The sequence below is a fragment of the Gymnoscopelus microlampas genome, assembly GCF_963454915.1.
Source record: "Gymnoscopelus microlampas genome assembly, chromosome: 24".
Taxonomy (NCBI): Eukaryota; Metazoa; Chordata; class Actinopteri; order Myctophiformes; family Myctophidae; genus Gymnoscopelus; species Gymnoscopelus microlampas.
In genome coordinates, this window is record NC_139961.1 from 21,695,865 (window position 1) to 21,817,760 (window position 121,896).

General features: G+C 41.9%; 2 protein-coding genes across 9 annotated transcripts; both read right to left on the reverse strand.

Annotated features, from left to right (window-relative positions):
- Positions 1 to 9,469: 9,469 nt before the first annotated feature.
- LOC311041114 (CLIP-associating protein 1-B-like) lies at positions 9,470 to 98,253 on the reverse strand. 8 transcript variants are annotated; one of them, XM_084051602.1, is made up of 39 exons: positions 98,156 to 98,253; positions 96,707 to 97,277; positions 88,427 to 88,505; positions 88,034 to 88,137; positions 87,584 to 87,675; positions 85,072 to 85,147; positions 82,440 to 82,537; positions 79,309 to 79,379; positions 54,540 to 54,683; positions 53,616 to 53,692; positions 52,271 to 52,363; positions 51,528 to 51,673; positions 50,475 to 50,610; positions 48,904 to 48,974; positions 48,505 to 48,564; positions 46,324 to 46,401; positions 45,081 to 45,248; positions 43,578 to 43,624; positions 42,694 to 42,894; positions 35,326 to 35,421; positions 34,677 to 34,859; positions 33,844 to 33,948; positions 30,018 to 30,115; positions 29,305 to 29,328; positions 27,181 to 27,434; positions 26,164 to 26,227; positions 24,956 to 25,119; positions 24,184 to 24,406; positions 22,811 to 22,903; positions 21,710 to 21,856; positions 21,026 to 21,132; positions 16,302 to 16,449; positions 14,132 to 14,357; positions 13,598 to 13,651; positions 12,812 to 13,014; positions 12,135 to 12,263; positions 11,426 to 11,632; positions 9,896 to 10,012; positions 9,470 to 9,605 (listed from the first exon to the last, which is right to left on the reverse strand). In XM_084051602.1, the coding sequence occupies exons 2-39, from the start codon at positions 96,887 to 96,889 to the stop codon at positions 9,522 to 9,524; spliced, it is 4,650 nt and encodes a 1,549-aa protein (XP_083907728.1). In that variant the 5' UTR covers positions 96,890 to 97,277; positions 98,156 to 98,253; the 3' UTR covers positions 9,470 to 9,521. The 8 variants fall into 8 exon arrangements, with proteins under 8 accessions (XP_083907728.1, XP_083907727.1, XP_083907731.1 ...); XM_084051601.1 differs by having other exon boundaries at positions 98,144 to 98,229; XM_084051605.1 differs by lacking the exon at positions 33,844 to 33,948 and having other exon boundaries at positions 98,144 to 98,229.
- Positions 98,254 to 119,914: 21,661 nt separating this feature from the next.
- Positions 119,915 to 121,541, reverse strand: LOC311040590 (chitobiosyldiphosphodolichol beta-mannosyltransferase-like; the record flags this gene model as incomplete). Its single annotated transcript, XM_084050921.1, has 2 exons — positions 119,915 to 121,337; positions 121,537 to 121,541. The coding sequence occupies 2 exons, from the start codon at positions 121,539 to 121,541 to the stop codon at positions 119,915 to 119,917; spliced, it is 1,428 nt and encodes a 475-aa protein (XP_083907047.1).
- Between the last annotated feature and the right edge of the window lie 355 nt (positions 121,542 to 121,896).

Below are 121,896 nucleotides of genomic sequence, written 5' to 3' on the forward strand. Positions count from 1 at the left end.
AATTATTTAACCGCAAGAGCGCTCACCTGAGACCGAGGGAGGAGAGATGCCGGTGTTTGAGATGCTGGGAGTTGTCGACTTAGTAACATGTTCCGGTGTTTATGGGTGCTCCTGCACGATGATGGCTGACAGAAAGTCATGTTGTATATTTTGCACAAGTGTGACAATATAGATGAAAGGAAGTAGAAAGGTCCAGACCAGTAATGTTCCTCAAGTCGATTTATTGGACAAACAAGAGCACATGTCAGCCTTGCTGCTACATGGTGTGGCCGGAACAGAACAGAGCAAGAAGAAGAAGGCGAAGGCAAGGCAAGGGGCAAGAAGGGCCGGTTTCTTTGTCCTCACAGTATTTATAGGCAGACTTCACATGTGTGTGTATGTACTTGCATACATTGGATGTGCACGTCGCTAGGTGTGTGTGCTACATCTCTTGTGTGTGTGTGTGTGTGTGTGTGTGTGTGTGTGTGTGTGTGTGTGTGTGTGTGTGTGTGTGTGTGTGTGTGTGTGTGTGTGTGTGTGTGTGTGTGTGTGTCCATTGTGCAGAAGAACAACACCCCAAGATCCTAGAGGTCAGCTAAGGTCAGATGCTCTCTGGGAAGCATCCTTTGTACTGGACATCTAGTGTTCTCTGGAATGTGCTGTAGACCACTCAGAATCCAAACTTATCTCTGTGTGTGTGTGTGTGTGTGTGTGTGTGTGTGTGTGTGTGTGTGTGTGTGTGTGTGTGTGTGTGTGTGTGTGTGTGTGTGTGTGTGTGTGTGTGTGTGTGTGTGTGTGTGTGTGTGTGTGTGTGTTCAAATTGGGCTCTATAAGTCCATAAATGTGTATCAATATACCACAGTAACATGCTGTCTTTTAATAAACTTGCCTGTCATCAGAGAAACTGGCATGACTAACCATTGAATAGCATTGCAAACTAAGAAAAGATAGAGCTGAGTGCTGACACTACAATATCTCTAAAGAGAGGAAAGAAATGTCCATGGAGCACACTTTTTTCCTCTCTTTAAGTTCGTGGGTGTCAGTGCCTCACCACAGCCTTTGGTGTGTGTTACTTTTCCTGCTACTAGAATATATCTAGTCACATATCTAAACAGCTGCATCCAATTCAACTGTATTGTTTGTGTATAAACTAAGCATAGAGCTTGCAGCACTTAACAATTCATCAGTTGATCAACAATCAAGAAGTGAGTTCTTTATAAACTAACTTTGCTATTGTTAGCCTGAATTAACCTTATAAGACTACTCAGTTTCAAGTATGATGATAAAATTGTTAGGAGGACGTGAAAATAACAATATAAGTGGACTCCACCAATGCAGTTTGAAAGCTCCACATGTGTCTGGGTTACAATTTATCTCTGAAACGCAAACTGCCATTGTAGTTCCCCAAAGTACATTGTAGGAAAAGCAAACACATGACAGAACACTACAGTATCAATTCAAATTAAAAACAAGGATAGAATAATAAAGTGTTACCTGGGCTGAAATAACTTGTCTCTGTGAGATCCGTTTGCATTTTGGACACTGACACTCTCTCCAGTTGCAGGAACGCTTGTGTCCCTTCATCAGGGACACGAGGCCGTGGTTGCTGCAGCGAGTACACCTTGGCATTCTCATGGTCTTCTTGCCTCCAGATGGAGTAGGTCCGAGACAGTCCATCTGCTGGGGCTTCTCTCCTTTGCTCGTCATCATTACAGACACTTGACTGACAAAACACTTGATCCTTGGCCCCGCCAGAACACACCATCAAAATAATGCCAGCGGACAAATAGATGTGAGTTGTTTCTCAGCTCGCTTGTTTCTGGACAATATCCTCCTGTGGGCAGAGACACACTGCATGCGTAGGAGCCGTCCTGTACGTGGGTGTCGCCTCTAGCAGCCGGAACTGGCACCCGTCTTAATGTTTCCGACCAAACACAGATATTCTACACAAGGCCTGTTGTTACAAAAATTGGACACTATATTTGAATTTGATTTCTCATAAGATTTTCTATGATTCTGTACCTGTCTGTGGTTGGCAAAAAATAATAATAGGGGGCCTACATGCCGTTTTCTACACAGCCTGTTCAGCACAAGCAGTTTCCAGTTTTGGGGGGAAACAGGAGAAAACCTTGTCATGTCACCACTCATGTCATAATGTTTGAATGTTTCATTCATGTAATCACTCCAATTCATTAATCATGATTTTGATTGTAATTATGACATTACACTATTTGCACCATACTGTATTCATCGTAGTTTACTACACTGGATTCAATGGTTTGTAAAAACTGTGTAAATAAAATAAACATGACATTTGCAGAATATGTGTAATTTAAGCCATGAGCAATGCAGGAGCAATGACTTCATCTTCCCTGCACATGAACTCTGCAGCCGCACTGAGGCCCCTGCTGGAAAGCATCCCAGCCCAAACATTAATGTAACTAATAATTGGGCCGCGTGACCCGGAAATGACCGTAATAATATTTATAACCCTTCATATGCTTTCACTTTTGATACTAGTACCAATTATGTCGGTTAATAGTATGCCATGACGCAGTTTTCCAGAGAACTCATCTTTACTTTACACAGAACAGAATAACGACAAGAAGAGCAGTCAATTCCCTAATCCCGCAACCCTACAGACAAGACGCCATGAGTGCAGCACTCACTACATAACAGATTACTGGTGACCCAGTGAGAGATAACAGTACCACCTGACAATAGTTGTAGGTGGTAGCCTAGATGTTAAAGTTAGTTTAATAGATTATTCCTGAATTAGTAAAGTGCACTCAGTAGAGCGACAAATTTGAAGTGCTGGACCAAGAGATTGATCAGCAATAAAAAAGGTCAACACATTAAGTGCAATTTATTGGCCCATCCACAAGGACTGTAGCCTACTAATACATGTTTCCACATACAGTTTGATGTGTGTTGAAGAAGAAGAGGAAAACAGGGTCTAGTCCTCACAGCATTTTGGTTTGCGAACGTTTCATGACCTCCTTGGTCCTGCTTGTGTCCCCCCCTGAGACACTCTATCCTGCTGAGTAAACATATAAAGAATATAATATAAAGTCTCCGCCAGGCCGAAAGGCATGGCGATAGAGTATGTTTTGCCCCCTGTCCGTCCATCCCTGTGTCCGTCCTTCTGTCTGTGACCAGCTAATCTCCGCCACCGTTGGCCCGGTGGCTGTGAAACTGCGCACACACACTCCCTGGACACGGATCTGACTGATTTTCCATATTCCATCCTGATTGGCTAAGATTGGCTTCCAAAGTTTGCTGGATAGGTTTGTTTTGAACAAATTTCCTCAAATCATGAACGCAGTGTGCAATTTCCGCGAAACTTTGCGCACACATTCCCAGTAGGCCGAGGAAGAAATACCACCCTTTTCACATTGGCCTGTTATAGCGCCACCAGCAGGTCTAATATAGCTAACCACATTTTTGGAACAAAATGCCTCAAATCATGAATGCAATGTTCGATTGCCGTGAAAGGCCTAAGAACAAATGGCACCCTTTTCACATTGGCCTATTATAGCGCCACCAGGAGGCCATAATAACCTACCTGACCTGGCGGAGACTTGTGCTCATAGGAACACTTTTTCTAGTTTTATCATAATAAAGGACCAAAGGCAATCGTTTAGAAGTCTGACGGTTTATTTTCAACTTTAAGGTCTGTAAAGTCTATCACAGGTGAAAGAGAACCAAAACATGTAAATATGTACAGTCATACACAGGAAACCATAAAACATAATATAAATATTGTATAGCATGAAATAATACTAATAACTGAAAATAAACGCATGCATTGTGAGTGGTTTCTTTAGGAGCAAAGTACAAACCGCCAAAGGCCTTTAATGGAAAATATTACCATCACACCAGTGGCATTTAAGCATATTTACAGCAGAACATCTCTTCATTTTAACACTTTTGTCCATCTCAAGTTATGTCACAGCCTATACTGTCCTACGCAGGAAAACCCTGAGTGTTAATGTAACTCTGGAAGTGTGAAAATTTACTCTTACAGGTCAATTTGTACTTGATTCAGAATTAAAATGACACCCTGGGCTTTACTGTGAGCATGAATTAGTGGATTAGTAGAGCAAGCTGTAACAATTCATAATGACTTCATTACAGTGTGTTTACACTGCAAAAAAACTCAGCGTTCATTTAAGTCGGAGGACCAAAATGGACCCTTATGGGTCCATTTTTTAAACTGAGTTAAATTAACACTGATTTATCTGTGGATGAACCAATGTCAAAGTATTCCAATTACACAGTAATACTGTTGAAATCTATTGAACTACAATGACGTAATGACACAATCCAATGTAAATGTGTTTACATTGTGTTATTGTGATTACATTACTATATTAATTATATGGTACATTATTTTAGGGAGATTTTCATTAAGTACTTTTGCAGTACTACTGTGCAGTTAAAATACTCCAAAGACAAATCCACACTGAAACAGGCGCACAATAAAAATATTACTGATCCAGATCTATTGCCACAAGGAAAGGCACAACAGTCGTCATTTGCTTTTTTTCCCCCCATGAAAGCCAATTTTATGTATAGCCTGCTGATTTTAAGAACATACAGATCTGTTGTGTTGGTCAGGAACTTCGTTTGCACGTTAAGATCTAAAACTAACAGCGTACTGTCAAAGCACACGTCTAATTCCGTCAAACGTTTGCCTCGTTCGACAACAGAATGATTCAGGGAATGTGACAATCTAAGATCGTTGTGATGTCATGCATTCACAGACTACTTTGACGTGGATTCAGAGGTCACGGTTTTTATATGTCATACTGTACAAAAACACGGAGAAGGTAATTCAGTCAAGCTGTACGCCTATACGCTCCGATAGGCTAACATCGGAACACCGTTACTGGACGAGACGCCGAGAACGTCGTCAACGACGGAAGTGACATTCAGTCCTGGAGGGGAGTTGGTTAACAACTTCCAACCTATTTTGGGCATGTTGACAATTCTCAAAAACAGCAACAAATAGGAGACATACAAGCCCACAATGTGTTGCGTATTTTTCGCTAGCTTTGAAAATTTGGGAATATTTTGTATTTAATTCTTTACAAAATGGAGCTTTAAGTGGTTAAAATTGCCCAGTTCTCACATTTGAGAAAAATAAAATGTCCATGCACTGGTACAGTACGTTAACAGTCTGAATGTATTTCAAGGTTGTACAGCATTACAAAGACAGAATAAGGCCTGGTCTAGCATCAATTACACAACAAGCATTCCCTTCAAGACACACCCAATAAGAAATGACTCACTTCAGTCTAGTGCATTGGTTCTCAAACCTTAAAATTTCAAGGACACCCATAACTCTGAGAGCGTACGGTTCCACTTGTACGCTCTCAGAGTTACAGACCTGGAAGGGTCCATTTGGATCCCACTTTGAGAACCACTGGTCTAGTGTTCTAGTACGTTTGACCGGGCCTGCCTTTCGTGCCGAATGGGCAGGGTTTAGACAATTTGGATGACATAATTGGCTCTATTATTGCACCTGGCAAGATCGATCATCACATTAGAGTATTTAAATAAATTCCACTAAGTTCGCCAGACCGATTTCATTTGAATCTGGACCGTTTGGTTGGGCCTGCCCAGACAGCCAAAATGGGCGTGTGTATAGACATTTGGGATATCTGATTGGGTCTATTGCACCAGGCAAAATAAGTCAATCCCCTTAGCATAGTATTTAAATAGATTCTAAACTGGTCTTTGATCTTCCCGCCTAGGAAGTGTTTGTTCGTCCAATATCGTTCTTCCAACATCGTAACTGCAGCTAAAGCCTAGTTCAGACCAAAGATTTTCCACAAGACCGTAGCTTAATTATACTTCATCGTACAATGTCGTCATGCACCCGAAAACGGCTGACCTACTGTACATGTACTGTAGGTCGGCTATTTTCGGGGCGCGACGCCGCCTTATGACGGAGCATACAAGCATTGGAGCATTGCAATCGCAGCGGTCTGAATTAGCCTTAAAATATTCTGCCAAGATACAGTACATACACTGGAGTTTATTAGGCGCAGTGATTAGAATGTGTTCTCTTAAGCAGCAATAACATTTTATAGGTGCACGAAAAAAAATACAAAATAAAACGAAAAAAGAAAAAGACACTTATCTGTACATTGACCAGCGAGAGAGCTATCTTAAAATAGGAATACAATGGTACATTTACAGTGCTTCGACATGGAAAATGACAATCCAAGTTGGATTAATGTGAGTATTTATTGCTAACTTCCAAAGACCTAGCATACTCGCTCATACTCATTCACCGTCTCTGTTGTTCCACAGGAATTTAACTCCCCAAAATTGCTGGCACTTTTAAAACATTTGTAAATAGATTTGACTTTTATACGTCATTTCTCATTAGTCAGATTGTCTCTCTCTCTCTTTTAGATTTTAAGTATTGCCCATTTTGCTCTTTTGTATAAAAGCATAACACTAATATTTCACATTTTTACTCTTCAAGGACTCCTCCGAGCGGTTTACATTCAATTTAGGAACAATTGATGAGGATAAGAGGAGTTTCGTTCCAAAATACTATGGCAGACCATCCGCTAAATTAATATAGTTGATCAATTTATGCTCTGAAATAAAAAATATACAGTATCACATTGCACTAAAAGAGACTCTTATAATTTTATAGACCTATTGTCTATTGGCATTAAGAAAAGAAATACCATTATATGGTGGAGTACTATTTTGGAAATTCTACATATCATAGCATTGTGGACAGGCTGCACATACTGAACATACATTTTAGTACGTATATAGTAAATCATTTTGTAAATAATGTGGTATTTTGGAACAAAACTCGACAAATCACAGTAGTCTTGACTTGTCAGCTTGTAGATTCACAAGCTTGTAAGACAGCAGACATCACCCCCCCCACCCATTATCCCCCTCCCTCCACCCTCCCACACAGCAAAATCCTGAAACGTTCAGTTAACTCTGGACTCTTGTAAATGGGTCAATTTCTACACGATAAATTGACACTCAGGATTCTGCTGCGTAAAAGCATTTGATTCAGGTCCTTGTGAAAAGGGTAATACAGTACTGTACATCACTGCCGTCACTAAAATATCACATAGCTGCAGCGTTAGCAGGTCCCGTTTTCTCCACTTTAATTCAGTGGTTCTCAAACTTTCTTAATTTCAAGGACTCCCGTAACTCCGAGAGTATACAAATGTTACAGACCGGTAAGGGTCCATTTAGAAGCCCACTTTTGAGAACCACTGGTTTAATTGAAAGGTTACACCGTCATTAATATGCGAACTAACTTCCATGAAACGCTGGGATCCTAAAACCTTTGTTAAAACCCCATTGTGACATTTAAAAAAAAAATACACGATCATCAATGTCTTTGTAGATGTGTTGTTTCTTTCTGGAAACATCTGATAGTTGTATGCAAACCTTTTAAACATTCATTTGATTCTCTGTACACAATCACTGGCCAGCCAAATGATCCTATAGTATGAATACAGACTACAGTTAATCTCGGATTTCATGTTTCCTGCCCTTCGGAGCGACTTACAAAAAGAGCGCAACAGTAGAATAGAAAACTATTTCAAAGTAAAATGTAGTAATTCTATTTAACAGTGGAAGACAGAGCTAATATCCTTCTGTCGATTTATTAATAGCAGCCCAGTAATTAAAATATTTAAAGGCAGATCTGAAAATAAATTAAAATAGAAGATTAACAGAAGCACAAATTGGAAGAACTGTCTACTGTCACACATAGTAAAATGCCACAGGGCGACGGCATTAGCTAGATGCTAAGAAAGTAAAATATGAATGTAACGTTTCCAAAACGGAGAACCTAATGTCAACCACTATTACTCTTTTTCACAAGGACCGCTTAAAACACAGCCTTCAAAACTACAGTGCCACCTTTAACTGCCCGATATGGCACACACGTCTAAACGCTCATCGATTGCCGACTGATTGGAATTCACTCCAATGCCCTTTTAAATTGATCCTAGGGACCGGATGCAACGAGGCAGTAGTGTAGAGAGGAAAACAAAATATATATAATTATAATAACTGACACCCATTATCATTCCAATGCTTTTTACATTCAATAAACTATAATGGTGGTTCTCAATTCGTAGTACAACCTGATTTCATTTTCGTCGTCTGAACTGGGACTAATTCTCTGACCTAGAACACCAGGTTGAATGCAATTTAATCACCTGGTTGAATGGAACATCAGGAGAACTGTAATTGTCCATAGGACGGGAAATTGGGAACCACCAAATTATAAGGTCTGATGTGTCAAAGCAAGATATTGTTAAAAGAAGTAGCGTTAAGGTTCTATAAATGAACATAAAAGTAGAATACTGATAAACACAGGCAAGGGGTTTGAACACCCCTGTAGTAGAGGAATGCAGCCTTCATCACTGGAGGAGGATGAGAGATTGAGGGAGAAGGGGGTACATACCCCCTTCCTCTGGGAAGACGCCCTATAGCCTGAGTCATCCTTAGTCGCAAGCGGGTGTTGCGTACAGAAAATAGGAGACCTACAAGCTCACAGCGCATCGCGCTGTGACGCATTGTGAGTTTGTAGATCTGTCTTTTTCCCCCGGTGCACGACACCAGCGTGCGACTAAGTATAAACACGGCATAAGCTAAAAGAAGGTTTGGGGGCGCACGGCCTGGTCTCATATAAACACCTCATATTGCCAAGATCATCTTTGCCGCTAAGCTAAGCCGTTGCTGCCAAGCTTCAACTCGTTTTCTAAAACAAGTTACTTTAAGCTCCAAGATCAATGGAGCTCCGTTCCGTCAGTAACCAATATAATACGTTTCAGTCCTGCAATGAACTTGATAACTGAGCCTTTAATGAAGGCGTGAAGGAGCCAGTTAAGAGCCATTAGGTTTTTGGGAATAATGCTTGGTCCTTTCAAAAACACGGTCATCTCCAACATCACTTCGGTTCCATTGTAGGTCAATGAATGAACATGATCAATGACTTTTAAAACTTTAACGGTATGAGGAGGGAGAGTGAATAGCAGTTTTGGCCAGCTTTGGGGCGCAAAGCCTGACCTCTTAAAATATATTGTAGTCACATAGATCATCTGGGGTTGACAAAACAACTCTTGGAGACGGACTTTGTGTTTTCAGAACAATGAAAAGCAAGGAGGAGCGTTATGGACATACCAGTGGGAGGCCTTCTGGCCTCATGAAGCCTCTTCTCTCCAAAGCCCCTCCTTTCTAAAGGTCTCCTTCATTCGATCCATGTAAGACGATGGTCTTAGTGGGTTCCACGAACGTCTCCTTTATTCAATCCACATAAGACGATGAACTTGGCGGTACGATGACGGTGAAAGCCGAGCTAGGCATGGAGGTATACAGGTCGTAACAGAAGGAAAATGGTTGAAAGCACTAGAGCACTCCTCAAAACCCCCTTATTCACCAAGACCCCCCAGCCTCCCCCCCCTCTTATTCTCCCCTCAGTACAAGCCGATGGTTTTGGTGGTGTGAAGGTGTAGGTGTAGAAGTAGTGCATGAAGCTAGTAGGAGGAGATGTCAGACGAGCTACTGCTGTTGCTGGTGGAGGTCTGGGCTCTCTTGATGTACAGGTTGAGGAGCTTCATCTGTAAGAGGAGATACAACTACAGTTATAGAAAAAACACAATGTGTGTGTGTGTGTGTGTGTGTGTGTGTGTGTGTGTGTGTGTGTGCGTGCGTGCGTGCGTGCGTGCGTGCGTGCGTGCGTGCGTGCGTGCGTGCGTGCGTGCGTGCGTGCGTGCGTGCGTCCGTGCGTGCGTGCGTGTGCGTCCGTCCGTCCGTCCGTGCGTGCGTGCGTGTGTGTGCGAGTGCGTGTGTCTGCGTGTGTGTGTGTGCGTGTGTGCGTGTGTGTGTGTGTGTGTGCGTGTGCGTGTACCTTGCTGCCTGTGAGCTGAGCCAGGTGAGGTTTGAGCTCCTCTCCAATCACAGAGTAGATGGCCACCAGACAGAACACGCTGGCCTTCCTCACACTGCTCTCTGTGTTGTCATAGCCCTGTGACACAGAGCAAACACACACCACACTGTCACATCATGCAGCCTGAACGCACATCATCAGGATTGATTAAACCACCGCAGGGGTTCTTGAGGGGTTTCCAGGGGTTCCTCAGCAAAAATGAAAAACATTAAAAACACCCAAAGCCTTATTTTATTTGTCGGCTGCTTGCTTATGCAGTACATTTCTGATACATAACAGCAGGATCAATCAAATATGCAAGCGTCACGTAGCATGAGCAGCATTTCTGATGAAGCTATCAAGCATAGTGACAATGTCTAACTGACACTTATTGACCTTTTTTGTGTCTGTTTTATGGCCATGTCCACATTTAGTGCTCTAACAGCAGCCGTAAAGAAATTCTATGAAGCCTATTCGTCGCATTCCATTTTGACAAATCTGGGGGTCGCTGCCTCGCTGGTACGAAATATTTTCAGATGGGGTCAGTGGGCAAACGCATATCAATTTGGGGGTTCTTGACATGAAAATGTTTGAGAACCGCTGGATTAGACAAGCATACTGTATAAATGTACTTGATACAGAGGGGAATGCCTGTTTAAAGAAGCATTCACAGCTAAACTGGACACAGTATGTTCATTTTTACATTCTCAGAGTGCAAGTACACTTTTCTGTGTACATACATACTTTGTTATTTATACATTTGAACCTAACCAACCTCTAACTGGTCCTCTTTCAAACAAAACTGCAGAGTCAGCAGTCTCATTTCTTTAGTTCCTATGTTTTTCTTTGCTTTCTATTTTAAACTGCACTTAAGGAGCACATTACAGTACAGTAACGTTGTTCATCATGTGTAGAAGCACTGTGAACGTACGTACATGCTGATAAGAGACAGAGAATGTACAGTACAGCCAATATAATACAATGCAGTAGTCCATGTATAACAGTGGTTCTCAACCTTTTCAGGCCCCCAGCCTGACAAGCACTTGGAATTGTTGTAAATATTGTGAAAATAGTTTATGACACATTTTGACAATTTCAGTTTTTATAGTATAGTTTACTTTCTTGGTTACTTTTGATGCAGTAACGGTATTTATTTCTATAAATTCTTTTGAGTAATTAAAAAGGTCTTAACTCATTGAGTGCCAATCACGTGTTTCACGTGTTTTTGAAAAAAAATTATAATAATAATATTATTATTTTTTTCCCAGAACCCAAGATATCATTATCTGAAGTTTTGCTGCTCCATCCACTCCTTGAAAAAAAAATCGCACTGACCAGAAATAGCCAGAAATAATTCGGGCTCAATGAGTTAAAAGTCCTTAAATTGTCACTTCACTGTAATCTGGGGTATGCGACCCCCTCCCCCCAACGATATACAACTAAGAAAAAGTTTAAAAACACACAAAGGCATCAATCAGTCCATCTAGGCAAATGCCTTCCCCCATGTGTTACCTGCAGTAATCCAGGAATAATATCAGACAGCAGGGAGTGCAGGGAGTCCTTGGCGATGCGTTCTATAGCCCTGGTCTGCATCTTGATGGCGGCCAGGTTGATGGGGTAGTCTGCCGTCTGGACGATGGGACACAGCACCTTGATGCACTGCTCTGGATGGGTGGAGCCCGCCAGGGTGGAGGCGGTCTCCTCCGCAGCACGCACCACCTGAAAACATGCATGCATTTTTTCCTTAGCACTTATTTTTTTCTGCAACTCCAAAATCTTCAAATCGTTCAATTGATTTGTGACAATTATTAGTTGAAACGAACATGAAACTAGTGTAATATGGTTGTTTCTTCATCATATGTTCTGTATGTCACACTGTAGAAGAAGAACTCGAGCCTAATCAATCCTAGACACTAAATTTGTGAAAAAATAACACATAACTTTATTCAACCACTTAAGACTTATTCAAAGATTTTCAAAAATAGCAGATCTACAAGCTCACAATGCATTGCAGCTTGAAGAGTGGTTATTTTAGAAAATCTGTGAAAACTGTTGAAAATGTTGACATGCCCAAAATAGGGACACCAGGTTGAAAGCTGTTAAAAGTAGGGACAGATCAGCTGCAAAATTGGCGATACCAATTACATTAAAAAAAGTCAAATAATGGTCGATAGACGCATATATCTGTCTCTAAGAAGAACCCTGCTTATCATTCACTCGCCTCCTTGTGGGAGTCTTTGTGGGCCTCCAGGGTCTTCATGATGGTCAGTTCTGCATAGTTCTTGAAGCGGGCCGGCTGGTTCCTCAGAATCTCCTTCAGGACGCGCAGGGACAGAGCCCGGATGGTGTGCTGCCAGGATGAAGGTGGACAACAGAGAGATGTTTGTGGTGTTTTCTGCACAGCAAAGTCCTCTGTGTACATTTAACCCATTAAGACCCCCAGAAAAGTAAAGATTTGAGTTACAAATGTTCGCTTTAAAAAAATATACATAAAAAAAAAATCACAATAAAAAAAAAAAAAGTAGATCTACAAGCTCATAGTGCAGCACTCGGTGCCGCGCTATGAGCTTGTATATCTGCTATTTTTGAATAGCCAAATAAATCTAAAATGACACAGATGCGTTCCCGGTCTTAAAGGGATAACCTTTCAAATGTCCATTTTTACATTTCACATGTAAAAATGGCATAATACATACATTATGCCTATATTCCTCAGGAGAGTTAGAAAAACAACAGACATAAAACCTACAGATTGTAGCTTTAAACCACTGCGTCCCACAAGGACCTTTTCAGTTAGATAGAGGTTTCCAGTGGACATGAGGATTTTGCTCAGGCATAAGCAGGGCCACTAAAACAATCCAAACATTATTGTTAAATATCCAGTGGTGTCCTCCTTACGTCCTTGTCCCCTAGGGTCTCCAGCAGTAGCAGCAGCATGGTCTTGAAGTGTTCCTCCCAGATCACCTGGCTGTCCTCTCTGGCCACCTTCAGGAGCTCCAGCAGGGCTGCCCGCCTCTCCTCTGGCCCCCTCTCGCCTGCCTGGCCCTGGGACAGCTCCTTCAGCAACTCCCCTACCAGCTCCAGCTGCTCCGCGGGACTCGCTGGGGAGACAACGGAGACACACAGAGGGGCGAACGTCAAAACTCATTTGTACCCTCTTGGAGTTATGTTAACTCATTAAGACCTGAGGCCGATTCTACAAATGTCTTCTAAATCCTAACAGTTTTCTGAAAAAACATATGTTTCTACAGTATATCAGTGGTGCTGAAACCTTTTTCATGTCAAGGACCCCCAAAATTATATGAATTTGGCCGTAGACCCAAATCTCAAAATATTTAGTTCCAGGGACCCCCAGAAGCAATGATTTCCAAGATTTTTCAAAAATAGCAGATCTACAAGTTTATAGCATGGCACGAAATGACGTGCCATGTGAGCTTGTATATCTGCTATTTTTGAAAAATCAACTGAATGAAATATTGATGCTGTTAATTGGTGCAATGATGACTTCATGCACATGGCATGTATTTATATTATTACAAATATATCGCTAGATTCTAGAGATACTACGGAGGTACAGTAATAACATAAAAAACATATATTAAAAAAAACAGACAAATGGCGTTTTGGGACCTATCTTGTGTCTCAATAGTTGTCAACTAGATCAGTAATAAAATAGGAACTCACCAGGGAAGCCCTTGGGGTGAATGCTCTTGTTTTCACCACCGTCTTGTCGGCGGCCTACAGAGGAACCGTGGGATCAAAGGGTCATTTTATGGATCAGTCTTTATTTAATGCATAGAATATGTCTCAATGTGCTTCACAGACAAAACAATAAATATTCAGATATTTGCCACTCATAACACAATCCATAATCACAACACCTTGTTGCATAAGGTTCCTTATTTCCCTACGTCTGTAAGGCAACAATCATGCAACTTGCACCATTGTAATGTGTCGCCTGCCTCCAACCTGGAGGCAGGCGACATGGATATTGATGTCCATCAGCTTACAGAGGTAAACAAAAACTATAATTCTAGACCCGGCAAAAATATTAACATGATTATTTCACGATCATAATAAATATTTTGGGAAAAATAAATACTATTATTCCACATATTTTTAAAAAAAGTCTGTGGATGTATTATGTTGTTTTTATTATTCATCTGCATACAAATGTAATCAATAACACGTTTAGCAGTGTGTGTGTGTGCATCTCACCGTCTCTGATCTGCTCCGCGTCTTCGTACAGCGTCTCTTTCAGGGAGGCCTTGTCCAGGGTGCTGATGCTGTCCGAGTAGTTGTAGGGGTTGTAGTCGCGGAGCCGCGGCCCGGAGAAGGAGCGCGGCGACGGAGTGTTCAACAGGGAGGTCTTGTTGTCCAGGGCCATGCGCCCTCCTCCCTCCACCATGTCAACTCCTGAATCCAACGATGCACCTCCACCAGGCTGAGGAGAGGTAGTCAGTGTAGTTGTCAGTAACTAATAAACTAATTATTATGTCAACAGTGCCATCTAGTGTCTGAACTGGTTCCCTGTCAACAGGACTCTGGCTGTCATCATATTGGTATTGTAATAATAATAACACAACATTGTGTAATGTGTAATGAAATGTATGTATGTGTGTGTGTAATTTGTGTATGAATATAAACACACAGTATGGTCCCGTATCATAATTCCTAAAACTTAAAAATAATTTAATTAATGAACGTGAAAACTATATTAAACGGCAAGTCATCTGCAAGCCTTAATTACATTATTTCGATTTAGAGTAGGGAGACCACTACAAGTACTAGTTAGTTATATTGTATTAACATACCCTACCATACAGATTGCTTAAAACAATGTTTTACTCATTATAATAAGTCACAGATTATACCTTTATATAGCTACAACAGCAACTGTCCCTTTTTGATTATGCAGGATAAGAGTTAATAAAACTGCTGTCTTAGTAAACGTACTCAATTATTGTACTTATGTACTTGTACATAAGTACAATAATTGAGTAATTGTAATTTTATGCAAATTTATACTTTTTACTCCACAAAATCTACTTGATACATTTGAGTTACCAATAGCAATATAAAACATTAACTACAAATTAAAGCATCAATAATAATAATAATAATGTCAAGTATATTTTGATCCTAACAATTTTCTACTTTAACTTAAGTCAAATTTTTAATGCAGGACTTTTATTTCAAGACAGTAAGGTGGAGAAACAACTGCAATTGTATCACATGTCCAGCAGATGGCAGCATGGAGCAAGTTGCTTTACATTTGACCACTTTTAATAGGTTTCTCTTATAAATAAGAGGTTCCAAAAATTGCATCATAGCCCAGACACAAGGTCCAGGTGATGCGTATATGTTGTTATCATGATGTTGGCATGGTTGCTCTCACTACACGTTCATTGAGTAACCAATTCCACCCCATGACAAGGAAAGATAAAATTTGCCGCAATGGAGTGACTATATGACATTCTATGTAACAGTTACACTTATGGTTGCTCCCAGTGGCTGCAGTTTATCATCCATAATGAAAGATCTTACATATGTCTGTGGCATTTGTGTAATTAAAACCATAGATTTTATTTCCACAGTATGATATAAGTGGAGAAAGTGTGGTTTTATCAGGTTACCCACAATGCATTGCAGTGCCTACATTAGAATGCATTGCTCTCATTGGTCTGACTCTCTCATGTTGAATTCCACACAAATCCTTCTCTTTATTTATGGCATTTGCCTGGTAAATATACATTTTATATACATTTTTGTGTTTTTCAGGTTGCTTTGTTGGGGATGGATAACTTATAAGCTCTAGTTACAAGATTACAGGAGAGGTTTAGGGACACAGTTTAAGTCTCACTTTCATATGGAAATTCCTATCAGTTTGTATTCCTAAACTAGACAAATATACTTACTTAGTTGAATATTATTTATTTATTTATTCATACATATTATAGTTATAGTTATTTTGTTCATCAGGCTGGTTAAATAAAACCAGCTCCAGTTTATTTATTTACTTAAAATGACAGTAACAGATATCATTTCTCTCTCTACCGCTCTTTCTTTGAAAATGTGACTTATATATGTGTTTGATTGTGTATACATTCATTTCTTTTTTTATTTTCCTTGCTTTTCCTGTCCTCTCCTCTTAACTTACATGTATTATATTTTGTACTCTATATGTTGACTATTATTTGTAGTACAGTCTGGCGGGGTCTGCCAGACCAACATTTCACTGTACATACACATACAGTACGAGTATGTGACAATTTAAGTCTTTGAATCCCCTCTCCTTTCCTCTCCCGTCCCCCTCTCCTTTCTTCCCCTCGTTTTCCTGTCCTCTATTTCCCAATGTTTCATCTCTTATTTCCTCTCCTCTCCTCACCGTGGTGTCTCTCTTGCCGTCTCTCCTCAGAGGCTCCATCAGATCTTCTTGGCTGCGGAAGCTGAAGTTCTGGATGGCCTCTGTGACGCCTCGCAGTGAGCTGTAGATCTCCTCTGAGTTCAGGTTCTCACTGTCGTACTCCAACATGCTTCACACGCACACACACAAACACAAACACAAACACAGACACAGACACACACAGATAGAGTTATTATTAAACAGTATATGACCGCTGCACTGGCACACAGAACGATGAGATGAAGAGATGTTCACTAGTGGTCCTGGATGTGTTGTGCTATTCTCTGAAGCTTACAGATTAACACATTCATTACAGCACAGCACAGCACAGTACAGTACATACCCTACCATGGAACAAGCCTTCCTAACTTCACCAGCCACATATTCTCTGTGCCAAACTGGAAAAAATGGGAACTGGAATATTTTTTTAGCTGCGACTACTCACTTAGTAAAAGTCATTTGTCTGCCTGCCTGTCCAAAGCACACAGAGAGACAGCCACAGCTTATCACGGCACCGTGTCACACGCCGAAAGTTGTGAACTTGTAGATTGGCAATTTTCAGCGACCGGTGTGTAACTTTCCATTATTTTCTTAGCAATTATTCTATCAATTTTTTCTTCTTAATCGAGATAAGAGTTAATTAAGAAAAAGTATACACAAACAAATCAATGTGAAAAAATTCCAATAGATGTTTTATACTCAACTAAATTCATTAGTCTGATTAACCGATTAAGCCCCATTTCAGAATTTGTTGTGCAACGGTATCACACAAAAATAAAATAGCCGATCTACAAGCACATTCTATTTTCCGTATTTTTCCAAAATTGAATATTTCATTAGAACCGAAACTGTTTAAATTTTACTAATGTACGACAGCATGTTTGATCCATGGCAGAGCAACAGGACAGAACGTTACCCCACATATTAAACGGTGCAGTGCACATGCATACTGTAAATGTGTGCATGTTGACAAAAACCCCACAAGGACAGACGAGACGAGTGAGTTGAGGACAGAAACTTAGGGTTGGGATCCTTTAGGATTTTAACGATTCTGATTCCCTATTTACAGTCCGATTCCCTAATGGTTCCCTTGAACGATTCCTGTAGGAGGTTCCAAATGGATGCTAGCAGGTCTGTAACTCTGAGAGTGTACAAATGGAACCAAATGGACCCGTACACTCTCAGAGTTATGGTGGTCCTTTACATTTAAAAGTTTGAGAACCACCGGTATTGTAATTGTACAGCAGACGTGAAGTCCACATATCAGCTCTGACAGTGTGATAAAAAACGGTTCCAAATGTGATGGAACCGATTCCAGTTCCTCAATGTTGGATCCGGTTCCTCCGATTCCCTCCGGTTCCGAATCCCAACCCTACAGACACTACCTGAATACCTTCACGTTTTAACATAATCCACAGATATAACAACAACAGAATGAAAGTACAACAACGTGAGCGGATGAACGGGCACATCGCTCCGGCAATGCAGAGATGACAACAGTGTGTTGGTGACCTTAAAGTAAGGGTTTCACAGTACTTCTGACATTCAAAGTGATTTCAGTTACAGTAATTAACATAAAATCACTGTTCCACTTGTAATGTCCCAATCAACATAATATAATAAGTTCTAATTGAAGGACTCTACCGTGAATAGGTGGACAACCTAAACCTGGCAGTGTTAGTGTCATGTTCTACCCATTGAGCAACACGGGGAATAACCCCCAACTTTGGCAGTGTTAATCGGGAAGCATACTAAATATGAATAAATAAATAAACGGCCAGCCAAACCCTAAGAATTTCTCTGTGGACAAAATTGTTTTACACTCGATGTGGTTTGGCGTTGAGCGAGGTGCAAGAACTGATGGAAAAGAGAAAATGGTTTTGTTCGTTTTCTCTGCAAGCACATCATTTTTAAGGTGTGGCACTGTCAGTGTTGTATTGGTGATTTTGTTAGTGGTGGGACTCTATTTTTTAATGACGTCATGCGCACGTCGCTTAACACCTCCACTACAGTTCACACAATGGACAATTGATATGCATCTAGGCTCATTCGTATGTTAATTTATGCTGGTGGTGTGACACCCGGCAGTCGGGAGCCTTTATAAACTTTGTTGAGGTGTAAATTAAGGGTTGTTTTAAATCAATGCATGTGCATGCACATGCTCCTGCTCAAAAAAGGGGTTGCACGGCGTGTTACAGCGTCCCATGACCAATGCATATGGGCACCGTACTGTACGTAGAGTATGTTCCAAGTTCCCAACAAAGGTAGACTACAGCAAACTACACAGCTCAGCTGGCACTACTTTAATCAGTCCCCAAAAAGTAGACTGTAGGGTGGGTGATGGCTGATGCAAGCAGTCACACCTGGCCTGAGACAGACTAATTAGACTGTGATCTGAGTGTGATGACACTGTTGTGTGTATACAGGATAAATCAGCCATCCCAACACATCTCAGAAAGAGCCATGACAGGTTGTTTTATCTGCTTTTGTCCTTATTTCTGTGTGATGACAACTGCCAGTGAATACACTACCTTAAGGCATGACAAGCAGGTGAACGTAGTTTTTCTTTTGCGCTGTACAGAAATAAAGAGAAAACTCGGATGGAAAACCTGCTGTCATCAGTGTTTGAGTCCCTTACACAGACCAATCACAACGATCTACACAGTTATAACAATCACTGCTCACATTACCCTACTCTGCTAAGCTAACATAAGCATGTTAGCACATCCACATTCACAAAATGTACACCTAGTGTGCATCCCTAACTACAGATTGCACAGGGATTGTCATGTTGTAGACTCAGTTTCAGTTCATATATGTCCTGATGAAGGCCTGAACAGGCCGAAACGTTGCTGAGCAATACATTCTGGAGCTTTTTGCAACTACCAGTGTGCAGACTTTATTCTTTTTCATTATACTTTGTTTGTCTAAGCACCTGGGCCAACGGATGGGTGTGCACTACCTATTTCATACGTAGACTCAGTTTACAACATGATACATTTTCATCAAACTATGTGACCCCAAGCAGATATCTTGAAATAGCTTAATATGTTGCAGTCAAATTATTATTATTTTTTTTATATGGAACAAAGACGAGCATTCATTCATTATGTCATTACTCAAATTGTATTTGCAAAATTTTCTGTCGATCGATTAATCCAGTGGTTCTTAAAGTGGGGTCCAGGGACCCTCTAAAAAATGGACCCCAGGTGTGTAACTCTGAGAGTGTACAGATAGAACCGTCTTTCAAAATAAAATGTTCAATTAATAATGTTTAATTCCAGAACCACTGGATTAATCCATTTGTCAGTAAATCACTTTGCTTCTCTGTACTGTGATACCCCAAACGGAGGATAAGAAGTGTTAGGAGAAGATGGGTAAACAGTAGGAAAAGGAGGACTGGGGGGGTGGGCCGGGTAGGGGGATGGGTTACCTGGGAGAGTAGGCACGCCGGAGAGCTTTGAGGGAGGAAGGGGGGGTAGGGGGGGTGGGGAAGGGGACGGGGGGGTACTTAGAGAGACCATCGGCACTCCAACCCCACAGACGACTGTTAAAAGATGGAGGGAGGCAGAGGGAGAGAAAGAAGAGGGTGAGGATAGAGTGAGGAAGAGAGAAATTGTAGTGGGAGGTTAGATGAAAGGACAGAAGAGGAGAGAATGCAGGAGAAGGAAGGGGGAGGTATGGGGCGGTGAGAGAGACAGAGGAGGAGGAGGAGGGTGATGGGAGGGAGGCGAGGGAAATTGGAGAGGAGAGATCCAGGGAGAGAAGATAGAGAGATCATGAGCAAAGGTCAAAGGAAGAAAAGAAGTCCTGTGTGTGAAGTAAGAGTTTGTTAGGATGGGTAAAACCAACTCCCAACACACAACAAAGTTAGTCAATAAGAACAAAACATTCAGAAATACTGTATTATCATACAAGGCATAAAAAAGTAAAACAGAAGAATTATTCAGTTTCAATGTCCAACGTGTAACTGGATGATTTTTAAAATCTGGATTCTTGCACATCATAGGAATATTTAACTCTTCTTGCCCCTTTTCGTATTTTTTTGTTTGTTTAAAAATAGATCATTATGAACATCTTTGATATAAATATGTCAATTACCTGGTGTAATTAAATGTTCTTTACAAGGTCTTTAATATTCAGTAAGAGTGATTAAAGACCTTGTAATATAAAATAGGGTAAACAATAAAAAATATGTCTAAAATGAAAGAGACAAGCACAGAAAGAGGAATCAGATAGACTTCACTACATTAATTATATCATACTCTTTGAGAGAGAGAAAAAAACAAAAGGTTGCCAGCAGCCTATTGGCCTTCCTGTTGTCCAAAATATAGCCATCGGTATCTGCCTTAAAAAAAAGAAATCCGTATCGGACGACCAATAGTTTAAACGTTTGGCGCTCTCAAAAGTACTTTTCTCCCTCGGTGGAAATCTGCATCCTCTTGCGATTTGGGGAAGAAAAGCAGCAACAATCAATAGTGTTAAATGTCCATATTCAGCAAATCATGCTGGGAACCCCTGCAGTAGCATAATCTGGGAGCATAACTGAGAAGTAGCAGATCTGGACAGCATACCTGCAAAAGCAGATCTAAAAGCATACATGAAGTAGCAGATCTACAAGCTCAGAGCCTGTAGATCTGCTATTTTAAGGTGGTTAAGACCCCCCCCCCCCCCCAAATCGAACCCTGGGATTCACATTAGCGTACCTGGGAGAAAGACCACCGTGTGAACAGTTGGTAGGGGACGTCAGAGGACTGCTGCGACTGCTGGGGTGCCGAGGAGGCGTGCGTCCTGCTGTGTTACTGGGAGACGCCTGTAGGGGACGCAAAACACGAAGCTGGCTTTAGCTCTACATCTACTGAAAAAAACACATACAGCACCTCTAATACAATACAGGAAAGCATCTGTGTTTTAGTATTTTAGATTTTATTGTTGGCTATTCAAAAATAGCAGATCTACAAGCTCACAGCGCGACACGAAGTGACACGCTGTGAGCTTGTACAGCTTGATTTTTTTTTTTTTTTATCTTGAAAGTGTAATTACAAAAAAGTGTGAGAACTACTGATTTAGAATACATTTGTAGAATCGGACTCAGATCTTAATGGGTTAATTAATTCCTTGAAGTTGTGGATCCATTTAACCCATTACAACTGGGAAAGCATCTGTGTCATTTTAGATTTTTGCGTTGGCTATTCAAAAATAGCAATGTACAAGCGCACAGTGTGCCGCGCTGCGAGCTTCTACATCTGCTATTTTTGAAAAATCTTGAAAGTGTGAGAACTACTGATTTAGAAGGCATTGGTAGAATCGGCCTCAGGTCTTAATGGGTTAATCAAATGCGTATAAAAGGCCACAGGGAGCAGTGTAAGTGAAAGCATGAGCGTAGTTACCAAGCCCGTGTTAGCGCTGGCGTTCCTCAGGTGGTTGTGGAGCAGCTTGGTGGTTCCATCCTGGAAGGTCTTAGGCAGCGCCCCCAGCAGCATGGTGAACTCTGGAGTGTTCAGCTCAAACAGGGCTATCAGCACCACCTGAGCTGCCTGTACACACACACACACACACACACACACACACGCACGCACACACATACATACGCATGCATACATACGCACACGCATGCAAGAACAGACACAAAGCGTCACAGGGGAGCTCGGATAATGTACGATTCTTCACAGTGATTCATTATGTCACCACGTATCCGCTGCCATTCAGATAAGAACTGAACTGTACGACTCATGCACAGCCCCTCAGCTGCTATAAAAGAGAGAGAGAGGTCAACTTGGGGATCAGTTGGCACGGTTAGTCAATCAAAACTGCCATTAAAAAAGGTTGGGTACAGCCAGCGATCCATGCAGGTGCAGGTACATCACATACTACCATCAAGGTAGGAAACTGGATGTTTTATAATATAAGTCAACTGGTCACAAGTGGCCAGGGGGAATTGTGGGCATTTTCACAGTTTTATCAACATAATCTTCTGACCAGAGAACAGGAGTAGCAGTGCCAATTAACTTATCAAATGCATCGCCAGTATTTGACTGGCGTCTGGTCATAATTTCCCAATCTGCCTGCCATCACAGCTGAAAAAGAACACGGGTATCCCTGAAGCATGAGCACAGACGTGTTAGCAAATTGCAGTTTTGGCTGTTTTTTAAATATATTTAAGATAATGCACCAGGTTACGTATTGTGTATAGAGGCTTTATAGGGAGCATACTGGTCATTTGTTAGGTCAGCAGTTAGTTCATTCCGATCACATTCATTTAGACTCATGACTCATGCCATGATATTCCGTAGATGTTATTATTATATGATCCAGATCCTGTCTTGTGTTTATTCAAAACAACAACGAAACACACATCACATCCATGTTTTGGGCGTTAAAGCTGACCCCTGCGTTTGCGTACAGTAGGTCACGGGCCAAGCCGGTGGGTTAGAGATTGGAGGTTATGCAACGGTAAGGAGGGGTTTCATGCCGTTGGCTGGAGGTTCTACCTGTTTACACCTCTCCTCCAGGTTGCCCTCCCCAGGCAGAGAGGCTACGGTGCTGGGGGGACGCAGCTCTTCCCCAGCCCAGTTATGGAGGGTCTGGGAGGAGGAGGAGGAGGAGGAGTTTCCAGAAACAAAGAAACAGGACGTTGGAAAATAATGACAACACAACGTAAAAATAAAAATAAAAACTGAACAGAGGATGATGCAACTCAAATTATGAAAGAAGAAACATGGGATTTTAACTAAAAAAGATGCCAAAGTGGCACCAATTTTGCACCCAACTCCCATTTGAATGAAGTTGAAGACGGTGTGTTTTTTGATTTCTCCCCCTTTGACATCACAGATGTGCATTTGAGTTCTTCTTGGACTACAATGAACTACAGCCCATGTTTCCTGTAGTTCCAGTCAAGCCGGCCCCTCGAGCTGATGACACTCACACACTCACACACTATGTTTATTTACGTCCTCAGCTTCATCAAAACAGGAATTGGGTGCAAAATCGGTGAAGTGCCCCTTTATAACAAAACCAACAGAGCTAGTGTTGTTGAACCTATCATCACTGGTTATGATGGGGAACAAACAAAATAGAGGATGTATGATGTAGCTATACATCAGCGTCCACTGGTTAGCTTTTTGCTAGCTTGATGTACTGACACGGTCCTGGTCTGTTGAAACCCCCCTTTTGAGGCTCCTTGGCTCAAAAGAATACCAACCAGCGCTATAATTTCAGTGGACACATGAAATTAAAAGCTTATGGATGAAGAATTTACACAAAACTTAAAGACAGACACTAAATGCAAAGAAAAACTGCAAAACAAGCCAGTAACAAGGAAGCCAGCTTCCAAGCCCCATCGTTGACCATGATGGAGAAGGTCTGAAGCCTCGGTTTTTATGGTTAACACACCAACTCATTTGTACATGTATCTGTCCTTAATAAGATCTTTGAGCTGCAGTCGATGTATGAATGCTGATACACAAAAACAGCAACGGTTTATCATAACAGCAGTTCTCTCGAGTGGGGTCCGGGGACCTCCAGGGGTCCTTGAAGGTCCTCCAAAATGAGTTCATATAGCATCAAAGTTTTACCACTTTAACTCTATTTAATGCTTCAGCTATTCAAAAATAGCCGATCTACAAGCTCACAACGCTTCACATCACGTGTTGTGAGCTTGTAGATCAGCTATTTTTGAACAATCTTGAAAATTTGAAATAAGTTTGAAACCTTTTTAACACAAGTCTTCTATTAAGGGGGTCCCTAGCACAACATCCTTACAGATGGACCAAATACATATAAAATTAGGGGTCCTTGACATGAAATGTTTGAGAACCAATCTATTATAGTAACAATAATCATTATTATCATTATGTCACTGTACCTTGCGTACGTCGGAGCTCTTGGGCTCGGTGGTCCAGGTGATGATTCGGGAGACGGCCAGGCGAGTCTCGCTGGAGTTGACAAAGTCCCCAGGGTCCATCTGTCTGGCCAGGGCCTCGATGTAGCGCAGGATGGCTACCTTCACCTTCAGGTTGGGCGTCTGGGTTTGGTCCACGATGAAACGCATCAGGATGTTAAACTGCTGCTCGAATGAGAACGAATCCCTGGATGGAGGGGGAGAGAGGGAACGAGAGAGAGAGCGGGAGAGAGAGAAAGTTACTACAGTAAATTTTTAAATGCGTCCATCGGTTTGCGAGATTAGCTTTGAGATTAGCTTCTGACAGACACACACACAGACCCTCTCATAGACGGCTAGCCTCTTGCACGCAGTAACAAAAAAAGAATAAAAGAAATGAACAAAACAGTAAACAGTTCCAACATTTCGGCTCCTAATTGTTGATTTAAGAGTAAACAACGGTTATTCAAACCAATGAGGTACTGCATGTACTGTATCTACTGTCTGTACCCATTAAGACCTGATTACGATTCTACAAATGCCTTCTAAACCAGTAGTTCTCACGCTTTCAAGATTTGTTTTTAAATGTTCAAAAATAGCAGATGTACAACCCTGCAGCGCGGCACAAAGTGACGCACTGTGAGCTTGTATATCTGCTATTTTTGAATAGCCAAAGCAAAAAAATCTAAAATGACACAGATGCTTTCCGGGTTTTTAATGGGTTAATGTGAACATTAACATGTCCATGCTCTCTCACCTGGTGATGTCCAGAGCCTTCTGCACCTTGGCCTGGACGGAGCCCAGCAGGTCAGCACCCATCTTCTTCAACAGCTGGGTGAGCAGCACAAACAACCAGTCCTGAAGGTCCTCTCTGTGCAGAAGAATGAAGTCCACCAACGTCTCCAGGAACATACTGAACACCTGCAGGAGATTGACAGAGAGAGAGAGAGAGAGAGAGAGAGAGAGAGAGAGAGAGAGAGAGAGAGAGAGAGAGAGAGAGAGAGCGAGAGCGAGAGCGAGAGCGAGAGCGAGAGAGAGAGAGAGAGACAGAGACAGAGACAGACAGAGACAGAGAGAGAGAGAGGTAGGGGGGTAGAGATTGAGCAGGAGAGGGAGATAAACAGAAGGAGGGATGGACAAACAGAATAACAGAAACAACAAGAAGACAAAGAGAAATGTGCGTTCATGTTGCTGTTAATCCCAACAGGTAATTAACAAACAGGTGAGTGTTGGAGACATTAGATTCAAGATTCAAGACAGACATTAAAGAGCAACTTCCACAATTTGACTAACTTGAATCCAGTCATCCTCTAGTGAGAAGGATGTGACAATCTGACAAATAATTCTGTGGGTCAAGAGCTCACTTGTGCAATAGAACGATACACAGTACAATCTAGTGTTAATTCAACCCCCCGAAGAGTGTACAAATGGAACCAAATGGGTCACCTGTATTTGTTCCTGGTCCTGTTCCTGTCTATCTATCTACTTACCTACCTACCAACCCACCTAATGTATCTCTCCCAGTATATCCTATGATAACCGTAGACGGGAAAAATAAGTCTTCCAGTCAGTGACACCATTAAGAATGATTAAATAAAGTAATAGTTAGTTTCTAAAAGCCCAGTGGCGATTAGACATGACAGAACACAACACCATAAGAACTTCAGAAAACGTATTGTATTGCTTCGCGTTGCGTTATATTAGTTTAAAATCTGTTACCTAAACCAGTCTGACGTGATCAAAATGTGAGTGGACACTTACTCTCTGGGGTTAGAGTCCACAGCGACGCACAGACAGACATGCAATGTAAACAAAAAGACACTCAGTTAGTTACTGTTGTCATTTTGATTAGTCGGACCTTCCGGCGCTGTGAAACACACACGCTGTCAATCATGCAACCTGGAGGGGAGGGGATATGTGTGATGCATGCACTGTGTGTGTGTGTGTGGGGGGGGGGGGTCTTACCTTGCTGTGTGGGTCTGCAAACATCCTGGTGAAGATCTCACATAGTCTCTTCAACTCCACACGACTATGAGACAGAGAGAGAGAAGGAGGGGAGAGAGAGAGAGAGAAGGGGGGAGGGAGAAGGAGAGAGGGAGATCCTAATGAATTCCTCATTTTGTCATTTAACACATTGACTGCCTAGATCGAGTTAACTCGATATTAGCTTTTCATCACTTGCCTGCCAAGATCGAGTTAACTCGATTTTAGCAAAAAAAAATATATTTTTTTTTAATTTGACCCAAAGACCAAGGAGATATGAATTTTCAAAGATCTTTACTCTCATCCACTTCCTTGTTAACTTAAAACTTTAAAATTTTGTATCTCGGCTCCTGAGTACTTTTTTTTTTCTTGACCTTTTTTGCCATTTTTTACCATAAAGGGATAGTTCACCCAAATCATTTCTTATTTTCTATCGATTAGTCACCCCATGGTGACTTGAATTCATGGATATTTTTTTGTCGCATTCCTAAGCCAATAATTTGATGATCAGCGGGCCGGTAGGGAGCGATTCCGGTAGGAGACACAAAGGAGACTCTTTGTGTCTCCCACCGGAACCGCTGCCGGTCATGTAATTATTGGTTTAGGGATGCAACAAAAACGAAAAAATATCCATTCATTCAAGTCTGTTGGGGGTGAACTATCCCTTTAAAGCCAGTGTTGTGGACTGAAAATAGCTGATCTACAAGCTCACATTGTGCCATGGTGCAAAAAAAGGCTAACCCTAACCCTTAAACCTAAACTCTAACTCTAACTGCGTAATCCTAAACCCAACATAAATAATTTCTAACTCCCAAAATCATATTTAACCATAAAACAACCAATTCTCTCGTAAGGACAAGGAAATGGTCCTCACGATGACTATTTCTCAAATTCTACCCGGCCTATTTGGCCCTCACATGTATGGTAATACAAGTGTACACACACACACACACACACACACACACACACACACACACACACACACATAGAGGGCCGTACCTGAGCAGCCTCTGGCTCTTGAACAGGTTCTGCAGGCCCAGGAGACCCTCCTTCCTCTCGGACCAGTTGGAGCTGGCGCAGTGGTTCAGCACCTCCGCCACGTCCTCCGTCTGCCGCATGTAGTGCGGCGCCATGCCTCCTCCGTTCCGGGAGCTGTACGAGCGCTCCGAGCAGGCGCTGGACGCGTCGCTGTTGGCGTCGTCGTCCGAGTACATGCCCGGGGACTCGAACCGGCGCCTGACCGGCCGCCGCTGCTGGAAACCGAGAGAACCATTGAGAGAGGAGGAGGGGAAGGCGGAGGAGAAGGTGGAGGAGGAGGAAGGGGAGGAAATAAGAGTGGTGGTGGAGACAGTAGTGGTCGGCGTTAACCCTGATGTACAGTATACTTGGTCAGATCTACAAGCTTGTAGATCTGCTGTTTTCGGTACGGGCATTTCGTACGACGGAGCATACATTTGTGACATCCGTTAAAGGACAACTTTTCTTTTTACAACCAAGGTTTATGTTTTACCTTGTAATTAAATAAAATAAAAGATGAGTGTTATTTTTTTTACATTTACTGCTTTCTATAGTTTCAGAAATATTCGTGATCTTTTTTTACAGTGGGCGGGTCATTCGGGCAAGTGGCCAAATATGTATTTTCTTACACAATAACCCGGCGATTTCTTTATTATTATTTACAGTAGCTCTTCTAGCCCCCAATAACTCACATCTGGCCATCAAAAACCACGGGACCTTTTTTATTGTGTAAAAAATACATATTTAGCAACCTGCCCAAATGCCCCCGCCCACTGTAAAAAAGATTGCGAAAATTGCTAAAACTATAGAAAACAGTAAATGATTTTTTTATTTACTTTAATTACAAGCTAAAACATAAACCTTGGTTGTAAAAAAACAAAGTTGTCCTTTAAGTCGAATATCACAAATATGTATATATATATACAAATATATCACAAAAATCACCAAGGGTTGTGAGCTCAACAGCGGTCATGCATTGATGATCTAGAACTCCTAACCAGCGAGCAGAGGGATGGAGGAGAGATGGGCATTTTAAAACATCTGTGTTGTTGTTATTGTGCCGTTCTTGGTGTGTCATGCTTTTAGAATGCTTCATGTTAATTCAACAACTAAGGCACAGCACCGCTTTCCTAACATCTACCATGCAGCTGCATTTCAAAGGGATGGGCGGTCACACAGAGGGAATGCGTTTGATGCCATGCTGAAGGGGTTGAGTTTATTTGAACGATTCTTGTGTCGATACACTTTGTTTAATGCAGACCCCGCTGCATGGTGGCAACATGCCAGTCAGCGATGGTTCGGACGCGTAATGTTATTATAGAGATCAATGGCCTGCAAGCTGCACTGCTCAACACAAAGAATAATGGTGCGTTTTAACCACTTTCAACCTGGCATACCTACTTAGGGCATACCATTATAGGCAAAAATCTTCCAAAAATGTCTAATATTATCTAATATTTTAAAGAATATAGCTGATCCGCAAGCTCACAACGCATTATGATACGATGCGTTGTAAGTAGATTGGCTATTTTAAGTGGTTAATGCTTGAGTGCTTTTATGGCCAGAAAAAGTAGACAGAGGTATAGGTGATAACGACACAGCGACACAGGTGATGAGTGGGATTAAAACCCAGTACGTCATGGCTACATATGTTCCTATGTGGTGCATCTTGGTGCCAGAACGGGACAATTAATGTTCAGGGTTCCTACACACGTCTATATAGACAATCTCAAAGTTTTACACAGACATAGAAGTACAGACAGCTATAGAAAACATCCATGAATCATTGAATAATGTTCCTTCACCGTTACAAAAGTTTGTTTTAATTCTTAAATCTCAGAAGACTTGTTTAGTTTAGTTTTTAGTTTAGTCATGTTTATTTCGAATATGTTAATAAAAACAGAACAATTTTTTGCACTTTCAAAATCACAAAGAAAAACAATTAAAATGAAAATCAGATTAAAATATAGCAAAAAAAAAGAGGAAACGTAGGAACCCCGACACCGTTCACGTTATGTGATAATGTGGAGGAAAAGTCGTGCATTGGCGTGATGGAACATGCTTTGCATGCAACAGAAGGAGGAATGAACTCATCGATGTAAGTACCTTACGACTGGAGTCTCCTAACAGCTGAGATTGACCCGAGGAAGAAGAGTAGAGAGTCAATTACATCACAATTAACAGGGCTGGGAGAAGTCTGTGTTACATTTACAGCACTTTGACGGGAGAAGTATTCTACAAATGTAAGTATTTATATTATACAAATTATTTTCATTTTGTCGATATGCCAATTCCCAATTCCCACACGTATAGTCTCTGTCACTGCTAACAACTACTGTTTGGTCTTGGGGTGGGAGTGTGTGTAGACCAGTGGTTCCCAAACTTTTTAGTTCAAGACCCAAAAGAGAAATTTGATGCCTCAAATTAGTGAAAATAGCCGATCTACAGGCTCACAAGATCTGCTATTTTCACTACTTCCGATTATTCTTTTTTTTTGTATTTATGGAATTCCTTTGATTTCTTTATTTTTAAATTTGTTTTATGAACATTTTGGGGAAACATTTTTGAAAATGTTGAACTAAAAGCTAAATGTGGGAAACGGAAAATAAAGGCTAAATGTATAGTATTACCCACCGTTTGGGAAACACTGGTGTCAACCGGCCGCTTCTTTTCACTCGACAGCGAGTAGTTTCACCGGGAGGAACAGAAAACAGGTATGCAACCTTCTAGAAACCCGGGGGCTACGGTTTATCCACAGACAGAGCCTATATAACCAACTATTAGACCTATAGGGGTGGATTAATCATCCATGTTCTTACCAGGGCGTCGGCCACTGCGGCCTCCACGTCCGTGCCGGTGTTGAGGATCCTCATGGCTTGGACGGAGGCGGAGATACGAGCCTGATGGGACAGGCGGTCTGGGACAGAGCACAGGGAGGGGACACGGGGGGAAGGTTTAGTTCAAGGTCGGGGTTTTTCTACTGAAACCCAGCCCAGTAGGCAGACACAGGGAGCATGGCAAGCAGTGGTGGAAAGTAACTAAGTACATGTACTCTAGTACTGTACTTAAGTACAATTTTGAGGTGTTTGTACTTTACTTGAGTGTTTCCAATTTCCAATACTTTTACTTCTACTCCAATACATCTCAGAGGCAAATACTGTACTTTTACTCCACTACAATTATTTGAAAACTTTAGTTACTAATTACTTTGCAGATATAAATTATTACGTTATAAAACATACATTAACCACTTTAGTCTTATTTTATACCTAGGCTATTTGAAAATAGCCGATCTACAAGCTCACAACCGTTGTGAGCTTGTAGATCTGCTATTTTCAAACATTTCAGTACTTTTACTTTTGGTACTTTAAGTACATTTTGATACCAATACTTTTGTACTTTTACTCAAGTCAATTTTGAACACCAGACTTTTACTTGTAACAGAGTACTTCTACATTGCAGTGTTGATACTTTTACTTAAGTAAAACATTAGAGTACTTTTTCCACCACTGATGGCAAGGACATATGAAGGATGATTAACCACATGAACTCTAGCGTCGCTCTTGCGGGGCGTGTTGTAATAGGCGAACATTTAGCAAAAACAGCCGATCTACAAGCTCTCAATGTGTTGCAATGTGACACGTGCTGAGCTTGTAGATCGGCTATTTTTGGCAAATAGATTGCAGGTGTAGAGGGGAAAAATAAGGAGGCCAAGTACAGACCCCTAGGGGACCCCGGTCAACTGCCGTATAAAGGGTTCAAGTGGTTATGACATTCTGAATGGACTCAACTTTGATCCCCTGCAAGCAAATGGGTCAAAAATGGAGCTTGGTGCACGGATGATTTGGGGATAAACCAAGGAGGACTCGACATAAGGTATTATTATCATTATCACATGAATTGCATACATCATTAAAAAGAAATATGTCTAGGGAAAAAAAAAAGAAGCCAGCAATAAAATCTTTACCTGCAAAGGTAAACAGAAAATGCAAAATGTGCAATGAACAGTGCAGAGGCAGTCAGATAACTCAGCAGCGCAGATAAATTAAAAAGACAAATAAAAACAGCTTCAATGAATCTATACCAGCCGTCACATTTACACAAAGATTGCAAGAGGAAAATTAACATCAAGTAACAGGAACATAATAATAAAAAAATAGCATTCACTGAAAATTATACCATGGCAGTAATTTTTGTTTTCAAAAAAGCGGCTGCAAAACACTGAGGGATGTTGAGGCAACGCAAAGTCCTGGACCGCAGGAATTGGCTATGGGAGGGAGAAGCTTTCTGCTCAACGTGTACCACCGTGAGAAATTAATATCAGTCACCAAAAGGCTCTTATGTTTGTCGACTCAGATATCAGATAACCAACCATCACATTGGCACACATATGTGATGCTAGTAGATTTTCAAGCCTTCCTGCCTCAAATGGTAACTTTTCAACCCACTAGCTTCAGTGGCTGATTGACTACAACATTTAAAAGATACTTTTAGAATAGAAAAGCAGCTTGCTGGATGCCTATTATGGTGCTTTTCCGTTGCATAGAACTAAGTCGACTAGCTTAATTTTCAACTGCAGATTGGACCCCCTCAATGTCTTCATAGCGAGATCGAACCATCTGCTTAGTATCGGGAAAAAAGGTGAGTATAGTCGAATCGGCTCTATGCTTTGGGAAAACACCATTAGTGTCTATAGGAGAAGACAACCAACAAGCAACAGCGATGCCTTTGACTGGTGGCTGGTGTTAAGTTTCACAAACTGGGACGATGCTATACTGGTCTGAGACCAGAGACAAATACAGTAGACATCTATCTCTGGCTCTGTGTCTGTGTCTGTGTCTGTGTCTGTGTGTGTGTGTGTGTGTGTGTGTGTGTGTGTGTGTGTGTGTGTGTGTGTGTGTGTGTGTGTGTGTGTGTGTGTGTGGGGCAGGGGGGTGACGTCCATGCAAGAATGTGTTTCATAAAGCAGGACCACTCAGCTAGGCCAGGTAACAGTCAAACCCAGTTAGATGCATATGATAAATGATTTGAACAATGCGTCAAAATAAATTGAGGATATTGGCTTCTTTACAGATGTATCGTAGCAATGATCTATCATCTGTCAATCCTCAGTGTTAATTTATCTATTTTGTAGCTCAGAGAGTGTACAAATGTAACACTGATGCTTTTTCCTGTGTACTAAAAAGCTGCTTTGCATTTTTTTCTTTTTAGGTACTACATATATTTTAGGCATTTCAATGAGACCCTCATAATCAAGAGTAAAGTTAAAATAATTTCTAACTTACAGTAAGTGGATGGATATATATATATATAGCTTTCAAATCTATTTTTTTGTAATTATTTCTGACTTTTTGTGTATTTATTTTAACTGGCCAGCAGCGGAGTAGTCATGCGGTCTTGGCGGTCACCTGAGTAACACTCTGCAGAGGACAGCGCGCTGGTAGAACGGGAGTGACGGCGAGTCACTGCAAGTAGAGGTTGGACAGGAGGAAGTGAGGTCACGAGATGGCGGCATGGCGTTCACAGTTCACACTTATCTGCACACCCGACAGATGTCACTGTGAGTAAGTAATGACTTGCGTGGCAATACCATCCCATGTATGATAGTTTTACCATTCAGAGCGACACCACAGCAGAAAACGAAATGACTTGAGACAGTAACAATTGTAATAACGCAAGTAGAGGTTCAGGCTCTAATTTCACAGAGCAAAGGCTACAGAACAGCCTTCTGATCTACCCTTCTGTGTACTTCACATACTGCAAGTCACTGACAACACTCACTCAATTAGTATGGTGAATAGAACAGAGTCAACCAGAATAGAACATTGAGAGGAATAAAATAGACAAGAACAGAAGTAGAGTAATACAGTAGAATAGAATAGAATAGCTGTGGGATGGGGGGTGGTTGATTTAAACAGTCAAACCTATTGGACCCATAGTTATGGTAGGTCTACAGCTTAGCTGTAGACCTGGGTTTCCAGAAGGTGGCAAACCCGTTTTCCCATAGCTTCGTTTGATTGGTTGAGAACTGAGAAGCGGATTTGAACGATAAAACAAATATGAATACTGTGAGTGTTTCCGGCTTAAATCTGCTGCCAAGCAAATCAAACCAAGCAATGGGAAAGTGAACAAGAACAGGAAAAGGGTACGCCACCTTTTGGGAACCCTGGTACTACAGCTATGCACAGAGCCTATAGACCCTGTTACAATAACGTAGACAAGAGTAGAATAAAACAGTGTAAAGTAGAATAGTATAGATCTGTGGTTCTCAAAGTGGGGTCTAGGGACTCTCAGGGTTCCTTGAGGGGGTTCTAAATTGACCCTTACAAGTCTGTAACTCTGACAGTGTACAAATGGAACCAAATGGACCCTAACATGTCCATTTGGTTCCATTTGTACACAGTCAGAGTTAAGGGGGGGTCCTTAAATGTAAAAAGTTTGAAATCCACTGGCATAGATTATAGTACAGTAGTACAGAAGAGCACAGAGTAGAATAGAACAACAGAGTAGAGAGTACAGTAAAAAGGTGTCGAGACATGCAGTTGCATGCAGGGAGTCTCCATTGCCAGCAGAGGGCAGTGTCTGGCTTCCTCAGACTGCTGGGTGAGGAGGAGGAGGTCGTGTTAGAGAGAGAGAGATACTCACCCAGAGGAGAGAAGCCCCGAGCGGGGCTGGTGTCCCGGCTGCTCTCGCGACTGGTGTCGCGGCTACAGCCCTGGCTCATGCTGGGCCGGGGGATTCGACTCCGGGCTAGTAGTAGTGGGGAGGGGGGAGTGACACGTGGCGAAGGCGTGACGTGACGTGACAGCAGACAGAGAAGAGAGAGTGGGTGGAGAAGGGAGGATAGAGAGATAGACAGCAGCGCGAGAGGAGGAGGAGGAGGAGGAGGAGGAAGAGGTTTAGCTTTTAGCACACACAGCCAGACAGTGACACACCTGCCTGAGGCACTGCAGACACAGAGAGTTAGTTAGTTCAGGCAGGGAGAGAGGACGAGGCTTAGAGACTGTGGATTAGACACACTGATTAGCATGACCAGAAGAACTAGAGCATAGGTTTTTTTCAATGTGGGGGGGCTCCCACATTTAAGTCAGATTCAATTCATGAGATTGTTGTGCCAGTTTAACCACTTCCAACCTGGCGTCCATATTTCGGGAATGACATTATTGTTAATATTTTCAAAAATCTGCCATTTCGCAATAGTGGGGCTGCTGCCAGACGCTATGGCTATTTGGGGGTCCTTGGCATGGAAAGGTTTGTGAACCCCTGGACTAAGAGAATAGACTGGTGTGTGTGTGTGTGTGTGTGTGTGTGTGTGTGTGTGTGTGTGTGTGTGTGTGTGTGTGTGTGTGTGTGTGTGTGTGTGTGTGTGTGTGTGTGTGTGTGTGTGTGTGCGCATGACAAAACACAGGAAGTATCCCTTGCCTATGCTTGTGTGTGTGTATGCATGTACTGTATTGTGTGGCGGGTCCAGATCTTACCCATGCCGGATCTGCTGGGGCTGGTCTCTCTGCTGCAGCCCTGACTGCGAGCCGGGCCTCTGGGCCTGCTCTTGTCGGGTATGCTGGGGGTGCTGGTGACCGCGGCCGTGCCCATGGTGGGCCGGGGGATCCGGCCGTACGTGGAGCTGAGGAGCCTGCCGGGGGAGCCGGACCGACTGCCAGCTGAAATGAAGACGATATAGGCTGATGTTTGAAATGTTGACATGTTTGGTTTGAAACGTTTGGTGATGTACTAGTCTGGGGTCTGGGCAAGCTTTTAGCAGTGGTTCTCTTAGTATTTTCATGTGAAGAACCCCAAACGTATATGGCCGCTGAACCCAATCTGAAAAGATTTTTTGGAACCAAATGGACCTGTGTATACTGTCAGAGTTAAGGGGGGTCCTTGAAATCTAAAAGTTTGAGAACCACTGATCTAGAGGTGTGTGTAGCTGAAACACTGCGTTAGGTGTCAGCACCCCCTAGTGGATTATGCATGAACTGCTATTCATTTGCAGTTCATGTGGACAAATGCACCTTTCCAAAGTTTCCATGGCTTCACGTCTTCTGTGTGAAATCATAACGTGTCACCTGACGGCGTCCTGATGCGCAGCGGTGTCAAGTTGCGCAGTTGACATAAAGAGATACTCACGCTGTGATTGGGAGACCACTTTGCCTCGGCTCCGCCCTCGGCTGTCTGTCACTGCGGGGCCGTTTCCTGAACTCTGTCTTCTGGTTCTCACTCGACCTGAGGAGAGAGCAGGTGAGAGAGAGAGAGAGAGACGGACAGAGAGGGAGGGAGGGACAAAGAGACAGAATGATTAATGCTTATTAACAACCAAGAATGCGTGTCAAACAGTCATGCCAACAAAGTGACTCAAATTGAGAATAAATAAAGAGAGGAGGGGTAGAGGAATGAAATGAAGGATCAAAAGAAATTAGAAGGTAAAAAGTTATTATTGAATTAATGGACTCCATTTGGAATAGCATCATCCAAAGTGGCTGGTGTGTAATTGTCTCTCTGCCAAACCAATCAGTGTGCACATTATTATGGCCCTTACACATCTGGGCCTTTTACCGTGTGCTAAATTTGCCAGAAATTATATTTTTTTTTTCAAATTGTTTGTGTTATGATGAGTAAATTCACACACAACACAAATATTACACGTGTGTGTCATCAGAGCTTCCGCACCGCAAATAAAGGCATCAACCTGCATGAATGAGGCATCAATCAAATGAATAGTTTGGATGCTAAATATTCGTCAACCATTTTCGTATCATTTATTCGTGACACCCCCAGTGTGTAAAGGCCTTCAGTCTGTAAAAGATAAACCTGTGGACACATACTGTATCACAACTCGAAATCTTAAATCACAATATTCACCAGAGACATAACAACAATAACAATCTCATTATGATTATTTATCGGTGTCGTGCAGTCCTGCTGTGTGACCATACAAATACACCATACAGAAACAGAGAGGAATCCACTCATATCACATGCAGATACTGTATACACATAATCTACCTCTATGGTGGTCTCGTGCAGCCAGACAATCAGAGATCTCTGCCAACTTGTACGTCTAGGAAAATCTAAATGAATTGAACGGGCTTGGACGGCGGAGAAAACCAGTGTCAACAAACATACACCCACCAATCCTGGTACCGTTCCAACATGAAGGACTGCCCTAAAGTCTTTGCATTGGTTCTACGATGCCGTTATTATTGTTTAAATCTCTTAACTATTTCCACCCAGTTTTAGCCCCAACATTGAATATTACATCTCTGATCGTCTGGCTACGGATTCAACCGGGTTTTCATCAGCACTGAATACTTTCATCTCCAACAGACGCAGTTCAGTATGAAGACAGGCCAAATCAATCGACAGTAAACCCATGTAGAAGAAGTACAGTATGTTGTCTCGGCTCTTGGGTGTGAATGTGTGGGGACCATGAAAATGAATCTGTCCAGAGCAACAAGCACTACAACAGCACTAAATGACTTTCTGACGTTACAATGATGCAAGTCGTGTTTTTTACGGCATTGGCTCCTAGTATAGGAGGCAAGCCACATAGAAGAGGATCTCTGTGGATGTGTGTGCGTGTGCGTGTGTCTGTGTGTGTGCACGTGTCCGCGATTAATATTGCAAACCACTGGAGCGATCAGCGCCAAATTTCTCGTGCAATCCCCAAATATTTGTAACACGTTTTCAACTTCTTTTTTAATACCGGAAGTCAATGGAGAGGCAAATAACTCCACTTGGAGGTCAATATAGCGTCACATTGTCAATAGGACATCATCAACATAACGATCTAGATCCGCATGGAGGGCATGCAGAGCATGTCTTGTTTATTGAACAATATTGAACTAAGAGGCAACATGGGTTGCTGACCAGACAATAAGATATTCACTGATCGTTAGCTGGTGTGTGCGTGCGTTCGTGGATGCGTACGTGCGTGCGTGCGTGTGTGTGTGTGCGTGCGCGCATGCGTGCACGTGTGTGTGTGACTTCTGTGTCTGTGCTGAGGATGTTCCCGGATTTCTGTCACCTCAATCAATGTATGCTAGTGTAGAGTCACACGATCAATGTCTCTCGATCTGCCTGTCCATATGTCTGCCCGTCCATCCGTCTGTCTGTCTGTGGCTATTGTCAATAACTCTGCTCTCACCAGTCGACACGATCCCACTCACTGTTTCATGTTGATTTTAATACTGTACTGAAATGTGGAATACAGTGGCTTCTTCTAAAAATCAAAAAAAACATGGTATTCTTTGGACAATAGTCAGCAATGATGTAAATTGTTAGTACGAGTCGTAGTCAATGGACTAAATATGGCAGACGCCAGACCAGCAGTCTTAAATGTATTGTTGATATAGAGTACCACCAAGTATGAAGTCCAAAGTGTCAGCCAAGTTTCAAATGAAAGGGTTTTGGTGCTCAAGAGTAAAGGACAGTATATAAGCAAAACATTTTAAGGATCTTCCTCAGAGTCAAAAGACTGACTCTGAGGAAGATGCTTGTCGGAAGATCAGTCAGTCACCCCCTGCAATAAACATGCAGACTTAACAAGGCCCTGAGACACTGAAAGCACCAGATACTCACATCATCAAACTATAAATTGTTTACCACAGCTGTAGCTACACTGGAGGCACGTCAAACCTGTTGACACGTCTGTCGGAGCTCAGTTCTATTTTGAAGCACCACAGACCATCCATCAGAAAAGGTAGCCTCTTTTCATTTCAAAGTTGTATAGCAGAGTATATGTTTGTTTTCATTTCTAGAAACACAAGTCTGTTTTTAAATAAAAAAAACAATGTCAACAGGCGGACTCGCGTGATTTGCGTCGATGATGCTTTCTAGTGTGCCAGGGCCTTTAATGAGTGTTCCAGTATCTTACAGCATGTTCCAGTGTCTATTTGAAGTACCCAGGTAAAAACGTTTTGCTTATGCAATAAAGTACCGCAGTTCAGAGTTTTTGCAAAGCATTGCAAAGGGTGGTTCTGGGATACCGGACTTTACAAATTCAGCCTTCTAGACTTGCTTTCCCTAAAATCAATGAAGCTTCCCTGAGGGTCACCAACACTGATAAATCCACTCTCATTCCTCCCGTTTCCAACCGACCAGGGTTCTATACAGGTGCCCACCCTAGAACCCAGTGGAAATCACAGCTTAAATAACTATCCCACATTTATTAGGAAGAGTTTAAGGGTAAACAACATGCAAAAGACATGTCCATGCAGAGGCACTTCCACCACTCACTTATTCACAGGGTCAAACAAGACACAGTCAAGTAAGAGGCAACGAGGAGACTAAACTCTCCCTTTTCCTCCAGGTATGAAAGACACACATCTTACCCTCCGTGTTACCAGACGACGAGCCGTCTGAACGAGGCCCAAAGCGTAGGCAGCGGAGCCCGGGAGAGATACAACATACAGGGGGTTAATAGGTTAGTGGTTAAAATGGTAAAGGGAGAGCCCAGGGGAGAGGCTACAGTAGGAAGGACTGAATGCAGTGTTTCAGTTGTCACTGTGTTGATGCTTAACCACATACAACCCCATATGTTTTTCCCAGAATACAGATGCTGTAGTTGAAGCCTTTGGATTGGGTCTGTGTCTGTCAGCAGTGAAGGGGTTAACCACTTTCAAACTGGTGTCCCTGTTTTGGGCAAGTCATAGGTGAACATTTCCAAACATTAAAAATATTGAAAAAAATAAGAGCCAAAATATCTGATCCACAAGTAGCTAGGCAGATAACGGGAATAATCGTTCACTTCCGGATAAAAGCGCCAAAATTGGTACACATACTCCTTGGGTAGTACTGTTTTGATAAAACCTGTTAGCCACCTGAAAATTCAAGATGGTGGCCATTTTTCAAGATGGCCGCCATTGAATATACAGTAATATTACATTTCCCAACAAAATCACATAGATACAAGTGCCAAAATTGGCAAACATACTCCTTGGGTATTGCTCTTTTGATAAAAACCAAAGATTCTAAGATGGTGGCCATTTTTCAAGATGGCCACCATTGAATATACAGTAATTCGCAGTAATTTCACAATAAAATGTCATAGATATGCACCAAAATTGGCACACACACTCTTTGGGTATTGCTCTTTTGATGAAACCTGTTACCCATGTAAAAATTCAAGATGGCAGCCATTTTTCAAGATGGCCACCATTGTACAGTAGGCTATATACAGTCAAATCACATTTAGAAGTAAAATAGCTTAGAAGCAAGCACCAAAATTGGCTCATATACCATTCTTTTAATAACATATTAGCAGCCACCTAAAAATTCAAGATGGTGGACCTTTTTCAAGATGGCTGCCATTTAATATACAGTATTTCTACATTTTGCAATAAAATCACATAGATTAGCGCTGAGAGACTAGCGGATCTTGCAAGTGTAGATTACAAGTAGTAATAGCGCCCTGGGATCACCCTTCGTCTAGTCTCTACCCTTCGACCTGTTTGGCTTGGGTAACCCTGCCAGGAGTACAAGACTCCTGCCGACATAGTTCTAGGGGTCATGGAGACATGCAAACTGCCCCACCACGATAAGGTGATGATCCCGTTGAGGCAGGTTTTTTTTTTTGTCTTTTCTTTATTTATTCTTTTTTTTATTGTTTTTTATAGACAGTAGGCCTATACTTATTCTCTTTACCAAATTGTCTGTTTGTTCGCTTATTGTCTTGCTGCCTGGATGAGGAAGACATGCACTTCTAAACCTCGCATCTGCAGCTGCACTGTGCCGTGCAGGTCAGACCAAATCTGTAGCATTTGCATTGCATGAAAAAATTATCTGTATTGAGTTAATCAAGGCCGAGGGGTTATCCTTTTACCACCTTGTGCAATGTATTATCGTACACAATAAGGTATGGGATACGACTAGGTTCGGAAATAAAACGATATGACCTACACCTAGCCCGATCGTTCATCCAGTATCATTTAAGTCCTGTGCGATCTGTACACCATCCGGGTAAGTCCATGAACAAGTCATGTATGGCCCCCTTACCCTTGGTTCGGCTCTCCCGTGCTGGCACACCCTGTCGATTCAGGCGCGACTGTCTAACTAAACATCTATTTAAACTATACATGTAATCTACAATAGCTAACTGATGTGGGGCTTATTAGACAGCATTTGGGACACTAAAGTAAATTTGTTATAACAAAATAATTATTTAGCTGATACTGAACCCCATGCTGAGTTTCACAGCAGCGGTGCCACCAGTGTGCCCTGGCTGTGCGTTGACATCCGCTCTATTGAGCTACTACCTCTCTACCTTCTGATGAAAAGTCTCTCAACCGCCCCTCCACCCCCTCCCGATGCGCATACACACACATACGGCATAGTGGTGTCATGTCAACTTTGGAAGTCTTGTACAGGAAAATGCTACACATAATAGACTTATAACATAGCATGATCCCCTAATTTAGCAGAAGATTAGGATTCCGGGGCTGATATATGGTACAAGGAAGCCAGTGAGTCAGTCCATGGGTCCACATTCAGATTCTACATAGTGAAAAATGTATGATTTGACACCAAGATTACTCAAATAGGACATATTTTGGTGATTTTATTCAGAAATGCATTATTAGTGTATATTCAATGGCGGCCATCTTGCAAAATGGTCGCCATCTTGAATTTTTAGGTGGCTGCTAAAATGTTATTAAAAGAATGGTATATGAGCCAATTTTGGTGCTTGCTTCTAAGCTATTTTACGTCTAAATGTGTATATAGCCTACTGTACAATGGTGGCCATCTTGAAAAATGGCTGCCATCTTGAATTTTTACATGGGTAACAGGTTTCATCAAAAGAGCAATACCCAAAGAGTGTGTGTGCCAATGTTGGTGCATATCTATGACATTTTATTGTGAACTTACTGCGAATTACTGTATATTCAATGGTGGCCATCTTGAAAAATGGCCACCATCTTAAAATCTTTGGTTTTTATCAAAAGAGCAATACCCAAGGAGTATGTTTGCCAATTTTGGCGCTTGTATCTATGTGATTTTGCTGGGAAATGTAATATTACTGTATATTCAATGGCGGCCATCTTGAAAAATGGCCGCCATCTTGAATTTTCAGGTGGCTAACGGGTTTTATCAAAACAGTACTACCCAAGGAGTATGTGTACCAATTTTGGCGCTTTTATCCGGAAGTGAACGATTCGCCTGTTTTTCGCCTGTTATCTGCCTAGCTAAAGCTCACAACGCATCACATCATGGCAGAGGGTGAGCTTGTAGATCTTTTTAAAAAATGTTTAAAAAGTATAAAATAGGGCGTAAAAGGTCATGAAACCATAGGCTGAGTAGTTTGTTTTCCAATTCAGTAAATTAAAATATTAAAATAATTAAAATAAATAAATAAACTACAGCAGGTTAACGCAGCTGCAGCTAATTAAATAATAATAATAAAAAGAAGTGTGTTCATGCAGAATTAGCCATGGGTGTGTGCCAATGTGGCAGCATAGACAGCACTGTTATGCCTAAGGGTCCACCAAGGCATTTGTTTTTTTTTCCGCGGCTGAAAACGCCAAGGCGCTAGCCTAAAAACTCATTATTAACTTGATTAGCTGCGGCTGTGTTGCTTGCATCACTGTGTATTAATGAGGTAAGCCTAATGCAGCCTGCCATGTTTTTGCGCTGCTATAGTTCTTAACCTGAACTGGAGAACAAACGACAAAATCAGCTTCGGGTTTCATTAACCCTTTTCAAGGATTCATGTAATGCTATTACCCTTGATGCAGGTCATGCTACTGACCCTCAACACAAATAATTCGATGATCACATTAAACGCTAAGCGCTTTCCATGAAAATACATGAATCTGCCGTGACGAAGCACGTTTGAAACTTCCTACGGCAGATGTTGTCATTAAGGCGTGACTTGGAGCACATGGCTGCTGGTCACGGCTTATGATCTCTACTGAGAACACAATTAGAAGTGAGGCAATTAGAAGTGAGGCGCTCTGTTGCTGAAAAGATTAAATTATGTTTAACTTCTGGGGCTCTGAGGGAGAAAAAACACTGGTCCTTTTCATCGAAAAAATCTTCGTTTTTTATGTCTGCGGAGCATAAGGATGGGAATCAGCTTAACACTAAAGGCAGCACATTACACATAATCATGTGTATGTTAATCATTATCATGTTTTAAGTGTTCATTAAATGCACAAGCTCACAGCTCACAGCTTGTACATCTGCTATTTTTGAAAGTTTTTGAAAAATCTTGAAAGTGTGAGAACTACTGATTTATAAGGCATTTGTAGAATCGGCCTCAGGTCTTAATGGGTTAATGTGCATTGTCCATGCCAAAAAGACAAATAAAGTAATAGTGTGTGTGTGTGTGTGTGTGTGTGTGTGTGTGTGTGTGTGTGTGTGTGTGTGTGTGTGTGTGTGTGTGTGTGTGTGTGCCGTGCGTGTGCATGTGTGTGTGTGTGTGTGTGTGTGTGTGTGTGTGTGTGTGTGTGTGTGTGTGTGTGTGTGTGTGTGTGTGTGCGCGCGTGCGTGCAGTCTCACCCAGGGAAGCGTAGGAGCCAGGGGGCAGGGCGGCGGCCGAGCTGAAGGGTGAAGCGGCGGTCATAGCGGCGGTCACAGCTGGCATCCTGGTCCTGGCGTTGGCCGTGGCAGCCGCGTTGACGTCCACGTCGCTACGAGAGCGCTGGAGGGAGCCCGGAGACGTGGCCGCAGCTGGAGTCCTGCCGGGCTGAGTGACTTTGGCTGGGGGAGGAGATAACAGTCAAGGACACTGTCCATCTCTGCATCTACAGCTGTCACCACACTATCACTCAGTATGGTGTTGAAGCTTGTTTCTTTTTTAGTAGAGCCACTGTCTTTTATTTTGACAACATTGGTATCGGCAATTATGCAAGATGTGTACCGATTTCTTACCACGTTCAACCTGGCAACATTTTAAAATGGTTTAAAACTCACAAGTCACAACGATCTTGTAGATCGGCTATGTTTTAGAATGTTCTATTTTTGCCTGGTGTTGGTATCAGTCGTTCGCTGGTTACTTTACCCAAGGGTTTTAGAACACCACAGTACCTCCAAATGAGAATTGGTAGAGCAGGTAAGCACAACAATGTTATTGTACCAGCATTTTTACAGCTACAATCAAACACTTATATTAATGAATAAAAAATTATTATAGTAACCAATCTGTATGATACTGTATGTTAATATAATATAACAAGTACATCTGCAGTGGTTGTCGATGGTCTTCCTACTATTCCACCGAGACATTTACCAACTGACTAAACCACCTACCGAGGTGAAGGATTTGCTAGCATTTGCCTGGCTAATTCTTTCCACACCCTTTGACATAATCACATTAATTATGAATAAGTGGAAACTACTCCGGCAGTCCATAAGCGGTCAAAAGAAAAGGGGCGTGTGCTTACATCGGGCCATGCTTCCTCCCACGGAGCTCTTCACAGCCTGGGGGCGACTGTGGACACACAAACACAAACAGTCATCATAAAACCTGAATGATATTTATCTTCACTTATTCCAGTTGTTCTGTGGTTCAGCGATGATTTCTTGGGCCTTTCCTCTATAGCACTGGTTCTCAATGTGGGGTCCTGGGACACCCAGGGGTCCTTGAGAGGGTTCCAGGGGGTCCCAGGCTAAATGATTGATTGACAGGAACCAAATAGGCCCTTACGGGTCTGTAACTCTGAGAGTGTACAAATGGAACCAAATGGACCCATTTGGTTCCATTTGTACACTCTCAGAGTTATTGGGGTCCAAGAGATAAAGATCGAATCAAATGGGGGTCCGTGGCCTAATGCACATCAAACTGCTGTATAGCATTTGCTGTATCAACCCTGCTTTGGCTTGTAACCACACAAACCCAATAGCCGATCTACAAGCTCTCAACGCGATGCATTGTGAGCTTGTGCGTCGGCTTGTACGTCGGAGATTTGGTGTAGAGAGGAAAAAAGAAGCAGGCCTAGTATAGAGTCCTGGGGGACTCCGGTCAACTAAGCATACAGCGTTTATGCGGTTAAGATACAGTTTGACTTTGTTATTTTACAGTCTGCAGCTTTAAAATACCGGCACAGGAAAAACCCTGAGATAACCGACACTGCAATCAATACTCTACCAATACTAGTGCTGACAAGTGTAATGGATCCACTGATAAAGTAGTCGTGAAATTACTGAAGAATGCACAGAGAATGAAATGAAAAAGTAACTCATAGACAAGTAGGAAGACAGGACAATAAACGTGAATGATGGAGTATGGTTATGCTCGTTGTCTGTGATAGAGTTTAGTCATTCTCTGTTACGTCGTTTATCTTCGACCGTACGCCACTGGAGACCGCATTGTGAGCGAGCGGTAAGACTTGTGTTGTCTACCCTCCAGGGATAGGGGTTCGCTTCTCAGTCACTCAATAAAGTTTAGACAGTGATGCTGTTTGCGCTCTGATCAAGCAGCTGGGAATAAAATAGGGCTTGTTCAATCTGTAATCCAACAAAGACATACGCTAGGTCAAGATTCCAGTCCAAACATTTATTTTTTACCATTTAGTGCCAAAAGTAAAAGTGAAAAGAATATATACTTTTTTTCCCCCGTTCCACCTTTAATTTAGGCACTATATGAATAAAATAGTTTATTGGTCTTGTATTTTTTCCAAACCTAGTTCTTTGGCGGTGAGCAGATTGAAAATATTCACCTAATCAGTTATTCACTCACAGGTTCAAAATGGACATTTATAGGTCTGTAACTCTGTGCAGTTATGGGGGTCCTTTTAAAAAAAGGTTTGAGAACCACTGCACTCACTCACTCACTCCACATGCCCATTCTCTCTTCCCTCTTTCTTCACCTCCTCTCAATCAATAAAACACATTTAAGAATCAATCGCTACAGTCAATCAATACTGGTGGGGACAGGGGGGTCTTACTTCAGGCTCTCCTGCGAGGACGATGAGGATCGGTCCGAGGCGGGGAGTGACATGAGGCTGTCTCCACTCCTCAGGTGGGCCTGCAGAGCCTTCTGATAGGACGACTCCAGGCTCTGGAACAGCTGCTCCGCCTCTCGGCTGAAGTGGCCGTGGAAACCCCAGTAACACCTGCAACCGCAAGGGATACACATTTGGTATTTGCGTATTTATTGGCTGCAGTCCACAAGAGGAGATTAAAGGAGTAGTTCACCCAAAAAAATAGAATCAGTTACACACCCCATGAAGCCTTAAATTCATGGAGATATTTTAGTTTTTGTCGCATTCCTAAATCCTATCCTATATTAAAATTGGCTAATGGGTGGGCGGGCCACTGCCCCGTCACTATGACTCAGACATAACGATATGGAGAGGAGAGGATGGGTGATTTGCAAAAAGCCATTTTGAGGTGTTTCAAGGACAGAATTTAAGTGGAAATTTGGCTGTAATAATATTATGACAAGGGTGCTGGACTATGATGGATTAATCTGAACCACAGCTTCGTCTACCATAGAACAGTCTTGGTAAAGGGTCAAATCAAGGAGCTTGATTCAAATATTTCATTAATTCTGGCTTTAATGTTTCAGGGGCTTCTCAATCAGTTGGGCTAGGAACAGAAATACAGTGTGAAGTGTAGACAGTAAAATCCTCAGCCTTAATTTATCAATTTAACTCCAAGAGGGTACAAATGTAACTGAATTAAAGTCCCTGTCCACATGTTCCCTGGTGTGGTTTAAATCCTCAGAAAGATCATCCCTGTTAAAGGTCAAGTATTTTTCACCCCCCAAAAAACTCGCCAAAGCACCTTTATAGTACCACGTATCTCTACTCTTGTCTTTGCCCTCATTTAGTATTCCAGGACCTATGAATATGTATATTTGATCCTCCAAAATGTGGGTAATCCAATGAGTATCCACAGAAAACACCCAAATATAAGCACCAAACGCAACGTGGTAAAGATCAGATTTAGTTGTAAAGCTCTATATTAATGCTTTCATATTTGTATTATTATTAGGTATGCAGACTAGAGCGCAAAAAATAACATTTGCCAAACAAACAACACGATTTCTAAGGGAGTGGGTTGATTTATCAATGTGTAACTCCCAGAGGGTACAAAATGTAACATTTGTACCCTTGAAGTTGGAGTTGAATGAACACAGAGGATTTGACTGTGTAAGTTACAGTAACAAAGTGCGGTCTGACTTACTTCCTGGCTACAGATCGAGCCTCTGCGTCAGCATCATGGATCCCTTTCTTTATGGTCTCCATTAGAACCGTCCCATGTCTGGAGGACACAGAAGACAATTAAAAACTGCAATCTCACACAGTCAAACACAGCTTTAAGATGCTATAGACAACATTCAGCCATTCAGCTCGAGGTCGCCCTCCACTACACATCACTTCTGTTGAATAAGGTTCCTTATTCATAAGGATAAGGTATCCCTATAAAGGCAACAATCATGCAGATTGTACCATTGGAACGTAATAAATATAAGTTACAATGGTGAACACTGCATAAGTGGATAATGGCGGCTGTCAGCTTACAGAGATAAGCTGTAAACAAAAACAATAATTTTAGGAGGATTATTTCACAATCACAGACAAACAGATGAGTCCAGCCCCAAATAGGGTATCACTATTGGTGGATTTCTCTCTCTCTCTCAAAAAAAAAAAGCAAACTAATTAAATTCAACTAAGTGTGTTACACTAAAACATGGACCACACAAAAAAATCGTATTTACTAAAAGCAGGCTAATGGATGTGATCAATACTTTGTATACTGGGCTATCAAAATCTCAAAAAGTGGTGCATCCTAAATGTGCGCACACAGGCACACACACACACACATATATGCACGCACACAGGCACATGTGTGTGCCAGTGTTGCCAGATTTTGTGAGAGAAATAAGCAACCAGGTCTACATGAGCACTTTAAACATATATGCTGTATACATCGGCCATTTGAAAATAGCAGATCTATAAGCTTACAATGCATCGCATCGCGACACGTTGTGAGCTTGTAGATCTGCTATTTTCAAAAAATCTTGAAATAAAATGTGGAATATTTGGAATATTTTTTTAAACATTCTAACACCACAAATCAGGCACGGGGCTCCCTGGCACAAAACATTTTCAGATGGGGGTTAGGGACAAACAAATTAATTTGGGGGGTCCATGACATGAGAACCACTGGTTTAAACAACATTAGGAAGCAAGCCCAAACAAGTCCAAAAAAACGCAACCCGCAACTACTGTACCAATATTTACAAGGAACTTTACAGAAAAAGAAGCCCAAAGTCGCTTATAATAAGTGGACATGGCAACACTGGTGTGTGTGTGTGTGTGTGTGTGTGTGTGTGTGTGTGTGTGTGTGTGTGTGTGTGTGTGTGTGTGTGTGTGTGTGTGTGTGTGTGTGTGTGTGTGTGTGTGTGTGTGAGACAGAGGCAGGTCAGATCAATGAAAAGAGGAGAGCTCCCCCGGTGCGGGCGGGTCAGATTGGGTTTCTCTCTGTGTGACCACTAGGGAAGCAGGAAGTGGTCACACAGGAACGCACCGGGGCGCTTAAGAGACAGTCTGAGATGGCAACCCACGGCTATCGCCATGGCAACTGCTGAGCTAGACTCCACACACCCTCGGCTAGCCTCGTCTCAGATTCCCTGATATATGCGTGTGTGTACGTGTGTACGTGTGTGTGTGTGTGTGTGTGTGTGTGTGTGTGTGTGTGTGTGTGTGTGTGTGTGTGTGTGTGTGTGTGTGTGTGTGTGTGCGTGTGCGTGTGTGCGTGTGCGTGTGTGTACTGCTTTGCTATAGGGGTTTATATACAGGGCAGGATACTGTTGCAGTATTTTAAAAGCAAAATTGTTAATTCATTTGAAGAGTTTTTATACATCGACACAAGAAAAAATTACAACAATCCTAAATACACATTGTGAGCTTGCATATCTGCTATTTTCGATATTTTTGAAAATGCTTTCAAATGTTTGCCTATACCGAATGAAATTCTAAATTGTTTCCCCAAATTGATTATTTTGTATAATCGTTTGAATCTATCAGTTAGATCAACTGTCCCTCCCCTAGTCTGAAAAGTAAGGTTCTTGATGATGCGTCTGTGGGCTTGGATCACAGTGTACCAATGAAATCATGGGTTAGGGTCAACCTAGTGGCCTCTCACTTTCCCTGCAGTCTGCACTCCTCTCTCCTTGTATCCCTTCTTGTCTTCTATTTGTGATAGATGATAGTTATACTCAGGGTTGGATTTACTGGGGTGGATGAAGGAGGAAATCCATGCACTCTACTTATGTGGCTATTTACCTTGTCGTTTGTTGATTAGGGTTCATGTCATTTACTCTGATAAATGCCTAAATTGTGATTGTCATAATAATGTTACCTCTCCAGCGAGTTGGTCGGCCAGTCTTGCAACAATAGGTCCAGGAACTCGTAGCTTCGCCTGGGTTCACAGGACAGAAGGGTTACAATAACAGCGATGCGATCATGATCCTAACAAAAACTGAAACCTGATCACTGTAACTGTTCAGTTAAGCTCTCTCTCTCTCACACACACACACACACACACACACACACACACACACACACACACACACACATCATTCATTTTTCAACAGACTAACAAAGTCTAATACATCTGCTTTATTATGTTTGTCATCATCGCTTTGTGTTTCAGCTGTCTATATAACTCATGTTGAGCCGGTTGTGGATGATTCTTTTGAACGAGCGGCGACATACAATACATTTATGTACCGACAGATTAATAAATATGATGTTTTACCTTCTGACTGCCACAGACTTGGAGATGCAGTTACTGGTGATGATGGGAATAAGACGAGGGTAGTGGGTGTGCTGGGAGAGAGAGGAGAGAGGTGCAAATATGAATATAAACACTGCAACGCTCTGTTCAACAATGAAAAGAATGCTGAAGAAGGTAGAATGGCTTCCAGTCACAGATCTGTAAAAAACTTGTCTGGATTGATGACGTTATTTAAAACCATTTTTTAAACAAACTCTATACATTTTATATCCTATATTAAAATTGCCTAATGGGAGGGCAGGCTATGCCCATATATGGTCATGTGCTTATATGAGACCAAACAACTTCAAACTCGGCGTGCGCATCGGCATGGACGCAAGGGAGTGCGGTGCCCGCCACCGAGTCGTTCGGATATGCGGTTTTCCAGAACCGCCGATCCGACAGATATGTCCATAGGTATACGCATATGGATATCCAGCATTAGCGTACGGTGGGTTCTAACGTGGACCGGGCCAGATTCTTAACCCCCCCCCCCCCTTTAGAATCTGGGGGGCGGGTGGGAGCTCGCGCAACGATGGCTGATAAGTGACAGTCTATTGAGAATTACCATCAGCGTTAATGCAAGCGAGAGAAACGTGAATAAAACACAATATGGAAGTATAGTTGGGAAGCGGCTTAGTTTGGGTTGAGTTGCTGGCTCGTCGATCGCAGAGAGGTCTGTAGGCGCAACTGCGCCGCTGGAATCCTGGGAGCAGGGGCGCACTTATGGTGCTGCTGGCCGCGGAGATGGTTGCTGGTGGTGGCGGGTCTGGCGTTGTGGTGGGCGCTGCTGGTTGTGGCCCCACTGGCCCCCCAACAGCAGCCGCTGGTTACTGGCAAGAGAACCGGTTTGACGGGGAAAACGTTTTTTAATGGCCACCCATTAACAATTCGGCCGAATGCAAATAAGCCCGATTTGAAAACAAAGGCGAATTTCTGTGGTTGGCAACAACAGAATAGGGTGAGGGGTGCTAATGCTGTTATGTTGATTTTTTTGTTTTTCTTTCCCCTGGGGGAGCAGAGTTTTATTAGACCGGGCCATGGCCCCGTTGGCCTCTATGACGATACGCCCTTGATATCCAGTTGTCCAGAAACGCTGATTCAACAAATATACCCATATATATGGGCATGCCAAAATACAGGGTATGGGCATATACTAATGACATGTGGGCATAAAAGGGACAAGATACAGAGATCTCCATACATGGGCACAAAAAGGACACAGGTAGACCTACAGATACAGAGATCTCCATATATGGAGCACAAAAGAGACGGGTACAACGGGTACTCTGACAAAGCCCCTGATACTATGACTGAAACATATCGTTCTGTTCGGCGGTGCGACGTAGGTGTGAGGGCCGTATAATGGCCCGAACCTCTAGTCTATTATAATGACAGGGTTATGACATACATATGAATATTTTACCTTTTCACTTTTCAAGAACTGACTTACAAGCTAACAATGTGTCGCATTGTGACGCATTGCCAGCTTGTAACTTATTAGTTATTTTTGGCAAGCAACAATTGTTCTGCAAGAGAATGTTGTCACTCACTTTGAGGATTATGCGAATGCAGGCGATGCCAGAGGTGGCCATGATCTTGGCACTGTTGGGGACCAGGTTAAGGAGGATGGGCATGACGGCCTCAGCTGCATGGTCAAACCTACTGCCAAGGATTAATGACAGGTGGCTGCAACAGAGAGACACCAAACAAGAGTGAGAGACATGCTTTTTCTGTCAGTTCTAGTTTTCCCAGATGCACAGTTAATGTTGAATTAAATGAAGCTATTATTAGCTTCATTTAAATGTTGTTACTAATCTAAAGTAATCTAAAGTAGCTTTTTTTTTTTTATTATCATTTTCACTATCAGTGCCCTAGAACCGACACCATTTATTTTCCAACTTTGTTTTAATTCTAGCTGTCTAATCAGGGACCAATTTAGACGTGGGTTACCAAATTAATTTATTGTAATAATTGCAATTAACCATCATCTAGAACCAATGTAGAGAACTACTGCTCTTTGCAAGAGCCATGCATATGAGCTAATTACAGCCTACACCACTAGATATTAATATTCCAGAGTCCAGTAGGTAGGTAACTTATTGAGATTATTATTTTCTAGTTCTCAGTATATCCAGCTAACTAACCGTGCTAGACTAGTGGCAATTAATTTCAGCTGGTGTCCCAGATCTAAAGTAGTCCTTGGTTATTATACAGCTAGATAGAGAACCAGCTGTACTGTGGGCTGAGAAATACAGCACAACACTGCTAACCATTGTTCCCAGTGAGCTGTCTGCCGGTGTCTGACAAACAGGAACAACCTCGTTATGTTGCATATATTCAACTTACTGATGATCCATTCAGTGTTAATTTAGCTGCAAAAATGGGCCAGTAAGGGTTTATTGTCCCACTATCAGTTAAATTAACAATCACGATTTTGCAAGGGTGCCTTTTCAGAAGGATCCATTTTCGCACGCTCCGAGTTAAAACAACACTTAGCAAGGGTCCATTTACACAAGGGTCCATTTTTGCATTCTCAGAGTTCAACTAAGACTGAGGGGGCTTTGCTGTGCAGTAACTAGAGCAGAGATCTGGCGCCGGCGTACCCCAGGGTGATGCAGGCCTCTCGGACCACCTGCGAGCGAAGGTCCTTGGCAGACATTTTGAAGGCGGCCTCCATGAGCCGCATCTGCTGGGAGAAGCAGTCAAACTCCACCGCACCCGCCAGGACCAGAGAGCGAACCTTCTTCAGCTGAAAGAGTCATGAAGCCACACGTTAGTGCTGCACTGTCACATTTTTAGTCTTATTTTAATACTTGGGTGCAAAATGAAACCAAATGGTTGCATTTATACACTTCCAGAGTTAGAAATGGATAAATGAACAGTGAGACAGCACAAATTGATTGATTAATTGATGTCTTTAGTGATCATGAAATAAAACATAATGTCACATGTAACATACATCTGACCCACCATGATCAAAAGCATAACGCAAAAAAAGCCTACAGCTTGTTTCCATTGCGGTATAACAATAAACAAATACAAATAATACAAATACAAATGAATTACTATTGGCAATGGTGAAATCCACCAGTTAATTATTTTGTTACTTTTAGGGGAGACATGTATTATTGAACGATTGTCTCTATTTTGTGGCTAAGATTCTACGAAAATAGAGTTAAAAATACATTTAAATAAAAAAACATCCAGACACTGTCTAAGCTGGCTCAATAGAGAAACTGTTTAATTTTAATAGCAACGTTTTGGTGCAAGACCTTGTTCAGGCACATGATATGCCTGGAGGAGGTCTTGCACCAAAACGTTGCATATCCGAGATTAAATAACTTACAGCAGCCACCCGAAGCTCCCAGTCCCTCTTGTCATCTGACAACACGTCTCGAATCTTCACCATGGCCTCCTCTACCTCCCTGTTGGAATAGATCTGGAGGGATGGAGAGAGAGAGTGAGAGAGTGAGAGAGTGAGAGAGAGAGAAGAGAAGAGAGAGGGGGGGGATTATTCCTTGTATTTAATCCATATTATCCATGTCCTTCATTCTCTACAACGCTCCATGTGAGGACATAGTTGGTTGAAATAACTATATGCACCATTTACCAAGTAGGCTCTGTGCATAACTGTAGGCCCTGTTTTCATACCCGTTTCCTGTTCCAGTTAATTTACCCATAGCTTTGTCTGATTGGCTCAAGCATGTGTTTGAACTGGAAACACATGTGTCTACTGTTGATATACTGTAACGTAGAATTAGTTTACTGTACTGTGTGCTTGTGATCCGTTGCAATCCCTCCCGTGCAGTAAAAAAATAAGCTCTACACCCTCCCGTACTGGTTTGGTAATTGTATTTGGTCATTGTATTGGCCCTGACGAAGCCATATTGGCTGAAACCTTTTTTTTAATTTAAAACAGACTTGTGTTTCTCAAAAGTGGAATTTATACACTGCAATACAGGTTTGAACTCATCTATGCCTTGACGCAATATATATCATTGTGTTTTGGTGGTCTGTGCCTCGCATCGACCCTCCAAAATCTACTCTGAAAGACGAGTCAACAGGTTTTGACCCAGTGTGGCTACAGGCATTAAAAACAATGGGTGTGTTTGATGACGCGAGTGTCTGCCGCTTTCACTGTGTCAGAGCCTTTACTCTCTTTAGTGCCTCAGATGTGGTTTGGCATCGTATGACTTGGTTTACTTCACTGTGTACGTGTGATCCATTAGAAACAAAGACAACCTGGACAAATCCCATTACATGGGTACTCTGCCGATAAGGCAATGGATTCTAGCTACGTAACTGATCACGTGGCTGAAACGCTGCAATCCCTCCCTTACTGATTTGGTAATGGTTTTAACAAAGGCTCTATACCTTTCCGTACCAAAAAAATGTTTTGCCCTCGGCCGATTTGGTCTGGCACCGCTCAGTTGTGATTGGATTTCACTCCCTCCGAAGTAGTGAGGGGCCAATCAGGGCCCAGTATGCAAATATGGGGGCGCTTTGGTGCGGGTTTATCACCAGAGGATTTTTTTTAATTCGACCCTTGGAAATGCAGGTTCCACACAGAGATTCCAGACTAATATCTACGCCCTATTTTATACCTTAACCCTATCTTATACCTAGGCTATTTTTCGACCACTGCTACGCAGTGATATGAGTCTGGCCATGCCAGGCTATCCCTATAGTACCTGCACGGTGGGAACGTCCTCAAAGGCACGGATGAAGTCTTCTTCATCCACCGCCCCCACGCTGGTCCCATCTCTCCCTGCAGACACAAAGCAGCAGGACACATTAACACCGCCACACACCTGCAGAAGGCTGACACTTATCCACCGCGGGGAAAATACGATGGGAACGTCCCACACAGTCCAATCCTGAGTGGGTACATTTTGGTTCCATGTGTACACTCTCTGAGTTAAATGAACACTATGGATTTTACTGTGCGTCGTCTCTGAGTAAACAAAGTTAATCAGTCAGTATTCCTACTAGAAATACTGGCTGATGAGTGCGTTTTCTGCACCTTTCGTTGGTTACTAATCACCATATTTTAGGATCTTTTAGGGGCCGTGTGCACAGACTGTTTAACAACCCATTCAAAACCGGGAAAGCATCTGTGTCATTTTAGATTTTAGTTATATTTATAGCACATTGGTTGGCTATTCAAAAATACAGTAACAGATCTGCAAGCTCATAGCGTGGTACGAAGTGGAGTGAGCACAGGATCACTCCAATGGCCTCCAAACCTGCCACAGACTGTTGATCAGAGCTCTGGCTATTATTTAGCTGTGGTGCTGTGGTGCTGTACCAGAAAATGAAGGCTCTCGGTTTGATTGATTCTCCGATTTGCCTATCAGACCCTTGACGCATGACGTTTATGCCGAACTTCGCATGACGTGTGTGCAGAGAAGGCTTCCCTGATAGGCCAATCAGACTGATTGATTGGCAGGGCTTTGATTAATGTTTATGTAGATGTGAGGGCCGCGAAGCGGCACAAACCTCTAGTTACTATTATTATTATCCCCTTGCCTTTATTTTCTGACTACCACTGGGTCAAATTAGTCGACCAGTAAAAATCTCTAGTCGTGAAAGGCCTAACGTGGACGACCTCTGACCTGCGGACTTGGCGCCAGAGGAGGAGGAGGGGGGCCGCCGGAAGGAGCCCATGCTCACGCTCTTCTTCCCAGACACCGAGGCGGCCTTGGAGGAAGACGAGGAGCGTCCGCCGTCCACCGAGTCTTCATCGTCAAAGTTCTTATCTGTAAAGGAGGAGGAAGAAGAGGAGAGGAAGGGAGGAAGGGGAGATAGGAGAGACAAAGCGCTCTAGTCAATGAGGGGTATATACAGTGATGAATACGCCATTCATTCGCTGGTTCATTCATTCATCAGCCATTGGTTTCTTCTCACAATAATAATGTTATTAACCACTTAACCCATTCAAACCGGGAACGCATCTGTGTAACCACTTAAACCATTATTTTATACTTTTCAAAAATACTATTCAAAAATGAGCTTGTAGATCTGCTATTTTTGAAAAATCTCGAACATTTGTGCAAATATTTGAATATATATATATTTTTTTTTAAAGGGAACATTTTTGACTCAAATCTTTGCTTCTGGGGGTCCCTGGAACAAAATATTTTGAGATTTTAAGATATTTTTCTGTTCCCACCTGATGTCTGGTAGTCCTCTACTTTGGACATGTCATTATGGAAGAAACATTTTATAGAACACAATTTTTACAAGTGAGGAAAATTAACTGCTGTTGGTAGTCATGGCTGCCAGTTCCCATCTGATGTTGTGTGGGAGTTCTGACCACTCCAGACCATACTGAATAACTGCTAACTTGCATAATGTTTTCAGACTAGGACTGAAGTCTAGGATGTACAGGTCTTTGGCTCCTGAGTAGAATTCTTTCCATCCTCTAAAGATGATGATACGATTTCCCACCCTGCAACAGCACATCCGAAAACGTGAACACAGGCTATTTCCCTTGGGTTTAACCATCTTACAGGAGAGGGTCTCTGGATTGAATTTCCACAACAGACCATTTAATCTCCACATTCTTGTTGTTATGCCACCAATTATGTACACTTCTCCATTGTAGGCAAAAAAGGCTGAATGATCCCTCCATATTTCTGGATGAACAAGCATTCTGTGCAGAATCAGATTCTTCCAGAGGTTGGTCTCTGTGTCAAACACTCTGCTTTTTTTGTAGAAGTCATCAAGTTCCCCCTCTCCTCCAAATACAAAGATCTTTGTCCCGATGACGGTGGCAGAGTGACCTGATGAAACAGGTGGTGGAGTGCCTCTGATATTAATTAAAGTCCAGACCATTGTGGTGGTGTCCAACTTGTAGATGTCATTATAGAAAACATGCGAAAACCAATTTCTTCTCTCTCCTCCATGGATATACATGACCTTCCCCAAGACACAGGCTGAGTGGCCCTGCCTCCCCTCTGGGACAGTCCCAGAAACATTGTGCCGGAGCCATCTGTGGGTGTCGACATTGAATGAATAAAGCTCTTTGCGGTAATGTAAACCCAGATGTAGATGACCTCCCCAGATGTAGACAGAATCTTCTATGAGCACAGCTGTGTGGCCCCTGCTTCTGAAGGGACGTTCTCTTCCAGCTCTCACTGGAGGCACCTTCGCCCAGTGTAAAGACACTGTGTTGAAGATTATCACATGAATCTGAACGTCCCAGTTAGAGACTATTCCAAAGGAGTACACGTTGTGTCCCACTGTCACAGCAGCATGAGCGTCATCAAACAAAAAGAAAGGTCTCTCCGGTCCTTTTGTTGGATACACTGTACAGCAGAACATTCCTCACACCAGCACCAATGTCAATCTAGTTGGAATGGTCAAAGTCTTGCTGCTTAAATGAATGGAGTCGTATTGTGCGACAAAGGTAGCAAAAACCCCTTGTTGAAGAAACTGGAAACTAGAAAGCCACTGATTTCCTGTTCCTAATAGTTAGGAATGCAATGGTAAATTACCAAGAGTGGTCACTGTGAAAGTGGTTTTAGGGTGTGACGTCTTACGGAAGTGAGTCAAAGCAACACGACTGAAACGGACAGGTGAAAGGAGACGTTGTTTGCTAGCAAGCAGTCGGTTATATAGATCATGATGATGTCATAGATGTGACATCTCTCATCAAATGTCTCCCCCCACCGTCGCCTTCAGTTGTCCCACCAGGCTTCTCTGTCTCTCATCAAGGCAGATGTGTGTGTGTGTGTGTGTGTGTGTGTGTGTGTGTGTGTGTGTGTGTGTGTGTGTGTGTGTGTGTGTGTGTGTGTGTGTGTGTGTGTGTGTGTGTGTGTGTGTGTGTGTGTGTGTGTGTGTTACTAGAGGTAGTGGCCCCTCACACCTAGGTCGCACCGCCAGCATAGTGCCAGAGTACCCGTTGTAGCCGTCTGTCTGTATGTCTTTGGTACCCATATATGGAGATCTCTATATCTGCAGTCCTTGTCCCTTTTATGCTCATATATTCAGATCCCTGATGTCAGTATCAGTATATGCCCATATATTGGCACACCGGTTGGATCGGTGGTTGAGGACAATCGGATATAATGCCTATATATTTGGACATCCTGCACATCCGAACGACTCAGTGGCGGGCACCACACACCACACTCCCTTCAGTCATTGCCGCTGCGCACACCAAATTTGAAGTCGGTATATGGTCCCATATACAGTATATATCATTTTGGGCTTTCCTTAACATGAAAATGTTAAGGAACCACTGATATAGCAATAATAGTTTTTCAGAAAACTGTTAGAGAAGACATTTGTAGAATCGGCCACAGGGCTAAATGGGTTAAACGCTATATTCTTCATTGACCAGGGACTTTTACCCCCCTGTACACCAAAACTCTTCGCTGCAAATCTACATGCTCACAACGCGTCATGTTGCGTGCATGTAGACCTGCTATTTTCGCAGAATGTTTGCCTATTATGTCATGTTCAGAACAGGGATGCCAGGGCTGATGTGGCTAACTTCCCTGGCAGAGCCCAAAGAGCAGTAGCTGAGTGAGTAAGTGAGGACACAATCTCCAGCCCTGCTAAATCTAATCATCTGACAGACCATTTAAACTTTGGTAGAGGTTTGGTTTGTGTAGTTTACACCGCCATGATGTAACAGCAAATATTTGTGGTATCTCGTCAATAGTTGCTCCGTAGATTAAACACTAATGATCCTATTGTCTTTGTGCATTAACTGTACTCCTGTGGTTCTCCAAGGTGGCATACCCGTTTCTTGTTCCGGGTCATATTTCCTGTAGCTTCATTTGATTGGCTCGGCAGCAGATTGGACTAGAAACACTTATGAAGGTGCTATAATGTGTTTACAGTTCAATCTGACCAAATCGGCATATTTGTTACAAAACAACCATAATAACTCATAACCCATTAAGAAGCCGATTCTACAAATGTCTTGTAATTCCCAACATTATTCTGAAGAAAAAAAAAACGTATGTTTCTATATCAGGGGTGCTCAAACCTTTTCATGTCAAGGACCCCCAAAATTATATGTATTTGGCGGCGGACCCCCATCTAAGATATTTTGTTCCAGGGACCCCCAGAAGCAAAGATTTTAGTTAAAAATGTTAAAAACAATACATATTCAAAGATTTGCACACATTTTCACGATTTTTCAAAAATAACAGATCTACAAGTTCATAGTGCGGCACTCGGTGACGCGCTATGAGCTTGTATATCTGCTATTTTTGAATAGCCAACGTGTAAAATAATGCTTTTTAGCTCAAATTAAAAAATGACAAGGATGCGTTCCCGGTCTTAATGGGTTAATCTATGGAACAACTATTGACGATATCTCACCAATACTTGTAGTTATATCTTTGCAAAGTAACAAAACAACAACCCAAGATACGAGACGTAGAGCATGCAAATCCACTCTAGAATCCAGGTGTAGGACAAACAGAAAATCTGCATAAAGATTGAAACGATAAAGTCTGCACATTGCTCATTTGCTCCCACTGTTTTATTGAATGTACTGAATGTCCTGGAATTAAAAGCTTTGACAACTCCTGGCTTAGAAACAACTTAAATCATCACAACAAACGCCTGATGAGGACATGTGGCTGAAACACAATGACAACGTAACAAATCATTTCTGTCAGGCAGAAACATTGCATGTCAAGTAAGTGAAACTAGCCGATCTACAGGCTTTTATATCCGTATTTTTCGCTACATTTCTGAAAAAGGTTTGAAAGTGAAAGTGGTTGAGTCTGTCTGTGGGTTTTATAAATAGAAAAGTATTAACAAGAGCTTGTGACTAAATAATAAGGGTTCTTTTTTTCCATTTCCTAAAAAAAGCAACAGTTTTGGACATACAAGGTTTCTGCCCTAGGTACTTTTACTTTACTGGAGTATTTCCAATTTTCAATACTTTTACTTCTACTCCACTTCATCTCAGAGGCCAATATTGTACTTTTTACTCCACTACAATTATTTGAAAACTTTAGTAACTAGCTACATTGCAGATATAAATTATTATATTATAAAACATCCATCAACCACTTTAGCACTATTTTATACCTAGGCTATTTGAAAATAGTCGATCTACAAGCTGTGACGCGTTGTGGGCTTGTAGATCTGCTATTTTCAAACATTTTAGTACTTTTACTTTTGGTACTTTAAGTATATTTTGAATACTTTCATCGAAGTAAAATAAATATTTGAGTACTTCTTCCACCACTGCCGACAAGCGACGAAATGGCTTCTGGCCGGCATGGAGGAGCACAGGGTTCATCTTTCACAAGTCCTTTTAGCTGTCATTTTAAGACCCGCAGCCAAGACGCTTGACATTTTAATCAAACAAAGAGAGACATTAGTGCTGCTGGCCGCTTTGGGACGAGAACACAAAGGGAGGCATTATGGGAGAGCATGCCAACGATGTGAGAAGGCAGGACTCCTACTCCATAACATTGTTGTGACGATCATCCTCCACAGCGTTTGTGCCCGCTGAATGGCAGATGCTGTGTCAGGGCTATTGGTTTCGGCAGAGGTGGTCCTGAACCGCCGCATTACTGTCATTCCATTTCTCACATTCAGCGCTTGGAAAAGCATTTTAGGTTTGGACGAATCTCATCCCAGAGCGACTCGCTGACAGTCAGTGGTGGAAAACGTACTTACATGTTTTACTTAAGTAAAAGTATCAATACTGCAATGCAGAAGTACTCTGTTACAAGTAAAAGTCCGGAATTCAAAATTTACTTGAGTATAAAGGTACAAAAGTATTGGTATCAAAATGTACTTAAAGCACCAAAAGTAGAAAGTACTCATCATACAGAATGTTCCGTTTCACAAGTTTTCAAATGTATAAATTGTATACAAATCTTTTGAAAATAGACGATCTACAAGCTCACAATGCGTCGCGACGCATTGTGAGCTTGTAGATCGTCTATTTTCAAATGGCTGAAATGTATGTAGGGCTGAAGAGGTTAATGTATGTTTTGTAATAATAATCAAAATCTACAAAGTAACTAGTAACTAAAGTTGTCAAATAACTGTAGTGGAGTAAAAGTACAATTTTTTCCTCTGAGATGTAGTGGAGTAGAAGTAAAAGTACTGAAAACTGGAAATACTCCAGTAAAATACAAATACCTAAAAATTGTACTTAAGTACAGTACTTGAGTAAATGTGCTTAGTTACTTTACATCAATGCTGACAGCAGAATACGTTTAAATCCAAAGACTGCCAACGATAGGAGCATGTGTGGATGACCAGCGCCCCGATAATAGATGTGTAATAAGACCCCCGGGAGTCTGCCACATTATGGCTAAAAGGATTGCTATAGAGTAGACGAGGCCATGGGGGGTCATGGGGTTACCATAATCAGTAGGGGTCAACTTGCAATATGCCCATTAGATTTAGAGATATCTTGAATTAAAGGTTGAGGGCGGCGCTAGAGGACAGGTCACAGTGTCCTTAAAAGATTACGGTTCATCCTCCAGCGAGCACGAATGCACTCGTTTCATGGCAATCTGCCCGGCCAACACATTTCTTTTTATATCTCGTGTGGAGGTGAACATTTTGGCCTAAGGGTGGCACTAGAGGGAATACAGTGGGATAAACATAAGTAGGGTTCATCCTTGCCAGTACTTATCATTATTCAGCCCAGGTAAAAAAAAAAACAAGTTCTAAGTTCTCTACAGACTAGAAGTGAATGATTTGTGATTTCTGCAGCGCTCTACACAGAGAGGTAACCCAGAGGAAGTCATTCCCATCCTGGGCAATCCAAACCACGTGGTTCCCTCGGGCCCAGGAATCTGCCAGGCCAGCAATCGATCTTCATGAATTATTTGAAGGCTGCACACGCGCACGCGCGCACACACACACACACACACACACACACACACACACACACACACACACACACACACACACACGCACACACACACACACACACACACACCCCAGTGGTGGAAAGTAACTAAGTACATTTACTTAAGTACTTACTTAATTTTTAGGTATTTGTACTTTACTTGAGTATTTCCAATTTCCAATACTTTTACTTCTACTCCACTACATCTCAGAGGCAAATATTGAACTTTTACCCCACTACAATTATTTGAAAACTTAGTTACTAGTTACTTTTCAGATTTAAATTATTACATATTTAAAACATACATCAACCACTTCAGCCCTATTTTATACCTAGGCTATTTGAAAATAGCCGATCTACAAGCTCACAACGCGTCGCATCGCGACACGTTGTGAGCACACACACACACACCCACACACACACGCACACGCACTCATACAGTATATTGTGCCGAACATAAACACAGGACTGCATGGCACACTCAAGCATATACTGTACACAGTCTCTCTCTCTCTCTTGCTGTCTCACACAAACGTAGTGTACGTAAGCACGGCAGCGTGCCAGGCTATCAGTCTTCGGCCATCAGCGAGCAGCCTCCCCCTCTTGTGTGCTATCAAAGCACGGTGCGACATCCCCGCTCAATATCAATGCAAGGTGACTCTCCGGGTCTGTATAGAGGAGTGTGACGACAGCTTTGATCTGACACTGTGCCCTCTGCACACACACACACACACACACACACACACACACACACACACACACACACACACAAAAAACACTGGTGTCCAGGTGGGAGCCAAGAGCATGCATGCTTTCCTCCCAGCCAAACACTACACAGCTGATTTCAATTTTCAATTTAAAAGCATTCACTTGTTGAATATATTCCACAGTAGTGTAGATTAAAGCCCAAGTCATTATTTCTGACTAGCTTTACAGTGATGTGGCTTTACAGATGTGGAATTGTCAGTGGAAAATAATCTCGGTTTAACTTTTTTGTTACAGTGATTTTGGAAAAATGTAATTATAGTCGAACATTGTCAATGATTGTCAAAGATTTTCAAACAATTTCTGAAATAGAACAGAAGCTATTCTGGCTGTTTTTGCACATTTGTGGAAGTATAAATTAGAGCTTAAACCCTCCAACACACACAAACCCCCCTGTCTGTATCTAGGTTGACACATGTAACTCACGCTGAATTTTAACCACCCTATATACTCCGCTGACCGGAGTTCCCTAGGGCTCTATTCCTGGCCCCTTCCTTTTTTCCCCTCCACACCAAATCTGTTCAGCCATTCTACAAGGTCACAACGCGTTGCAACGGATGCATTGTGAGCTTGTTATCGTCGGTTATGTGTTGGTGTTTTGGTTGCAATGAAAACCTGACGTTGAACATCCATGTCACATGGTTGGACATAACTGTTAAACATTAACACAAGCTGACAGGGTGAGCACACTAGTGGGACAGTGGTAGCCCAAAGGGAATTGTTTTTTTTAGACTTATTTTGGGCATTTCATGTTTTAACCAGATGAACAGTACTTTAAACAGGAAAGTAGGAGAGAGAGGGGGAGGGGTCAATGTATCAAAGTGCCCCGAATTCAAAGTCAGATTTCACTTTTATGTTAAGAAAAGTGATATGAAAAAAAAAGCTTTAGCATATTAGCCTTATTCACGTGTTACACTAGCCTGGTAAACGCGTGAATTAACATGGAAATGTGAATTCATGCGACCGAGACGGTTTACCAGGCTAGTATTATACACTCAAAAGGGCCATTCACACTGAGCACTATAACTATAACTATAAAAACATAGTTTTAAAAATCTTCTAAGCCAAGTGGGTGGCAGTGTTCACACCAACTATAAGAAAAAAACAATGGTGAACGATATAGTTATAGTTGTCTTTCTTTCTAGTTGTAGTGCTCAGTGTGAGTGGCCCTATACTCTGTGAAACAGGATCAAACAATATTTTCACAGCTGTAATACCACTACTAGTACAAATAGAAATAATACTATAATAGTAAACATAACGAGGACCCCCTTGAAAACGAGATGATGCATCTCAAGGGGCTTATCCTCTAATTGAATTGTCTAAATAAATATTTTAGTTTTGCATTGAACCTACAGTAGATTGCAGTTTTAAGTGCTTTGCAGGCAGTAGGACAGATACAAATGTAAAACCCAGCAACATCAAACTAGTTGGTAAGCATGCCCTTAAATCACAAATGAAACCAAATCGATAGTGCAACTGACATTGACACTGGCCAAATGCCAAGTCTATCAGTGTGAGAAAACTATGCCAGTACTTAAATGTGGCAGTCTCCAGGAAACATACTTAGCATAAAAGAAAACACAACTTGATTTTTCAGAGTGTTTGTTTACAACTCTCTAATGGAGGAAAATTGATTGAATATCAACCAAAAGCATTCATAACGTGTGTCTAATGCATGTTGCGGGGTACTTATTAATGGATCAGAACATGAGTCCAGTCAATAATAGCAGTAGAAATGTGGTAGCAGCAGCTATGAGCACAGGTCTATGATCATACACACACAGACACACACGCACACGCACACACACACACACACACACACACACACACACACACACACACAACTTAAGATAGTACTGAAACACAACACTGGAGCAGGACCAAACACAGGGACAAAGAAACAGATATCCTTTTCCATGTCAATGTCGCTATATATATATAAAAAAGGCTTTAACAAGCTCTCAAAAGCAAAGTTAACAAAGTATGACACTTTATGGGTCATGAAACTCACTCGGCTCATAAATGACATGCCGTACAAAGCTGCTGTCACCTGTCCCTCAGCAGAGAGCAGCAGTATAGGCTCTCTGGTGGCATATAAACCTGGCTGTCATACGTAGACATATCGTTTATTACAGAAGATTTTACACCCTCACCCTAGAGTCCCTATTCTGGCGGGCCAACATTCGGCCAACCTACAAGCTCACGATGCTTCGCTACGCGTTGTGAGCTTGTAGATGCTATTTTCGGCCAAGAGTTTTAGCGTAGAGGGAAAAAAGGAGAAGGCCTAGTATAAGTCCAACAAGTACTGTATATAGGGTTTAAGTGGTTACACAGAACTGATGTTATAGAGGTGGAATTAAAATTGTGAATTGTTTGTGCTATAAATACATAGCTTTCATGCTACTGCTTAGGGCTGTCCCTTTGTAGTCGGCAAAGGCTTTGTTAGTTGATTAGTCGTTTTTTTTTACGTTTTCCATGCATAGATATAACCCTCTGCTAGTCTATAACTTTCAACAGCCAGTAGTGATCGTGAAATCAACATTAGAATGTTTACTGTAGTTCTCAATCTCTCCAACCTGAATAGACTGCTCTCTGCATGACTGTATGTAGCAAACAATGAATCAATTAGTCAATAAATTAGTCAGCTAAGATTTTATTTAGTAGAGGTTTTTAACTTGGAAGCAAGTGTGTACTAGTGCGTACGTTGTGAATAATTTATGTTGTTTTTACTCCTAGCTGCAAAAGGAAATTCCTTGGTACAATAAAGCAACTGAACCGAAGACTTTGGATAAAAGCATCCACCAGCAGCTGTCATATTGTAAATCCAAAACCTCTCAGGTAAACTTGTCATGTTGTTTACAATTTCCCTCTAACATACAAGGCGGGTCGCTACACTTGGCGCTCTACCCAGTTTCATGGTGACAGATAGGGACTGTGACAGCAGAGCAGAGCCAGGAGGTCATCGTGCTGTGTTTTGGTTCACACTTTAGGACAACAAATGACATGTCTCTGACCCGCCCTGCTCTCTGTTAGCGTCCAGGCTGGGTGGCACATCCACACGTCTTAGTTTAACCGACTCAATCCGGGAACGCATCTGTGTCACTTATGATTTCTTCGGCTATTCAAAAATAGCAGATATACAAGCTCATGAGAGCACTGGGTGCTTGTACTGCAGATCTGCTATTTTTTTAAAGAGATTGTGAAAATGTGTGCAAATCTTTGCATATATATATACATTTTTTACTCAAATCTTTGCTTCTGGGGGTCCCTGGAACAAAATACCTTGAGATGGGGGGGGGGGGGGGTCCGCGGACAAATACATATAATTTTGGGTGGTCCTTGACGTGAAAAAAGTTTGAGAACCGCTGATATTATAGAAACATAGTTTTTCTTTTCAAAGCAAATTGTTACTATTTAGAAGACGTTAAAATCCCCGGAAGCAAATATTTTAGTTAAAAATGTACGCTTTAAAAAACATACATTCAAAGATGTGCTAGCTCATAGCTATGAGCTTGTAGATCTGCTATTTTTGAATAGCCCAAAGTATAACATAATGTTTATAGCTATAAAAATCCAAAAGCCTTAGTTTAACAGTCCTGGGTAGGTATACTAAATGGTAAATAGTGCATTTATATCCAAAGCACTTTACAATGTGCATTACGTTCACCCATTCACACAATAACAACAACAACAACAGAGGACCATGCATTCACCAACCTGCTCACCAGGAGCAGGTAGTGGCTCAGTGTCTTGCTCAAGGACACTTCGACCCTAACCCTGGGGAAGCCGGGGGTCGGCCTTACAATTCCCAAACGGCCGCTCTACCTCCTGAGCCGCACCCCCACACATCACATCAGAGATAGTGTATTATATATCTTTGCCGTCGGGCAGAAAGCTCATATTTCATTTTTTCCCATAAATTAATACCCTACTTTAGCATACAAGAGTGTCGCTCAAAAGTATTGAGAATAGCTGATCTACAGGAGATCAGCTTTTTTCATTCCTTTTTTAAAAATGTTTTATAAAAACAATAATAAAAAAGGAATGGTTTTGGACATACATGGTTTCCACGTGACAGCAATGATATATTATATACTCTCCAGCGCAGCAAAAGCAGGTCAGTAAGTTATACTGCATGGCTCACATTTACATACACCTTCCTTTTGCTTATTGTACATAGAAAGCCAGGGCTCTGTATACAGCTGGCACTCACTCTACTTTCAAAGCATACAGTAAAGGGACAATTACATGACATGTGCTGTCCATGCCGCTCATAGATGTCACTTCAGCAAAAAAGGAGGAAAAAAACATCCAGCACCGTTTATAAATTATTTACAATCTACCCATCTCCCAAAGTACCAACCAACCTATCTATAAGCCAATGAGTCAATTAACCTGCAACATTTACAGTTTGTAACAATAACAACACATTCCAATGCATCCCGCACCATACATTTGCCTCCTCTAGTTTAAAAAAACCTGAGGGACAGTTCCATTACATTGCCGTGTAATTCAGTTGTTTCTATAACCATGAGGGACAGTTCCATTAAATTGCTAGTTGTTCCTAGACACCAGCAAAAGCAGGTCGAGCTGTGTTTACATTTATGATGACGGTCAGCGGCTGCAGGCAATGAATCTCTTGTATTTACAGATACTGCCATGCTGTTTGTACACACCCTCTTCTTCCTCTCATCCATCCATACCTCTCTCTCTCTCTCTCTCTGTGTTACAGAGGTGACTCCCCTTGCTCTCTCTCTCATTCATCTCCAGACGACACACACATCGCAGCTTGCATTAATCATTGATTACCGTACCACCTCCAACCCCTCCTTCCCTCCCTCTCTCTCTCTCTTTCTATCCCTCCTTTCCTCTCATCCCTCCATCCACAGAAACAAGAGTCTTACAGGAGCAAATGCGACGGCAGACCAGCTTCCTCAACATGCCGGCAGAGAGACAGGCGGGACGGACAGACAGGCAGACAGACAGGTACGACGGTCCTTGCAGCCTTGCTCGTTTAGTTCCTCACATCGTTGTGTCGGGACGGAGGGGCCCCGGCGAGCGGCCACACAGCAGAGGAGACGCAAGCGGAAGAGAGGATGAGCGGAGAGGAGAGGATAACAGAGGAGAGGAGAGGAAGGGAGGGGAACTGATCCGCTCGCCTGCCCCTCCCTCCTTTGACAGAGACCGGGAGCACGTGTCACATCCTCCCTCCTCCCCTGAGCACGCACACACACACACAGATGTGCGCGTGTATACACACACGCGCGCACGCACACACAAAATACCTATCCTTCTCCTACTTCTCTCACCCTCCCTTTCTCTCACGCCATTTCTCCCTCTTCCCCTCTCCTTTACTACCCCCTCTCTCTTGCACTTATTCTCTCTCTCTCTCTCTCTCTCTCTCTCTCTCTCTCTCTCTCTCTCTCTCTCTTTCTCTCTCTCTCTCTCGCTCACAAACACACACACACACACACACACTTTCTCTCTGTTTATAATGAACACAGGCATCATTGTGGCTGTTGTGTGCTGAGATGCAGAGGTTGCTTGACTCCCAGAGTTGAGGGACACCTCAAGACCAGCATGCAACATGAAATAATTGAAGAGAAGAGAAGAGAAGAGAAGAGAAGAGAAGAGAAGAGAAGAGAAGAGAAGAGAAGAGAAGAGAAGAGAAGAGAAGAGAAGAGAAGAGAAGAGAAGAGAAGAGAAGAGAAGAGAAGAGAAGAGAAGTGAAGAGAAGAGAAGAGAAGAGAAGAGAAGAGAAGAGAAGAGAAGGCTTTAGCTGTACAGGAAGAGACTGTAGAGGCAGAAAGTCTGCTGACTGTGTAATCTTTCTCCACGGTTTCATTGAGAAAGAAAATCCTTTTAGGCCAATTTAGACTGTTTCCTTTTACATCCCATTTATCTGTCAGAATTTATTAAATAATAGAATTGCGTGGGGAGCGTATTATGCAGATGACTTTTGCACATGACTTAGTTTATAGGTTGTATTTCCCTTGCCAATGTAATAGTGATTCATTAATTACATCCTATTTAAGTTATAGGAAAAACTAGAAAGGTGTTTAACATTGTTGACTGATACTGCCTCTGAAATAGAAAGAGGACTTATACAGAGGAACAGAGATGAAGGTTTGGATAGAGAGAACAGAATGAAGGGAGGGCAGACAGAGCGAGAGAGAGAGAGAGAGGCAGACACACAGACAGAGAATGAGAGCGAGAGAGAGAGAGAGAGAGAGAGAGAGAGAGAGAGAGAGAGAGAGAGAGAGAGAGACAGACAGACAGACAGAGAAAGACAGAGAGAAGAGGAAAGGGGTGAGAGGAGGAGAGAGGTGTCGGGGGATGAATCCCTAGAGGAGGAGAATGTGGGCGGGGCATCAGGGACAGATGTGATGTCATCATGACTCAGGAGAGAGGGATGGGAGAGTGGAGGCATGATGGACGGACAGACGGCTGATCTATAACTACGTAGCCATGCTGTGCCCTTTCATAGAGATCATATGTGTTCTACATATCAGTGGTTCTCAACCTTTTCAGGCTGTGACCCCACAAAATAATCATATTTGAACTGGGGACCCCTCAAAATAAGGAATGTAGGAGTTGAGGCATTACATTTTGCTTGACTTGGTTCTACAAATAACTATTGTGAAAATAGCAGATCTACAAGCTCACAACACCTCGCATTGCATGTAATCGGCTATTTACTACATTTTTGCTTCTTTCTTATATTATTTGACAATTTGGCCAATGTTTGACCAGTTTTTATAGTATAGTTTGTTGATTACTTTTGATGCAGTAATATTTTTTTTCAGTATTAAAAAAGGTTTTAATTGTCCTTAAATTGTCTCTTCACTGTCATCTGGGGACCCCCCAAAATCATGTGGGGACCCCCTGGGTGGTCCCGACCCACAGGTTGAGAACCACTGTTCTATATCTACAGCACCATGCTGTGTGTTTTCATACAGATAACAATCTATGAGAAAGATGGGCAATGCAGGACTAGGCTATGTTCATACAGATAATAATGACTCAATACTTTCATTACACAGTGTGTTATTATTAAGTAAGTACTCTTGAGAACCAAGGGTTCCAGAGCCATGTGGCCCAGAGATGAGGAACCTGTTTAACCCATTAAGACCGGGCAAGCATGTCATTTTAGATTTTAACCACTTGGTGCCGTGTAGATCTGCTATTTTTGAAAAATCTTGAGAATTTGAGCAAATCTTTGAATATATATATTTTTCAAATTGAACATTTTAACTCAAATCTTTGCTTCTGGGGGCCCCTGGAAAACATATTTTGAGAAATACATATCATTTTGGGGGTCCTTGACATGAAAAAGTTTGAGAACCACTGACGCAAAATTATTTTTTCATAAAACTGTTTAGAAGACATTTGTAGAATCAGCTTCAAGTCTTAATAAAGTAGAATGAGGCAGCTTGACAAAATAAATAAGATCAACTTCATTAGGAACATAACTAGTTAAATGGGTAAAAAAACTAAGCATAACTAAAGTGTTAAAATGTGAAAGGTAAAAGGGAGAGTTGAATTAGGCGGGGAATGCAAGTCTGAAAAGGTGTACAGGAGGTTGGCATCACCAGGCCTGAGGGAGTGGGAGGGGGTGTAGAAGTACACCCCCGAGACCTAACACTAGTATGTTGCAGGGACTTACCCTCTGAGTGCCAAGCAGGGAGGCACTGGGCTAGTTTCTAGTCTTTGGTATGACCCAGCTAGGGTTTGAACCCCGACCTCCCATTCTCAGGTCAGACATTCTAACCACAAGGCCACTGAGCTGGTTTAATGTGTGTTGATATTAAAGAATATAAGGACAGCAACAGTCCTAGTGACCTGTTCATCCACTAGATGGCAGCGTTTACATATTGTTTTTCCTTACAAGGTAACAAAACAGTGACTAATAACATGGTAAACTAAATGTGTACTCTACCACACTAATATACCTCTTATAAGACAACAAGCATTTACTATAGTAGCTCACAATTAAAGGGGTATTTCACTTAAAAAAATACTTCTGGTGGTCGTTTTCAAATCTACTCAGGCTTTTGTGTGCACCCCAGACAGTTTTTAAGTTGCCTGATTCAGTATTTAGATATTTGATTCATACGATCCGACATGCCTCCCTCCTATATAGCTGCCTTGGGAACCACTGGTTCCAGAGCCATGTGTCCCATATGGTCAGACTCAGGAGCTTATCTCCTGTTTCTGTAGCGTTGGGCGGCTTGATGTACAAGTACACCCCCTGGACATGATAGTATGACACAGGGACTTACCTCCAATCCAACCCTTGCTTATGCTGAGTGCCAAGCAAGGAGGCATTGGGTACAATCTTTTTATAGTCTTTGGTATGACTCGGCCGGGTATTGAACCACAACCTCACAATCTCAGGGCGGACACTGAGCTGCTTTCCCCTTTAACTTCATGTGAGACTCATTGTAAACACATGTCCCTGCTTCTGGTGACTGACTTTGTCCTTCTAAAGAATTTTGAATCATGTTTTGATCAGTTGTTATTATTTTCTGTAATGCAATGTTGCATGACTGAGTCCCGTAGGTCCATGCATGAAATCCATGCATGAAATAACTCATTCAAAAATGAAGGTCTCCTCATGCATTAGACGGACAATATCAGTCACCGGAAGCAGGGACGTGTGTTTTCATTGAGTCCAACATGAAAACAGAAAAAGAGGAGGTCTAGGGCGTTCTACTGACTAGCAAAAGATATAAATGTTTTTGGAAGGTGCTCTTTGGTTCAAAAGGGGAAGCCTCTAAAGTAAAAAAAAAAGAAAAACTTTCCAATGCACTCCTCGCAAATCAAAATAGCTTTCATAAAACAGGCTACTTCATCACAGAACAATAAAAAGCATGCCTACATGTTTTTTTCAGGGAAAGTGTTTAACTGAGATACGGTATGTAAGGAGATATGTATGCCTTACAATAAACTTCAAACCCATATCATATGGTGTGTCTTCCACACAGCTCGAAGCCTCTGAACTGAGATCTGGGTTGAATGCCAGCAGGTCACAAGTTGGCAGCCTGCCGTTGTCTGAAGTCTGGGGGAACCTTACGGACCCTAACAGAGTCTGACAGGAGATCTCTCTGCTGCTAATTCACAAAATGACTAAGGAGAGGTGAGGCGTTGCATTGCGTCATTGGGGCTGGGATGAAAGGCTCCCCTGCCAGAGAAGGAGGATTTTAAGATTATGTCAGGTATGTGCGATGAGCTTCCAAACTTGTTTTTTAACGGTGGTCGTTTCGTGAGACGTCCGGGTATAGTGGTAGAACACCGCCGAAGAGGCCCACCAAAGAGGTCAGCAGTTCCTCCATCAGCTTGGCCGGGCACTCCAGTAAACACAATAGTAATGTCAGTGTCGGCGAGTGGGAAACCGACAGGGGATTGTGTGTCCTACTGTGTGGTCAGGGAGCCTGTGCAGCGGGGAGGGGAACTGGGGAAGACAGCGTGGACATGGGCGTGTTACTCTCTCTGCAAGTGAAAGCCATGTAATCGATTCCCAACCCCGTTGTTTTGCGGAGCGCTCGTTTTAGTTCACTCGACGTTCCGCGCATGTGCAAGGATTTACAACAAATGCATGATTTTGTTTGATTTTGTTGAAAACAAGGCTGGCGAGCTGTCAGGTGAACGAGTGCCCGCAACGAGCAGCCGATGCACTGAGCGTGTCGCGACAAGCTCGTCGGCAAAGTGGGCAAGCCGTGGTGGATGGAATGGGTAATCATGTGAAACAAACAAACACTCCCACCACGATACCTCTGCACATCTTGGGGGCGAGGGTTTTGAGGGCGACTGGAGTGGAAATGGCATACACGCCAGTGAAACCCATCGCTGTCAGGTTTAAGAGGAGCGGCTGGTGACTCCATGTGCATGAGAGTCATGTGGTGGTCTCCCCAGGATAATAGTTAGCAGCACAGTATGGATGGGTGGGGACTGTATAATACTTAATTGGGGAGAGAAATGAAAATAACTAAAAGAACTGTAACTATAGGGTAAGACCACTTTGGTAGAGGTTTGGGTTGTGTAGTTACCTTGCCATGATGTAACTCCAAAGGTGGAAAAGAAATACAAAAAAAATTGCTCCATTGATTAGAAATGTATCATTCAAAATATTTATACTCCTCGTTGACTTACATTGTACAGTGAAACAGCTCTCACAGTCATTCTTTTAGCCCATAAACGAACACAAACAAAGCTCAGGTTTCTTCCTAATAAAAATAGCTAAATCAACAGGAAGTTAACATTTTTATATATTAAAAAAAAAGTACTGGTTTTGGTGATGTTCTATACTGTCAATTTTGTTTACGTTCGTTTACGGGCTGAAAGAGAGACTTTGAGAGCTGTTTCACCGTACAATGTAAGTCAATGAGGAGCATATTTAGAATTATCAATTTCTAATCAAAGGAGTAATTATTTTAGATTTCTTGGAGTTACATCATGGCAAGGTAACTACACAACCCAAACCTCTACCAAAGTGTTCTTGCCCTTTAAGATAGATAAAATAGATAGATATATCCAGAAGCCAGGGCATCTCTCTCTCTCTGTGATCCTGTACCATATACAGTACCTACACCAAAGTTATTGTACAATACAGAAGAAGGAGAAAGCTTCACAGCGATGCAGGGAACGCCCATGTCATTCACCCAGGATCAGAACAGTCATCTGGGAGGACGAGGTTCTCACATAGCTCAAGCTTCCATTCACGGTTTCCTCCTCCTTGCCACATACACATCCATTCATGCAACCAGATGATCCAATGCAGGATAATGTCTTCGGTTACAGCCACAGCTGCTGACTCAATACATGAGAAAACACCCCCCCCCCCCCCACCGTAAGAGATGTCATTAGCGCCGGTTTCACTGGAGCGTTTCATTGTTGTTATGGAGTAAAAATGCTGTTCAGGAGGCTTTTCTAAACTGCCTTTAGAGAGAAAAGTGTTCTGGGGAAACCACTGGGACAGAGAGAGAATACATAATAGAGACATTGTGCATTATGCGTTGACGGCTAGTTCAAAAGCAGGCACAAAAATGGATTGTGTTTCCCAGCAAACAAAATGTCCTCATATGATTAAGTATTTTCAACCTGGACTCCCTATTTTGGGTATATCATCATAGGTGAAATCTTTCCAAAAGACAAAATAGCAAAAATCACAACACTGAGCTTGTAGATCAGCTATTTCTGCTATTCGTCATAAGAAAAAAGTGTATATAGGGAAGCTTTGCCGTGGGTATCACTACCAGTGTCAAATCACAAGATTGCTGCCCCCTAATGGCCCAGTAGTTAATGCCAACAACACAGACTCTGAACTGATTAAGATCAATTCCCCAACAGTACCTCCGCAGTCTGTCTGTTTCAACAAACTGCACAAAAACTGTACAACGGACCCGAGTTTGTGTAGGTCAGCTGTTGGCCAGAAAAACCCCAGACGGCAAGGCAGAGTGAAAAGCTCTCAGCCTCAGTCTTTCCATTCCTGCACGGTGTCCATTATTCAAGAGGGTGCCATGTCTGCGACCTGGCCCAGGGCAGCTCCTGTCATCCCTCACCGCCACACCACAGGCCCTCCTGGGGCTGTGTGCGTCATCTGGACCCGGCAGCTTATTTATTCAAACCCAGCAGGTAGGCTACGCTTCAGCAAAGATCTCGGGTCAAGTTAAAGGCGGTGCTGTTAAAGGAAGTGCTAAATACTAGCTCTATATTCTGATCTTGGTGCCAGAGCTGGATGATTAAAGTGGGTGTAAGTGATATTTTTGGTTTATCATTAGTGTTCAATAGCTCTATATTCCCTTAATAATCATTGCTATGGAGTGTTTGTTCAGTGGTTCTCCCCATCTCTCCAGCTCTTTAGTAAACAGATAATACCTTTTCAGGTTGGGATATCAATTACATCCAATCAGGAGAGAGAACTCATACAGGATATAGGGTAAACAAGCGAAATTGAAAGTGATGAAACACACAAATGAGCAAGAAAAAAAACAAATTGGAACGCTATAAAATTGAAGCTGATGAGTGATCTTTGTGGGGTTCTCTCTGCCAGCTTGGTTGAAATTAGTGTCCCACCTGAAAATATATGTTCAGTTAAATAAAGTGCTCTGTGTAACTGAACACTATAACAATGATTAAACTTAAAAAAAAAAACATATTGTACTACTACATTAAATTATTTTGTACAGTTGGGAATACACACAGATTACAATGTGAGCTTAAAGGACAACTTTGTTTTTTTACAACCAAGGTTTATGTTTTAGATTGTAATTAAAGTAAATACATTTTAAATTTACTGCTTTCTATAGTTTTAGCAATTTTCGCGTTTTTTTTTTACAGTGGGTGGGGGGCATTCTGTCCGGTGGCTAAATATGTATTTTTTTACACAATAACCCAGCGTTTTCTTTATTATTATTTACAGTCGCTCTTCTAGCCCCCAGTAACATCTAACCATCAAAGACCACAGGACCTTTTTTATTGTGTAAAAAAAGCATATTTAGCCACCGGACAGAATGCCCCCGCCCACTGTAAAAAATATCGCAAAAATTGCTAAAACTATAGAAAGCTGTGGGGGCGTCCGCTGGCCTAGCGGTCCAGGCGCATACCACATATGCTGGTAATCCAGCTTGACAGCGTGTCGCGGGTTTGACTCCTGTTCCCGACGACCTTTGCTGCATGTCTCCCCCCCATCTCTCTCCCCATTTCCTGTCAGCCTACTGTCCTGTCCAAATAAAGGCACAAAAGCCCCCAAAAATATCTTTAAAAAAATAAAAAAGCTGTAAATGAAAAAAAAATAACACTCATCTTTTATTTACTTTAATTACAAGCTAAAATATAAACCTTGGTTGTAAAAAAACAAAGTTGTCCTTTAACCACTTTGTTGACCAGCGTCTCCCGGGGGTCTATACTTGGTCCCCTCCTTTTTTCCCTCTACGTCAAATCTCTTCGTTGAAAATAGCAGATCTAGAAGCACACAACCGTTGTGGGCTTGTAGATCTGCTATTTTCAGGTAATGTTTGCCCCAGAGTAGGGACGCAAGGGTTCACGTAGTTGAAGAAAGCAAGCAAGAAAGCAAGAAAGCAAGCAAGCAAGCAAGCAAGCAAGCAAGAAAGCAAGCAAGCGAGAAAGCAAGTAGAATGCAACATATCCAGGTTAAGATGTCTGTCGCTTTATCTCTGCGTGACCAGCATGCATCGGCATGACAGCCACCTCCCATCATTTACAGCCGATCAATACTGAACAATGACCCACACTGTCGTCAATTAATCAATGCATGCAGCGTGCTGAGAGCTCACAGCAACAGCCCAGTGACCCAATATCCGTCCACAACATACATAAACACTGATCTAGTATTCTGCCTAGTGAGCGTAATCAGTTTACGCATTACATTCTTCACAGATCGTTGGCCAGATGTTTGATCAATAATCACAAGACAAGTCAAATCTGTCGGGATCACAGCAAACACGGCCTCATTGAACTTATCTAATATTAATCGATGAGACAATGGATGGGTGCACGCTGATGTCGTCATGTAAACAGGACTAAAATACACAGCCTACGGCACTGGTTCTCAGAGAGGGGTCTGGGGACCCTCAAGGGTAATATGAGGAACAGTTTAAACACTTAAAAGGCCGTTCACACTGAGCACTATAACTATAACGTTAACTATAACTATAACGTTCACCATTGTATTATTTTTATAGTTGGTGTGAACTCTGCCATCCACTTGACTTAGAATGATTTTTAAAACTATATTTTTATAGTTATAGTGCTTAGTGTGAACGGCCCTTAAGTCCTAATTTATTTTCCGACTATTCCAAAATTGCCGGTCTACAAGCCCACGATGCAACATATTTTCAAGATTTTAACAAATCATTTCTTATGGAGGTCCCTGACACAATCTTTTCAAATGGGCGTCCGCTGCCAAATACACATCAATCCTTGACATGAAACTGTTTGAGAACCACTGGCCTAAGGGGTGGAAGGCAAGGCAAGCCTGCATAATATATCCTGGAATCCATGTCCTTCCCAGTGCCATTGGGTGCCATTAACTCGCCAGGAACACAGCACATTGTCCCCTGAGCACCACAAAGACCGATTGAACTGAAGAACCCAATATTGGCCTGCACTATAAAACTGGGGGCCTTGCAGTAGGCCTCTGACAAAGACCTCTCTATACTGTATTTCTTTTACATGTCCTATCGCGAAGAATTTCTGCATGGACGCTATGTTGCTTTAATCTGTGCAGAAATATGCAGTATTTGTGCATGGCAGGCATTTTGTTTATTCTTTAATAAAACATGAAAGCAGGTCTACACACTGTGAATGTAATTTATTGGCACAGACACCAGCAGTGGATGTGCCAATAAACGAGATCTACAGTGTGTGCAGACCTCATTTCACGTTTTATCACCGTCTTATTTTGGTCCAGCGCCTGCTTTATATGGCATACGGATGTGCCCAAATACTATGCATAGTTTTGTTTCTTGCACATAAATTAAGGTGCTAAATTAATTAAGTTTGACTAGACATTGACGGTGACCGTCAGTCGCATTCGATGCGACATGGTAATTCCGGTGTAATTAGCTCTGTTAGCCAATCAATATCACAGCAACAACAATGGAAACGGAAAGGAGGAAAAAAAAGAGAGAAATAACACGATCTGTGGAATACCTAGGTGATGACGCAAAGGCCTACAGCCGTATCAAATATTAACTACCATGACCTGATATGTTTACCTGCAGGAAACGCTGATATCTTATACAAGAAGACAGAGGTTCAACTCAATTACTCAATTAGTTAAAGGTCTGAGTAGATTACTGTAACAGGACTGAATCAACACAAAAACATGTGCATTGTATAACTGAAATTCTTCACCTGTAGAGGCTCACCTCACCTTCATGTTAATGTGTTAGAAGAGGATTGTGAAGACATTTAGTATATGGGCAAATACCTTGTCCATTACAAGAAAAACTCTCCATAGAATCTAAAAAAGTATAACATCTACTGTACCAACAGTCTCATTGCAGATACTCGTACCTTATGCATACGAGAGAGGGGAAACGCATTAACTGCCTGCATGCATATATTACTAGAAGAGACTTATGTGTGCATCCATAGGATGACTAATTGTGCAGCGAAGTATAAGAAAATCGATGCGTTTACCTGCAGGATCTGAGCTCAACTTCATGTAGTACCTTTTCTCTTTTCAATAACAACAATACACAGCGTGTTAGCTAGTATGCTCTTAATCAAACGACAACAATAAACATGTCCCGGACGCACCAGAACAGCGCCAGGAACGAGGCGACACTCGCAGAATGAAGATACGTGCGATGCATTTACCTGCAGAGAGGGTCAGCTGGACTCTGACCAGCAGTCTTAAAAGGACCTGACAAGTAGCGTTAATCGTTAATGAGCTAAAAAGAAACCCCAAAGAGGCAGACAGTACCTTCTCCTGTGGTCATGGCTGCAACAGAGCTGCTCGACACCCCTTCTCACGCCCACACGCATGCACACACAAACACACACACACACACACACACACACACACAAACAGCTGATAGCTCCAGAGGAGAGGAAATGTAGCCGTCCCGTGGTGCTGTTGCACTGACTGCAATGTCCCTGCACCTCTCCCCCTCTCCTCTCCTCTCCGCTACAACCTGGTCTTGTGACTGCACGGCCGACAGCTGCTGTCACACCCCCTTCCTCCTTCAAAATAAAAGGCCCCCGGTTGTTTTGGGACTAAGAGCCCTGGATTTCCTCTGTGGTGCTGCTGTCAGTGAGCGTTTGACTCTTTCCCCTTTCTCTCTCTCGTGTTGATGTTTTTTTCTTTCTCTTTCTCTCTGTATACCCTTCTTCCTCTCTCTCTCCACTTTTGCTTTCTCTTTACCATCTCTCTCTCCATTTCTCCTTCTTCCACTTCTCCCCATATATCGTGCCCACCCCCTCACCTTCCTTCTCTTGGAACCCCCCTCCCCTCTCTGTCTCTCTCATTCTCTTTAACCTGGAATCCAGGCAATCCTGATTCTTTACATTCCCCTGCTCAGGTCATGTCTCCGGATCTGTCAGTTGTCTAGCGGTACTGACATACTGTATGCACAGACCTTTAGATGAGGCTTCTGGGGGCCTCTCGGTGTGAAAGGCTTTCACACACATACACACACACACACGCGCACAATAACACAAACAAACACAAAAACACACACACACACACACACACACACACACACACACACACACACACACACACACACACACTCACAAGGTCAAGAACACTAATAGAGCACAGAGGAGCTTAAATGTTTAACACCCCTGTAGACAAACAAGCTATTGGCGCAGAGTAAAAGCCTTGTTGTTGCTGGGCGAACAGAGTCGTCAAATCTAATCATCCCATTTGCAGGGAAGAGAAACGGCGCATTGTGCGCCTCGAGTCATCGGGCTGCGCGCAGAATTAGCCCATATTAAGGTGTCGTCCAAAAAGCACAAGTGTCCCGTCTCCTTTCTGTTTTTAATGGTGGTGGGGGGGGGGGGGGGGGCCCTGGGGGGATGAAAGCCGAGCCTTGTGACCGCAGAGATTAGGCCGGCGCTCAGGGTTGGGGATTCGGGGGGAAAGTGAACAATAGGGTTGAGAGAGGACTCACAGGCCTATCCTGTGTCACACAGCCTGGGTTTCTGCACGCCGCCGTGGACCGACCGGGGTTAACGTTTCATGGCGGCGACAGCCTGATGGTCACACCGTAGGCCGGGAGCACGGTGAATCAACTAGGGCTTGCAATTGTCTGATTATCTTCTAAGCGAATGTTGATTGCTGTTGATGTTGATGATTACTTTTTAAGAAGCATTCTTTTTGGAGCATACATACTTTGCCGTACAACAGTGTTGTGGGAAAGTAGCAAATCTTCAAGATCACAATACATATTTTTGATATTATTTTTTTTTACTTTTAAAAGAAAATAAATTAAATCATTGATTTTGGGGTGAAAAACTGAAATTTTCTTTGATAGACCATTGCAACTCTAAGGGGATGCACGATGATTACATTTTATGCAGACTGGTGGTCACGATGGTTTTTACCATGAACAGCCAAAGACACGTGTTTGAATCCAACTCTCAACCCATTCATTAACACCACTTACGGGGGAAACAGTACACTGTAAGACCCTGAGTGTTGATTTGACTGAGTGTGTAACAACGGACCGACTTGAGCAGAACCAGTTGTGCATGCAAAAATGCGTTCGTGCATGTGTCCGTGCACACGTGTTGCCTTTTTCACGACATCGTCGTATGATGAAAATCGTGAAAATAGCAAATCTTAGCATAGCAAAACATTTTGAAAATGACAAGCCCAAAAAAAGGGATGCCAGGTTGAAAGTGTTTAACAATACTTTATGAAATACTGTACATTGGGGAACGGGGACTGTTTTGCACTTGTGTTCAGGCTCCTTTCAACACCCCCCTGGCACAGTTGTGCGGGGTCATTTTTCTTGCCAGTGAGAAGGGGATGAAAGCTCATCGCCTCCCGGAGGAGCACAAAGACGCGGGATCGGGTTGCGCTCCCTGAGTGAAAGACGTCAAACACGCCCCGCTGTTGTGACCGGTAGAAACCAAGACGAAAGGCCGCCGTGTACAGGGGATACGCGCGCGTTGTTCGGAGGTATTCATCAAACGCACCCTACATAATGGGGAAAAAAACCTGCATGAGATCATTACTGGCGTGGTGCCTGACAGACGAGAGAGCCGAGGAAGAAGCAGGGTTCCAAACTGACCTGAGACGGGAGACAGGACCATGTTCCCTGATCTTTGGACTTCGTCGAATTTGCTGAAGATCACATTCAACCTGAGGGGGAGAATGACAAAACTGTTATTTAATGTTTTTGAAGGAAGAAAAAGACACAACATATCAGCACAGTTTTATAATGAACTGTGACATAGTAAGAAGAACATGTATTTGCACCCATTTCGGACGCTGTCAATGCACTGAATGGGACATTACCACATTTACTATTGATTGGTCTAAGTAGGTGAGATACTGAGCTCCCACGTTTAATCAGACTATTGATTGGTCTAAGTAGGTGAGATACTGACCTACCGACGGGGCTCAGTAGGTGTTTTGTATAAAGTATAGTTTTGGACCATGACGGAGGCGCGCCGTCTCATGCGAAATTGAGCGATAGGCACCACCGAGCGAGCTAAAGCGAGCGAGTTGCCGTGCCGAACGTTGCCAAGTTCTCTTGAGCCGTCCGAGTTATGTACCGATAGGCACAGAATCGTAAATCATGTTTTGGGGTGAGCGTTTGCCCAAACTTTCATCAACCAACAAAAACAGGTTAAAGGTAGGTCAGTATCTCACCTACTTAGACCAATCAATAGTCTGATTAAACGTGATAATCCGAAGCCGATGGTATTTGGGCAATGGTGAGTTCAGAAGGAGATCTCTGATGGTGAAATCAAAGAAAAGGACCTGCACACTGTAAGGAACTTGCAAAAAACGTTGCTCTTTATTTCGACGTTTCGGTCGTTAGACATTCATCATGTTAAAATCACTTCTAACATGTTGAAACCACTACAATGTTAAAATCATTCTGACATGCTGAAGTCACAATAATGTTAAAATCACTCTAAAGCTAAATGTGCGGAAGCTAAAAATATACCTTCTGCATAAACATTTAAAAGCAAAATGATACGTTGTATAAAAATGTACATTCCGTGTAACACAAACAACAGTTCTGAAAAAAAATAAGAATCTGGGTGAATTGATCACATTTTTTTTTTAAACCCGGCGTGTAAAGACCTAAGATGTTGAAATCACAATAGGAATTGTCAGAATGCCTTTGGGTCCAGCAGTCATTCTGTCACACAAAACGGGCTCATTCCAGACGGCTGAGGGCTCTCAAGAGAACTATTAAATAGGTCAAGACGCTGTACTCATCACCAACAGAGTCTGTGCATCCAAAAATACACAGACTCATTTCCTGGACCCCTGCAAAAAAAGAACTCTGGGTCACCGGAACACACTGACGATGTGAGGTGGAAAGTCAACCACATGAACCCTATCATGCCTGTTCTGCTCACGTCATAATAGGTGAACATTTGGCCAAAACAGGTGAACATTTGATGAAAATATCCAATCTAAAAGCTTACTTGTAGATCGACTTTTTGCTATTGACATACAAAAAAAATAAAAATAGTGCTTCAGTGGTTAATACTAGCCAGACCAGTCATACCAATCTGTATAGTGACTGTGAGGTTTTTAGACAGGTGCTGAGAAGTATTCAGGTGGGATGAAATATGACATGAAAAAGGTCCTTGACCCAGATTCTAACCCAGGACATAGGAGTTAAGTGTTCAACACATTCAGCGTTTGAGCCACCAGTAGGATTTTCACACTTGAATTAACCCAGTGTTAGGGTCAACTTCAACCATAGGTTGGCTTAAATCAGGATTCAAACTACTTTTATTTGGTTCACTTGTATTCAACCTAGTTCCCTGGGTTAACTTGGAGTATATCATGTTTCAAACGACTTTAATTTAATCCAGAGTTAATTTATATTATGTTTCAAACTACTTTGAAACATGATATAAATCGACCCCAGGTAATGGCACAATTTCACAACCCACAAAGTTTCATACTACTGTTCTAACAACCGTGTTTTGGGGGTTAGCACTGCAAACGCGGTTAGCCTGCTGTGGAGGTTTAATTAAGAGTTAAAAGGGTTATGCCCAGGGTTAAGTGTAGTGTGAAAAGTGTTCACTATACCCCTTAAGAACGGATATTCATACTAGCAGGAACATTTGGGCTGTGGTAATTCCTTAGAGTTCAAAATGTCTAAATGCCTCTCGTCTTTAACAGAGGTGTTCATGTGATGCCTTTGAAGTGAGTTCCCTGCATTTGCAATGATTCGGGCTGGATGATATGAAAATAGCAGATGTACTAACAGAGCTTGTATTATGTGCCATTTTCCACTATTTTTGTACAACACCATATTTCAACCAAGAATAATACAGTGTTTAGTGGTTAATCAGACTTGTTTTAGTAGATTATAAAAAAATATATTCAACGTGTCTTTGTGTCGATTAGTTGATGTTTAAGGAAAGAATTATCCCCAAAAACCTTGCTTCTCCATTATGTGTCCCCATAATCACATGCTGCGATAACAAAGGCTGCAGTAGATGAATGATCTATGCACTGATAACAGAGGCTGCGGTAGATGAAGGATCTACGCACTGATGAGGCTGCAGTAAGAGAAGTTGCCGTAGCCAGTTGTGTCGTAGCACGGAGCGGATGTGAGCGGCGGGTGTGAGCGGCGCCGGCGCCCCCACTGTTGTTTGAGGTCCACGCACGTGCCCACACGTGAGACTGCATTCAATTTACTTCTAACAATAGCTCCTACCTGACGCGCCCACACATGCACGGGTATACCCGGTATTGATCAAAAACATCAACTCTGACAAAAGCTGCCGGGTGACAACGACGCAAATTAACATAGGAATGACTGCTGCATGTCAATGGTCCAGTGTGTGACCTGTTAAGTACTGTAGGCTACTATTAAAAGGAGGCACAGCATTCAGATTGTCTTAAGCAGTCCAAGGATATTTTGGATAACATGCAGTGGCTGATGGATTTATGAATGACCTGAATTTACAGACCTCTGCAGGGTAAATGGATAATTATTTCGTCCGGTACAGACGACAACACAATTATAAAGTATCCCCATTGTGCAAGTAAAGAGAATACAATTCAATATGTGGTGGGTTAATAATTAATAGGCCTACATATCTAATTGGTTATTTCAATCGGCGACCGTGCGCGTGCATGTGCGTGCATTGCGCCCCCCCACGGCCAAAAAATCCCCACTACACCACTGGCTGTAACAGAGGCTGCAGTAGAGGAACTGACCGTGACTGAGGTAGACCTTTCTTGCCCAGGTCCATCCTTACTCTCTCTCCTACGTGGCGGTAGATCTCTACAAGGCAGTTCATGGCTCCATCTCGCACCTGCAGGATGGATGGACACACACACACACACCAATCAATCAAACCTTTGTAAGATGAAACTGAAACTGTATAGCTGAACTGTGCCAAAACAATTCACACGAGAATGTAAACACAGGTGACATTACATGTGTCTTATTAACATAAGATAAGAATGTTATTGTCCACTCTTGTAAATATCTGTCCACAGAACGCATCACATGGCAAACATGGCAATTTACATCACAGCCTCCATCTACATGTCTACATCAAAAGATTTACACAATTAGTACACAATCAATATACAATTTGCAGCCCCGTACCAATAACACCCTAACAATAAGGAAAGTGATGCAACGAAGCTCGATAGGCAAACTCCAAGCACATACCAAAGAAATGTCATTCCATTGAAGTCAATGGGAACTTGACCCTACACTTGGTTTTATTTCCTAATTAAACCTTTTCAAGTCTTCTTTCACACCGCATGATATTTTATGCCATTTTTCGCTCAACTAGCAGCTTCAATACGGGTCTGTAGAAACCAATGGGTGACGTCCCGTCGTCCATATATTTTTTGTACTAGCCCTGACTCATTAATTAAAGCCTTGCTTGTCTGGAGTGTGCTTGGAGTTAGCCCATGGGGCTTCCTTTCATCTATAATTCGTTTTTTGACTTCATGAGCACCTCTTCACCACCTGGACTGGAGCTGTCACCTTTTGAACTCTAAACAAGTGCACTCAGGTCGCCTTTGTTCTTTAATATAAGTACAGTGACTGAGGTATGAAGGACGTTTTAAAAAAATGTCTCTGTTCTGGGCATCCTACATGCCCCTCCTAGGGGAACGCAAGTTCAGTGAAGAGTGGTGGATGTGAGGGATTGCCAACCATTAGGTTTGCTTTTCCCTAGTTTGGGCCAACAACATGAATATCAGACAGTTGATGCTATGTCCTGATAACAGGCCATGTTTATCATCTTTGCCAGCGTCCCCTAGTTGCTGGACCTCACTTAGTGGTTTTCAAAGTGGGGGCCGCTAGGGGTGCCAATTGGAAAGGAGAATAAAATGAATGAATCAATGGTTTCAATTCATAAGGTGGTGGCATCCCACATTTTCCTAAATGTTCAAACATTTTCCAGATTTGGTCAAAAATAGCAGATCTACAAGCTCACTGAGTTGTGTGCTTGTAGATTAGGCCATTTCGCAATAGGGGAGCCACAGCCACAGGCTATGGCTATTTGGGGGTCCTTGACACGGAAAGGCTTGGGAACCCACGTAATAATGTGTGTAAATGTTCCTACAGTATGTGTCTACGCTCATAATATATACATTTATAATGGATGTGGACAATAAACGCCAGCCAAATGCTGTCAAATTGTGATGAAGTATCTTGTAACAGACCGGAGGGCAGGTAGCCAACCACTCCACACTTTTGTCTGACAAAACACACACAAAATAAAAAGACAGCTGGTGAATTTTAGCGCCCACCAAGGAGATGAAAAAGTCTATTATTTGCAATTGAGTTCAATGCAATGCAAGAAAAATGCTTTTGTCTGTTTGCGTCTGTGTCTGAGTGTGTGTGCTGCACAGTCAGAAAGGGAAGTCTCTGGGCATGGCTTCCTGTTCTGGACAGGAAGAGTCTGTCCGGTGATGATGGGTCCCTTCCAGCTTATCATTGGACAGCAGATTCATAAGCAATGTCGCCTATGGGTTAAAGTGGGAATGTTCTCTACATAGAGGGTCACGCGTTTGATTCCAGAAATACACAATTCAGCCATCAACAGCTATTTGCCCTTGAGCAAGGCATTGAAAAGGTTGCATGTCATGTGCCCTAATATGAATGCATCAAAACGGAAATTTAAAAAATCATATCAGATTATTAGATCATCAGCCAAGCTGCAGTGCAGTCAAGTGTTGTACCAGTAATTCACCAGTAGATGGCAGTCTATGCCCAATAATACAGCTATCGCTAAATTTCCTGTCTCATGATAACTCTTGACTAGATTAGAAGATTTTGCTTGCCTAGGTATGGTGTCTGGTTTATATACGTTAATCTATATCACTATGTTCTCCATTGTAAAGTATTTTTCCCTACTTTGCCAGCCTTGCAAAGAGGATCCCTGTGTAAGCCAGTGGTTCTCAACCTGTGGGGGGTCCCCACATGATCAAACAGTAATCAAACCAACATACAGTATAAGTGTGTACAGGACATCTGCACATTTCTAAAGTTACTATTTAAGACCCTTTTAATACCTATACAATAAAATAAATAAATAAGACCATTACTGCGTCAAAGGTCATCAACAAACTATAACATAAATAAACTTGTAGATCAACTATTTTCAACATTTATCTGTGGAACCGAGTCAAACCAAATGTAATGCCTCAACTCATTCCAAGTGCTTGTCGGGGTGGAGGATCCCCAGTTCAAATATGATTATTTTGGGGGGTCGTGGCCTGAAAAGGTTGAGAACCACTGGTGTCAGCAGTGTGCAACAAACCAAGCATGCTCAAAAGGACCAGTCAACGCTCATGGTTATGAATGTTATGAAGTAGCACGAACCTGACTCGTAGGGTCTCCCAGGAGATTACAGATGTGCGGCACAATTTTGCTGAGTGTCAGGCTTTGAGATCCATAGCTGAAAGGAAATATGAGATTTGTTTCAAAAAAGCGATTTCTATCATTTGGACAAAAGGCTGACACTTTTTATTCATATACAATTATTTATATTGTCAAACTAAATCCAGCTATAGGACTTCATAAAGAATACTGCAATATGTTACCAGTATGTTAAAGCTTTCATTCAGTTTTACAACACATTAAAAGTGTTTGTCATGGTCCTTCAAAACATGTATAAAAAGTTTTAACTGAAAATTCCACTCCAGTTAGCCATTGCAGGTGTTTTTCTCTCACATTTCTAAAGCCTTTTCAACTGCAATCAAAAAATAAATCTTTGCCTGCGTGTGTCGATGTTGAGGGATTTTGCCTGTCAATCATCGCCTCTGCTCCGCCCCCCCCGCCCCCCCCCAAAGAAAAGGATAGGGGAGGGGCGGGGCGAGGAGGAGAGTGGGCGGGAATAATGGACCGTGATCTCACAGTCCAAGGGCCAATCACAGATTAGTTTTCAGCCTAATTATTCAGAAAACCCCAGACCACAGAAAATCCACTGAATGTTCAAAGTTCAGTTTTTTGGGGTGTAATTGAGGTCATAAAACCCCCCCAAAAACATGAAAAATAAAAAAAGTGAAAATGAATGTCATAGAACCTTTAATATACAGTAGTCTATATAAATACAACATGAGATAGGGTTAGACAAATGAGAGTAAGTATGCAGTAAGTATGTAGGCACTGCAATGCATTGTGGGTAATCTGACAAAACCACACTTTCTCCTCTTATATCACACTGTGGAAGCAAAATAAATGGTTTTAATCACACAAACACCCCAGGCATATGTAAGATCTTTAATTGTGGAGGATAAACTACATTCATGAAGAGCAACCATTAAGTCAACTGTTACACAGAATGTCATAGCTTCACTCCAGCACCACCATCAGTATCCTTCCTTGTCTTGGGGTGATACTGGTTACTCAATGAACGTGTAGTGAGAGCAACCATGTTAACACAATAATATCCAACACATAAGCATCACCTAGATCCTGTATCTGGGCTATGGTGCAATTTTTGGAACCTCACACTCATATGTCTAATATAAATAAACGCACACAGGAAAAGAATGGGTCTAGTCATGAAACAAGAAAGTTACAACAGTGTGTTACCTTTTAAGTTCTTGGATAAATATGTTTGTGGGCAACTATGTCTTTAAGATTGACAAGTAAGGGTCTTTTTGGTCGAAACAGAGCAATTTGAAAACATCAACAACAACAAAAAGACAAAAACATCCATTCATAAAATCCTCTATCCAATCCTGCATTCAAGCTTGCTGGTTTGAATGTGAACCCCCCACCCACTCATATGAGGGGAGTTGGGAGTGGCGCAGTGAAAATTAGCATAGGAGTGGTCCTGGCAGCATAATATCAATGGTCCAGGTGTGTGTTTACTGTTGAGTAATAGGCTACAGCTACTTTTCAAACACAGATAACGAGACAAGACAAACAGTATTGAGAATTAGTTCGGGAAGAGATTAAATATAGATGACAGACATCTATATCCAAGCAGAACTCTGAGATATAGAGATATAGTTTTTTCCCAGTCATGTTAAATGGAAAATGTATGTACCTGCAACAACTGATCAGCAATGAACCAGTGAAGAAAGGGAACTTAAAACGCTACTTTCTGCCAAACCACAAATCATCTGACAAACACTTTTCCAGCCGATAGTGAACTGAGAAAAAGAAGGATGAAGGAACCGAAATCTATACCAGCAACATCACAAGATGGCCAGTTTTGCCCAAAGAAAGTCGCGTTTCCATAACGACAGACGGCTGTTTTATTACATGACCGCTTTCAATCGAAGTACTGACCAACAGTGACAGATGACCACATTGCTATGTTAGACATGCGTGACATAACAGCAGTCGGTTTTCGAACTCAGGTAGATAGCATGTTGTTTAGACAGATACTAGGTTCATTGTTTACCTGGTGTCTTTTGAGACACTACAATGTCTCTGCGCTCTACTTATGTGACTATTTACCTTGTTGTTTGTTCACTTGAGTTCTTGTGAGTCACTCTGGATAAGATGTAAATAAAATGTAAATTGTCCTCATGACTCACGTGGAGCACATGATCAGTGCACCAATGTGGGAGATGTTTTAAGTTTATTGCACAACAAGATAAAAAGAGATTAAGAGGAGATATATTTCTGCTGTTGGGATTAAATCATGGACCAGTGCTATTACACACATAATAATGTGTAACTAATGTTTTTGTTTTGTTTTGTTTTTTAAAGCTAACATTTTTTTGTATCTTGAAAGTGTGAGAACTACTGATTTAGAAGGCATTTGGAGAATCGGCCTCGGGTCTTAATGGGTTAATAATATGACAACCCTGCAATTTAGACAAATCCCATACATTATGTGAAAGACAGAATGCAAACAGAGAATGTTGTTACTTACACATTTAATGTGGAGATAAGGCAGAGACAGAGGCCTTCTCTGGTCCTGTTGTTCTTATGCTTGAAGCCTCCCAACATTCTCTCCCACACATACTGAGAGAGAGAGAGAGAGCAAGAGAGAGAGAGAGAGAGAGAGAGGGTGGGAGGGAGGAGAGGGGGGGGGGGGGGGTTTAGAGAAAGACAGACAGCCAGAGGTTATTAGTTGCTGGTTGGTCAATTTCTTATATTTTGGAGTAATATACTTAAGATATTTTTTAATAATGAATTTAATAATGAATTCAATAATGAATTCAATAATGAATGTAATAATGAAGTGTGTGTGTGTGTGTGTGTGTGTGTGTGTGTGTGTGTGTGTGTGTGTGTGTGTGTGTGTGTGTGTGTGTGTGTGTGTGTGTGTGTGTGTGTGTGTGTGTGTGTGTGAGTGTGAGTGTGAGTGTGTGCGTGTGTGTACCTGTGGATTAGCAGCCTGGTCCATAATCTTCAGTAGCAGAGCTTGGTCCTGGTCTCTAACTTGGTCCTTGGAGTCTCCTAGACGATCCAGCATGCTGGGTAGAACTGCAAACACAAACCTCACATTAGTACAACACTGGAACACACACACCAACTATCTATGATAGCATGAAAGAAGGGAGGAGGAGTGGAGAGAAAAAGAAAAGCAAGGAAAAGTAATATATACACAACACTACAACTTCAAATGTTCAAAGAAAAGGTGGTGTAGAGAGAACTATTTTCTGGTAACGTGTGAAATAAATAAATAAATGAATAACATTTAAGTAAGTTATGTTTATCTGGTTTAGGAATAGCTACTGTATGCATGTTCATATGAAAGTGAGAAACATCTTACCAGTTCCAATCTGTGTCCTAAACCTCTCCTGTAATCTTGTAACTAGAGCTGATAAGATATCCATCCCCAACAAAGCAACCTGAAAAACACAAAATATACATTAACATGTATATTTGCCAAAACAATACCAAAAGAAAAGAAAAGAAACAGAGGATTTGTGTTAATTTCAACATGAGATAGAGTCAGACCAATGAGAGCAGTGCATTCTAATGTAGGCGCTGCAATGCATTGTGGGTAACCTGACAAAACCACACTTTCTCCACTTATATCACACCGTGGAAACAAAATCTATGGGTTTAATCACACAAACACCACAGACATATGTATGATCTTTCATTATGGATGATAAACTGCAGCCACTGGGAGCAACCAACCATAAGGGAAACTGTTACACAGAATGCCATAGATTCACTCCAACGCTACCTTTGTCATCTTTCCTTGTCTTGGGGTGGAGTTGGTTACTCAATGAACGTATAGTGAGAGCAACCATGCTAACACCATGATATCAACACTTATCGCATCACCTGGACCTTGTGTCTGGGCTATGATGCAATTTTTGGAACCTCTTGATAATAAGAGAAACATTTAAATTGTGAATAAACATTATACATAATGCTCCATGCTGCCATCTACTGGACATGTGAAACAACTGCAGTTATTTCTCCACCTTCCTTCCGAATCAGTATGTTTTACTTACTTTAGTAAAAGTCCTGCATTAAAAATTTGACTTAAGCAAAAGTATTAGGATAAAAAATATACTTCAAATGCAGTAGTACTCATTCATTATGCAGAATGGCCCATTTCAGATGAATAAATATAACTTTTTTTCTATTATTTATGCTTTACTGTAACATTTACTTTATGTCGTTCAAATCAATCTGAAAAGCACCTAAACTTTAGTTATCCTTAGTTATCCTGCATAATCGGTCTGGCTGATATATCGGCCACTACTTCATTTTGTATTTTATTGTATTTTGTATTCTTTTTTTTACATCAGTATCGGCAATTATGCAGCTGATGTGTCCTGATTTTAACCACAATCTGGTCTTCATAAGAACACCAAAATCTAATCACATCCATTAATAAAACACATTTTAAAACAACTGTCATAGACCAAAGTTCGGTATACATTAACCATATCAGTGGAATTCAAAAGCTAGTGAATAAGAGGGAGTCTTTAGCCTGGATTTCAAAGATTCAATGGAGGGAGCAGATCTGATAGGGAGGAGAATGCTGAATAGTCTAGGGGCTGCGACAGCAAAGGCGTGGTCACCCCTGAGCCTGTGTTTAGTTCTTGGGACAACTAGCAGCCCCCAACCAAGTCAGCTGACCTGAGAAACCTGGAGGTAGCATAAGATCATAGGCAATTGTTATTGTACTCAACGCGTCGGGCTCTAAATATTACAACATTCTGCTTTTTTTGTTCAACTGTGATTAAGACATAGTGTACAAGCATACCTCTGCTAGTCTTTTAGCACTATCCCAACCTACATGCCTGTACACAATCTGGGTAAAATACAGCAGACTTCCTTCATCACACTAACAAGATACATTAGATACAGCTAATTGGAAAATATGTCATGTTTACAGAAATATAATGTGATGTGTGTGCCTCTGGGATTTGAAGGAAATGCTTTACTGCTGCTGTGAGGGGGGTTTGCAACGTCTTGTTGTTGGTAGTAAAATAGCCTGAATTTATCTGACCGCGCTGGCTGCCTGCCCGCAGTTTAGCAATTAGCATTAGCCTCAGTGTTGATCCTCACAGCATCAGACAGAAGGCAGCAATATCACTCACACACCAAATGAGGCGGGAGTGTAAACAGGTCGCACGCACGCACGCACGCACGCACACACACACACACACACACACACACACACACACACACACACACACACACACACACACACACACACACACACACACACACACACACACACACACACACACACACACACACACACACACACACACACACACACACACACACACACACACACACACACACACACACACACGTGATCGTGAACATGCTGCAGTGAATCCTTCTTACCAGGCATCCGCCCACTACATGCACCTCCCACTCATGACTCTCTCTCTTACACTTACACAAGCACACAAAATGCGCTTGCAGTGTAAGTACGTGAACATCTACCTCCCTTTCATCCTAGCGTATTGAGTGAGCAGACCGGGCTCTCTTTCTCCCCCTCACACAGATATACAGCTCTGGTGGTGGGGCTTCCTTTGCCGATCCAGTCAGTCGACTCTCTCTCTCTCTCTCTCTATATTTAAACCTGATTCGAACAGACAAGGCATAACAGGAAGCCCGACAACACATAAGCCCCGCACAGATATGTTCTCTTTAATCTGAGATGTGCCGGACAACTGATGATGCACGCAACTTCAGTTTACATTTCATGCTGAGAGAGATGAGTGCAAACCGCTGCATAATCTGTGGTTCCACGAGCATAAGTGGTATGCTGTAATTAACAACAGAATTAACCACATCAACGCTGGCGTCCTCCATTCCGTGGAAAACATTCGCGTTGTGACGCGTTGTGTGCTTGTATATCTGCTATTTTAGGCGGGGGAAAAAGGAGCGGCCCTAGTATAGAGCCCTGGGGGACACACCGGTCAACTACTGTAAGTATATACGGTTTAAGTGGTTTTAAGAGCTGCAGGCAAGGGACGCAGCCCAGACCACATTCCTGTGAGCCACAGAGCCATTACAAGACAATATTGAATAGGGAGAATTTTAATTATTAGCACATCAATCAACCCTAAAAAAACACAAAACCCACTCATCTGAACTCTGAGAACAATGATTTTTGTTTAATCGTGCTTCCATCCGCCTTCCATCACTCTTTTTCTTCAACAAAGATTGCAGCTTCTTTTCATATTGGAGAATCACAGCAGTCAATATTGTGACTACATCATTTTCATAAAAACGGTGCGGCACTCACACACCTCGATGCTCACTTGTCTAGTTTATTTTTAGTAATAAAAAAAAAAGGAAAATAGCAAGCTGTTCATAGTGCAGGGAGAGACTAGAAAGGAACCCAGAGGGGCTTATTCATAGTATCTACCTTAATAATAACATACTGTATTCACAGTTGAAGTTAAAACTAATAACTGAAATAGGGCTGCATCTATCCAGTCTTTTCTTAGCAATTATTCTATCTATCACTCTTTGGTTTATTCACATAATCGATAAGCATGCTCACATAACGTGTCGCAAATTGATTATGTTTCATTATAGATCAAATTGATTATTTCAATTAACTGTTGCATCCCTAAAACAAAGACCTTTTCTCTTCCCAGACAAATCGGACGGTACTGTAGGTCACCTTTTCCTATGACATGCTCCACAAGGCTTGGTGTGTATGTGTGTGTGTGTGTGTGTGTGTGTGTATGTGTATGTGCGTGCGATAGTGAGACCAGAACCAGATCTGGGCTAATAGTGCCGGTAAATTAAGCTCACCACTCTCTCACTCCCTATCTCTCCCTCTCTCTCTCATCACATGGGAGCTTCGTCCCCATTACTGGGACGCAGCCATCACCGGGGCGACTGGAGACGGAGAGAGCTGCCTTAGCAGGACAGCGCAGAATGCAGTGCTGTGATTGGATGTGTGGATAATGTGTGATGTGGTGGTGTGGTGGTGGTGGTGGTGTGTGTGGGTGGGTGTGTGTAAGAAAGAGTGTAAGAGTGTGTGCGCGCATCCATACGTGTGTGCGTGCGTGTTTAGGTGTGATTGTGTCTGTGTTCCTCTTTGATGTGTGCACACCTCTCTCAGTGATCATGCAAAGCTCTTCAGTCGCCGTAACCATAGTTTATTTCCTCAACTATTCATATATTCATAACCACCACCACGCATGCATAATGTTGCACACATTACAATGATAAAGAGGGAAATAGTTCAGAACCCTAAGAAAAGTCAAGTGCATGCTAATGAGGAAGATCATCTTTAGGAGCGCCACAACAAAAACAGACGCACACTGAGACTATCGTGTCATTGCTGTCTGGTAGAGAAACCTCCTTACTTTTGAGGAAATTAAAAATAAAAAACTGTGTTGTTCCAATGGATCCAATGGAGTTCTGAGATTTAGTCACAAGCGCTAATACTTTTTGTCGGTTAATAATTTGTAAATCCTACAGGCAGACGAGCAGGTTTACGAATAGCATTGATTCATTAAAAGAAGAAAAAAAAAAGTGGAGATAGGAGGTTTCCACCCGACAGCAACGGTATATCATTGGGATTCTCCTCTCCGGAGGACTGAGGCCTTTTAGGACTGTTAAGAATGTTATTTAGATAGCGCGTTGTTTAGACAGATAGGTTGGATGTTTACCTGGTATCCTAGTTTCTTTGAAGCACTACATTGTTCTCTTTGCACTCTACGTGACTATTTACCGTGTCGTTTGTTAACCAGGCTTCATGACATTTACTCCGATGTCGCCCCTTGTAAGTCCAAGATGCTCTGGACAAACGTGTCTGCTAAAATGCCTGAAATTGTAAATTGATTGTTGTGAACTAACTGAAAATAAAAATGATCTGTACTATTGACTATGACTCACAATAATTAGTCCCATTCAGCCATTCTAATGTCACATCAAGTGCCTCAATACTGTCTGCTGAGACAGCACTTGAACCCTGTATTCTGTGTTGACCAGAGTCCCCCAGGGGAGGGGTTTATTTTGTCCCCCCTCCACAACAAATCTCTTTGGCAGAAATAGCCGAATGTTCGCCCCCAGAGTAGGTACACTACATTTCATGTGGTTACCAGAGTGAAGCTATAATACACATATAGATGATTCAGTGCACATCGTCCCCTATATATGGTCATATAGGACATGCATGCGCTGGAGTGCTGCTGAGCTTCTTGGATCTCAACGTATTGATTAAACAGGCAGCGGCAGTATCAAATCAGCATACATTAAACACACACACACACACACCCACACACACACAGAGGCACACTAAGATAAATAGCCTTTAAATTATCCACCCATAGCAACCATACAGCCACAGGAGGAGCCTCTTTATGCAACATGCTTTGCATTCAACCGCCGTTGCCACTCAAGACAACCTATCAATTATGAAAAAGCCTTTTCTGCAAGCTAAGCTAGAACGCTTCTCCCTCGGGGGACAGCTTGTCCAGAAGACTTGAATCTTAGATACGGAACGATGGCAATCATACCACTCCAGTGGGTCAACGGTGAGAGCGCTGGCTGCAGTCAAATGCAATCATGCTACAGTGCGGCATGAGAGCTGCGCCCCCCCCCCCCACCCCCAGAGGGAGATTCTGGGGGGTCAAGGCTCTCAGTTCCAAATGAGAGCTCTGCCTTGCCGACTTATAAAGACTTGATGTGATGTAATCTCAAAAGTGATATGTGTCACTTGTTTTGTCGAGGGGTGTGTGATGATGAAAAGGATACATTTGGCCTTTAGCTTTACAAGCTGTGCTCAAATACAAAGACAAATCTTTGTTGTAAGAGGAAGAGTCATACGACAGGGCGTCGTGCGCCAAAAATAGGCAATCTACAAGCTCACACGAGTCCCGATGCAAGCTTGTAGATTGACTATTTTCAGCGTATGACGAAGTATAAATCGCGCTCGAGTCTTTTGCTCTGGAAACCCTGTAGTGGTAATAAGAGAGAAGCAAACATCAAAGTGTATGTGGCCTGATACTGTGTCCTTGACCAGGACACCGTCATCTCCCTCTTGACAAGATCCTTCCTGCCAACTGGCTCTGAGGCCCTCTGCCTGGATGAGAGCGCCAGGTAAAAGCAGAAAATAAAAGTCAACGGAACAAGATGCTATAGGGCCGTGTTGTAGCCTTGATCAGGAAGCCACAGCAGGTTCGATCGCCACAAACGTAAACATAATCCATGTCAATCGTTAGACGAAGAGGTTTGCGCTTCAACAGAACAGCTCTCTGTGGAGCGCTGAAACCCATACTAATCCAGTGAGCATTATTCCAAAAAGATATGAAACAGGAAGCACATTTTAAACTTCCAAGTCAAGGAGGATAAAATTGACTCACATCAGAGTAGAAAAATGCTTGTGTGTTTTGTCTTCTGAGAATTTGAAGAAACTCTGACGAAGGCTCTTTGCCGAAACACATAGACTAAGCGTTTTTCTATAAATACCTATAAAAGAAAGTATTGTGTCCTCCTTGACTTGAAAGTTTAAGATGTTCTACATGTCTCATGTTGTTTTCTGGAATGTGATCGATCCACTTGAACCCTCTGGCATCCTTATTCTTATGCGAGACAAGCACAGAGCCAACACTGGTCAACTAAGTGTTAGTTGACAAGTATAGAGGGTTTAACCACTTAAACCCTATATGTTTGTTCCTAAGGGCTCTACACTAGTGTCTTTTCGGTCTTCTGTAATTGCGGAGAAAGCTTTTGCTGAAAACAGCCGATCGACAAGCTCAACGAAAGTCTTTCACACATTAAGGATGCTGGGGTTTAAGTGGTTAAGTGGCTAAATAATGTCTGTCTGCCTGATGCTTGAGCATTATCCCATTTGAGCATGGAAATACAGAGGCAATGAGAAGTATTCCTAATAACAATACAAAATAATACAAAGTTCACATCAGAGTAGTAGTACCTACTACACACTACTACTATAGCATGCTGCTCCCTGGAAAGTGTGCGGTATTATGTAATGAAATCCATTCAGTAGGTCTATTTAATATTCTGTAACAGGGTAATTCTATTACAGTAGATAAAATTCCCCCAAAATTTTGTCTGCACTTTCCCCAGAAACATCAGCCAAGAGTCAGTTGTGTAGAGTATATTCACACACAGGGAACAGACTTAACTTATTGACCTACCAGCCAAAGTGGCTTTAGAAAACTATCAGCCATGCAGATGTTTTAATGCGCAAAAATGACAAATAGCTCTTTAGTAATTGCCATACTATTACTATATACACTCACTCTCATACGCAGTTTTTTCAATGACTATCATAAACAACATAACACATAGCATAGTTTTTAGTGGACTGAAGACAGACCTGCAAATTCATGAGGGGTGAAAAGAATGTATCAAGAAAGCCTGTCAGAGTAAATCAGTTGTCATTTAGTGACGTTACATTGCAAACTGCTATTCAATGTACACATACCTCAATAACTTTTTTCAGAGCCACCCCCAAACACTCTCGACCCGCTCTGAAGTAAATAATATCTAAAATGCTTAGATTCATTTCTCAGTTCAAAAGGTTGTGTTGCCATGATGACACAAGCAGCTGTTTTTAATTTGTGAGTGATTATCACATAATGTAAACAGACTGTACAGTAGTCTACTGTCGTTAGCTGGTAATGCAGTTGGGGGGGGGGGGGGGGGGTAACGTTATTTGCTCAAGAGCACTTTGGCTGTAGAACAATTGCCCTATCCCAGCAGATTTTCACAGACATTTTTAACACAGCGTTTGGCTATATTTAGATAGGACAAGAGGGGGTCAGGATGGAGTCGAGAATCAAAGCACTTTTTAAATCACTTTCAACAGTGGCGTCCCTATTTTGGGGAATTTGGGCATGTCTAACATTGTCATACACAGCAGATCTACAAGCGCACAACGCATCGTGACGCGAAGCATTGTGTGTGTGGGCTTGTAGACCGGCTATTATCGCTATTCATTGTAGGAGGAGGTATAAGCAGGGGTCCAGGGACCCTCAGGGTTCCATGAGGGGGTTTCAAATGGAACCTTACAGGTCTGTAACTCTGAGAGTGTACAAATGAGTGTTTAAATGGAACTCTGAGAGTTATGGAGGTGCTCGAAATTAAAAACATTAGAGAACCACTGTTCTATTCGGAGTTTAGCCTACTGTCATTTGTGTTTACAGGACCTGACCAGTAGGCTAGCGCTGCCCCACAAGCCACCACGGTTCTCCCCTAGAGCAGTGGTTCTCAACCAGTGGTCCTTGGGGGGGTACCAGGGGGTCCCCAGCGAAATTAGTTAACATAGCGTCACAATCATTTTAACCACTTAGCTTTGGCTATTCAAAAATAGCAGATATACAAGCTCATAGCACGGCACCGAGGGCCGCGCTATTTTTGAAAAATCTTGAAAATGTGTTTATTTCTTTGAATATGTATTTCTTTTAAAGCAACATTTTTTAACTCAAATCTTTGCTTCTGGGGGTCCCTGGCACAAAACATTTTCAGGTGGGGGTCCGCGGCCAAAATGTATATCAATTTAGGGGTCATTGGCATGAAAAAGGTGCCAAAAACCACTGCCCTAGAGAGACATCTGTTCCCCCCACCCCCTTCTCACCTTGAAGTTACTGGCGTTCACCCAGGAGCTGGCCACGCCGTCCACCATCCTGTCCAGCGCCGTCTGGTCCTGCTCCAGGTCCGGCGTCTTCTCCTCGTCCAGGATGCTGTCGATGAGCTCCTGGCCCGCCTGCAGCCTCTTCCCCAGGTCCTTCTGCATCACCTGCTCTATGCAGTGCTCCATGGTTCAGGTTCACCTCACCCTCCTCTCCGTGGTGCTTGGCGGACTCGAGGCGGGCCACAGGGGACTCCGCGAAACGCTCTGTGTGTGTGTGTGTGCGCAGCGGAAACCTTCCAAGGCCACAGTCTCTGCAGCTTCAGGGGTTCTTCTTCTCCTCCCCTCCCGGCGCTCTCGAACCCGAGTCGTCGTGCTCCCAGTCACCCACCGATGAGGGGTGTGGGGTGAGGAACAGTTGAGGGATATCTGGCGGATATCTATTCTGTGCAGAGATTCGTTTTTTTTTTATAGTTCAACTGCAGCCAGCGTGGGTGAATAAGGCCTTAGATTGGACATATCCTGTGGATGAGGGCTGCTGGAGGGGCTGCACTTCATTCTTCAATCAGTTGTGCTCCTGCAAGGCAAGGGCAAGTTTATTTGTGCAGCATATTTCAACAGCACGTCAATTAAAAGTGCTTTACACAAAACATTGCAACAACAGTGCAAAATAATAAACATTATGGATGGACGTACAACTGTGACGGATTTAAATAGGAGCCAAGTTTACATACAATGAACACGGAATTGAATACACAGGACCCCAATGGAAACAAGCCATAGTGCTTTCTTGGGTTTAATCCTTTTAGCATCATTTTGTATATAACTGTACTTTCTGTGCTTTTTGGGGGCTTTTTTGGCAGACTGTTAATAAAGTATTCAATCAATCAATCAATCAATCAATCAACAAGCGACCAAAACATTTCATTTAAACAGTTGGATAGGAAGTCATTCAGTCCCAAGTCAATCCAAAGGAAGCCATAGATAAAATTAACATGGAACCTTCACACATCAGACAGCATTGGACCCTATATAGACATTCAATGTATTAACATTGGTTGCTTATGTTATTATACTGTTATAGCACTGCATTCATTGCTATTACAGTTTCAAATGTTTTTCTATTTGAGCAAATGACATGGCAGTAGTCAAAAATATACAACAGTATACATGAAAGTATGAAACTGCAACAATCAATGCTCTTTTTCACTTTTTTTGCACACAAAATCCAAAACATAAGAGACACACCATTCATTGCTATTACAATATCTAATTCTGGTTAGTTTAGCCATTTAGCTTCCAGCCTAGGCTAATGTTAGCTAGCATAGCATGCTATAATAAACACAGCAACCCAACGCCTTGGGTGATTGTTGGGAGAGGTTTTATAAGCCTGTAATGCAGTAACTTTAGACGTTATAACGGTTATAAGGGTTCATAGCCTACCTGCTGCTGTACTTAGTACTCACCCTCACACACACTCACTCTCACACACACACAGGCTGCCTGGACGGATCGAAGGAAGAGGCTCTCTGGATCGATTGATTCACTTCCAAGGCGTTGCCAGGTTTTGTGAGAGAAACACGCAACCCAGGTTCTAGGAAAACAAGCCCAAAAGAAGCGAGTATGTAGGCCACTGGCCACATGAGCACTTTATAAACTTTCATGTGCATCGGCTATTTGAAAATATCCGATCTACAAGCTCACAACGCGTCGCGGTGCGTTGTGGGCGTAGATCTGCTATTTTCAAAGAAACATCTTGGGAAAAGGGAAAAGTTAGGAATATTTTCAAATAAATCCACAAAATCTTGTATGGGGGGAGAGGAGGGGGGGCTCTGTCACAAAATATTTTCAGCAGGTTGGCTATGCGGAAAAATACATATTAATTTGAGGGTCCTTTCCTTGACATGAAAATGTTTGAGAACATTAGGAAACAAGCCCAAAATAAGCAAGTACACTTTAGAAACAAGCCCAAATAAGCAACTACACTTTAGAAACAAACCCAAATAAGCAACTACATTTTAGAAACAAGCCCCAAAAGAACGCAACCCACAACTAACCAATATTTACAAGCAACTTTACAGAAAAAGAAGCCCAAAGTCGCTTGTAATAAGCGGACATGGCAACGCTGTTCGCTTCAAGAAAAAAGTCAAAGTGGCTCCAAAAAAACAGAAGAAAAAAACTACCGGCTGTTAAGAGGACATTAGTTGGATTATAGAGCTGGTAGCTCCCGCTTCAGCGGGTTGTTATAATGCCACTTAAGTTCATTTTAAGGTTGAGAAAACAAACCCAAATGTCATTCATCATAAGAATGAGTAACGTGTATTATTCAAATTTATTTTTTTCCTAAATCAAACCGCAACGTGTCCCATTTCAGACACCGTATCCAGTGTTGCCATGTCGGCTTATTATAAGCGACTTTGGGCTTCTTTTTCTGTAAAGTTGCTTGTAAATATTGATAGTTGCAGTTGCAGGTTGCGTTTTTTTGGGGTTTCTAAAGTGAAGTTGCTTATATAGACCAATTATTTGTTTACTAACATTTAGACTGGACGCACAGGTGATTGTTTCACGCAATCAATTTGCAACCTGTTGTTTCGGGGTGCGCTGGTTTCAGCACACCCCAACCCCCTCTTGTGTGTTGGCTAGTGAGGCGCGTCCTAGCGAGAGCTGATAGAATGGGTTTCATTGCGCGCATACTGGTTGCACGCATACTGGTTCTCATCAGTGTGACGTCGTCTGTTAAGGGGTCTATAGGCTTGCTGCTTCCAAATGTTTTATTATTATTTAAACCAGTGGTTCTTCGAATATTTTCTTGAAAATGTTTTGTGCCCACTGCCCAGGGAGCATTTGTGTTGTTAGAATGTTGCAAAACATTTTTTTCCAAACATTCCAAATGTTATTGCGAAACGTTTTGAAAATAGCAGATCTACAAGTTCACAGCGCGTTGCTGTGATCTTGTAGATTGGCTATTTTCAAATAGCTATTTTCAAATAGCCAATGCATATGATATGTTTAAAGTGCTCATGATGTGGCCTAAGTTGCTTCTTTTTGGCTTGTTTTCCTAGACCTGGTTGCTTATTTCTCTCACAAAACCTGACAACACTGACCGTATGCCGTGAAAACAAATCTGATGTTTGCGCAACAGTGACATCTCCCGGTGGAAGTTGGCAAGTCTCCTTAAAAGGTCAAAGAAAAGCCCAAAGAAAGGAGATGGGGAAAATAATAGAGCAACTGTCACTTGCAGTTGCAGGTGGCACCTTATAAATACTAGTCCATACCCAGTTACGTGCAGAGACAAAAGTATTTGCAGACTTGGGGTTATACACAGTGACAGTAGCCTATGGATATGCTTAGTTAAACTTTGGGAGACCAAGTTTGTTGCGGTCTTTACATGGACGGATTGATTGATTGATTAATTGATGTACTTTATTTAGTAAGACATGAGAAAAACAGTAAATGGAAGTACAAATTCACAATACAAGGTCTACTAAACTGGAAGGCTCTAAGCTTGTTTAAAATGAGATCCCTCCCCACGCACGCACACAAATCATGATGACATATAAGAGAAAGACAGATATACACACTACTATACAGAACGTCATACAATCAGCTTACAGGTTACTGGTATGAAAAAATATATATGTACAAGAGAAAAAAGAGGAAGAGTTCGGGGAGGCGGGATCAAAGTGAAAATGGGCCCTCTGCACAGAATCACCACGGCCCCCCAGCCAGCAGGCCCTTGGCTCCAGCCTCCAGGGCTATGGCAAGCCGTTTTAACATTTAATCGCTAGACTGGATGTGTATAGTAGATATCTATAATTCAGTTCTTCCTAGTCAAAACTAACTTTCGGATATCCATAATGACATTCCTCCTAGGAGGAACTGTCATTTGAGATATCCGAAACGTCATTCTTCCTAGGAGGAATGACATCACTTTTCCCATTCATGTGTATTGGGCTTTTAGTTTTGGATATCAGTAACTGCATTCTGGATATCTAAAACCAACATTCTGGATATATGCAATAGAATTCTTACTAGGAGGATCTACTCTTTCAGATATCTACAATTCAGTTCTTACTAGGACAAACTACCATTTTAGATATCCGAAATTAAAAAATCATTCCAGACCTCCGTAATTACCTTTAGTATATCCATTAATTCATTGTTACTAGGACAAATGGAATTATGGATATCCACAATTCATATTATTACTAGTAAAAATGTAATTTCAGATATCTGCAATTAGTATTATGACTAGGAACAATACAATTACAGATATACATAAATATGTTATGGATATCTGGTGACAGGTAGATAAGACGTCATTTTAACATAAAGGGTTGATTGACTATCTACAATTATATTTTAGATATCTCAAATAGCATTTCTCCTAGTAAAAACTGTATTCTTACTAGTCATAATGGTAATTAAATATATCCAAAAGACATTCTTACTAGTAAAAATTGTATTTCACGATATCTAAAGCTGTATTTGTCCTAGTCAAAATTAATCTTGAAATCCTTAAAAAAAAATAAGTAGCCGGTTTAACATTTAATAGCTAGACTGAATATGTATAATAGATATCTATAATTCAGTTCTTCCTAGTCAAAACTAACGTTTCGGATATCCATAATGACATTGAGATATCCGAAACGTCATTCTTCCTAGGAGGAATGACATCACTTTTCCCATTCATTTGTATTGGGCTTTGAGTTTCGGATATCCGTAATTGCATTCTGGATATCTAAAACCAACATTCTGGATATCTACAATTGAATTCTTACTAGGAGGATCTACTCTTTCAGATATCTACAATGCAGTTTTTACTAGGACAAACTACCATTTTAGATATCCGAAATTAAAAAATCGTTCCAGACCTCCATAATTACATTTTGTCTATCCAAAATGTAATTAAATATAACCACAATTCATATTATGACTAGTACTAATCGAATTATGGATATCCACAACTGCAATTGTGCTAGGAACAATACAGTTCAATATATCTGTATTTATATTATCGATATCCGTAATTATAATTCTTCCTATCCATAATGCAGTTTTAGATATCTATAACTGCAATATGATCGCTTTCCTTCCACCTGCAGAGGGCGCTGTTTTCCTTTTTTTTTTATGGGTTCCCAAGATCGAACGCTCATTGATGCTTCAGTATAATCCTATACGAGCAAATGACCACGCTGATTGTCAAATACATTTATTATGTTAATGTCGCCATTGTCTGAAATTAGTCCAATCCTCACCGTTGTTTAGGGTTACACATGTCCTCTCCATATCCAGATCACACTGGAGCCATGTTGGTTAATTATATCAATGTCAGTTGTTGCCTAGGTCAGTGGTTCTCAACATGAGGTCCGGGGACCAACAAGGGCCATTAAGGGGCTCCCCAGCAAATTGATAATTAAACATGCCAAAATATCATAAATTAACACAATTAGACAATTTAGCCTAGATTAGGAAAAAGGCTGCTTCAACTTGTTACAAGTAAATATTTTACTTTTTCTCAACTTGAAAATTACCCTTCTCCAAAGCAAATATATCCACTTACTTTAAATTAAATAAGTTATCACAACCAATGAATATTTTTTATTATAAATAAATCAATTTTTTAAATTAAACAATGTACTCTTTTTACATTAATTAGTTTTTTCACTTTGGTTTAAGCTTATATCTTAAGTTACCGTAAGTTAAGAAACTCCTTCCAACCAATGAACATTTTTTATTTGAACCAAACCATAAATTCTCTTTGAATTAACCTGTATTTTCACTTTTATTTAAGCTTATATTTTAAGTAACTACAAAGCAAAATTATGTATAAAACAGTATTTTTTAAAGTATTTTTTTCACTTTAACAAAACCTAATGCGTTTTTGTCAACCTGTTACAAGTAAACTAATTACTTTACTCCAAGTTGAAAATGACACTTGAAATTACGAAGAGACACAAATTTATATTCAACATTTATTATGGCGTCTTCCTGAGAACAAATACCATGAATACAAAAATCGGAATTATTTTAACAAAGTGCCACGTGCATGTGCACGATATACATTCATTTCTGAGCCTGGAAAACCCAAAAAAATCTCAGATCCAATAAAACAAAGTGCCACGAGAATGTGCACGATACATTCACTTCCGAGTCTGGCAAACCCAACAAATCTCCAATAAAACAACACTTGCACACAAAGACAGAGAGACTGAGAGAAAGTGAGGTAGAGGCAGAGAGACGGGGTAAGGCAAAAGTGCTTTGGTAAAATATTAGCCCTAAACATGGCAACAGTACATTTTCTAAGTGGCAAAGTCATACAGTGCTAGATTAAGACAATACAAAAATATTACACCAAAATCCACATGTCTGTAATTTAACATATAATATCTGCAGTGATAAGACACATTTCAAGGAAAACATTCACAATTGTCATGAGATCCAGGCAAGGTGTTTTACACCTTCACAAATTGCCTGCCAATAACATGACTGGCGGACCATTTTGAACAACTCTTTGCCATTTGCTAGCTGCCAATGAGTGTTACCTCTTCCTTAAAAATAGCAGAGCCTTAAGGCTATATTAGACTAACCCAGTCTGTCTCACAATCAGTCAGTCAGTAATCCTATCAGTCTGTAACAGTAAACAGTCATTAAACCAGTCTCAGAAAATATTGGGAAGAAAAAAAAGCTTGTAAACAGGGACTGAAACCAACAAATACTGTAGCTCCTGCAAGAAGTCATCAACAGCCACACCAGAGACAAGAAAATCATGCTCCAACTTAACACATTTGTTGTATGTACAGTATATAGCAACATACATTTGTTGTAACGTTTGAAGTTTTTCAGAAAACTTAGGTCAGGATTTAGAATCGGCCTCAGGTCTAAATGGGTTAAATAAAACTGAGGCAAATTTACACAACAGAACAGGACACATCTTCAACATTTTGCATTTCATGGACAGAAGCACTTGACTGACTCATCATCTGAAATATTCTCCTGCAATTCATTGCTTGAATCTTGAGAGGGAAACTCTAAGCAATGCCAGGCTTTAAATTAAATCATTTATAGAAGATGCCTTGTGGCTTCTGGACTTCTGAGTCCTGAAGGCTCCATAAATATTTGTCTTATATGGGCACCCTTGAAAAATACATGTAACAGTTTCAAAATTTAGCAGATGCTGTCCAATGTGACGCAAGTAGTCTTTCAAAGTTGTGCTTTGTTTGTATGCACACAAAAGGCATGTAAAAGTTGTCAGTTCAGCCTTTTCAGTGGCAAGTTGAGGGTGGCTCCTTGACAAATGACTCTTAAGGGCATTCCAGGTCTTAAACGAACAAGGGCAGGTTACATATGTGCATGGGTAGGCATGACAGTAGTATAGTAGGGTAAGGTTCTAATACCCATTTCTACTAGGGTATGGTATGAAGCCCCTAGGGATACATACAGTATATGGTGCTCCTCGCAAGGGCTTTGTTCACACCTAAGGTGTTTGAGCTATTGTTTTCTCCACCCACCCTGGAACCCTAAAATAGCCTAGTCTCTAGGAGTAACCAAATGGACCCATGGGTCTTTAATCATGTATGCTCTCAAGAGTTAAATTATTGTCAAAAATCTGCATTACTTAATTAAAGAATTGTTATTTTGATCAATGTTTGCCTATTATCACTCCTATCGGTACCAACTCTCCATCATTTGCATTATTGTAGCTAAGTACCCCCTCACTGATTTACATGGTGTTTCTAAAGGGTTAGGGTTTAGGGTTAGGGCCTGCATACAATAAATGTATTGTTCATTAATATTATATATTACGGTTGACCGAGTATCTGCCATTATGGCATTAACCACTTCAGGCCCTTATACATTCAGAACATCTGAAAAATAGCTTATCTACAAGGTTTAGTGGTTAGGGGATCGTAAAATAGTGGTCCACTGGTAGTGGGTAACGGGGGATGGTAACATATGGTGATTTTGGGGATCTATCTATCTATCTGTCTATCTATCTGTCTATCGGACTGTCTATCGGACTGTCTATCGGACTGTCTATCGGACTGTCTATCTGTCTATCGGACTGTCTATCGTTCTGTCTATCTGTCTATCGGACTGTCTATCGGACTGTCTATCGTTCTGTCTATCTGTCTATCGGACTGTCTATCTGTCTATCGGACTGTCTATCGGACTGTCTATCTGTCTATCGGACTGTCTATCGGACTGTCCTTGACAGACAGACAGACAGACAGATCCCCAAAATCACCATATGTTACCATGCCCCGTTACCCACTACCCACTGTCTTTGGAAAAAGACAGAGACCCAGAGATAGAGACAGAGGGAATTAGAATGATAAATGGGTCTTATTGCTAAACCAAGGATGAATTAAATAATGAAAGAAATTGAATAATCAATCTGAAATTATTAATTATGGATTAATAATTATGGAATGTCAAAAATGTCAAAATTCTACCTAGCGGTAGAAATGGGTATTATAACCTTACCCTACTATACTACTCATGACGACGTCCAAAATGTCCATGATCGATTCTGTAATTCTTGAGAAGAATCTATCAAAGTTGTCCTTGTTTGTATTCACACAAAAGGCATGTCATTCTTTTACAAATAAAAACAAATTCAGGGACAGAATGTTTTAACCGATTTAGACCGGAGGTCGATTCTAATAGTGCCTTCTAAATCCTGTCCTGAAAAGTATAGTTACAAATAGGGGTTCACGCCCTAAATGGGTTAAACGAAGTGTGTGTGATTTGTAAGGCTCACATTTAACCTTGCTCCAAGTAAATAGTTTACACTCTTGCAAGGTTCTGTACCCTTTGGACATCTTTTTGCTCTCTGTCCATTTAAAATCTAAAGAACATAAAAAAATAATCTGTCCCATTTTGGCTGAGGTTTTACAGGTTGGCTCAAAGGCTCCATCTCTATCCATATAATTCTTTTACAAATAAAAACAAAATTTAGGGACAATGTTTTAAACAGAATGTGTGATTTGTAAGGCTCACATTAACCTTGCTCCAAGTAAAGATGTGATTTATAAGGCTCACATTAACCTTTCTCCAAGTAAAGATGTGATTTTTAAGGCTCACATTAACCTTTCTCCAAGTAAAGAGTTTACACAGGATCTTGCAGCTTTGCTGCAAGGTTCTGTACCCTTTTTGACATCTTTTTGCGCTCTATGTCCATGATGATTTTCTGAAAGGCCTCAAAACTATACTTGAGCCCTTCTGGATACTTTAAGTCCAGGGCATAGATAAGGCCAAACAGCATGGCACACGCAGAAGCAACTGAGGACAGCCCACTGAGTACCTCAACACCATCAATAATGATGCCAATTTCCACCGGTTCGCAGAGAGGACCTTGATTTTCACCCAGGACAAACACCCCCATGGTGGTGTTCGCAAGCTCCGTCTCAGCCTCATCCTTCTGGACAACCTGAAGACAGACAAGGAGGGAGAAAGAGAGAACATTAGCATTTGTCACAGTTCATCATCATAACCTTTATTTCAGCTCGGAGTACAGTTGAGGGGCAGGCCCTCATTTTCAATGTAGCCAAGATACAGAACACAGTAATCAACAGGAATAGGCATTCACATACAGCAATAAAATACATGAATCAGAATACAGAAAGAACTCAAAAACTAAAATAGTCAAAGAACTAGAACAGATCATAATCAAATAATTAAATAAAGCAGTTACAATCCTGAACAAAAATGTTGGAAATCATTTCCCTGAAACTACCTAAAGATGGAAGTGATTTGATTTTCAAGGACCTCTGGAGCTCATTCCAGGCAGATGGAGCACTGACAGAAAATGCTGTCTTGCCTAACACCATCTGCGCAAAAGGAACCTTGAGCGTCAGGAGATCACTCGAGCGGGTCTGGTATGTAATAGGGTTCTGAACCAACAAAGAACAAATATAAGGGGGGAGCATTCCTGATATGGCTTTAAAAATAAATAGATACCAGTGTTTATCACGCCTCTCAGTTAAAGAGGATAAGCCTGCATTCCCGTATAGTGTACTGTGATGGGTACCATAGGTGTCACCAGAGACCCATCTTAGGGCAGAATGGTACACAGTGTCAAGGCGTTTTAAAATTGATGGAGTAGCAGTTCTATAAATAATGTCTCCATAGTCTAAAACCGAGAGAAAAGTGGCTTCAATAATTGTTTTCCTACTGGATGCAGGAAAGCATGATTTATTTCTATAGAAAAACCAATTTTTTTGTCTCAAGGTTATCGATGTGAAATTTAAAATACAATTTCTCATCTAGCCAGACGCCCAGGTAATTGTATTCCGAGACCCTTTCTATTGTAGCACCACTTGAAGAGGTTATGACTATGTCGCTAAGGTTGGTGGTTTTAACTCTAGTGAACAGCATGAATTTGGTTTGCTTGCATTTAAAACCAGTCTAAGCTCAACCAGGGCAGCCTGGAGAGCATTGAAAGCAAGCTGCAGCTTCTTGGTGGCAAGATGAGCTGAGTCAGCGACACAGTATATGACCGTGTCATCTGCATAAAGGTGGGCCTTACAGTCATTAAGAGTAGAGATAATATTGTTAATATATAAAGTAAAAAGTACTGGGCCTAAGACTGAGCCCTGTGGGACGCCCACGGAGACTGGCCATAACCCAGATTGAGAGCTTCCGGACTTCACAGCTTGATGTCTATTTGTTAAGTAAGTTTGAAACCATTCCGAGGTTTCATTATTATTAATGGTATTTGTAACTAAGGTGACTGCAGTGATTGTACCATGTTCGGCTCTGAAACCGGATTGATTTTCATTTAACACTGAGAAGGATGAGAGGAATAATTTGAGTTGTGAGTTTATGAGTGATTCCAAAATCTTGGCAAGGCAACTTTGAAATAGGTGCGTAATTATTTAGCTCTTGTCTATCACCACCTTTGTGAAGTGGGAGGACGTGCGCAAGTTTCCAAATACGAGGGAAAATATTTAAAGAAATAGAGAGATTAAAAATATGAGCTATGTGCTCTGCAATAAGAGGTGCAGCTGTTTAAAAATAAAGGATCTAAGTGATCCTCACCAGTCGAGGTCTTATGGTTTATTGTAAGCAAAGCTTCCAGAACAATAGAGGTAGAGAGGTGCTGTATGGAGAACTGAGCAGTTGGGCTAATTCTGAAATTGCTGTAATCCGTTGAAAGTTGGGGTCCACTATAAGTATTACTAAATAAGTGCCCTGCATCTATAAAATGCAGATTAAAAGCAGAGCATACCTCCAAAGGATCTGAAATTACGCCATTACTACCATTTATTTGAGATGGTAGGGCAGAGGTGGAATTATTATTAAGGGCGTTCACTTCTTTCCAGAATTTAACTGTATTTCCCTGAGAGTAAGTTATTAAATTAAAAAAATAATTAGATTTAGCCTTTCTGAGAAAAGACGTGCAACGATTACGAATTTGCCGAAAGCAAGCCCAATGAGCAGGGTCTCCAGAACGCCTAGCAAGCGACCAAGCTCTTTTCCTCTTGTTGAATAGGGTAGCTAATGTCGGTGAAAACCAAAGGGTAGCTCTATCCCTGATTCTCAGTTTTTTCACTGGAGCATGTGTGTCTACAATAGCAACAAAGGTTTCTATAAAAAACTCTAGCGCCATATCAACATCAGTAAATTCAGAAATTAAGAACAAGTTACTATTAAAAATGTCACGTAAGAACTCTTCGTTAAAGTGCTTAAAGCTTCTCTTAGAGATCACCTTAGATTTTGTCCGGTGTAGTCGGGCATTTTTTATGCACCCAACCGGGCAATGGTCACTAACACCTAACTCAAAAACACCACAAGCAGAGATCTTGTCAGCCCTGTTAGAGAAGATAAGGTCTATCAGGGTGGATCTTGAATTATCCATTAAATTTGGCCTAGTAGTTTCCAGGAGCATTTGTGATAAATTCAAGTAATTTGTAACTTCCTTGAGGTGTTCAGAACCAGCAACCACTTCTGGTTCCAATCACCTAAAACCAAAAGCTCGCCATCCGAGCGCATGGAGAGCATGCTAGCTAAAGTGTCTATAGAACCTGGGTCTGCAGATGGGGGTCTGTAGATACCCACTACAACCAATGATGTTGGTTGTAGTGGAGTGGCTCTCACTGAACCTTCAGTGAGAGCTACTCAAAGCGCTTAGGGTGTGAGACAGCATTTAAAAGTGTAGTGGAAAGATTGGATTTGGTATAAATACATACCCCACCACATCTACCTGATCTGTCGGCTCTAAATAAATTATAGTTTAAAAGAGACACTTTAGAGTCCTTGATACTTTTTTTGAGCCATGTCTCACCTAACACCAGAATGTCCGGATTAGTCTGCTTAACAAGTAACACTATAAAATCAAAATTAAGGACTAGACTCCTAATATTGTAGTGAATAATCCCCAGCCCTTTCCGATTCTTAAATGTCAATTTGGAAAATGCTGTGTCAGAATTTGGAGTAGGAATGATGACTGATGGCTGAATGGGAATATTGATTAGGTTGAAGTCATCAACAGTATGGACACAGTGCATGGTGTAACTTGAGAATGTAATGGACAGGGGGGTTTTGGGGGAACATATATATGACACAAAGCGGCTTGATCCACATGGCTAGAGCTAAAAACTGAAGAAGGGGTTAAAACAATTGGAACGCGCCGCACTTCATATCAAGGATTAATAGCAATGTATTTAATACAATTGTTCCGTAGAGTTGAAGTGCCCCTACTATTTGGGTGCACACCATCTTTCCTGTACATACTATGGATACGCCAAAAGTAATCAAAGTTAGAAACTAGAAGATGTGCTCCTCGGAGCACAGGTCTCCGCCAGTACTGTTCCTGATTAATCCTGTCTTAAGTGTTACTTGATTAATCCTGTCTTAAGTGTTACTCCGCCATTTCTCAGCCATTTCGTGAATACTCCTGTCTTACCTCACTTTGAAAGAGACTAAGACTCTTTCAAAGTGACACATCTATTTATAGGCCGCTGATACGTCATGCGTCTCACTAGCCAATCAGAGCACACTCTTTCAACGTATTGTCACGTGTCACGTGAGGCTTGACCAATGTTAGCTTGGCCGAGGGGGGGGGGGGGGGGGGACGGAAAGTGAAAACACAACAATATGACAATAAAGTCATATCCTAAGGCATTACAGAAATTCTGAAGCCACAGATGAAAGCTATAGATTCGGCTAAAGTGTTCAATTTTATTGGAAAGTGTTGGAATGGGGCCCGATACAATGCATCGCTTTCCCAGTCTTTCTATTGTGGAGCATAGTAGTTCCATGTCTGTTCGCATCTTTGTGGAATGTCTAGCCATGACGTCATTCGTACCCACGTGTGTAATGACAACAGTGACAGTAGGATGCAAATCAACAACAGCTGGAGCTAGTGCAATCATGTCTGATATCTTTCCTCCGGAGAGGCAGTAGGTAACAGCACCTGGGAGGACTAGATGCCTAACCAGGGAATATAGATAGAGTTATGGCACTAGACCTTTTCTAACGACCGTTGCCCAGGATAGGGGGGCAGGCGAGGATCCAACATCATCCAGGGAAGGCTGTACAATAGCCGCAGCGGCGGACGATGACTGCCGGCTACCCCCGGGTTCGGCGGCGGCCAGGCGGGAGCACAGTGCTGACTTGCAGCAGGAGTCCCTCTATCATCTCCTCGATGGAACGAATCTCCACCTCCAGCTTGGCGACCTCCGTTTGTGGCGCCATTGGCACTGTTAAAATAACAAAGACACAACCAGCGAAGGGACAAGAAAATGGCACCAGGCAGCGGAGAACCAGCGGCAGTAAAGCAGCTGTATGGCAGGAAAGGAAACTTACACACTCGGGCCCCTTTCGGAGCTAGACAAGACTGAGACTCACCTGTTGTCTCAGATAGATAGCCGGACAAGACTGACAGACTCACCTGTTCTCTGAGATAGATAGCCGGACAAGACTGAGACTCACCTGTTCTCTCAGATAGATAGCCGGACAAGACTGACAGACTCGCCTGTCCTCTCAGATAGATAGCCGGACAAGACTGAGACTCACCTGTCCTCTCAGATAGATAGCCGGACAAGACTGACAGACTCACCTGTTCTCTGAGATAGATAGCCGGACAACACTGAGACTCACCTGTTCTCTCAGATAGATAGCCGGACAACACTGAGACTCACCTGTTCTCTCAGATAGATAGCCGGACAAGACTGACAGACTCACCTGTCCTCTCAGATAGATAGCCGGACAAGACTGAGACTCACCTGTCCTCTCAGATAGATAGCCGGACAAGACTGACAGACTCACCTGTTCTCTGAGATAGATAGCCGGACAAGACTGAGACTCACCTGTCCTCTCAGATAGATAGCCGGACAAGACTGACAGACTCACCTGTTCTCTCAGATAGATAGCCGGACAAGACTGAGACTCACCTGTCCTCTCAGATAGATAGCCGGACAAGACTGAGACTCACCTGTCCTCTCAGATAGATAGCCGGACAAGACTGAGACTCACCTGTCCTCTCAGATAGATAGCCGGACAAGCCTGAGACTCACCTGTCCTCTCAGATAGATAGCCGGACAAGACTGAGACTCACCTGTCCTCTCAGATAGATAGCCGGACAAGACTGAGACTCACCTGTCCTCTCAGATAGATAGCCGGACAAGACTGAGACTCACCTGTCCTCTCAGATAGATAGCCGGACAAGACTGAGACTCACCTGTCCTCTCAGATAGATAGCCGGACAAGACTGAGACTCACCTGTCCTCTCAGATAGATAGCCGGACAAGACTGACAGACTCACCTGTTCTCTCAGATAGATAGACAAGACTGACAGACTCACTTATTCTTTCAGATAGATAGCATAGCAATTAAAGTGACAATCTAACCGGTCTAAACTGGGTTAAAAGATGGCAGTACTTAACTGCCTTACCAGGAACTCTGCATTAATGTTGAGGCCCTTTTCAAAGTAGGATTCCATTCCATTCAATTTCTGAGAAGCAGCACTCCGCACCCTTGAGCCAGAGGTTCTCAAAACATTCAGCATTGCCACCGATGCGGCTATGTCTGCTTCAAGCTGAAGTTGTTCCTTTAGTTTTCTTATGTGAGCTTCCTGTTCTTCTAGAGCATGCTTTTGTTCAAGCAACTTTTGCCGAGCCATTAAAGCAGCCATTTCAGCCTCGGCTTTAACACATGCAGTAGAGGAAACCTTTGATCTCATTGAAACATGAGTCTTGTTGCTAAGGTTTGATATGCTGTCATATGGTTGAACATCCTCCTGAGCATCATAAACATTATGTGACTGAAGCACAGTCATTTCCACATTTTCCACATTTTCCACATCCCCATGTTCTCCATTTTCCTCCTCAGCAGCCTCATGCTGCTGGGGCCTTTCAGTAGGCCTGTTATGAGCCTCTAGCTGGGGTTGGCTTGGTGGTCCTCTGGCTACTGAGAACCAGGCGTTAACATCTTCAATGCATCCATCTTTATATTTATTGACCTTTGAGAACCAGTTATTTTGCTTGTTCATCAAGTGGAATAATAGTCATTAAAGAATCATGCAGTGCATTGTCATTTTCAGACACTTTCATCAAGGCATCAAGTTGTGCTTTAACCAGTGAAACATTTTTCTCATCTTTCATGAGCTCTTTAATAGAGGTTATCAGAGCTTTTGTTTCCTCCACTTTCTTTTTGCGTTCCTTTTGGATTGATTCGATTTTATTTGCCAGGGCCTTTTCAGTGAGGTTTATTCTCCTTTTTTCCCCATGTCCTTTCTTCCAACATGTGAACCAACTTTTGTTCCACTCATTTTGAATAAACAACGAAATGATCATAGTCAGTGAGAATCCAATACAAAGCCACATAAACAGCCACAGCGATCGCAAAGAGAGCAGCCAGCTCACGTTAATCGTTTGTCTCTCTCACACACACACACACACACACACACACACACACACACACACACACACACACACACACACACACACACACACACACACACACACACACACACACACACAATAAAAGCTTGGCCCGGCGGGCCGCGCACACACATCAGTGTATTCAAGTTCACCACAATGACAGTTTCCACTCAGCAGCAGAACCAGCTCAAACTGTTCCAAACGAACCAACATGGGTCAACAGCAGAACCAAAAACGGGTCGGGTTACGTTACCGCTCGTCCTCCGTGATACGCTCCGTTCCGTGGTGTGTGTGTGTGTGTGTGTGTGTGTGTGTGTGTGTGTGTGTGTGTGTGTGTGTGTGTGTGTGTGTGTGTGTGTGTGTGTGTGTGTGTGTGTGTCCGCGGCTCCGTGCGTGCCTGCGTGCATGTCATTCCATTGTTTGTTTGTTTGCATGCGTTGCTCTTGCTCCGCGTCCAACGTGTGATTTTTCGTGTCCTTCCGTGGCTCCAATCCGTCTCCTTTGTGTCACTCTTTGCTAACAAATGTATGGCGACGACCAAACATATTTATTTAGTCACCGAGAGGCTATATCGGGGGGAAAGTTTACTTGCCAGACGCGCTGCTTGTCATTAAAATCACTGTTCCAAGGTACTGAGTTTGTTCATTGTATTAAAGGACAACTTTGGTTTTTTACAACCAAGGTTTATATTTTAGCTTGTAATTAAAGTAAATAAATGATGAGTGTAATTTTTTTTTCATTTACTGCTTTCTATAGTTTTAGCATTTTTTGTGATATTTTTTACAGTGGGCGGGGGCATTCTGTCCGGTGGCTAAATATGCCTTTTTTACACAATAAAAAAGGTCCGGCTGTCTGAGATGGCCAGATGTGAGTTATTGGGGGCTAGAAGAGCTACTGTAAATAATAATAAAGAAAACGCCGGGTTAATGTGTTAAAAAAATGCATATTTAGCCACCGGACAGAATGCCCCCGCCCACTGTGAAAACACTGTAAAAAAGATTGTGAAAATTGCTAAAACTATAGAAAGCAGTAAATTAAAAAATTTTAACACTCATCTTTTATTTACTTTAATTACAATCTAAAACATAAACATTGGTTGTAAAAAACCAAAGTTGTCCTTTAAAGTTTAAAAGGTATTTCATTTAGCGACATCATGACATAGTGAATAGTAGGCTATACCGTGCGGTTAGCAAAGTTGGACTTCCCCCATTCACCCCCTCTCCATTTCATTGATAAAAACCGCAGGTGAACAGCTGACTTTACTACCACTGTCTGACTGACGTAGCACCAACACCACGTGACCTCTTTGTGAATGACATGATCAATGAATCAATTAAAACCCATAACAACCCATTATAGCTGCCTATACCTGTCACCAACAACGGTGGCTCCTTACGGATCGTCACAATATATGCTAAAAACGCACTGTAGAATAAAAAACAATTAAAAAACAAGTTGGAGTTGAAGTTGGAGTTGGTGTTTAATAAAACATGAAAATGACTAGGACAACCTTTTCGATCCCATTCATTTCAATTCTATGTTTTTATAGGCATTTAGGCTTTGTATAACGTAGTGGTTCTACAAGCAAGCACATCAGTGCAGGTGGTTTCAGAGTGACTTCTCTGAAGCAAGAGTTACAAGGTCTTATACATTTATTGTGAAAAAAAATTACAGCAATTCATTGATGTGAAAAAAGGAAAATTACTTTTACTTTTACTTAAGTATTTTACGTGTTTTTAAAAGCATACTCTTGATTACTTAAGTACATTTAAAAGCAATTACTTTTATACTCTTACTCGAGTAACATTTTGACTGGGCTACTTTTACTTGTAGTGGAGTAAATTTAACCAAGGAGTATCAGTACTCTTACTCAAGTACTGGGGTCGAGTACTCTGTCCACCTCTGTCAATATGAGCTCTCCGGTGCACATGACCTATTAAAATTGATTATTTTTCATAACTGATTAACTGTTGCAGTTGTTTAGTTGATGTATATATATATGACAGTTGGTTTTTGGAACCGACACAATTTATTTTGCTAACAAAATTGCTTATTAGATTGATGCTGCTTGGCCATATTGTTGTTAGTACTCGTACATTTTTGTAGGGGGCGCTATAATACCAGCTATAATCATGAGGCCTAGAGATTTAGCATGGTGCATTGTTGACATTTTCTGTCAGTTGAAATCTATCTCCGGTTGATAAAGTGACTTTAACCCTGGTGTCCTAATGCATTTTCACACTCATCTCTGTATGGCTTTCTTTTTCTTGACGTCCCTGCAGTGAATGGCAACGTGAAGGAGGAACCCATCGACAACAAAACCTCCCAGCAGATTCAGGAGCTTGTGGCCACGTTGACCAATCAGTCTGGCCTGGACATCATCCGTATCCACAAGCCTTTCCACACAGACAAGCCCAGCATCCAGGGACAGTGGCATCCTTTCACCAACCCACCACCTTCTATGGCCCCAGTTATACCTTCTATTGGCCCAGTTATACCTTCTATAGGTACAGTCACCTTCTATAGGCCCAGTTATACCTTCTATTGGCCCATTCTATAGGCTCAGTTATACCTTCTATTGGCCCTGTTATACCTTCTATAGGCCCAGTTATACCTTCTATTGGCCCAGTTATACCTTCTATAGGCCCAGTTATACCTTCTATTGGCCCAGTTAAACCTTCTATAGGCCCAGTTATACCTTCTATTGGCCCAGTTATACCTTCTATAGGCCCAGTTATACCTTCTATTGGCCCAGTTATACCTTCTATTGGCCCAGTTATACCTTCTATAGGCCCAGTTATACCTTCTATTGGCCCAGTTATACCTTCTATAGGCCCAGTTATACCTTCTATTGGCCCAGTTATACCTTCTATTGGCCCAGTTATACCTTCTATAGGCCCAGTTATACCTTCTATTGGCCCAGTTATACCTTCTATAGGCCCAGTTATACCTTCTATTGGCCCATTCTATAGGCTCAGTTATACCTTCTATTGGCCCTGTTATACCTTCTATAGGCCCAGTTATACCTTCTATTGGCCCAGTTATTCCTTCTATAGGCCCAGTTATACCTTCTATTGGCCCAGTTATACCTTCTATTGGCCCAGTTATACCTTCTATAGGCCCAGTTATACCTTCTATTGGCCCAGTTATACCTTCTATAGGCCCAGTTATACCTTCTATTGGCCCATTCTATAGGCTCAGTTATACCTTCTATTGGCTCAGTTATACCTTCTATTGGCCCAGTTATACCTTCTATAGGCCCAGTTATACCTTGTATAGGCCCAGATGTGCGCGCGCGCGCTCACACACACACACACACACACACACACACACAGAACGTTAACGGTGAACACTGACAAAGTCAGGTATAGAGCAGGATCGCGCCGCTAAAAATCACACCCAGTGTGAAGAGAGTGGTGCCTTTGAAAGTGTAACTGGTTGCATCCTTGTGTTGCAATCAGCAACAATATGTTGTCACGTGACACGTGACAACATATTGTCACGTGTCACGTGAAGCTTGACCAATCAGCCGCGCTCAAATATATGGACGGACGGACACACGGACGGACGGACATACGGACACACGGACAAAGTCAAATGTAGGACTGGTTGGCACCACTCAAAAATCACACCCTGTGTGAAGGAAGCGGTGCCTTTGATGAGCCCCGTATTGATGTTGTCATCAATGTTTGTTTATTGGACAGACACACACCCGGACAGACACACGGACACCCGGACACACGGACACACAGACAAAGTCAGATATAGAGCGGTTGGCACCGCTAAAAATGGATGATTAAAAGAATGAAAAGAGAGAAAACTGTACAATAAGGCTCGCCCCCCCTTTAAATGACGTAGTTATGGATATCTAAAATGACGTATTTTGGATATCTAAAATGGTAGTTTGTCTTAGTAAGAACTGCATTGTAGATATCTGAAAGAGTACATCCTCCTAGTAAGAATTCTATTGCAGATATCCAGAATGTTGGTTTTAGATATCCAGAATGCAGTTACGGATATCCGAAACTAAAAGCCCAATACACATGAATGGGAAAAGTGACGTCATTCCTCCTAGGAAGAATGACGTTTCTGATATCTCAAATGACAGTTCCTCCTAGGAGGAATGTCATTATGGATATCCGAAACGTTAGTTTTGACTAGGAAGAACTGAATTATAGATATCCAGTCTAGCTAGTTCCTCCTAGGAGGAATGTCATTATGGATATCTGAAACGTTAGTTTTGACTAGGAAGAACTGAATTATAGATATCCAGGCTAGCTATTAAATGTTAAAACGGCTTGCCATACTATTTCTACTAGTAAGAATGTAGTTATAGATATCTGTAATAAGGATTTTGACTAGTCAAAATGCAGTTTTGACTAGTCAAAATGCAGTTTTGACTAGTCAAAGTGCAGTTTTGACTAGTCAAAATGCGGTTTTGACTAGTCTAAATGTAATTACAGATATCTGCAATTACTTTATGACTAGTAAGAATACAGTTTTAACTAGGAGAAATTCTATTTGCAATATCACAAATATAATTCTAGATAGTCAATGGACACCTTTTATATTAAAATGGCGTAATATCTACCTGTCACCAGATATCTGTAATTGTATCGTTCCTAGTCATAATACTAATTACAGATATCTGAAATTACATTTGTACTAGTAATAATATGAATTGTGGATATCCATAATTCCATGTGTCCTAGTAACAATGAATTATTGGATATACTAAAGGTAATTACGGAGGTCTGAAATGATTTTTTAATTTCGGATATCTAAAATGGTAGTTTGTCCTAGTAAGAACTGCATTGTAGATATCTGAAAGAGTAGATCCTCCTAGTAAGAATTCTATTGCAGATATCCAGAATGTTGGTTTTAGATATCCAAAATGCAGTTACGGATATCCAAAACTAAAAGCCCAATACACATGAATGGGAAAAGTGACGTCATTCCTCCTAGGAAGAATGACGTTTCGGATATCTCAAATGACAGTTCCTCCTAGGAGGAATGTCATTATGGATATCCGAAACGTTAGTTTTGACTAGGAAGAACTGAATTATAGATATCTAGTATACATATTCAGTCTAGCTATTACATGTTAAAACAGCCACTTGTATTTTTTTACAGATTTTAAGATATCTGAAATAGAATCTTGACTAGAAGAAATTAAATTATAGATATCTATATTTATACTAGTAAGAATGGCATTATGGATATCTTTAATTACAATTATGACTAGTGAGAATACAATTTTGACTAGGAGAAACGTGTTTTTGGCTATCTAAAACATATATTACAGATAGGAGCATGGTTCGATTAAATGTTAAAACGGCTTGCCATACCAGGGCCCCTTGGCTCCCGGGCCCCTGTGCACAAGCCATAATCCGTCCCTTTCTTGCATGTTAAGAATGGCATTGATTGAGCACAGCTCCTGAGACAGACAGTCTGGGTCGGGCTATGGGAGAGAGAATTGTTAAGAGATGAACTTCACACACACACACACACACACACACACACACACACACACACACACACACACACACACACACACACACACACACACACACACACACACACACACACACACACACACACACAGTATTGCTGCTGGCACTACAACTATAATGTGTCTCATCAGGTGATTTCCCTGAAACCGTCTCTAGATGAACATACACAATCTGTCCAGCAGATTGCAGTGCTCACCCCTCAATGCTAGTAGCAGCTGCTGTTAGGAGCTCAACTGAACCTAAACATCACTGACCAGTGACCACCATTAATATGCATCACTATATCTTAACCTGCTCACTGATCTGTCTCATATGTACTGTAGGTGAATACTGAATATAATGAAGTACTTGAATGACCTATTAAAGCATTAGCAAGACACTTTAGTCTACATCTAAAGTTTCACTTTCATTTAACAACCTCAGTGACTGAAGTTCACCTAGTAACAGCATTTACTGAATTTCTATTGGTTGTAGTCCGAGTTGCGACCTGCGCACATTAACATTACACACTATAAACTGTTGAGCAGCCATTTGATCAGAGCTTTCATCTCAGAAGGTGGTAGATGAAGTTTCAGTCAAATCATGAAGAGCAACCTTTACACTTATTTTAAATGTTCTAATATTTTAATCTAAATATGAAGGCTTTCACTGTGTTGTTGCTCTGTTTTTACACCACATCTGCAGGTAAGAGTTTAACTCAATAACTTATTGTAACAGGTTATTATTACAACAGCTCACATAGAAGCCTTGATATTTTTAGTTTGAGGCCATTTCTTGGGACTTTTGTCTGACTGAGATATGAGCTGTGTCTGTGACTGTGTAGGTATGAATACATAGGTATGTTAGTGTGATTTTGAGATGCTATCCCCCCTATGCTATATGCTATAGTGTTATGTGTGGCATTATATGAAAATATGACAGACGGTGACGAATCATGTTGTTTCTGAAGTGATCGTCGCATTCCTCGGTTTTTATTATTATTTAGGCTAGGTATTATTATTATTATTATTATTTTACTTCTCTATTACTGTGCAATAAAACCGTAATAATTTACCTCAGGTTAAATAATAATAGGACAAATGTTCTGTCAAACAAATCATCATAGGCTGCTAAGTAAATAAACTATATTTTAAAAACATTTATTTTTCTTTTTCCAGCGATTCATTCCTTTAAGCAGATTGATACAGCCAGCACTGGTTTGAGTGAATTCCCTGAGTTTGTGTCTGTGTCCCTCCTGGATGATGAGCTGATGGGATACCTTGACAGCAACATCAACATCTATGTGAACATCTAAGTGTTTTTGTACATAGAAAAAATAAGAATTAATTGTACAGTGTTTGTGTGTAATGACCACCGGCCTTACCGATGAGACGAGTGACCATCATGAGGGACAAATGTATGTGTACATTTACGTTAATTGCTTCTAGCATAAATGATTGTCTTTAAATATAAAAATGATTTTGTGTTATCCTTCTAACAATCATTGTAACATCGTACCACTGTACTATTTACAAACTGTTAATAAAGTATTTAAGTATTCAGACGGTACTACTCTATTTTGTGTATGCGTTGGTATTCAAGCGGTACTACTCTATTTGATGTTTGGGCGCTGGTGTGAGGTGAGTTGGGTTTGGTCCTGGGGTGAGTTGGGTTTTGGCCCTGGGGTGAGTTGGCCGAGCCCTGGGGTGAGTTGGCCGAGCCCTGGGGTGAGTTGGGCGAATATTTCTCAAGTCTTCATGGGGTGAGTTGGATTGGGGGTGAGTTGGGCTGTTACCGTGCATGTGCGCAGTGCTGGCTTGTGTGTGTACATGTCTTTAAGTGGCGCATGTGTTGCAGTTGTACTGTGCCTCCTGTTTGTATTTAATGTTTTTATATTTTGGGTGCCTGTGGTCATGTCCACTGATCAGAGGCAGTACATTCTGGTCCCAGTTGTCGTCCCAGCACTGCCTTTTGCTGGTGCGGAGGTTTTTCCTGAAATTGCCCAGTCTGCCCTCAGTACTGGGGTACTCGGACATAAGGGACTTCAGCTGCTGAGCCAGTTCCTGAAAGTCTTCGAAGATCAGTCCATTCTCCTCATGCTTTACCAGCTCGTGTAAACAGTTAAAGCGGATGGCACAGACAGGCAGGCAGCAGCCAAACATGTCCACCACCTTCATGGGCAAATCCAGACCACTGGAGGACGTGTGGAGACAGACGCCCAGGTCAGCTGAACCTAATAAGACAGGGTAGTCCTCTGCCTCCAGCCAGGGAGTACAGATCTTCACATGTTCAAAGACTAGAGTCTCTATCAGTTTCCTGTAATAATCCTTCTGTGGGCCCTTCCCTGTGATAACGCAGACCAAAGATGGCAGGGAAGTTCCATTTCTAATAAAGCCTTCGTACTTTTCAAGAGCCTTCAGAAGAATAGAGAAGTCTTCATCCTCCGTCCAACTGGTGCTGCTGAGCAACAGTGCAGGTCGGTCTGAGGTCAGGGTTACGGTGTCATCTGCCAGGTTGCGACCTGTGAAGGCTGTCCTCTCCATCAACCCTTCCACGTGCTTGACACCGCTAGGCTGAAACTGAGGATAGCTCTTGGCTAGTCTCACGAAGAGCTTATGCTGGAGATCGACTCGAGTCTCTTTGAATATGCAAGGAGGATTGTCGTACAAAGTTGTTGCCTTGATTCCCCAGTTCTTCAGCAAGTCATCTTTCATGGCGTTGGTAACACAGAGGTGGTGGGTGGCCAGGGGGCCAAAGAAGTGCTCGTACCACTTTGCCAGTCTGACAATAGGGTGCTTCTGTCCATGGGAGAGCGCCATGATGGTGTAGCCATAGTTGTGCCAATCGATGATAAATGTGCTTCCGCGTACAATGCACACCAGACACACCACAGCAATGCTAGGCAAGCCTGGGGGATTTTGCATAAGAATATGTGATTGTAACTCCATATCCATCAGCACATGGAAAATCTGTAGAGACTGAAGAATGACCTTTGTCACATATGTAATGATTCTGGGTCCCACTCGCATGCCATTCACTTCTGCAATAGGGACTATCCTTATTCTCTCATCTAGAAGTATGTTCCGATGAGGTTTGGTACCTAAAATCCCCACAAAGTTGACATTGTATCCATGTCTACTGAGGGACAGGGAGTGGTACTGCATGCGAGGACTGCGTCCAATGTCCCCCAGGACGAGGACGCAGACCCGCCGGTCACGTTGAGCGTCCCGTTTCCACGTTTCTCGTAAGAACTGATAGCTGCACACGGCAATAACAGTCAATGACACCAGTGACCATGTCACATTAATGCTGCTTAAACAAAGGCCTGCAGCAAGGCTTACAATTAGTAAATAAATATATACATATTTGGGTAAGGATGTGCACACACAAAATTGTGCCATTGTTGTGCCATGTCACCCTGCACAGACTTTAAAGGTTTCCAGAGTATAGGTCTGACGTCATGCTGAGCATGAACTGTTGCCCAAATAAGGACTTTTTCATCTTCACGTGGTCAGCCTGTGACGTCTACGACTTATCTATGTCACATGACCAAGATTTGAACAAGATTTCAGCCCGATTTAAGCCCCTTTGACTTCCATTATAAAATTGGTTAAATTAAAAAGTATTATATTATTTTGTATAATACTATTGGGTCGGGGCGCTGCGCGCCCCTCCCCCCTAGCCGCGGTGCTTTGTGTTTGTTGGTCTCTATAATATATAAAGCCATAATAGGAGATGTTCCCAATGGAGCTATGCCCAAATATGGAGTGTGTTGTCTGACCTCACTTGGGTCTCGTTGGGCGGTGGTCGGCGATGA

Coding starts and splice junctions, on each gene's coding strand:
- LOC311041114 (XM_084051602.1), bottom strand. CDS start 96,889: ATGGAGCACTGCATAGAGCAGGTGATGCAGAAGGACCTGGGGAAGAGG. Junction 46,402..48,504: donor CCGACCAACTCGCTGGAGAG/GTAACATTATTA, acceptor TGTGTCCTCCAG/ACATGGGACGGTTCTAATGG. Junction 25,120..26,163: donor TTGCAGACCCACACAGCAAG/GTAAGACCCCCC, acceptor AATCTCCTGCAG/GTGTTCAGTATGTTCCTGGA.